Source organism: Microtus oregoni, unplaced genomic scaffold, assembly GCF_018167655.1.
Source record: "Microtus oregoni isolate MIOR12 unplaced genomic scaffold, Mior012 000020F_ref0000438, whole genome shotgun sequence".
Taxonomy (NCBI): domain Eukaryota; kingdom Metazoa; phylum Chordata; class Mammalia; order Rodentia; family Cricetidae; genus Microtus; species Microtus oregoni.
Window position 1 is genome coordinate 16,225,401 of NW_024543079.1, and position 133,287 is coordinate 16,358,687.

General features: G+C 43.7%; 2 protein-coding genes across 5 annotated transcripts; both read right to left on the bottom strand.

Annotated features, from left to right (window-relative positions):
• Positions 1–1,197: 1,197 nt before the first annotated feature.
• On the bottom strand, positions 1,198–72,805 carry Asxl1 (ASXL transcriptional regulator 1). 3 transcript variants are annotated; one of them, XM_041670331.1, is made up of 13 exons: positions 72,231–72,805; positions 66,594–66,676; positions 64,374–64,376; positions 62,076–62,184; positions 15,110–15,230; positions 14,937–14,992; positions 13,164–13,257; positions 12,592–12,744; positions 11,044–11,207; positions 10,855–10,951; positions 8,114–8,219; positions 6,772–7,411; positions 1,198–6,002 (listed from the first exon to the last, which is right to left on the bottom strand). In XM_041670331.1, exons 1-13 carry the CDS (start codon positions 72,285–72,287, stop codon positions 3,126–3,128), a joined length of 4,560 nt encoding a protein of 1,519 aa, XP_041526265.1. In that variant the 5' UTR covers positions 72,288–72,805; the 3' UTR covers positions 1,198–3,125. The 3 variants fall into 3 exon arrangements, with proteins under 3 accessions (XP_041526265.1, XP_041526264.1, XP_041526267.1); XM_041670330.1 differs by having other exon boundaries at positions 14,937–15,034; XM_041670333.1 differs by lacking the exon at positions 72,231–72,805 and adding an exon at positions 71,782–71,884 and having other exon boundaries at positions 14,937–15,034.
• A 16,825-nt stretch (positions 72,806–89,630) lies between these two features.
• Kif3b (kinesin family member 3B) lies at positions 89,631–130,430 on the bottom strand. 2 transcript variants are annotated; one of them, XR_005976041.1, is made up of 10 exons: positions 130,339–130,430; positions 103,339–104,804; positions 100,085–100,186; positions 99,753–99,875; positions 99,549–99,667; positions 97,548–97,661; positions 96,828–96,933; positions 93,284–93,462; positions 92,652–92,971; positions 89,631–92,548 (listed from the first exon to the last, which is right to left on the bottom strand). XR_005976041.1 is itself a non-coding variant. In XM_041670409.1 (9 exons), exons 2-9 carry the CDS (start codon positions 104,740–104,742, stop codon positions 92,875–92,877), a joined length of 2,244 nt encoding a protein of 747 aa, XP_041526343.1. In that variant the 5' UTR covers positions 104,743–104,804; positions 130,339–130,430; the 3' UTR covers positions 89,631–92,874. The 2 variants fall into 2 exon arrangements, 1 of the variants encoding a protein (XP_041526343.1); XM_041670409.1 differs by having other exon boundaries at positions 89,631–92,971.
• Between the last annotated feature and the right edge of the window lie 2,857 nt (positions 130,431–133,287).

The window sequence follows — 133,287 nt, forward strand, 5'->3', positions numbered from 1 at the left end:
TAGCTGTCCTGGAACTCTGTAGACCAGGCTGGCCTCAAACACACAGAGACCTGCCTACTTCTGCCTCCTGAATATAGGAATCAAAGGCCTGCATCACCACTGCACAGCAGAAGCTCTAGTTCATCCAGAGCATGTTAGCTGACCAGAAAGACATCATGTATACCTTGTGCTTTCCTTAGCTTGGTTGTCCAATCTCAGCGCTGCACCAGACAGCTATAGAGTGAGGCTGAACACTGGGTGCCATCTCATAAGCTGCCTGGCACTGCCACCTCAGCACAGCCCACAGGCCTGGATCCTGAGCCCCCTCTGAGGCGATGGTGAAGCGTGATAGCAGCTACTTCAACTCTCAGGTTTGTGGAGCTGTTAATCCTGGCTTGGCATTAAGTACCTCCCAGGTGACAAGCGTGCTAATCACTCCATGTCGATACAACTAGCACCCACATTTGGGCAAGACAGTGGCAGGTAAAGTGCGATGTTATGTTCAAGCCCACAGAGTGTTACGTGATACAGCCCATCCTCTGCCTCATATATGATACAAGTGACACGATCTGTCCCCAGCAGAGTCTAAACTGAAGACATGAGGGACGACTAGACATGGTAGCATGCACAGAGGCATGAGAATAAATCTTCACCAGCAGGGGCTTACATCACACAGTAGAAATGTTCAACAGGAGCTAGAAAACTTGTGCTCAAGCGCCCATGACTCTCCCATTCACAGATATTATGCTTAGGCTCACTCCCATCACCTCAATTCTGCTTAGTTATGTTTGAATACAATCATAAAATCGTGCACTTGGGCACTCCTGAAGTAGTTACTCCTGGAGCACCGGGCATCCTTCAGGCTGCTCAAGCAGCAGTGACCCTGAATCGTCTCACACTATGACAAGGTCAGGACGAGTCACTGCCAGGAGGTTACCAATCATGGGAACCCATATGGAGATCTCCATTTGAGGCAGGTGGTTTGAATGAGTTCCTGGAAGGAGGAAGTAAGCCCTTTAAAGTTCCCATCACTTCTATTAGCTTTCTGGTTCTACTACACCCAGTGGAAATGCTCATCAAATCAAGAGATCAAAGACCAGTGGAGCTGCCAATTCATTGTGCAAAGGATCCATCAAGAGGACCCTGTCCAGCTCTTACTTTACCAAACCACCCCATACTAACAGGCAGCCACAGAGGACAGGGAGACAAGTACGGGTTGTACAGGTTTATTTTTTCCAATACCAATGAGACATACAAGAGCAGCGCTTTTCTGAGCAGTCCCATGGACCAGACCATTGTCAAGTTTCACTTCTGAGACGGCAAAGGTCTTAGAAGAAGACTGGACACGCTTGGCTCCTGCTCCTGGTCTTTGGTAGAAGAGACTTATGAGCACACAACATGAACTCGGCCAATACTGAATCTGTATCCCATCACTATCAGCTCCTCACTCACACTTGATGGACACCCTTCCCCCAAAAGACAGTCACCTCAGATGAAATGGAGGGGCAACTTACAGAGAAAAGTGAAATTCGCTCAAGGCACACAAATTTTCATACTTCATACAGTAGCACTCACACAGGAGACAGCTAAATTAAACAAGGGCTCCCAACTTTCAAGTGAAGATACAAGAAACGGCAGGGACTGGGATGAGGCCAGACAAATTCTACTTGATGGAAACGTGTTAGGAGAGAGGCAGGCAGCAGGCATGGCTTTGTTCCCCTGAAATCTGTCAAAAGTAAGTCAAAAGGAGCCTAGCGATCCCCAATATTGCTTTGACAGGTGACGACCTTGGAGCCAGATCCAAAAGGCCTGTCTGGGGGCCGCCCAAGGAACTCACCCATGAATCCAGAAGCACTGAACACTGGTGATGGTGATTTGTCATATATGGCAGCGGAGCAGCCACTCAAGGCTGGAAGAGAATAGATACAAGGAACAAGACATGTCTGCTCAGTGGTGTGTGAGCAGCTGTCTGTGGCGCTGGAGGCTGTGGGAGATTCCCTGGTGACAGGTGACAAGGCACAGGGCCAACCATAGGTCACAAGTCAGTAACTTCCTTCTCACATCAGACAGCAGCACAGCACTCAGTGGCTCTGACAATTGGTGCACAGAAGTAAACAACACCATTTTAATCAAGGGTGCTGAAGACGTAAAATAAGGAAGAGATGGTCATGTTCTCTGTACAATACATCCATTTACAGAATTGGCCGGTACTGTGTACAACATATAAATACAAGGTAAAACATTAGAGGTGCATAGAGCATACTTACAGAAGCCAAAAAGTTCACTTTATACATCCAAGAATAGAGTTAAAAATATAAAAATAAGAAACAAGACTGCTTGGAAATGTAAAATGACTTTCACATACACAGGTGCATGGGTGCCCACTCCCACGGTCAAATGTGACGGGGTGGGTAGTAAGCAGGAGTCCCCTGCAAACATCTGTACAGTTGACTCTCGAGGTCTACAGATAGCATTTCCATAGCAGACAGCCCTATTTCCATACCCCATTGTTCAAGAAGGGCTATTCAAGCTTCCAAAAGAATCTGTGGATCCGTGGGTTACAGACAGATAAAAGTTCCAAACTGGGTAAAGCACCAGAACCAAAGGTCAACTTGGCTCCATCAACTGGCAAATGACAGAAATATGACATCAAGATCAGCAGGTGTTTGATCCCCTGGTGGGCAATGACGGAAGTTACTTTAACCCTGTGTGGCTTCTGCAACCATCAATTCCCCAAGCAAAGTAGCAGAAGATGGCAGGGAGGGGCAGTGGAAGACTGACATTCCTGCTCAGTTCAGGTAGGTGAGTTCCATCTATGGAGAACCCAACCTTCCTGCTTCAATTTCAAGTCCATCTGGGTGTCAGACAGGTTGCCCTGCCACACTACACTGCCTGACTCCAAGAGGGTTAGGCTGGCTGGTTGTGGGCAACCACAAGTCCACCCGGCCCCTTGAAAACCCTCCCAGCAAGACTAGAAGGGTGTCAAGTGACAGAGCGCTCAAATACTATAAATTTTAAGGGAAGGCAAGACTTATCTTGCCTAGAGATAGTTCTTTATAGCAAGGATATTCTGTATACAGATTTAAGATCAACCATTATTAAAATACACACACTAAGTGTACAATGTTTCCAATGGCCATAATTTATTATCTCACCACAAGGCACAATACACAGAGCTTTGAGGGTCCAATGCAGTCATCATGGCAGAATGCTCCACAGCCTTGGCACATGATCATGGCTTTCAGGCTGCATGCACACTGGAGAGATATGCTTTCCACTGCACTGCTGTCAGTGAACATTTGCAGGGAGAGTGATGCAGTGTGGCCTGCACCAAAGCTGGCTTTGTGGCTCAGCTGCACCACACTGCCAGCAAGGCCTTTGGGAAAGGTAGCAGAGCTGGAGGAGTAATTAAAGCTGGTGGGACTCAGCTGGAGTTTAGAGAACTTCCCATACAAAGCCTGCTTGATGTTGAGTTGGGAGGGGATGGAAGAAGGCTCCAGGGGCTGACTTAGCCCTTTCCCTGGCTCTCTGGGTAATTTCCAGAAAGGCAGGTCTACAACAAAAGGCATCCCTTGCAAATGACCCACTAGTTCCAGAGGACTATACCCTGCAGCTTTTCTATTCTCTGCATCTGCTTTAAGGGGACCCCTTGAGAATATCTGCTCAGTCTTGATGCCACCAGGAGAATCAGGCGATGGCTTTGGCGTCCAGTCTTCCCTTGCAGTCTGTATGCCACCAGATACTGAGTTTTTGCTTGGTTCTATCTTCCTACTGGGAAAAACTGGAGGGACCTCAGCAGGTAGTGGTGTCTGCTCCTCAGACCTGGGGCACTGAAGGGTGGGAAATGTATTCCTAGGACCAAATAGTTTCTTCTCTTGACCACCAGCATTGTTCTGATTACTCAGGGTCCTATCTGTCTGCTCAGGACCAAAGGAGAGGCTCACATTTGCAGAGGAGAAACATGGCACTTCGGAGGTAGTGTGATTCCCGGGACACTGGCCTGGGGCAGTACCAGGATCACTGCCTTGGGACTGGGAATGGGCTTCTTTCTGCTCTTCACAACGGAAAGAAGAGAAATGATCTTTGGAATCTATTTCTTCCAGGTTGCCAGAGGAGGGTGTCAGTTCTGCCACTGGATGCTGGGAGTCTAAACTTGGAACCATTTTGGCAATCTTCTGGGGCATTCCAAGAGCCTGGGAGGCTTTTGCCCTTCCAAGACCTGCATAGCACTGGGCTAGAAGAGACTCCTTCCAAGCCAGTGCAGAACCAGGGCTGCTTCTGGCAACTAGGTGATTGTCTTCCCCAGTATCTTGTACAGCACCTCTACCCTGGCTCTGCTCTCTAAGTGGCAGCTGGGGGGATTCTGGCTTGCTGCCTCTATGACCTGGAGGAAGAACTTTTTCCAGAGGTAAGTTACCATGCAGCAGGTGCATCACAAGAGGGTTGGTAACCTCCACTGAAGAAGCAGGCTTAGGTGGGCACATGAACCTGGGCTGGCACTCAGTACTGGACAGCAGCAGGGACTCTGAGATCTTGTGTGGGACTGCACATACTCTAGACACCCAGCTCTGAGAAGCTGCTATCCCTTCTGTCCTTCTAAGCACACTTAGGTTACTGCTCACCTTGGACAGTGAGACATATGAGTCCCCATCCTGCTTTTCATTCCTGCCCACCAACAACCCCTTTGCCACTGTGGTTTCACTTGGATCAACCTCACTGTCCTCAGTGAGGTGGCCTTCCAAATCAGAGGCTGTATCTGTGGACTCGTTGTGAGGACTGGGTGTTGCAGAGATGCCATTCATCTCCAGCCTTTCAAGGTCTACTTGCTCACTGTCACTGCGAGCACTGGCCACGGTTCCTGGAGGAGGTGCTGTCCAGAGTGAAGCGCAGCTCTCAGGGTGGGGCACACTTTCTGTAGCTGCCAACTCCCCAGGCATGGCAGAAATGAGGGGAACAGCTCTTTTCCACTCTTCTCCATCCCGGGGCTCCAGAAATGGTGCATTTTCTCTGGATTCTGACTCAGAGTCTTTCACTACATCATAATTTGACAGAATGGGTACCCAGGAGGCAGCACTGCCAGATGTAAAAGCCTCAGTTTTCAAAGATTCTTGTTTATCACTTTCCCTTAAGAGGGGGCCTGTGTCACCAAGTCCTAATTCATCATCAGCATGTTTATCCTCTAGGTACTTAGCCAATGACAATTCAGATATAAAAGCAGGTGTCACATTTACAAGCTCTTCCACACTGGGAATATCATCAAAGGCCTGATCCTTTCCTCCTCCTACATCTCCCACCAGAGACTGCACAGGATTCACTGAGGGGACAGCGCATCCTTCATCCTCACTACCCCTCTCCAAGGAAGGGGTACCAGACTTGCACTCAGTTCTACCATCTAGAAGCAACTTAGGCTGCTCTGATAGCTTCTCAGCCACTGGAGTCTGGGAGGACAGTGGTGGCAAAGCTTGGGACGGCTGGTCTCCAGTGGGAGCAATAGGGGGTTGGGAGGCATCTTCCAGCCCACTTGTAAGCACACCTGGGGCCCTCTGCAACAGGCAGCACTCCTCCTTTCTGAGAGAAGCCAAGTTCTCTCCTCTGGCTCTGGGCATGACAGCTTCAGCTGGAGTGTGCTCTTCACTCAGAGGACAAGGCGGCAGTAGTTGTGTTCGCTGTAGATTTGGCGCACCCTTTCCAGAGGTGCTTGGGGCTCCCCTGGGCTCAGAGTGGTCACAGGCCTCACCACCATCACCACTGCCGCCGCCTCTGCCACCTCCCTCATCGATGGCCCCACTGCTACCTCCACCCGGGCCACCCCCCCCTCCGATGGCAGTGGTGGCCGCCTCTCGATGGCAGTGGTGGCCTCTCGCCCCTCGGGCCTGCAAAGCACGGGCTTTAATGTCTGCAAGGGTCCTGGCACCAGTCCAACCCCGGCAGGAGGACTCCGTGATGGGGACGATCCGGGGGCATATCTGGTAAGTGGGCCGACCTTTAGCCACCCAGGGTGGTTTGATACGTGAAAGTTGAATCTGTAAGAAGCATAAATAGCAGTTTTAACAGGGTGGTATGAACTAGGAAGTACATAGCAAAACTGGAACATAAGTTATCTTAGAGGTCATGGCCTAGAAAACTCAGTTTCCTAAAAATTAAAATAATCATAGTCAAATGGCGACCCATGACACCACTTCATTCTGAGCAGGCTCTACTAAAGAGCTATTTATGCCGCATTAAAATCTCCCCATCTTTCTCCCTCCTTCGAAATTTGTTTCATTTATTAATTGCGCATACGCAGTATACATGCCACAACCACATGTGGAGGTCAGTGGACAACTTGTAGAGTTAGTTTTCTCCTTCTGCCCTGAGTCCCAAATCTAGGTCATCAGGTTTGGCAGCAAGCTCCTTTACTCACTGATACAAAGTTTTACCCAAGCTGGCTTTGAACTGGTAGCAATCCTCCTACTTTCGCTTTCCAAGTGCTGGGATTGTATGGGTGAGCCAGTAAACACACTTTTCAAATTTAATTTCTAAATAGGCCTTGTGACACATAATAAAACAGTAAAAACTTCAGAGGATTTGGACCTCAAGATAATTTTAATCAAAGTGAAGAAAAGAAATGCATCGTCCTAAGTCGGTCCCGGAGAGCTTTCTCACAGAAAGTTCCGTACCCCATGTAATTCATGCCAGGGCCTGAGGGCCTCTGCTCTTGCCCTTCTCCCTGCCCCTGATAAAAAGCTTCACAATCTCATGACCCTCAAAAGAAATCTGGCACTTGGGACTCTAGGTACCAAATTCTCTTACCCGGATGGGCGGGACTTTGGGCTCCTCTTTAGTGGGCTGTGGCTTTTCGGTGTGAACACTTTCAATTGTGTTACGAAAGGACTGACGATCTTCAAGCCGGGGCTTCTTTTCGGGAAAGGACGTGGAGGCTGACGGCTCAAAGGATTTCCTCTTCTGATCCTTTGTCTCTTGAGCCACAGTGTCCTGAGGTAAGCTAGGGATTCTGTCTGGAGATGTAGAGGTACATGCTAAACTGTCTGTTTCTGCTTGGATCCGGGAAGTCACAGGTTCACTGGGACACTTAGGACCCTCCTGTCTGGATACTGTGGAGGACACATCCGGTCCAGGGGGACTGTTCATCCCTTTTGAGTCAGTCTTAGCATCCCCATCTTTGGAGAGTAAGACATCTGGTGCAGAATTTGCATCCTTAGCAACCCCTGCTTGTTCTGGCTCCTGTTTTTTGTACAGATTCCTTCTGGATCTGGTTCGGAGATCGGGCCGAGAACGTTTCTTAAAGTGCCCATCCCGTTGACGTGTAGTGGGCCCACGCTGCCCACGCTGCGGCCGTGCTGATTCTCTTGGGACACACAATCCACTCTTGGTTTTGGTCTCCTCCTGGCCCACTTTTTGCTGCAGTGATTCTTCTTTGCTCAAACCCAATCTGCAAATCAAATTCACACCATCAATTATAGGCCAGAAAGTGCATATCTTTGTTTTTATGAACAATATGTACCTCAGATAACTTAGCTAGAATGAAAGAAATTTGCATGGCACACAGCACTAATCCCAGAACTTCACCGTGGATAGCATTTAAAAAAAAAATGAGTCAAGCCACAGTCACCTCCATGCTTTTTTGTAAATACTACCTTCATTCCTTAGTATCCAGGACATCCTGCAGATGCCAAAATCCAAGAATGTCTAAGTCCCTTAGACAAAACAGCATATTTGTAATATAACCTACTTGCGTGCTCCTGGATACTTAATTTTTTTGTTTTGTGATGCTAAGAATCCAATCCATGGCCTCCCACATGCCAGACAACCACTCTGTCTTCCCATCATAGGTTTTAAAAAAATGAACTCACTTTATATTGTCCAGGCTTGCCTTGATCACTTGACTTGGGTTAAGCCCATCTCAGCCTCGAGTACCTACGTCTCCTAATCATCTGCAGACCCAGTTTCACTGTTGACATGGCAGTTGTTAAGCTGTGCTGATTAATGCATACTCTCAAAAGTCGCAGTTTCCCCTTACACAATCTCAACTAGTTTGTTGAATCTATGCCTACAGAAGCTGCAGATATGGACGCCAACTGTCTCTGTCCCCGCAAAATGCCCAGACCAAAACTCCTAGCACTCAGCGCCTTACTTCTGTCCATAGTAGTCTTCAAAGAACTTTTCCTTCCACTGTTCCACCTTCTTCTCCTTTTCCATTTCCTGCCTTATCCTGACTTGCATCTCGTGAGTAAATTCACCTAAAGAGAAAAGTGACTTCCAGTTAGTAAATTCTGGACACTAACATATCTGTCCTACAGAAATCCAAGTCTTCTGGTTCTAAAACAAGCATTTTGTTTTTGTTTTTCTCCCTGTGATTGTTACTGCTGGTGAATTGGAAACTTACTTTCTTAAAAGAGAAATTAGAATTTCCCTGCCTGTCTTGGGGGTACAGACTCAGAGATCCTAGATAAGGAAGTGACGTTGACTGTCCCACATTTTGTTGTTTTTTGTGTCGTGTACATGCACAAGTATACCTACCTATGTGCCCATGCAAACATGTAGAGGGCAAAGGAAAATTCTTGGCAGGTATCAAAGTTGGTTTCTTTGTTTTAAAGCTTTCTTTCTACTCCTATGTCTCTGAGTGTGTGCCATGTGTGCATGCAGATGCCTACTGAGCCCCTACATCGAACATGGGTGTCCAAAACCAAATGCAGTCTCAGAAGAGCAGGGTGTATTCTTAACTGCAGAGTCATCTCTACCCAAATACAGGGTATTTTGTTTGAAATAAGGTTTTCCATTGGCCTGGGATTAACCACTTAGGTTAGGCTATTTGGTTAGCAAGCACATCTCCACCTGCCCAGTGCTGGACTGATGACTGTCACTGAGCGGCAAGAGGCTACCACACAGTTTTGTTTTGTTTTGTTTTGGTGTGGGGAGGGGGAGTTGGTTCTAGAATCAAAAATCAGGTCTCCATGCTTACATGGTAAGTATCTTACCAGTGGTCCCACCTCCTCCAGCTCCTACCAGGCAGCTTTAAAAGGAACATAACTCCTGTATCTATCAGTGGCCCTCTCACAGCATGACACTGATCAAAACAATAAACAAATGAGAAAAATCTCTCTCTCTCTCTCTCTCTCTCATTATGTGTGGAGTGTTCTGCCTGGACACTACGAAAGAGGGCACCACATCTCATTATAGATGGTTGTGAGCCACCATGTATGTGGTTGCTGGGAACTGAACTCAGAACCTCTGGAAGAGCAGCCAGTGCTCTTAACATCTGAGCCCAAAAGAACCATTCTTGCTTCATTTATTTATTTATTTTGTTTTTTTCGACACAGGGTTTCTCTGTAGCTTTGGATCCTGTCCTGGAGTTAGCTCTTAGACCAGGCTGGCCTCGAACTCACAGAGATCTGCTTGCCTCTGCTTCCCAAGTGCTGGGATTAAAGGTATGCACCAACATCATCTGGCTCCATTCTTTCTTCTTATATAGAAAAAGTTACCACTGCAGACCTGAATACTTACTTGACTCTGAGTCGGCCCATCTGGTGGCTTCTGGGAACCTGGATTTCAAGTACTCTTACTACCCTAACTGATGAGTTGTGCTGCTCAACAGAGCTATCCATGCTAATGACACCTGCTTTCCTCTTATATTAATAGCTCTTGATAAAGAAGATGGTGAAAAATGAGTGCACGGTTTCCTTTTAGGACTAGCAACGGTTACCAACAGAATTACCCCAATAAAATCCTGTGTGCCAGGGCTTAGTGGTTGAGAGTTTGGTTCTGAGAATTCCTATCAGATGATTCCAACTCCAGTCACTCCAGCTCCGGGGTCTAACACCTCTGGCCTCTGCAGGCACCTGGACTCATACACACATATCCATATACACAAACATACATACATTAAAAGAAAAAAATCCTGGGTACCAAGCCTTTAACAAACTTCCCTGGTAGACATTTTCACACTGAGATATTCATTTGTCCTGTTTGACTCCGCAGAAAGGACTTCTGAAACCTATGCCTGGCATCTTACCCGTGTGCCTTCTCCCATTGCTGATTTTTCTTTATATTATTTTGCTGTAATAAATGCCAGTTCTGCACATAAACTCTCAATAATAATAAAACCCAGGGGTAATTTTGGGATCTTCTCCCCCACATTTAGCATGAAGCTACCATAGAAAACTAAATTAAGAGACGCTAACATGTACTCTAAGTGACTATGACAAGAGGAGAGCATGGTGGCATTGAGTATGTCACCTTGGAGTGCTTTCTTCCACACATCTACATAATGCCATTTACCAGAAGGTATACATATAGATAGTATTAATGATAAAAAGAACATGTAGAAAGGATATCCCTAATATGTTGTGTTTTCAGAGCAGTGTATCCTATTAATAACACCATATTTATTAGTACTGTGAGTAAAGCCTGCCTTACATTAATAATCTTTGAGAAAAAAAGAGTAATAAAAATTAGCACTTGGATCTTAGGCAAAAGCCTAAGAAGTAATAGTGCTTACATTGTTGTTTAGCGTAATACGTATGGCTGTTTTGTCTGCATGTAAATCCGCGCACCGTGTACATGCCTAGTACCTCAGGAGGAGGCCAGAAGAGGACATAAGATCTAAGAAATAGAGTAATAGACAATTCTGAGTTTCCATGTAGGTGCTGGGAATTGAAACTGGGTTGGAATAGCATTTTTTTTTTTTGAGACAGGTTTTCCTGTGTAGCCCTGCCTATCCTGGAACTGAGAGATCTGCTTGCCTCTGCCTCCCAAATGCTGGGATTCATGGAGTTCACTGCCACCACCCGGTGGCAGGCAACATTCTTAACCTCAGAGCTACAAAATCCCACACACAGCAGGCATCTGAAGCCACGTGTGATGGAGTCTACTCACCATCAGCAAGGCGCTCCCGCCAGCTCTGAGCTGCATGGGTGAAAAACTCGTTATTGAGTGCACTGCTGCTGAGGCGCAACAGGCCATCTGTCCCCACCTAGGGGGCAAGGGACAAAATGAAAATAGTAAGCAACTGCAGAAAACAGGAGCCCGCCTAGACAGAGACCAAGAGGACCCGTGCACTGGCACCTGTCTGTCTACTTCAGGCAGAAGGAAGAGGAGTTGCTGCTGGAAGTGCGATGGCAGGGCATGGAAGGTCCGAGAGTTTATCAGAGCACGGAGGTTGGTATTGACAAGAATGGATCCAGGTGTCTCAAAATCTACCTCTTCCCCTCTGTTGCGCTTCATCTGACCTGCAGTTTTGGAAGTAAGGGTATAGATTTTCAGCTTAAACAAAAAATAAATAAACAAAATCAAAATCCTGAGACTACTCAGGCTTGCCTCCTCCAGGATCAAAGCCTAAGGAAGACACTTTCCCCAAGAAAAGCAGATAGGGGTTGGAGAACAAGCTTCACAAAGTCAAACTGGAGAAGCAAATCTAGTCAGTATACTACAGAAACACCTACAAAGAAGGCTTTGTGAATGAGGTATGTTCTACAGGCAGACATGTACTAAGGGTTATTAAAAGCCAAGTGAAGGGTCATACTTCTTTGAAGTATGTAAACACTATTTTTATTTGAAAAAAAATCACTATATAAGAGACCTGGAGATCTTGGATTACGTACTGCTGCTAAAATGCAAGTGCATCAAGAGAGTAAAGGCACCGGGCGGTGGTGGCACACGCCTTTAATCCCAGCACTCGGGAGGCAGAGGCAGGCGGATCTCTGTGAGTTCGAGGCCAGCCTGGTCTACAAGAGCTAGTTCCAGGACAGGAACCAAAAGCTACGGAGAAACCCTGTCTCGAAAAATCAAAGAGAGTAAAGGCTCATTTCCACTTAGGAATGACACATTCTAACTTTCAGAATCCATAGCTATTCTTCTTACAATGATTTCATACAGCCCAACTACAAAATGACCATAGATAGCAGGGTGGGTTGGTCTTTATTTCTTTCTTTCCTCCTTCCTTTCTTCTTCCTTCCTCCCTTTCATCCACCCATCCATTCATTTTTTTCACCCCGGAGACAGGGTTTCTCTCTGTAGCTTTGGTGCCTGTCCTGGAACTAGCTCTGAAGATCAGGCTGGCCTCAAACTCATAGAGATCCACCTGCCTCTGCCTCCAAGTGCTGGGATTAAAGGTGTGCGCCGCCACCACCCGGCGCAGGGTGGGTTTCTTAAAACCAATCCTGAAATAGCAAATGGCATACTAGTCTTACAGATGGCCATACTGAGTTTGTTTGCATGCTCCAAATTCAACACACGTTCCCACTCAAGACAATGCCTAGGCTAAAATAACACAGTGTCTGTCTGCATGTCGAGTATAAGCAGAGAAGGATGCTACACCCTGCAAAAATGGACATGGGGATCCTACACGAAGAGAGCAATTCAAACACTTATGAAGCAGGTATGGACCAGACAGCACAGGGACGGACAAGAAGCTATGTGACTATTTCTGCCTACAGGAGTTTACTCACATGAAATAATCAAAACATAAGGAAAAACACCAAACAAAAAACAGCGGGTCACCCAAGAAGTAAAATTAAACTGAAAGAGAAACTGGAGAAGAAGATAGCATCTTTTTACATTCAGGCCTGCAGGAGGCTCTCTTAAAGGCAGAGAAACATATGGCAACGCACTCACCTGTAGCTGGTTTTCGGAAGCCTCTCAGGAGTGGGGAAGGATCCCGGGTGACCTCAGCCTGACCTCGAATAGCAGTGCTGCCCAAGGCCAGAGAGCTGCTACTGCTGCTAGAGGGGCTGCCGCTCTCACCATCGGCATGGCGGCTTGAGAACCCTGAGGGCACAGCATCCCACTGGTCAAAAGCATCACAAACTATACCTATCAGACAAGCTTAGTTCTCCCAACTCTCCCTGATATGCTCTGGCTCCCAGTCCTTGGCTAGCAGAGACTACCACCTCATGGCGTGGCATTGAAGTATCACTAAAGAACACCAAAACACAGCTTTCATGCCAAATTACAAAGCATTGGCAAAGTCATCATCAGATGTTCAGAGCTGACCCTGGAGGTGAGAGGAGGGTGTATGGAAGAACCCAACACAAAGCCCTCACCACAATAATAAATACACTGCCTTCCTGGGTTTTCATGGACTCAACAACTCTACTGCTATCATACTGCTAAGTCAAAAGCTGCTGACCCAGCCTGGTCTTCAGAACCCTAGGAAAAAGTACCACAACTATTAAGGCTACACATACCTGATGCAGATTCCACGTGGGCCCCGTTTACCTTCAGAGGAGTCAGGACAACACGAGGCAGCATGACCCCCGTCTTTTTCTTTTGTTTATTTGCCTGTGTTCCCAGGAGGGATTTAAAAGAAGAAAGGAGTCACCCACAGTGCCACTACCGCACTCTTTGGCTTTGTATTACTCATTCACTTTTGAATTCATGTGAAGGGTTAGTGATATGGGCCCAACAGCTAAAGGCACTTGCTGTACAAACCTGATGGCCTTTGTTCTATCCCAAAATCCAACAGGGAAGAAGAGAACTGACTCTCCAAAGTTGTCCTTTAATTTCCACAAACTGGTAAGTGAGAAACACACACTTTTTTTTTTTTTTTTTGAGACAGCCCTAGCTGTCCTGGAATGCTCTTGTAGACCAGATTTGCCTCGAACTCACAGAGATCCATCTGCTGCTGTCTCCCAAGTGCTGGGACTAAAGGTGTGCACCACCACCGGCTTTAAGCTTTACAGTAGGGTCTGGAGAGATGGCTTAGCAGTTAAGAACACTGGCTTCTCTTCCAGAGTATCAGGGTTTGATTCCCTGTACCCACATGGCAGCTATCAAGCATCTCCAAGTCCCAGTTCCAATGTATATGATTCCTTTTTAGGTCCTACTCCAGACCATCCATATATATATACATAAAACATAAATACACTCAAGCAAAACAATCAGATGCATAAAATAAAAAGAAATAAATCTTTAAAAAAAAGAGTTCATATGCACACAAACTTCCCAGGCAACATTAATACAGGTATAAGCCAATATCAATGCACCAAGCACACCCTTCAGCTGATTTACAAAAAAAAGAAAAAAAATTATATACCATTGTTCCCATTCTATAGATAAGGAACTTGCCACAACTGGAAATAATAGGGGGCTGAGAATAGAGCTCAGTGGTAGAGTGTTTACCTAGCTTGCACAAAGCCCTGAAGTCAATCCCCAGTACTGCAGAAGAAAAGTAAACCGCTGCCTCTGAAGTTCATGTTCTCATACTCTCAATGCACTGTAACATGTTCCTGCACATTTACAAACACGGTATAAGTACGAGCAGGATGAGATAACTATGGTGGCACATATCTGTAATCAAAGCCCTTAGGAGTACCTAGGAGACAGACAGGAGGATCAGGAGTTCAAGGCCATCATTCGCTACATAGCAAGTAAGACTAGCCTGAGCTATATGAGAGCTGAGGAAAACAAAAAAGGAGGAAGGAAAAACTTAATTACAGCACCATGGTGATAATGCACCCTTTAATCCTAACACTCAGGAGGCAGAGGGAGGTGGATCTCTGAATTTGAGGCCAACCTGGTCTACAGAGTGAGTTCCAGGACAGCCAGGGCTACACAGAGAAACTGTTTTGAAAACCCAAAATAACAACACCACCACCATCAACATAATTACCTAGATACTACTCTCAGGCCTAATATGCAGTTCCCTACAGCCTGCTTCTAAAAATGTTACCAGGAGTGGTGTATGGTAGTATCTATCTTTAATTCCAGCACTGGGAGGGCAGAGGCAAGCAGATTGCTCTGAGTTCAAGACCAGCCTGGTCTACATAGCCAATTCAAGGCTAGCCAGAACTACACAGTAAGACTCTGTTACAAAATGAAGTAAAATGCTGTAATAACCAATTTTCCTGTCTCCTTTCTTCAACCATATGTTCTGACATCTGCTGAAGATGAAAGAACCCTGTTATGTGTCTGCTCTCACCAACCCACTCTCTTATCCTGTCACCAATACGCCCCATTACCTGTGAGGAAGCCCTGTGGCTGTCCCTGGGATTGGAAAGGGGACGGCTCTGAGACTCTGTAGAACAGGATGCATTTGACGATGTTTCGTCCAGAGATACTGGAAGATAAGGAAACAACAGTTTAGTCCCTAGGAACCACCTGGTCTCCTCCCGTCTCTTGCTCCAGCACTTACCATCATTTTCACCACTCACAGTGCTGGTTTCATTAGACCCACAGCTTTCCACATCAGCCGAGTCCTCTGGTTCTTCTCCATCCACTGCAGTTACATTTCGAGACCACTGCACAGCATCCTTCTGTTAAAGTTAAAACTCAGGTGAACAAAACCTTTCAAATCCACAAGCACATCGCACATTCCTAAATATATTTCTTTGAGTCTCAAATCCAAGAAAACTCTTCTTACATAAGAGTTTTTGGGGTCCTTGACCTTTCAACCACTGTGTGTTCACTGAAGTCAGCTTGTTTCTGATAGTCTGGGCTCTGATTCTGTTTTCAAGAAGCTAAGAGGATTGATATACTCATTTCCTCTTGTCTCCCAGCATTTGCAATCATTACAGGATGCAGAGGGAAAAGGCCAGAAAAACCCAGACGTTTCTCCACAGGCTTAGATCAGTACCAGTGCCAATCCAATGCTGGATCCTGTGGGAGTTCAGACAATGGGTCACCTGAGATACAGAGGCCAAGAAGAGGGGCCAAGGTTTGGTCAAAGCTTCAAGGACATAGCTTAAGTTGTCTAAACTGTTTTTAAAGCTGTCTAATCTATTATGGGGTGGAAAGAGCTACTAGTGTGCACATGCAGGTCAGAGGACAGCTTTGTGGAATTGGTTCCCTCCTTCCACGTTTTACATGGGTTCTGGGGATTGAACTTAGGTCATCAAACTCAAATGGCAAGAACCGCAAGCCACTGAGCCATCTCACAAGCAGGCTCTTAAGTTGAGTTTTAAAGAAGCCAGCTACAGGCAGACGGGTGGGCCAAAGAAACATAGGGGAGTTCTAGATACTGGGAAGAGTAAATACGTCAAAATCAATACCTAGATTTCAGTAGGGATATGGAGAACTGTGTATACAAGAAGTGAAGCTAGAGGCAGCGAGAAGACTGATGTGGAACCGCTGTGGAAGAACTGACACTGTGGAGACTATTAACCTTTACATTATAAAAAGCTCAATAGGAGTTAGGAGGAAGGTGTGTGTGTGAATACGATCAAAACATGAAATTCTCATAGTACTAACAAAATGCTATTTTTAAAAGTTTATGAGCCAGGCAGTGGTGGTGCACGCCTTTAATCCCAGCACTCGGATCTCTGTGAGATTGAGGCCGGCCTGGTCTACAGAGCTAGTTTCAGGACAGGCTCCAAAAGCAACAGAGAGAAACCCTGTCTCAAAAACCCAAAAAGAAAAAAAAAAAAAGCTATGCATTTTATTTATGTCTATCTGCATACCAAAAGAGGGCATGAGGTGGCATGGGTCTACAATTACCTACTGTTGTGAGTTGCCATGTGGTTGCTGGGAATTGAATTCAGGACCTCTAGAAGAGAAGCCAGTGCTCTTAACCATTGAGCCGTATTTCTAGGCCCAGAATGTTCCTTTTTTTTAATCTTAAAAAAGAAAACAAAAGTTCACTGGCCAACCTAAACACTCCCAACAGTACTCACTGTATCAGCTCCAGCCCCCCCCCCCCCCAATTCACAAAGAGTTGGTGCTGCCATTCTATGGAGAGGGCAGTACTTCATGGCTTTAATTTTGATCTTCATGTAAACTAAAGATGTTTGTACCAACCTCCCAACTGCTGCAGATGGAACCCAGATCTCAAGAATGTTCGGCAAGCAGCACTCCACCACTGGCCAACACCCCAGCCTTGTTGGGCACTGTTTTTTAATGTCCTCATTAGTTATACCCTGTCTTCCTATTCAGAAGATCAACTTTGTAGAGAGCTTGTTAAATACCACAAACATCTTCAATGCATTTTTTTTGCCCTCACCTATTATTTATCTAAATATTATTTTATACAAATCCTCTATTATGATTTAATTTATTGGTGGGGGCACATACATGTGGGGTTAAGGACAACTTTCAGGATCAGCTCTCTCCTTCCACGTGTAGGTTCTGGGATCAAACTCAGGCCATCATGTTTAGCAATACAAGCCTTTGATCAGGCTCCATAGATGCTTAAACATTTTAAGCATCAACTAAGGTAGAAAGATTGCAGGTTCAAAGCCTGTCTGGGTTACATAGCCAACTCCAAGTCAGGCAATGAGATCCTGCCAATAAATAACTGTAGTAAAACCAACTGGAAAAAAAAAAAAGGAAAAAAAGAACCATCAGCAATAACCATAAAATATGCTTCCACAAGTGAAATATTTAAAAAAAGATAAGCAAAGTCTGGGGAGATTGTGCAGCAGTCAAGAGCATGTACACTGTTCTTCCGGAGACCCAAGTTCAATTCTCAGCACAACTGCCTGATTCTCCATGACACCTGTGGCCTCTGTGGGCACCTGGACATATTTAAGAAAATGAAAATCTTAGGAAGGATTTCCTTTGTTCATGAATCTGATAAACCTTTGTTCAGCAAGAAGCAAGTACTCTCAGAAGGCTAATTCAAGGTTGCTTACTACAAGGAATTAATCTCTAAGAAATGTAAAGACCCTTAAACAGTACATCTGAACCTAGTGTGATGTCAGTCTTACTGCAGCCGGGGTTTGTACTGATGTTCATGTACCATGTTGCCACCACCAAGGCCATGGGGATGCCTGGGGTCTGGGCTGTCACCTGTCGCCATTTTGGTGTCTGAGGGTCATGCTGCAGCCAGGGTCATACAGAACTGAATGCCTGCACTACCATAGATGCCATGTCTGGGCCCATGGCCCTACTGTAGCCAGGGTCTGTATTGATGTCTGTGGCTCTTGATACCACTGAAGGCCATGACAATGCCAGGGGACTGGGCTGCCACCTGGGGCCATGCCAAACTGCATGGCTTGTGCCCTGGTGACATCAAATGCCACATGGAAACCTGGAGGTCTAGGCCATAACCTGTAGTCTTGCTGACACTGGAGGGCCATGCTGCCACTGAAGCCACACCAACCTGGGGCCACAGTGCTGTCTTGGCCAGGGTCTGTGCTGATATCGTAGCTACTGATAATGTCGAAGCTGTGCCAATGCTGGGGTCTGGGCCACCACCTGGGACCGTGCCAATCTGAGAGGCCTGTGCTTCCACTTGGGGCCATGGTGACATCTGAACCCAGATGACCGGTGAAGACATCTGTGTCCAAGGTCCTACCACAACCAGAATCTGTGATCCTAAAACAATCAGGTTCCAAGGCCTGTGATGTCACATGTCTAGGTTGCATCCTGTGGCATGTTGGTATCTGAGGACCTTGTCGCTGCCACATTGGGCCATGGTGTCGTCCAGACACAGGCTGCTGCCTAGGGCCATGTCTGAGTCCGTGACCCAGCAGCAGCAAGGCTCTGAATTGATATCCCTGGCTCCTATTACCAAAAAGGGCTGTGTGGATGCCTGAGGTCTGGACAGCCACCAGAGAGCATGTTGGTGTCTGAGGGCTGCCTTGCTGCCTCCAGGGCCATGGTAACACCCAGGTCTAAGCTTCTGCCCAGGGCATGTCTGGGTCTGTAATCCTGAGGTAGCTAGGGTGTGATGATGCCCACGGTCCGTGTTGCCACAGGTATTATAGGAGCCATGCCTGTTTAAATCTGAGGACCACACTGAGCTGGCCCCACCCCTCACTAGCCCTGCCCCTAGCTGGACATTGCAAATGTAGAGCCTCACCCAACCCTTGGCACTTTTGGATAGATGGCCCTTACCAGGAGGAGTGTGGGAGAGCTGGTCGGTCCCAGTGGGCTATTCTCAAGGTACTAATGGATTTTAAGGAACCTCAACATAGTTACTGATTTGCAATATGCATAAGCAGTTGCTTTGCATATTGAAACCACTGAATTTATACCAGATGATACAAAAATTGACCTTATTATTTATTCAGTTACAAGAAATAATCAGGAAGAGGAATCACTCCATATACATAACACATATCTGATCCTATATTGGTATGCCAGGTTCTCTAGCACAAGCTAATGCAGAAATTGATCAATTATCAATTGGAAATGTGAAGGTCTCAGAATTTCATTAAAAATATCATGTCAATAGCAAAAGTTTAAAAAAAGGCTTTTCCATCATGTAGCAAAAAGCCAAGGAAATTATAAGGTAATGTCCTACTTGTTCTTTATATAACCAAACACCATTACCTGCAGGAAGTAACCAAAAGGGTATTCAAAGGAATGAAATCTGGCAGATGGATGCGTTCCACTTTGTAGAATATGGAAAACTAAAATATTTTATAACACATCATTGATACCTAATCAGGTTTTAAATAGGCAACTGCTTTGAGTTTGGAAAAGGTTAATTTGGTAATCACATTTGCTAGCTGTTAGGGCCAATCATGGGTATATCTGTACAAATAAAGACAGAATGCTCCAGAATATGTCTCTAAGAAAGTTAAAGTTTTTTGCTTATTATAATTTAAGGCATATTACAGGTATACCACACAATAAATACTACAGGGCAGGCAGTTAGAGAAAGATCATTATCGAACTCTAAGGGATATGTCAAACAGACAGAAAAGAAAGATAAATACCCCCAGAAATAGATTGTATAATGCTTCAATAACTTTGAATTTACTAAATGCTAATGAGAAAGGAACAACAGCTGCAGAGAGACACTGGATAGTAAGACAAACTATGGAATTAAATCAGCCAGTACACTTTAAAGATGTGTTGATCTCAGAATGGAAACCAGGACATGTTTTATTACACTGGGAAAATTATTTTGCTTTTGTTTCCACAGAAGAAAAGCTATGGATACCATCAAAATTGGTAAGAGATTAGATTTGAACAAGAAACACCCCTTGATTAGAAGACCAAGTTAACCAAACAATATGGCCCTTCAATCTAAACTGACTTCAAAACTAACAAATGCTTTTCATTTGATCAGATACAACTTGCCAAAGGGGATCCTCCCCAAAATTAGGAATGGGGAAGGGTTTTTGTTTTTGTCTTTTCAGGAGAATAAAGGCATCCAACTAATGAATCTGAAGGTCACTGAAGAAAAAAGGACAAACCATCCAAAAGAAAGTCCCAAGAAAAAAGAATAAATTGGTCTATGGGTATTATCACATTTCCAACAGGATAAAATTTCATAATTATTCCCAATGTTTGTTCTGCTGTAATGCAAATGGTCTTTTTGTAGTCCCAGTCCAATTAAAAATTAAAGCCGGCTTTGGAGTTGGAGTGTGGCTCTCTCCTTCTCTAAACGCAAGCATGCTTCTTAGAGTAAAATTTATAATCTCTGTCTCATGTCAGAAGAGCTACCTGATATGGGACAGAAGAAAAAAATTAAAGAACAATTTTATTGCCACTAATCTCATAATCTTTTGGTTCTAAGTTTCTGAAGCTTTTCCTTAACCTGAGATCTGCTGCACATGACATTTAAAATGTTTATGTTTTCTGCAGTGAACCATGAACCAAAACCATGCCTAATAGTGACATCTGAAGTCTCCAAAAGGAGAATGGGGCCCCACAACGATGATTCCACCAGGACTATATTAACATATCTAAACTGAAAAACACCATCTAAAGATCGGTTTTGGACTATAAACTGCTCCAGACATTTTGAGGTGGCTAGCTGAGATGATCCAGCCTTATAGACTACTCTAGCCAGGACTTGAGTCAAGCCCTGTTCTTTCCCATTACGTAGAATGGATTGGACAACAAATGATACAGCTACCTCTCCCAGGACTTGACAATTAACCCAAATTTTTCTTTTCTGGGTCCCCTAAAAATGTCATTGCCCCCAGACAGGAGGAAGTAAATTTAAGAATACGATACCCAATTCCCAAAGGTAGGACAGGTGGCTTTTGGTTGTTCAATGGGTTATGGATATGTCATTGTTCAGGGGGGTGGTAGTTACAAGTTGTTACTGGTTATAGTCAGGAAGAAAAGTTGAACAAAGAGATTAGATTCAGAGTTCTTGTTTTGAAAAAAGAAAAGAAGCAAAGGAGGCGGGGAGGATATAGGTATGATAGGCTATAAGGGTAGATACTGAATCTACTTTGAAAAGAAATAAGGGAAGATATAAAAATAAGATTAAAAGGTAGATTATTGAAACTACTTTTAAACCAAACACTTCAGAGATCTATAGAATATGGCATTTAAAATGTTTTAATAACATAGGTTCTTTTCTTTTTTATGACAATGAGACATATGTCTGCACCTGGCAGCACCAATCTACTTCAGAGAAGATGAGGGGCATTGAAGTAATTCCACATGCAGTTTATTTTCTTTGTGGCAAAGGTGAGCCACTGGGTAAGAAAGTGCTCTTGTCTCAACTGCTGACAGTATGAAGTACAAACTAGACAAGCAGAACACAAAAGAACTTTGCCAAGATAAGGTAGGAGAGCCCTTCAGAATATCCTACTTCACAGAAAAGTCTGTTAGATATGCTAGGCCTATAGACCGAAGATGGATGCCCCAAAGTTGCAGAGGAACCTTGGGTGACTTTCCAGGCAGTCAGCTGTTTATCATTTCTATCTATCTATCTATCTATCTATCTATCTATCTATCTATCTATCATGTATTAGTGTTCTGGGCACCAGATTTCATTATAGATGTGTGTGAGCCACCATGTGGTTGCTGAGAATTGAACTCAGGACCTCCGGAACAGCAGTCAGTTCTCTTAACCTCTGAGCCATCTCTCCAGCCCTGTTTGTCATTTCTCACATGTTTTTGGAAGTTGCTTGCTTGCACTTCTTGCTTACTCAGATAGTATTATTGACTTCTAGAGTCTCTGATGGAGTTGAAAACTTTATAGTTACAGATTTCCTTGTTAACAGATTCAGAAAAGAAATTCACTAAAAAAATGTTAAAGTATATAAGGTTGAGAGACATTAACAGTTTTGGTAACGAAAGTTAGAATAGGAAGTGAATTAGGTACAACTTTTGGACTCACCAAGATAGGATAGATATGGAATATTTTCTCTGAATCTGTCAACTGTTAATGAGCTAAACATTGTTGGTGTGTTTATTGCCTGTATGTGTGTGTGTGTGTGTGTATATATATATATATTTACTGTACTTATTGTATAATTTTTCTTATATCAGTTATAACTTTTAAAATTTTTAGACAAAAAGGGAAATGTGGTGATGTCTTGTTTGTACAAATAAATGCTACCTGAAGATCAGAGGGTGGAGTTAGTCACTAACTAACCATAGAGGGCTGGAGGTCTGTACAGACATACAGGAAATAATACGGTTGGGAGGAGCAAGGAAGTAAGGAGGTAGGAGGAAACAGGACTCTTTTTCCACTGAGAAGTTGAGAGGTAAGGTGTTCGGTGGTTTTCCTCCTTCATCTCTCTGATCTCTCAGCATTTTCCCAAATATCTGACTCAGGGTTTTAATTATTAAGACCTATTAGAACTCCTGCTACACTAAGAGCCAGAGAAAGAGAGTTTGTTGTTAAGACTGTGTCTTCTTAGAAGTCAGAAGCTAGCCGGGCGGTGGTGGCGCACGCCTTTAATCCCAGCACTCGGAAGGCAGAGGCAGGCGGATCTCAGTGAGTTCGAGGCCAGCCTGGTCTACAAGAGCTAGTTCCAGGACAGGAACCAAAAGCTACGGAGAAACCCTGTCTTGAAAAAAAACCAAAAAAAAAAAAAAGAAGTCAGAAGCTACAGCATGAAGTCTCATCGAACTGACAGCCCAAACATGACTTCAACAAACACAACACTAAGAGACTAGCTAAAAGGGAGAGGGAAAGCTCAGCAGGTCTCAACCCTAGACAAATGACATCAGGCCACCAAGGAACAGTCTTCCCCAGGAAAGAGCACATTCAATGGTTACCAAATGGTTAGTTCTGAAAACATATATGCAGACTGAGCAGATTTGTATTTATTTGGGAATACACACACACACACACACACACACGAAAAAAGAAGGCCATGAATTTGAAAGAGAGCGGGGGGGGGGGGGGCACATAGGATTTGGAGGGAGAAAAGAGGATGGGGAAAATGATGTAAGTATACTCTCAAAACATTTTTTAAAAAAGTTGCCCAGCAGAGAGCTGCTTCTTTTAAATAAAACTCCAGTGATTAAATGAGTAGTTGCTAGGGGCTGAAGGGAGGGGGATAGTAAATGACACCACTAAAGGGTTTGTTTCTTTGGGGTGTGTGTGTGATAAAAAATGTTCTAGAATTGCAGCATGGTTGGTAATTGTTGTATAACTTTCTGAGTATACTAAAAAGTTACCAAATAGGTCACTTTATAGGGAAAAATGATATGATCTGTGAACTATGCCCCAGTAAACTTTGGCCTAAAACATATTAAAGAAAATTTCATGTGTGCTTAAAAGTTCCTTTTTTACTTTATTTTAGATTTATTTCATTCTATGCATGAGTGTTTTGCCTGCACAGTTGCTTGCAGACCACAGAGTTCAGAAGAGAGCATAGGATCCCCTGGTACTGGAGTTGCAGACAGTTATGACTGCTTTGTCACCAATACACATAAGATAAAAATAAATGGTTCCTTAATTTTTAGGTATTATTTATTTTTATTTCATGTGCACTGGTGTTTTGCCTGCATGTACATCTTTGTAAGTGTGTTAGATTCCTTAGGACTAGAGTTGCAGAGAGTCGTGAGCTGCCAGGTGCCGGGACTCAAACTCAGGTCCTCAGCACATGGAACAAATGCTCTTAACCACTGACATATCTTACCAACCCCGAAACTTCATTATTTGACTTTAAAGAATTTTTATTTCACTTAATGTGTCTGGGTATTTTGTTTGTACATATGTCCGTGCCTATGGAGATCAAGAGGGCATCAGATTCCCTGGGGTTAGAGTTACAGCTAAATTTGAAACTCATTTCAACATTACAGCTGTCCAAGAAGTAAAGGAAGTGGTATTATGTTTAAAGTGAACACACTCTTGTAATAGAGTTTAAAGAGATAAATTGTGTGAATTCTCATTAGTGACCAAAAAATAGAAACCTTCTAGACTCTGAAACATCTAGACTCATCTGAAGTCTAGATGTACTTTCAAATGCATAATTTCTTGACTTTAGAATGGCAACAATAGTATTATTAGCACCATATTAGCACCACCTATAACATAATCAAACACATTTTAGATTTTTTTTTTAATTTTTTTTTTTTTTTTTATTTTTCGAGACAGGGTTTCTCTGTAGCTTTTGGTTCCTGTCCTGGAACTAGCTCTTGTAGACCAGGCTGGCCTCGAACTCACAGAGATCCGCCTGCCTCTGCCTCCCGAGTGCTGGGATTAAAGGCGTGCGCCACCACCGCCCGGCTACATTTTAGAATTTTTAAGTAAAATAAACATCTTAAGAGGAGGGCCCAGAAGATGGCTCAGCATTTTCTGTCAAGCCTAATGATATAAGTTTAACTTCCAGGATGCTGAAACTGGCAGATAGACACCCAATTCTCAATAAAATATGGCAGCTAAGGACTGTCTGCAACTCTAGTCCCAAGAAATCTGACACACAAAGACATAAATGCAAAGACCAACGCACATGAAATAATAAAAATTAAGGAACCATTATTTTTTATCTTATGTGTTTTGATACCATGTATATCAAGTATTTGCAGTGTCCTCAAAGGCCAGAAGAGGGCATCAGATCCCCTGGAACTGGAATTATAAGGGGTTGTGAGCTGTCAAGTAGATGCTGGAAATCCAACTTGAATCCTCTTCTAGAGCAGCCAGTCCTCTTTATTGCTGAGCCCCTCCCTCATATATCCTGAAAAGACTTAATAATTTGTACTGGAAATAAAATGAAGTCAAGACTGATATGATATACTATTAAACAACAGTTAAGGAGTAAAAACACATTTACAGTAATAAAATAGTACACATTTTTTTCATGGCAACATAAAGGAAGAAACCTGGCTGACAGGGCAGGTGGAAGGAATAGAGGTGTGGAAGTCAAGGTCATGCCCCATCATCTCTGCAGGAAGGTTTTAACTCCTATGTTTAAACACAGCAACCAAATACATACCTCTTTTCATCGCTTGCAGCATCAAAAGAATGGATGCAAAAGAATAATAAAGGTACAAGTGTACAAAGAGAAGGGGAGGTAGAAGACAGTAAAGAGTATGAATATAATCTAGAAGGCAGCTGGGAAAGAAGGTAAATGACTCAGCAGGGAAGAAAAGTCAAAATCTAATGTTACAGAGGAAAGGTCACTAAGAATAAGACAGACGAAGTACAAAAATCCAAGGGCACAGGGATGGGGAAGTATGAACCACTGCAGACAGAAGTGAAACATGGGGCTGCCAAGAGGAGAACTTGCTATTATTCTGGACAAGCAGATTCCTCAGGTCACCTCCCTGTCATTAAAGCACTACTCTCACAGCCCTGCAAGAACTACAGCATTTATGTGTGGTGCTATTTTGTTTGTGCTGTAACAGATAAAGCTTATCTGAAGATCTGAGTACAGAGCTAGCCAGGCAGTGGTGACACACACCTTTAATCCCAGCACTCCAGACAGAGGCAGACAGATCTCTGTGAGTTCAAGACCACCCTGGGCTATGAGAGACTGAATCAGTCTAAAGGAGAAACAGTGTCAGGGGTGGTAGCTGCCACCTTTAACCCCAGCACTTGGGAACATGTCTTTAATCCCAACACTAGGGAGGTGAAGGCAAGATCAGATCTAAGAATTCCTACAGACAGGATTGCGCATTCGGTCTGAGGATTTTGGCAGAGGTAAAAACTAGTGGCTGGCTGCTCTGTTTCTCTGATCTTTCAACATTTACCCCTTATCTGTTTTTTTTTTAATTATTAAGACCAATTAGAATTTGTGCTGTATTTATGTTCTAGTTAGGCTGAATCCAAGAAATTCTGAAAGGCAAGAAAATAAAAAGGCACAGAGCACGGGAGATGGAGAGTGATATGCTCCACTCTAAATAAGAACAAAGACAATATACAAAATAGCTATGTTTCCTGAGGAGCTTCCCAAGATCCCCCAAATCACCTCACCTGCTCTTTAGCTGACTGGCAAGCATTCAAAGGACTGCCAGGTCTAGTGGCCTAACCCCGTATTCCCAGCTAATATGGAAACTGAAGCAAAAGGGTTCTGAGGCTCAAGGTTCAATGTGCAGTACCAGAAACAGAGGGAGAGGAAGAGAAACAGCAAAACAGGTACCAAAATGTTCCTCCTCTTGAAAAGTAAACTTAACACACCTTCAAGCAGATAACTGAGGAGCCCCCCAAACTATGTGGGTTTCCATCTCTCTATCCTGGCCATTTGGAGCTAACAGCAGAGAACCCGACAGTTCTCTCAATATGAAGGACTCACCAAGGACTGGCAGATGTTTAGGCACAGCTGATAGATGAAAGATGTCCAAAATTAAACAAACAAAAGTAGATACTGAAAGGAAGAAGATAAATGTAAACAATCTCTAAGAGCCCCAACAAGCACAGGGTGCTTTTTAAAAACTCATAAAGAAGCATAAGCAATCACACCCTGTTGGGATCTAAAGTAGGTTATCAGAAACAGCATATTATCTCTCAGAGAAATCACTAAAAAGATGATGCAGTGATTTGAAGTACTTAATCTTGGAAGGACCCGGGGTTCATCCCAGTATCCACATGGCACTTCACAACTGTACCTAACTCCAGGTTTAGGATGCACACGATACATAGACACACATGTGAGCAAAACGCTCATTCACATAAAACGAGCAAATCTAAAAACATGAAGATAAAATAATTGACTAAACCGGCGTTGGTTAAGGCAATCATATATTAAATAGAAGGCCAAGAAAGAAAGGACAAAGAAATTGTACTCAAGGGTCAGTAAGATGGCTTAGTATGTAAAGACTGCTGCCAAGCCTGACAACCTGAGTTTAATTTCTGGGACCACCACAAGCTGTCATCTGACCTACATGCACATGCATGTACATAATAGACACAAAAAATAAAGCAAAACAAAAACCCAAAATTGTACAAGTGAAAAGACCCAAGTTTCAAGGTTTTATAATTATGACAAGAGGCTCATTCTAATGAATAAAAGATCCATCTTGTATCATTTTACGCAATTTCAAAATACAGAGAACACATCAACCATACAAAAGCAGTTCTGGAGAATGAAGTAAGTAAAATCAGATGGCTCAGAGGCTAAGTGCATACTGTTCTTGCAGAAGACCAGAGTTCTGCTCCTAGAATTCAAGCAAGGTGGCTTACAACTGTCCTAACTTCATCTCCAGGGGATCAAATGCTTTTGGTTTCTGCTAGTATGCACACTCATGTACACAGATCCATAATTAAAAATAAAATTCTTCTTTTTATTAAAAAAAAAAAGCCTGACAGTGGTGCACAACTTTAATCCAGCACTTAGAAGGCACAGAGGCAGGCAGATTTCTGGGAGTTTGAGGTCAGCCTGGTCTACAAAGTGAATTCCCTGACAGTCAGTGCTGCACAAGAAACCCTACCTCAAAACAAAGAAATGAATAAAAATAAAGGTAAAATCTTAAGCCTTGGTCCCAAACTATTATATGGAAAAAGTGTGATATCTCAACTTACTTTCCACACACCAGTTTCTCAAAGGGTGACTCTACTCAAATATGCTCTGCATAAATGAACTGCAGAGTGTGCAGCCAATTACAACAAACTGCGTCTCATGAGATCTAGGAGGCAAGAAGAAAAGTGAAGAGAATTTCCAAGATATAGATAAAGGAAACCCTGGCTGCTCTCCTAGAGGACCCAGATTTGATTCCCAGCACCCATATGGCAGCTCACAACTGTCTTTAACTCCAGTTCCAGGTGATATGATGACCTCTTTAGGTATCCACAGGCACCAGGCATATAAAGCAATACAAGTATATGCAGACAAAACATCCATACACATAAAATAAAATAATAAAAGTCTAATACCTGGGTCAGACCAAATCCACAGTCTAGGCACAAAGGGATGGCTGCCTATTCCTACAAAAGCTACATATCGGAAACAAGGGGAATGACAGAAAGAGGAAGAGGAGAAAGCCAGTATGACAGCTATATCCAAAGAAATTTACAGGTGCTGGGAACACTGGGCTTCAGTTCTTCTCTATAACCTATTTTATTTTTTTTATTCCCCATCTTTGATACAATATTTTTAAGTAGAAGAACATTAGCTCATTACAAGAGTCAAAGCCATAACCAAGGCTATATTTACAAGTGTCTCTGGTCCTTTTCCTCTTTCACCATCTCACTCCAGCTCTTCATTCTGACCCATCCCCTCTCAGGCAGCCTATCATACTGCTTTCTTTTCCTTGTACTTCTTTGTGCATAAATAATATACCCATCTACTTTATCTTCCCTTTATTCTTAGAGACACACTCCCCAAAATGCCTACCACAGATGATGTTCTGTTCTTTGCTTTTAAAAAATAAGCTACCCTAGAAATTATATAATGATTTCATCAGCAGAGCCTAATTTTCTTCTCGGTTGCATAATATTCCACGGTGCAAATAATCACATTTCTGTAACTACTCCCCATATAATGCCATTTAAATGACCATTAATGTTTTGCAAGTAGAAACACTACTGCTCTTACCCAGCTCAGTGGATAAGAGCACTTGTGTGAGCATGGGGACCTGAGTTCAAACCCCACATATGCATCTGTAACCCAGGCACTGGGAGAGGGGCAGAGAATGAATTGCTGGAGTTTGCTGGCCTCCAGTCTATCTCCCAGCTCAGTTAAGCAGAAACTAAGAGACCATCCAACTTCTTCCTGAGAGTCACAGACTAACCATAATCTCAGTCAAACTCTCTTGTGGCACAATATAACTCAGAGTATATGAGTGTATTATAAATTACAATTCCACAAAAAAAGATAAATCAATTTTTAAATTAAGAACACTTATTTTCTTATCTAAACTGGTCTCACTTCTACTAGGTGACATAGAGCAAGGGTGTGTGTGAATGTGACATCATGCAGAAGTCAAGAGCCCAAGAATGAGGAAATGCTTAAACAAGTGTCTCAAGGCAATCACTTACACTGGAGGTCAGAACTTGAACAGGTGAGGTGACCTCCGATGGGAGAAGAGGGGTACCCGAGACAAGAGGGCTAAAGAGGACACTGAAAGATGGTGGGCAGTTATAGTAATAGGAATAGTTACAGAAGATGGGGAGACTAAACAATAAACATACTCATGGTTTGCTCCTTTCTCTTACATCATGTATGTGTATATGCACACAAGTGGACATAACAGTTGTTATCCGCTGTTTAATTTCCCTCTCCCTCCCTTCAGCCAACCCTGACCCCACGAAACATGTAGAAATCATTGGACATTTGGTAGTTCTCTCATTCTGCCTCTATGAGGGTTCCAGAAATAGATCAAATCATCAGGTTTGTGTATCCTATGTACAGCAAATGCTATCTCACTGGCACCTTTTATTTATTTTTTTTGGTGAGGGGGTGACTGGCTCTCTCACCAAATCTGGCTAGGCTGGCTAGGCAGGTGGGCAGCAAGCTCCAAGGACTCACCAGTCTCAGCCTCCTTGTGCTGAAATTATAAGTAGGCACTGCCACACCCAGCTTTTTATGTGGGTTAAGTTTCTTAATTTTTTATGACTATCATAACATTACAATATTTACAGGCAATGTATCAAATGTAATGAAAGAAAAAGAATGTTGCAAACAGTTTTTAAAACCCCCTCAGGAATGTACGTATAATTGGTATTATACTGCATTAATCAACTGCTGCATTTTTTTTGCAAGTTATGATTATAACAGTTCTCAAAAAGAGGCTTGGCCACACATGGAAGTGCCACAATGCCTTTAACCACATCAGCATTATTTTCTAGAAACCAGATAGATCTTAGCTTGCCATGAGTTCAAGACTGCCAATTTCAAAGACACCATGAAGAAGAAGGGTCTGTCAGCCCTCACCTTTGTGCTTGTTTTCTAAATCTAGAGAACTGCTAGTAAGAAGATTAGACAGGTGGTGGTGGCGCACGCCTTTAATCACAGCACTCAGGAGGCAGAGGCAAACGATCTTTGTAAATTCAATGACAGCCTCCAACACAGCAAGTTCTAGAACAGCCAGAGCTATACAGAGAAACCATGTCTCAAAGAGAAAAAAAAAAAAAAAAACACCCTCTCCAAAAAAAAAAAATACCAGATACCCTGTAGTATTCCATCTTCCATGTTTTTCTGTAAATCAGTTAATATGAGATAGATTATAAGAATGGTTATGTCAATAATTTTCCACTTTAATATGACTTTGCAACTCCTGTCAGTAAGAGAAATAGCTTGCTGCTCCTAGGAGCTGTGACCAACTGACTGATCTCTCTCCACTCCCTCACCTCCACAGAGAGAACTAAACCACCAAACATGGGGAACCAAAACAGTCCTTGGCTATAAACTATGCTGTGTAACACAGAAGCTTAAGAAGCACTTACACAGTGGGGCTTGCCCTCTGGCTGCTGCTCCTGGGAACCTCTTGTTCCTCATGCAGTAGACTCCCAGTATCAAGAGGGTCAGCCTAGACTATCTGCTATTTGTTTCATTTTGCTGCATGGCACCATTACCACAGGCTCAGTGACCTAAACAACATACATTTATTACCTTAGATTTCTAGAAGGTGAGAATTTTGGGCACAGGCATGGCTGGACCTACTGCCATGGGGCTCACTGAGTTTGAGTCAGGGTGTCAGCTGGGCTCATTTCCTTTCTGGAGCTCAGGGCCTCTTGTAAATGTCCAGAATTACTGAAGAAATGATGTGGGAAGGTCATATGTCAATCTGTTGATTTCATTGGTTAATAAAGAAACTGCCTTGGCCCATTTGATAGGCCAGCACTTAGCTGGGTGGAGTAAACAGAACAGAATGCTGGGAGGAAGTGAGGCAATCATGCCTCTCCTCTCTGGTCAGACATGATGAAGCTCCAGCCCAAGATAAACGTACACTAGAATCCTTTCCAGTAAGCCATCACTTTGTGGTGTTACACAGATTACTAAATATGGGTTAAGCAAGATATGAGAGTTAGCCAAGAAGAGGCTAGATATAATGGGCCAGGCAGTGTTTAAAAGAATACAGTTTGTGTGTTGTTATTTTGGGGCATAAGCTAGCCAGGTGGCCAGGAGCTGGGTGGCAGGAATGCAGCCCGCAGCTCCTTCTACATAGAAAACTTTCTATTACAGGACTAAGGCTCTCAGCATGAACTTGGTATTCTGCTCCCAGTGTTGAAGTTCTTGCCACTTGGCCACACTTGTTCATATATTTTCCATATCTGAACATAAGACCCACATCTAACTGACTTAGGTCTACCCAAAGAATAACATCTTTGGGTTAAAGTCAACAAAATCTAAAAAAAAAAAAAAATCTAAAAAAGGGTTATCAGAGATCATCTGAGAGATGTTTCTGACACATCTAGCCTCCAGCTAATCTAAGTCTGTGCTGACAGGGATCCAGACCAAGCAACAGGTTGTTCTAAAGCATCAAGTTGTGGAATGGCTTGCTGCATACCTAATACTAAGAATAAAGTCTGGTGGCTTGTGCCTGTAGTCCCATCACTAGAGAAGCTGTAGCAGGAAGATACCCAAATTTCTCTGTGGCCTCCACAAGCACACAAGTGTACCTGCACACTTTTGGGCAAACACACAACATAGAATGTGAATGGGTTAAAAAAATATATATATCAGTAGAACATCCCAAAACAGAAGGGAAAATTGAAAACAAAGTTACAGGAGACCAAGAAATTATAGGACAATTCCAAGCTATCAATATATATGTAATTTCTTTAAATAGAGCAGAAGTAGAGAAACAGAAGAAAATTATCTCAAGAAATAATGACTGAGGCCAGGGTGGTGGCGCACGCCTTTAATCCCAGCACTTGGGAGGCAGAGGCAGGTGGATCTCTGTGAGTTCAAGACCAGCCTGGTCTACAAGAGCTAGTTCCAGGACAGGCTCCAAAACCACAGAGAAACCCTGTCTCGAAAAACCAAAAAAAAAAAAAAAAAAAAAAGAAAAGAAAGAAAGAAAGAAAGAAATAATGACTGAATATTTATCAAGTGCAATCCAAGGAGGTAAACAAAATCTAGCACAAGAAACTGGAAGCAAACTACACTAAACTGCACCACAATCAGAATGTAAAAATGCAGTTTAAGGAAATCTTGTGGGGTGGGTGGGGTGACATAGTTAAGCCTCCATAAAATGGCATTTGCCACCATGCAAAACGTTAACAGTCTGAGCTCCATCCTGGAACTCACACAAGGGAGAAAACCAAACCTCTCGAGCTGTCTCTAACCTACACAAATGCAAGTGGAATGCAAGTGTCAGTCACACATACATTTTAAAATTTTGTTATTTTATGTGTATGAGTGTTTTATCTACATGTATGTCTTTGCCCTATGTGTGGAGGTACAGGCAGAAGGACCAGAAACCCAACGTCATCTTCAGTTACAAAGTGAATTCCAGGACAGCTTGGTTACAGGAGAGTCTATCTCATAATTAAACAAACAAGCAAATAAATTAAATAGATAAAGCTAGATAGATATATGGCTCAGTCCAAGATCAGATCGCTCTACTAGTGCATTTTTTCCAAACACTGAAGGAGGAAATACTTTCCAGTTCTTCAATAAGAATAGTATGGTATTAATTACCCTTATCTGAAAAATCAGACAAATACATCCGAAGATCTATAGACCAATATATGTCATAAGATGGACACAGAAATTGTTCAGATTTTGGCAACCTCAAATCCAATAATATAAAAAAGGAAAAGAGATCACCATCAAGTGAATTCTGTCATAGAAAAATGAGGTTGACATTCAGACAAATTTTTTTTTTTTTTTTTTTTTTGGTTTTTCGAGGCAGGGTTTCTATGTGGTTTTGGAGCCTGTCCTGGAACTAGCTCTTGTAGACCAGGCTGGTCTCGAACTCACAGAGATCCGCCTGCCTCTGCCTCCCAAGTGCTGGGATTAAAGGCGTGCGCCACCACAGCCCGGCTCAGACAAATTTTTAAAAACCATCATGTATCTCAGGAAATGCAGAAGCATACATTTAAAAAATTTCAGCATTCAGTCTTAGCAAGAGCTGAGTGTTAACTGGTTAATGTGGGTAAATGGGCTGTTTTGTACCATTTAATATATAGATGCAACTTTTCTGTAAGTTTAGAATTATTTCTAAATTAAAAGTCTTTTTAAAAAGTGACAATAGCCGGGCGGTGGTGGCGCACGCCTTTAATCCCAGCACTTGGGAGGCAGAGGTACGCGGATCTCTGTGAGTTCGAGACCAGCCTGCCTGGTTTATAGAGCTAGTTCCAGGACAGGCTCCAAAAACCACAGAGAAACCCTGTCTGGAAAACCAAAAAAAAAAAAAAAGATGCTAGACTTTGCCGGGCGATGGTGGCGCACGCCTTTAATCCCAGCACTAGGGAGGCAGAGGCAGGCGGATCTCTGTGAGTTCGAGACCAGCCTGGTCTACAGAGCTAGTTCCAGGACAGGCTCCAAAGCCACAGAGAAACCCTGTCTCGAAAAACCAAAAAAAAAAAAAAAAAGTGACAATACATGGAAAGCTGAGTTCAATTCTGGTAACACCTCAGTTAATTGTTAGCTACAATATTCACCACTTTATAGACAGAGGTTCAGAGACAAGTAATTCATGTAAAGACTCATTCTGTCAGTTTTCCCTTTTCTTTTCTTCCTGAGACGGGATTTCTTTGTGTAGCCTTGGTTGTTCCTGAAACTAGCTCTGTAGAGCAGGTTATCCTCAAATTCAGAGATCCACCTGCCTCTGCCTTCCTTCTGGGATTAAAGGTGTGCACCACCACGTCATTCTATCAATTTTTGATTAAACCAAGTCTCTAAAGCCACTGTGGACGTAACTTTACAACAGTCCCATTTAAAACAGAACCAAAATGGCAAAGACTTCTGGGTCTCTTCCAAGTGTTGTCTAAAGAAAATTACCCACCCCACCCCTGACAAAAAACACACAAAGGACAGGCACTTTTTCAATAGGGTGATGGCTACCAAGCCTGAGGACCCAAGTTCAACTCTGAGTCCCACAGGATAGAAGGAAAAAACTGATTTCCATAAACTTTCCTGAATACCATATGTGGTACATACCAAGAAGTAAACAGGTACAACTTTTTTAAAAGTCATAAACAGTATGATTTGTAAAATTTTCACCAAAATTTTATGGTGAAGAAAGTGGGCACAGTAATCAGCATTCAGGAGTCTGAAACAAAGGGACCATGAGTTAATCGCCTTAGCAAGACCAAAAGAGAAAAAAAAGGGAGGGGGTTAATACAATGATACCTTAGTTTGAACAAAGTAGACAGAGCAGACAGGCACATATAAAAGAACTATTAGAAACAGATTCTGATCTGGAATTTATCACTCCGATATTGTCATGGAAACACTAGAAAGTCAGAATTTGCTACACTCCATAGTTTAGAATTTAAGGCTCCCTCTAACTACAGTGTTAAAGGGTTGGTTCCTAGTGTTGGTGCTCTTTGAGGGAAACAACAACAGGTTCTAGTAAGAGATTTGAGACCACTGCAGGCACGCATTGAAAAGAGACTATGGAAGCCACATTGTATTTCTTTTATATCTAAGATATGAGCCAAGTGGCTTTGCTGTCAAAATGCAAAGATGTGCCTCATCATTGGCCCAAAGAATGGGGCTAACCAATACTGGCCAATCCGAGTACTAAGTTTATAGGTACATACCATCATACCTATCACCCGTAATTGTTGTTTGTACATATGCCATCACTGTCTTTTCAATAAATTCCTCACGTCTCACATATGTAAGCATCTGCTAAGTCTAGCATTTTGTCTTCATAAGTTGATTACGTTGAATATTTTACTATAGTGACAGAAACCTGACAAATACATATGAGAAAGTATACCACTGATGCAGCAGCTGCAACACAGAGAATCTCCATGACAGGCAGTGTGGTGCCACATATACACACAGCACCTGAGCTTACTATAAGTCAGAGTTACACCAGTTTTACAAGATGTACTAAAACCAGACAGAGGATTTGGGAGGTGGGAGAGCTATTCTAATGCCTGTCAAAAATGAGAGACAATCTGAAATGAATTAGATGCACACAATCTCAGAAGTCACTGCAGCTGGAGAGACAGTTCAGCAGCTGAGAGCACTGGCTGGACTTCCAGAGAACCAGGCTCGATTAACAGCACCTACATGGCAGCTCGCAACTTATCAGTAACTCCAGTAATAAGATGGCTAAAGCTCTTTAGTAGTCGCCAAGAGCATCAAACACACATGTACAGGCATACATACAAAAATATACACATGTACAAACAATACTAGCAAAACACATACACATAAAGTTTTAAAAAATTATACATACATACATATATAAAATTGTGTGTGTATGAAGTCAACCAAAACAACCATCCAACCCAACCCTACAACTGTGTAGAAAAAAAAAAGAATGCCAATTTACAGCCACAAAAAAAGTTGTCTGCTGTCTGTTAGAAATCAGAGTTCAAGCAGGCAATGGTGGCACCTGCAGGCAGATCTCTGAGTACAAGGCCAAAGCCTGGTCTACATCCAGGGCTACACAGAGAAACTCTTGCCCTCCCCCCCAAAAATAACAAAAAACAAAAACAAAAAACCCCACAAAACAAAAAACATAAGACAAAAACAGGTCAGAGTTCAAATAGCAAAAAAGTAAACTTCCATTTCTCAAAAGTATGGATTATAAAGTCACTCTACTTAAGTGGTACAAGTCGATCACAGAAGAAATTAGCTGAAAGGCAGGTGGAGCACAAGCAAACCTGACAGGTTCTTTTGAAACTTAAACCAGTCTTTAATGAAAACTTTCACAGTATGTCTCAGAAAAACAAATCCCAGGATTACAGATGCTTGCCTAAAATGCACTATGCCCTGGTGTGTACCAGTGCTATCACTGTGTTAGATGTTTCTCATTTCCTGTGGAGCTGGGGACCAAACCTACATTTTGGCTGATTAACTAAACACATGGTATCCCATGGCACAGAAAGACAGAATATAGCCATACTGTTAAAGGAAACCTAGACCACCTTAAAAAAAGAGAAAGAAAAGTAGAGGATGAAAACTGACTCCACAAAACTGTTACCTGTGCCATGGCACTGAGTGTGCATCACACCCATACCTTCTTTTCTTATACATAGTAATAATAAATATAAAAAAATGAAAAGAAAATGCTTACCGGTAACAGGACAAATAATATTCACCACAAATATAATATTCAGAAACTATGCAAATTAGAAGATACAGAATTAGTAACTTTGAAATGCTCAAAGGAAAAAAAATTTTTTGAACTTAGAATTTTCTTATTTAGAAAAACTATCCTGGCTAGGGAGATGGCTTGGCAGATAAAAGTGCTTATCACCAAGCTTGTAAACCTGAGTTCATTCCCTAAAACCCAATGGTAGAAGGAGAGAACCAATTCCTCCAAGTTGTTCACTGACTGCCATATGCATGCCACGGCATGCCCATGTATACCCACCTCCCACCCCCTCACTCACCCACCTCCCCACACTACCTCAATAGATAAAAATTTTAAAGACGTATTTAAAGGAAAAATAGTAATGATGTTCTATGAGATGTGAAGACTATGTAGAAGTGTCACGAAATGACTAGCACAGAAACCACACAAGGGAAATTTAAGACTATTATAAAGATCTTGGATTTTACATAAAATGATATAATACTTAAGAGGTCTATTTTTTGTTTAATAACGCTATAGTTTATAAAATATCAGGTAAGCTCTGACAAATGTAGAATTATAATTAATAAGCTAACGGTGACAAGAGAACAAATAATTAGGAAACTTAAACAGCGTAGATTTAACTCAATCATAACAATTACTTTAAATGTTCAGGGTCAAGGTTCAGCGGTTAAGAGTGCATTTGTAATTTGGGGGTGGTAGTAGTCATCCCAAAGCCCTCTTCTGTTTTCCAAAGGCACTGCATGCACAATAACACAGGCAAAATGGCCATCTACATAAAACAAAACTAAAGGTGAAAAAATTTAAGAGCCCAGGAGTTGGAGAGATGGCTCAGTGGTTGAGCAAGCTTTCTGCTCTCCCAGAGAACTGAGATTCTGTTCACAGCACCCATGTTGGGGAGCTCACAACACCTCTATCTTCAATTCAAAAGGAATCCAACACCTCTGGCATCCAAAGTCACAGGTACTCTTTGTAACAAAGACCCATATGCATATACATAATCTTAAAAAAAAAATTAAGGTTCTGAAGAGACAGTTCAGTGTTTAAAAGCACTGGCTGCTCCTGGAGTCAACTCAGGTTCAGTTCCCAGCACTCACATGGGGATTTACAGAATGTATAAGTCCGTTTATATGAAGCTCTGAAAAAGCAGCAGTGCAGGGGCAAACTATGAGTCACTAGGAGCTGGGGACGAACACACTACAGGTCTGCTTGATAAACTTAATTAGGGTGATTGCTATATTGCTCTATCTGCTTTGTGAAAACACAAGATTCTACACTGATGGGGGTGAACTTTATTACAGTAACTTTAAAGGGGAAGAGAGATAAGCATAACACTAACATTGAGCAATTCCATTCAACTCACTAGAAGCATACATTAAATTGTATCAAAATTCAAAAAAATATAATCATATGAATTTTAAAGCAGGCCTTAGATCTGAATACTTGAACACTAAAAGGGGGAAATTTCAGTGTATACAAATTGCATCAAATTAAGAATACAGGGAAACCCAGAGATTTTAAATCCACAGTACTAAAGCTGCAAAGCAAGAGGCATTCTTACCCACTGCTAGGGAGAGAGGACATTCACACAACTGCTTTACAAACTAACAATCACAATCAAGAACAAAAGTGACCTTAGTCTTATACAACCTAATACACGTATACAACAGACCAACCATGAGTCACGCAAGACAGCACACACTAGAAAGTATGAAATATTTTCAATTAAATGCTCCAACACAGATCAAGCTCAGAAATGATAAACAAAAACAGCAAGTCAGAAAAAAAACAAAACAAATGCAATATGATAGGGGAAAAAATATGGTTTTTTTTTTGAGACAGAGTTTCTCTAGCTGTCCTGGAATTCGCTCTGTAGACCAGGCTGGCCTCAAACTCACAGAGATCTGCCTGCCTCTGCCTCCCGAGTGCTGGGATTAAAGGCATGTGCCACCATCACTCAGCAGAAAAATATGATGTGGGATGTCTTTATGTATATGTGTTGCTTTTATTGGGTGATGAATAAGCTATTTTGGTCAATGGCTTAGCAGAGAGCCAGGCAGGAATTTCAGAGCTAGAGTAGGTGAAGTCAAGCAGACGCCAGCCAGTAGGTGAGGAAACAAGACATACAGAAAATGAGGTAATGCCACAGCCACATGGCAATACACAGACTAATAGAAATGGGTTAATGTACGGTATGAGAGCTAGCCAGAAATATGCCTGAGCCGTAGGCCAATTGGTGCGGTAACTAATATAGTTTCTGTGTGATTATTCAGACCTGGGTGGCCAGGAAATTAAAGCACAGTCTCCATTTACAAAAGTATTCTTTAAAAGTAAGGAACCCTGAACAACAATACCTAGGTTCACACCTTAGTAAGGCACAAGTGTGAGTGGACCTATACATAAAAACAAAAGGAACTCATGCCTACCATGCATAAAGTCCTGGGTTCAATTCTCATCCCTACATCTGTAATTCCCATAGTCAGGATGATCAGGAAGTCAAGGTTGTCCTTGGCTGCCTGGCAAGTTCAAGGAGAATTTGAGATACCCGTAAGCTGGCCTTGTTATAAAAGAAAATCTGCACAATTGTAGCCTAAACTGGGAAGTAAAGGAGTGGACTTAGAGGATTCAATGGCTGTCTATACTTGGGATGGGTAGTTGGGTACGAGAATTGAGGGTATGTTCTCCCTCCCCACACAGGTGCTATATTTTTAAGAACATGAGCTCTGTATATACATTTTTAATGCTACATATTTGCAAGAGTAAAACAATATAGTCTCACAATAAGAGCACAGTGAACTGCTGTACATGGTGGTACCTACCTTCAATCCCAACACTGGACATTAAGGCAGGAGGATGTGTTCAAAGCCATCCTGGCCTACACTGTGTTGCAAGACTAGCCTGTAAGCAAAACACCAGGTGAGTTGGTCCTACAAACATGTACTATCATAAAGAGCATCTTAAAAATACTACTGCACACATATTCAACGCAATGCCCATCAAAATCCCAGCAAAATTCTTCAAAGATCTCGAAAGAACGATACTCAACTTCATATGGAAAAAAAAAAAAAAACAGGATAGCCAAAACAATCCTGTACAATAAAAAAACTTCTGGAGGCATCACAATCCCTGACTTCAAACTCCACTACAGAGCTACAGCACTGAAAACAGCCTGGTACTGGCATAAGAACAGACAGGAGGACCAATGGAACCAAATAGAAGACCTGGATATCAATCCACATATCTTCGAACACCTGATCTTTGATAAAGAAGCAAAAAATATCAAATGGAAAAAGAAAGCATATTTAACAAGTGGTGCTGGCATAACTGGATATCAACATGTAGAAGAATGAAAATAGACCCATATCTATCACCATGCACAAAACTCAAGTCCAAATGGAGCAAAGACCTCAACATAAAGCCAGCCACACTGAACCTTATAGAAGAGAAAGTGGGAAGTACACTTGAACACATTGGCACAGGGAACCACTTTCTAAATATAACCCCAGCAGCACAGACACCGAGAGAAACAATGAATAAATGGGACCTCCTGAAACTGAAAAGCTTCTGTAAAGCAAAGGACACAGTCAACAGGACAAAACAACAGCCTATAGAATGGGAAAAGATCTTCATTAACCCCACATCAGACAGAGGTATCCTCTCCAAATATACAAAGAACTCAAGAAATTGATACCAAAAGATCACATAATCCAATAAAAAAATGGAGTACAGACCTAAACAGAGAACTCTCAACAGAGGAATCTAAAATGGCTGAAAGACATTCGACATCTTTAGTCATCAGAGAAATGCAAATCAAAACAACCCTGAGATTCCATCTTACACCTGAAAGAATGCCAAGATCAAAAACACTGATGACAACTTATGCTGGAAAGGTTGTGGGGAAAAGGGAACATTTCTGCATTGCTGGTGGGAATGCAAACTGGTACAACCCCTCTGGATGTCAGTGTGGTGATTTCTCAGAAAATTAGGAAACAACCTTCCTTGAGACCCAGTAAGACCACTTTTGGGTATATACCCAAAGGATGCTCAATCGTGCCACAAGGACATGTGCTCAACCATGTTCATAGCAACTTTGTTTGTCATAGCCAGAACCTGGAAACAACCTAAATACCCCTCGACCGAAGAATGAATGAGGAAATGTGGTACATTTACACAATGGAGTACTACACAGCAGAAAAAAAATAATGACATCTTGAATTTTGCAGGAAAATGGATGGAGCTAGAAAACATTATTTTGAGTGAGGTAACCCAGACACAGAAAGACAATTATCACATGTACTCACTCATAGGTGGCTTTTAAACATAAAGCAAAGAAAGCCAACCTACAAATCACAATCCCAGAGAACTCAGACAACAAAGTGGACACTAAGAGAGACTTACATAGATCTAATCTACATGGGAAATAGAAAAAGACAAGATCTCCTGAGTAAATCGGGAGCATGGGACTTGGGGGAGGGTTGAAGGGGGGAGGGGAGAGACAGAGAGGAGAGCGGAGAAAAATGTAGAGCTCAAAAAAAATAAAAGAATTGGGCTGGAGAGATGACTCAATGGTTAAGAGCATTGCCTCGTCTTCCAAAGGTCCTGAGTTCAATTCCCAGCAACCACATGGTGGCTCACAACCATCTGTAATAAGGTCTGCTGCCCTCTTCAGGCATGCACGCAGACAGAATATTGTATGCATAATAAATAAATAAATAAATATTTAAAAAAATAAAAAATAAAAAAATAAAAGAATGTATGGAAGCCGGGCGGTGGTGGCGCACACCTGTAATCCCAGCACTCGGGAAGCAGAGGCAGGCGGATCTCTGTGAGTTCGAGGCCAGCCTGGTCTACAAAGGGAGTTCCAGGACAGGCTCCAAAGCTACAGAGAAACCCTGTCTCGAAAAACCAAAAACCAAAAAAATAAATAAATAAAAATAAAAAAATAAATAAAAAAAGAATGTATGGAATAAATAAAACCTGAAAATATTACTACTGTAAAAAAAACAAGAAAGGGCAAACAACACACTTGTCCTTACACCAAAACTGTACAAAGTTTCAAACTAGAACATCGTAGGTATCTGTATGTAATTTATAAATTCAGATATAAAATCCCTAATAAATTACAAACATAGTCATAAAAAAACATATTGCTAGGAAGGCAGAGGTGCTTCAGCACTGGAAATCTGCTAACAAAACTCTGTTATTACCTTATTAAAGAAAACAAATTATAATTCATTTGCTCACAAATATTTCCTGAGTTTCTATTTCCCTAGAATCTAGAAAGATCTAAATTACAAATTCCTCCTTGTGGTGGTTTGAGTAAGAACAGCCCCTACAGGCTCATATTGTTGAATGCTGTCACAGAGAGATGTGGCTTTGTTGAAGAAAGTGTGTCATTGAGGGGCTTTGAGGGTTTTTTTTTTCCCTTTTTCTTTTGAGACAGGGTTTTATTATTTGCTCTGGCTGTCCTAGAACTCACTATGTAGACCAGGCTCCCTCAAACTCACAGATATCAGCCTGCCCCTGTCTCCTGAGTGGTGGGATTAAAGGTCACCATGTGCAACCACTCCGAGCCCAAGGCTGTCTCTCTGCCTCCAGTTCAGGATGTGAAGTTCTCAGCTTCTATTCCACCACCTGCCACCATGCTCTCCACCATGATGATAATGGACTAAACCTCTTAAACTGTAAGCAATTAAATGTTTTTTCTTTAAGAGTTGCCTTGGTCAGAGTATCTCTACATAGTTAAAAAAACAATGACTAAGACACTCTCCTATGGAGGTTTATGTTCTAATTAAAGGAGATTAGAAAGAACAGTAAACAAAAATCTTTGCATAACATACAGCACATCAGATTATGGTGAATACCTAGAAGAAAAATGTAGGCAGAAAGAGAGTGCTTGCTGTGAGATATGGGACCAGAACAGTCAGTGGAAGTCAAGACCTGAGGGGGTGGTTTTGAGATGAAAGAGCAGAAGCAAAGGCCCTTAGAGGAAGAATGCCAGCATGTTTAAGAATCCCAAAGGAATTCAAGGCATTTAAGGAACACTAAGTCAGAGGGAGACGTTAGGAGGCTGGTGGAAGTAAAGTACCGCAAGCCACATTAGAAAATCTGACCTTTATTTACTATGAGTGAAGACAGAAAGGGTTAGAGGAATGCTGTGATCTGACCAACAGTTCTGTAAAATCTCTTCTGTGTTTGTGTGGTATGATAATGCATGCCTGAGAGCCCAATATTCAAGAGGCCAAGGCAGGAAATTCAAGACTGGTTCAAACCAAAAAAATTTCTCTCCTTTAGAGGCAATGCAAAAACAATTCTTATCTCAAAGGGAAGTGAGTTTAGGTAAATATGGATGACTACGGCCAGGAAACACAAAACTGTTGTCATACCAAAGAGTTCCACAATAGCCCAGAATGGAGTATGACAAAGGTTTATTTATTTATTTGGGGATAAACTCACAGTAGCAACCCGCAGTCCTCTGTATGCACTGGGAACTGGAACTGAATCCAGCAGCAAAAAGGGCCCACACACTTTTTGTCTGCATTTATAGTACATGAGACCACACCTAAAGTGGGCCAGTATCATAAAGGCTATTTATTGGCTGAAGGAGTTACCACAACACAAAATTGGGTTTCCCTGAAGGATATTCCACTGTGAAAATGGTTACATGAGACTGTATAGCTAGCTACACAGTGATTCATAAGCCAATGCACTCACCAAATCCACTGATGGGTACCACAGATAGGCCACAGCAAATAGGGGAACCCAGGTAGTATTCAGATGTTATCTGATGACTGTCCTAGCTTTTGGACTGATGGGAATCTAGTAGTCCCATTGGGATACTACAATTTTTAAAGGTTTAGATCCCAACCTTCCTAATGCTGCAATACTTTAATACAGTTCATCATGTTGTGAAGATCCCCCAACTATAAAATTATTTTCGCTGCTACTTTATAACTGTAATTTTGATATTGTTCGAATGGTAATGCAAGTATTTGTGTTTGCCAATGGTTTTTTGGGGGGTTACAAACCAATGGTTAAGAACCACATTGGTTTAGACAGTTACAAGAATATGTGGTCACATAAGATCAGGCCATCACTGGCTTATAAAGGGACTACAAAGTAACACAAGATAGTTTTGCTGTGGTCTGCAACAACATTTTAACTGTCCATAATCACAAAGAATCTTGAATATAAGTGTCTTAGTGCTCTTCTGCTGTGAGGAAGACACTACAATCAAGGCAACTTTTATAAAAGAAAGCATTTGATTGGGAGCTTGCTTACATTTTAGAGGGGCTAGTCTATGACCATCATGACAAGAAGCAGACAGACTGGTGGTGAAACAGTGGCTGAGCTTTATATCCTGATCTACAGACAGCAGGGAGTGGTAGTGGGAACAACAGACAAGACAGAAAGACAGACTGGGCCTGGTGTGGGCTTTTTAAACCTCAAAGCTGATGCCCACTGATAGATCTCCAATAGGGTAACATCTAATCCTTCCCAAACAGTTCCATTCCCTGGCAACTAAGCTCTAATGTATGAGCCTATGGGGGCCATTCTCATTCAAACCACAACAGATGTGGGCTTTTCAGTTTACAAGAGAAAGAGATCACAGATAGAAGGAGACCTAACAGAAACTAGATAGTAACTAGCAGAAATGAGGGTAGCTTAAACTAGGGTCATGGCAGACAGAATGCCAAAGTCTATGTATTTTGAAGGCAGCAAGAGTTGCTGATTACAAAGCAAGAAGAGTCACTCCAAAGCAAGTTTTCTATTTGAGCAACTTAAAAGACAAGGTTCTAGAGCCCCATGCCTTTCACATGCACTATTTTGTGTGCTTTTTACTTTTTTCCAAGGGACTTCTCTCCCCATCCTTTTCCCTGTCTGTCATGAAGTTCAAAAAAGGGAATGTACAGACAGTAGAGAATGGACAGTGCTTGAAAGAATCATTGTCTGCGCAGGGTAATAAATAAATAAAGTTAATGGTTAAAAAAAAAGGAAAAAGTCTTTAAAGAGACAGAATACAGATAGTTATAGATTAAGAAAAATAAAAAAAATAAGCCACATAAAAATGGAAAATTCACAGAGAGTCTGGATTATGTACATTATGTTTTCTTTAAAATTTTTGACTGTAAAGGAGCTAAGTACAAACAGACATTTCATTACATGGGCTGCCAAGCTAAACCAGAATGGATATAAGGGTATTACGATTTCAAAATTTGGGTCTACGAATATGATGCTTTGGAGAGGGTCTTCTTTTGTTTTTACAGAGGACCAGATCCTATGGATTGCATCTATCCCGATATGGTATGATAGACCACGACCTCCCGAAAAGTTGCTTGTAAACACCCTCAAGAAATTACTTCACTCATCTGCCAACTGAGATAAACCTGGCACACAGGTTACACCCTAAATGATCTGATTAACAGCGCCCCCATTCAGCAGAAAACAGTTTGGAGAGAAAAAACTGCGCCCATGTTCCCAAAATATTGTTTATAAATGTTCTTTTACATTTAAAGGGGGAAATGATATAGGTATGAATAATTTACATTGGTGTGGATTTTAAGGTCAATTTTGTTATATGTATATGTATTTCTGATCTTGAATAAGATGTTGTGATTGTATAGTACATTTTTAAAATGTAATGTATAATTAGGAAATATAGGTTGTTGATGGATAATCATAAATAATACTCAAGTTTGTAGTCATGTTACTTACATTTTCTAGATATATAGAGATATATTTCAGATAGGCATTCTTCATATCTCTCAAAGGCTATAGAATATGGCATTTAAAATATTTTAATAACTTAGGACTTTTCATGACAATGAGACATGTCTGCTCCTGGCGGCACCAATCTACTTCAAGAAGAAGATGGGCATCGAAGAGGATCCTTATGGAATTTGATAACCATTTGGGCAAGAAACTGTTCTTGCCTGGACTGTTGCATAAACTGGACACAAAGAACCCGCAGAGAATGGACTGCTGAACTTGCCTAAAGGTGAGATGGTCTTTCGGGGTTCCTGACTCATGAAAGAGTCTGCGAGACATTCTGCAGAATACAACAGAAAGTGACTGAACTGTCTTTGGAATTTCCTGCTTGATAAAAATGTCTGCTGGATACTATGGGCCTGAAGGCTAAAGATGGATGCCCCAACGGTACAAAAGAACTTTGGGTGACTGTCCAGACAGTGAGATGTCTCTGTCATTTCTAGAGTTTTCTTATTTCTTGTTAGATAGTATTATATCCTTCTGGAGTCTTTGATGGAGTTAAAAAATGAATAGATAGTTATAGTTTTCCTTAGTTATGATAAAAGATAAAATAGATATAAATATTGTAACTATAATTCTTGCTTGGTAACTATTTTGCTATATGTAATTTTGCTATGTTAAAGTCAAAGCCTTCCTTTTTTTGTTTAAACAGAAAAAGGGGAAATGATGTGGGAGTGTCATATATCAATCTGTTGATTTCATTGGTTAGGCAATAAAGAAACTGCTTGGCCCTCATAGGTTAAAACATAGGTGGGTGGAGTAAACAGAACAGAAGGCTGGGAGAAAGAAACTGAGTCAAGGAGTCGCCATGATTCTTCTACTCCAGGCAAACGCAGGTTAAGATCATTCCTGGTAAGCCAGCTCGTGGGCTACATACATTATAAGAAATGGGCTAGTCCAGGTGCGAGAGTTAGCTGAGAAAAGGCTAGATATAATGGGCCAAGCGGTGTTTAAAAGAATACAGTTTCCGTGTAATTATTTCGGGTAAAGCTAGCTGTGCGGGCGGCCGGGTGCCTGGGACGCAGCCCCGCCGCTCCCAATTACCATAGATGGTGCCCAGTAAAGCTAGCCTTGCGGAGCTGGGTGGGAACGCAGCCCACCGCAGCTCCTTTCAACAGACAGTGCTTGAAAGAATCATTGTCTGTGCAGGGTAACCCAAGACCAAGTTCTCAGCACAAATGAAGTTTATTTGCCCCAGAGGGACAAAGGGCAGGGAATAAGAGACAAAGAGGGGATAGAGAACAAGGGAGAAAAGGAAGGAAACAAGGGAGAGAGGGACAAGGATACTTGTCCCTGGAAGGACAAAGGACTGCCTCTGGATAGTGAAAATGGTGGTAGAGGGGGAAACCCTAAGTTAGGACGAGATGTTTAATTTTAATTGTGCATCTAATTAAAGATGAGCGAAAAGGGGCTTTTGATTATTGGACTTCAATACCTTGATAGTCAGCCTTGGGAAGGACGTGGTCAAATAAGAAAATGGATCTTAAAAGATGGAATTCCATTATTACATAGTCAAGATGGGTGAAGAGCCATGGGAAAAACAATCACAACGTAAGTTTTATGAGTTTTAATTCTGAGATGCTATCACATGTGCAAGCAGATACGGAGTATGTACGTGAATATACAGACTATACTTAAACGTCATATACTCTTTCTCTAGCACCATGTATCTAGGTAGCAACCACTTCCCTACTTCTGTAAGAGACAAGTGAGATTACAAAACCACATGGCAATGAATTCTCCACCACTGAGTATGGCTCTCAATTGTTAAGCCTTAACCAAGAGCCACTGACATTAGAGAAACAGTGCAAGATAAAAGATATGGCCTATAACACATGAGTCATTAATACCTATGTATTAGGAAATCTTTCTGGTTTACATAGTGAGTTCCAGGTCACCTTAAAGATGCACAGTGGGACCATGTCTCAAAAAAAAAAAAAAAAAAAAAAACCCTGAACATTCCTGCTGCTGTAACATGTTTCTTTTTTTATTTTTTCTTCCTGTGGTTCTGGAATTCACTCTGGGTTTTGTGTTAGCCAAGTTCTCTACCAATGAGCTATATCCCCGGCCCCAAAAGCAAGGTCAAAAACTCTTTCATGTATTTTTCTACTACGTTTATTTGCTTAATAATTATTGTTTAATAATACTGGTTCAACATTTTTCCTTTTGAGAACGGATCTCATATAGCACAGTATAGCCTCTAACTCACCATATAACCAACTATAGCCTTGAACTCCTGATCTTCCTGCTTCCATTTCCTGAGTATTGGGGTTTCAAGTGTGTCCCACCACATCCAGCTCTCAAAAGACATTTATTAAACTTTTACCGTAACTACTTGAGATACAGCCAAAAGGAAGATAACATAGTACTTAACATAGCATCTCTGCCCAAGGCATAAACAGGAAAGATTTAACAGGCACTCAAACTACACGAACAGAAACTGTATACTTGTAAGTGGTAAGAAGTTCAGACCAGGAGACTGTAGAAATGACTCAAGAGATTCAAACCACTTGTTGCTCTTGCAGAGGACCAAAGCAAATTCCTAGCACCAACATGGTGGTTCACATATATTTACAACTCCAGTTCCAGGAAATGAGATGCCCTCCTGGTCTCCAAGGGCCCTAAGAAAACGTGGTGCACACACATACATTCAGATAAAACATTCACACATAAAATGAAATGGAAAAAAAAAACCCTAATTTTTGAAACCTTGTCTAGAAAAAAAAAAAACAAAACTAATTTTTAAAAACAGAAGCTTAGACCCTAGAAGAAAATCCAATTATGGGCCACAGAAGGCTCTGAGAAACAATATAAATTGTCAGTTCTTAAACTATGTAGCCAGGCAAAATGAAGATTTGATATGGAAAAGCCTAAAACTGAAGTATGAGAGATCCAAAGGACCGAAAGAAAGCCAGGGGTTGTTGAATGGGGTTTAGAACATTAGTCAATGCCATGGGAACCACTGACAAGTGTCAAACAAAAACAAGTCAGGATCACAAGATGTTTTAGGAAAAAAACATCACTTTGACTATCATGTGAATTTTAAAAAGAAGCAAAGCAATTGTCTGTCAAGGGGCAAAGTGGAAGCAATAGCCTAGACAGTAGCTGTTTTACTATTTAGTACAGGATTATAACAGACTATGATAATAGCATTGGACATGGTGACTTCCCCATGGGGGGAAATTGAGTTTTTGTTGGCTTTTTGTTGTTCTTGTCTGTTTGGTATGTTGTTTTTGATACAGAATCTCACTATGTCACTCTAGCAAGCTTGGAACTCACTATGCAAACCAGGTTAGTATTAAATGTTAGAGATCCTTCTGTCTCTGCATCCCAAGAGTTGAGATTAAAGGTGTACAACATCATACCTGGCTACGTTTGAAAAACAGAATTTTCAGGTAATACCTTCCAGAGAAAAACTAGCATAAAGAATCATCTGTAGCTCAAAAGAAAAGACTAAAACAAACAATCAACTGATAGTAAAGTACCCATTTCTAAAGTCACTGGTACACCAAGACAGCATCCTTCCACACAAGATATCCTTCTTGGCTCCTTAAGCTTCTACTGCCTCATGATATCCAAATAATTTGAAATTGTTCTTCCCCACTTTGAACTTCTCTCAAACATTTGAGAACCAACATGGTCAGCTAGAGCTTCAACTTCACACTCCAGAGAACCACTACAGCTGAGGTCCTATGCTCAGTTTCACACATTACTCTTCCCAGCTGCCAGCACAGATGCTGATGCATTGCCAGGCCTCCCTCTGAAATCTCACTGGAATGCTCTATGACTCATAACTCTTGCACCTGAACAGTTACGATGCTATCATGTGAAAAATGCAAAAGTCTGCTGCCAGTTCAATCAGCACCTGGGCTCCTTCGGACCAGAATGCAGACCCTGAATGCCTGGGTAGTTGATCCTGAGAAAATAACTTCTCTAGGAGGCCCTCTACAATCAGGGAGTCTCAAGAGCTCTTTCTTCTCAAGGAACAAATCTTTCAATGAATTTATAAATTTTATACTCTAGAACCTATCTAAGGTGAGATCTGGTCAAATCCCGAGTTGCCCTCAAAGGTATCTTCTCCAAAGTATAAACTGCTTGGTTTTTGTCTTAAAAAAAAAAAAAACATTAAAAATTTTCACTATGTGCTCATACATGTATTATATGTGAGTACATGATTGCATGTCACAGTGCACGTGTGTAAAGGTGACTTGTTCTCCTTCCACTGTGTGGTTTACTAAGCCATCTCCCCTGTCCACTTGACTTCTTTTGAATGGCACTAATTTCTAACAATACCATTCTTGTCTACAGATTTAAATATGCACACTTTGTCTAAAATACAGACTTTTAAAATATTTCTGCTCTCCTTTGTGCTGTCACTGTAAATCTGGCTAAAACTGCCAACAAGAACCACATAATTCCTGAGCTTATATTTTCTTGAAAATTCCTCTGCCAAACTAATCAGATCATTACTTTTAAGTTCAACTTCAAAGTCTCAAAACATCAACAAAACATAAAATATATTCTTTTTGAGACTAGAGAGCGCTTTAAGTGAGAAGAAAGGACCACAGAAGCCCTGAGAGATGGCAGAAGAGGAATTCCTAGAGAAGAAAGAGACACAAGAGAAAGACAGAGCAGGAGGAAAAGCCAGAAGACAGTAGAGGAGAGCTGCATTTGCGCTGAATGGGGTGGCATTTTCTTTTCATTTTCCTTAAGATTTACTCTTTCTTATTTTGGCCCAAAGTTAATCATCACAGTAGAACACAAGGCAGGAGTATGAAGCAACTGGACATACTGCATCCAGTCACAAGAAAACAAAGAATGTAGTTTAGAACCCAGACTAAGGAAAAAGTGAGATCTACATTTAGGATGTCTCTTCCCACCTTCATTTATCCAATTAACATAATCCCTCATAAGCATATCCAACACTAAATAATCTTTCATAGACGTGCCTAGAAGCTTATCTTGGAGGAAATTCCAGACCCTGTCAAGTTAACAACACTAACTAGCTATCATACTTTACTTCTCTGGCATCAATTTTTTTATGTGAGTTAGCCTTTCATCATTGGGACCAAAATATCTGACACAAACAACTTAAGGACTTTGGCTCAGTTTCAGAGGGCTCAGTGCATGGCTGCAGGGTCCATACATTTGATGCTGAGAACAAGTGGTAGAAAACTGTTCACTTCATGCCAGAAGGTGAGAGAGCAAGTGTTATGCGATAATCTTTTTGTACACTGTGAAGATGTGTCTATGCCAAGGTGCCTTCTGATTGGTTTAATAAGAGTTGACTAGCCTGTAGTTAGGTAGGAGGTATAGGTGAGACTGCTAGGAACAGAGGACACTGGGAAGAAGGGCTGAGTCTCAGGAGTTGAGAGCAGACAAACTGTGCTGTGCTGAAAGAAGGTACTAGGCACATGGCAGAGGGTAGATAGGAAATATGGGTTTATTAAAATCTAAACTAGTAACAAGCCTAAGTTATTGGTCAAGCATTTATAGCTAATAAGTCTCTGTGTGGTTATGTGAGGAATGGCTGGCAGGACAGAACTGATCAGAGGTCTCGATGGAAAACTCCACACTGACGAGGAAGCACAGCAAGAAGTCAGGGCAAGATACAGCCCCCCAACCCCCCCCAACCCAAGGAGATAACTCATTCACTGATTTTCCCCAATACTTCCCGAATTCCTACCTTTGACCACATCCTAATAACACCATCACATTAGGAATATAACAGATGCTTGATTACTAACTAGTTCATTTAGTCTAGGTCTCAAGATGTAACCACCTCTGGAAACACCGTAACGGATACCTCTCCCAAAGTGTGCTTTACTAAGATCTTTCCTAAGCATTTCTCAAAGCTATTCAGTTGACAGGAATAACTATCATAGTGTGTTAAAATGAATCTCTGAATTAACAAAGAAAAGTGACCCTATACGGCACGTACAGTTACTAAGATTGGTTGTCCATGTAAACATAATTCTGGGCCAAAAGAACCACTTTGATGAACTCGATAGTATATGGCTCAGATTTAGCTATGCACAAAGTACGATTTTTTCAGAATAAACAAATCCTTCTCACTAAAGTCTGGTATGAAGAATCAAGATATTGAGTACAATTTCTACGCTGGCTGACCTCAAGAAAAACCTAAGCATTTTCTCAAACACAATCCTAAGGAAGCACAGAATATATGGAATCTTTCTCCAAGAACCTCATACTTTAAAAAATAACAATTATGCCAAATGGTGGTGGTGTATGCCATTAATCCTAGCACTCAGAGGGAGAGGCAGGTGGATCTCTGTGATTTGGAGGCCAGCTTGGTCTACAGAGTGACTTCCAAGACAAGCTAGGACTTTTTTTCAGAGAAACCCTATCTCGAAAAACCAAAATAAATAAATGAATGAATGAATACAACAACATTTATAATCCTTAAAAAAAAAAAAAAACAAATAAGCGTCACTTTAGCAACAGACATTACCATGACATTTCTACCTCAAGTTCCCATCTCCACTGTCAGTGTTTTCCTAACTGCTATTTTTACCACCTCATTTTCTCATAAGGCTCCAATAGCAGCAGTTAGACTGACAAAATTCAGTTCTTTTCTGGGGCTGAGAACGCAGTTTAGTTGACAGAGAGCTTGCTTAGCATGCATGGGGTCCTCAGTTCTACCTCTAGTATGGCATAAACAAGGTATGGCAATGTATATCTATACCAGCATTCTGGAGGTGGAGGCAGAAGAAGCAACAGTTCCAGGTCATCCTTGGCTAACAGTATGTTAAAGACCAGTCTATACTACATACTCAAAATAAAAAGAAAAGAAAATGCCAATGAGATGGTTCAGGAGTTAAAGGCACCTGCCACCAAGTCTGACAACATGAATTTGAGTTCCAGAATTCCCAAATTCCACATACACAGTGGAAGGAGTAAACCTATTCTCTGTAAATTATCCTCTGACTTCCATACATACACACCGTGGCATGCCCATTCCCACACACACACCCACATAAATGTTATGCAGATGGTTAGGTAGATAGGTAGACCCAGGCAGTTCAGGGGCTGGCTCAGTAGTTAAAGTCAAACTGTCCCTGCAGTTCCCAGCACTTGCACTGGCCAGCTCATAACCACGTAGAAAATTCACTTTCACAGAATTGAACAACTCTGGCCCCCAAGGGCACCTGAACTCATGAGGCATATGCAGACACAGACACACATAATTTAAAAATCTTAAATTAAAAAAAAAAGCAGTTCATCTCTTAGGCATTGTGGTGGTTTCAAAGAAAATGGTCCCCAAAGGGAGTGGCACTATTAGGTATATCCTTGTTGTAGAAAGTGTCACTGTGGCAGCAGGCTTTGAGGTTTCATATATGCTCAAGTCACGCCCAGCGAGACATTTCACCTCCCCTTGCCTATGAGTAAAGATGTAAGAACTTCCAATTCCTTCTATAATAATGTGTTTGCCTGAATGCTGCCTTGCTTCTCACTATGACAATAATGGACTAAACCTCTGAACTGGGAGCGAACCACTCCAGTTAAATGTTTCCTTTATAAGAGCTGCTGTGGTCATGGTGCCCCTTCACAGCAATAGAAACCCCAACTAAGAAGACAGAGACTGGTACCAGGGACTGAGGTATCGCTGGGACAGACTGAACCATGTTTTTGTTTGGAGTAATGTGAACTTTGGGAGTTTGAGTTAGGAAAGCAGTGGAATGCTTTAAATGCTGCTAAATGGGTCATACTAGCTAGAAGCATGGAAGACAGCAGTACCAAGAGTTATTTGAACTGTGGGGGCCTGAGGTTTCAGAGAAGAATATTAGTATGTGGTCTAGAGATCGTTCTTATGATATTTTGGTAAAGATTACGGCTGTTTTTTACCCTTGTCCCAAGAGTCTGCCTGAGACTAAAGTGAAGAGTTTTGAATTAACTCCCTCAGCAGAGGAAATCTCAAAACAGCCTAGTATAGACTCTGCTGTGCAGTTACTAGTGTTAACTCTAATGAAGATATATAATGAAAAGGAGCAAGCTGATCAAGAAAAAATATTTGAGGAGAAAAAGAGCACCAGGAAGTGGAATGGAGCTGAATCCTACCTTCAAAGAGATAAACAGATTAAGAAATGGAATAAAGGGAGTGGTGACCTCAGGGCAAGATCCCATCCAGCTAAATTTCCAACTTGTGAAAAGGAATTAAAGAAAAGCTTAGAGTCAGCACTCAGAAGATAGAGGCTGGTGGATCTCTGAGTTTGAGGCCAGACTGGAGCAGTTCCAGAACAGACAAACTTAAGCAGTGAAGGTAACCATCGAAAACAGAAAGCTGGTGAAGATAGAACAAGGGGACCATGTTCCAGTCCAAGCAAGCAGCAGAACCTGGCAGCATTAGCCACATAATTCTGGAGTTAAGGATAGAAGAAAGGGGCTATGAAATTTGCCTCCACAACTAAGAAAAAGGCGCTCAGGCCAGGCCTGTATCATGGTGTCTCTAAATGGAGGCCCAGAGGGGCCATTGGGTAAACCTGTTAAGAAAAAGCCTGGATTGCTTTCAGAGACCCTGAGATGTTAGAGATGCCAGATACCGAGGAAAGCTGCTAACAAGAAAAAGAATCAGCCCAAGAGCAAAGTGTTGCAGTCAACATAGCTGAACATAGTTGGAGACTAAAGAGCATTTTGACATCAGACATTGAGATGTAGGGTTTCAAGTTTGCCCAGGTGGTTTTCTGGGCTTATGTTGCTCTAGTATTTTTTCTCACTATGCCCCCTTTCCTATGTTTTGGAATGGTAATGTATATCCTGTGCCATTGTATGTTGGAAAAATGTGGTCTGCTTTTTGATCACTTATTTGATTACAGTTAAGAGATTGCATGAATCTCAGAAGCGATTTTAAATTGAAGATTTTTAAATAAGTATCAGATTACTATATGGGAATATGGGGACTTGTAGAGTGAATGCAATTTTGCATTATGATAGGGCTACAAGCTTTGGGGGCCTGGGAATGAAATGTGGTAGTTGGGGAAAAAAATGGCCCCCAAAGGGAGTGGCACTATTAGGAAGTGTGGCTTTGTTGAAAAAGGTGTGGCCTTGTTGGAGGAAGTGTGTCACTGTGGAGGCAGGCTCTGAGGTCTTAGATGTTCAAGCTACACTTAGTGAGAGACAGTTCACTTCTAAGTCAAGATGTAAGAACTCTCAGCTCCAGGCCTGGAAAGATGGCTCAGCAGTTAAGAGCACTAGCTGCTCTTCAGAGGACTTAGGTCCAATTCCCAACACCCATGTGGCAGCTCACAACTGTCTATTACTCAAGTTCCAGGGATCTGACACCCTCACACCAATACAAATAAAATAAAATTAGGAAAAAAAAAATCTCAGCTCCTTCTCTAGCACTAAGTCTGCCTGAATGCTGCTTTGTTTCTCATCATGACAATAATGGACTAAATCTCTGAACTATAAGCAAGCCACCACAATCAAATGCTTTCCTTATTAAGAGTTGTCGTGGTCTTTGCAGCACCAGAAACCCTAAAACAGGCATAAAACAGATTCTAACCAAGGCACTGAAAACAAACATGTCCCCTCTTGAAAATAAACTGGAAATTCAGACAACTGTACATAACCCCTTTCAAGTACCCAAATATGTCTTACCAACTGAGGTTAAAACCAAGCTACTACTTGAACTAACCAAAGCAAATAGTACCAGTCTAACTGGCAATCCAAAAAGACTTACAGCAGCACTGAGCAAGTTAAGGGTGTTTGCTATACAAGCCTACCTGTGGTGGCTTGAATAAGAATGACCCTGATAGACTCAGATATCTGAATACTGGTTCCATAGTTGGCAGAACTATTGAGGAAGGATTAGGAAGTACTGCCTTGTTGAAGATGACTCACTGGGGGAGGGCTTAAAATTTCAAAAGATCATTGTCATTCCCAGAATATCTGTCTCCCTCACTTGTGAATAAAGACATGACTTTTGCCTACTGCTTCAGCACCATACGTGCAAGCCTACTGGATATAATGCTTGCTGCTAATGATAGCCATAGACTCTAGCCCTCTGAAACTGTAAGCCCCAATAGACTTTTTTCAATAAGTTGTCTTGGTCATGGCATCTTGCCAAAATAGTAGAAAAATAATTAAGACACCAATCACCTACATTTGACCCCCAGAACCCAAGTAAAAGTGGAAGGAGAAAACCAACTCCACAAAATTGCCCTCTCACATACACACATGCCTTCCCCCTACCAAATAATAATTAAAACAGTTGAAGGAAAATGTCACTTGCCAATGCCAAATATATCACAAAGAACAGGGAAGAAAATACCCATACCTACTTTACTGTTCATACAGAATGACCTATTCTAGATGCGAAAATGGCAAAGTCTTATTGGTGTTTAACCCAGAGTATGCAAAAGAGCTCTAAGGTACATGGAAGAAGCCTTAGCAGTTTAAGCCATAAAGTGGCAATAATGGAAAACACAAGAGATGGTGCCAGTTCCTCATTATTGTTTCAATCATAGCAATTTAAGTCTTCGTTTATATTTTACAGTTCCACTTTATGATATAAAAGGGCTCTACATATTTTTGAGCTATCAATTGTAACTCTGCAACTGAATATTGAGAGTTAGAAGTTTAAGTAATACAAGAAGTACTTTGCTGCAATTCTGACCTTAATGGACTTCTACCCCAATGCTCTAGTTTTCTTATGAGACATGGTCTCAAGGGCCTCAGACTCACAGTGTAGCTGAAGATGACTTTGAGCTCCTGATCCGGCCACTTCAAACCCAAGTGTGAGATTACAAGGAATGTGTATCACTATGCCCACTTCCAGTGCTCTGGCACTGCCATACACCAACCACTCTTCTAACACAAAAGGAAGTCAACAATAAGAAATGTCAATAAAATTCATGGAAAATATTAAAAACTCAAAATAGGCATAACAAAAGTTCCTATCTCTAGCCAGGTGTGGTAGTGCATGCCTTTAATCCCAGCAGTCAGGAGGCAGAGGCAAGCAGATCTCTGTGAGTTCAAGGCCAGCCTGGTCTACAAGAGCTAGTTCCAAGACAGGCACCAAAGTTACATAAAGAAACCCGGTGTGTGTGTGGGGGGGGGGGGGGTCCTAGCTTAGGGTCTGAAAATTGTTACAATGTTACCATACTCAAGTCAGCTTGCTTTGAATAGTCCCTCTTTATTTTCATTTGTTAAAAACAGAATATGCAGATTTTAAGTTATTTTCTTACTGTTCAGTAAGTTAATATCTAAGAATACTGTTTTCTTGCCCCCATTGGAGAAGTTCTACCTAAAGCTATGAAAGAATCTGCTAACATTAGAAGTCAATCCTGGAGCTGAAGAGATGGTTCAGCAGTTAAGAGCACTTATTGCTGCTCTTGGAGAGAACCCCAGTTCAATTCCCAGCACCCACATGACAGCTCACAAGCGTCGGGAACTCCAGTACTAGGAGATCCAATGTCCTCTTCTGGCCTCTGTATCAGGTGCACACATTGTGCATAGACATGCATGCATGCAAAACACCATACACATAAAGTAAAATAAAAGAAAATACAAAATAAATCTTTGTTGGAGCTAAAGAGATGGCCCAGTAGTTAGTTAAGAGGACTACTGGTTCCTACACAGAACCCAAGTTGTGAAAGCTCACAACCATCTGTAACTCTAGTTCTAAGAAATCCTGCCCTCCTAAACTTCTGTAAGCAGCAGGCACACATGCGGTGCTCTTACATACATGTAAGCAAACAATCATATACTTACAATAAAAATAAATCTTAAAGAAAAATTTTTGCATTTTTAGTAAAATTGACATTTTGAGAAATATGAAGTCACCAAAAGTTGCAAAACCTTAAGAAAAACTCTTTAAACTGTCACAATGAAAAGACACCAAATTCAAAGATGTGGTATGGATTCTAGCCCCTAACTCAGCTAGCTATGTGTACTGTCATACAAAGTGATGATTATAGATACAGCATTCCATCTGCTGGGAGTCCATTTTCAATCTGTAAAGTGAAAATAAGAATGGATGACTTGACATTCCTCCCTTCATTAAAATTTTAGGATTTTAAAGCATTAGGAAGAATACCTTTTCCCCTCTAAGAGTTACAGGAAGCACAAAAGGCATTGTCTAAATACACTTGATGGTTTTTTTTTAATGATTTGTCTTTATGTCTATATGTCTGGTGTTTTGCTTGCATGCATGTGTATGTGGCGGTACAGACAGCTGTGAGCTGCCATGTGGGTGCTAGAGATTGAACTCAGGTCCTCTGGGAGAACAGCCAGTGCTCTTAACCATTGAGCCATCTTTTCAGCTCTATGCTGATGTACTATAAAGGTACAATCAAAATGATTACAGTTCAGTTCAAACTCTACACAAAAGTAATATAGTTTTAAAAATACTTAAAAAGTTTAAGTTCTTAATTATTACACTTTTAGAAATATTTATTTATTGGGGAGAGGCTATGTGCACGCACATGACATAGCACCTATTCTCTCCAGCACCTCTGTGGAAATCAGAAGACAAATTCTCTTCTTCCACCACGGTAATCAGGAATGGTGGCAAGCACCCTTTACCGCTAAGCCATTATGTTGATTTAATGTTTTATCTTTGTTTAGCAATTAAAAGAAACCAGATTGAGGCTGCAGACTGACTTTTAATATCAGCTGAATAGGTTTTGGAAAAACTGCTCCAAAGAGGACAAGAATAAAGAAAATTCTTAGATACTAACTTGCTGAACAGAAAAGAACATAAGCAAGCATGCTGTTTATAGTACACAGAAACAAGCAGGAGAAAATACACAAGCCAGCTCAAGACAGCTGCATCTTCAGGAGGAGTTCTTTCCGTTAAGACACTGTCAGGGGGCTGGAGACATGGCTCAGAGGTTAAGAACATGGCCTGCTCTTCCAAAGGCCCTGAGTTCAATTCCCAGCAACCACATGGTGGCTCACAACCATCTGTAATGAGGTCTGGTGCCCTCGTCTGGTCTGCAGGCATACACACAGACAGAATATTGTATACATAATAAATAAATATTAAAAAAAAAAAAGACACTGTCAGACTAGACACCGAGCAACAAGATGCAACTCAAGTTTTCCAGTCAGCAGCACTGGCAAGTGTGAAGCCAGGCTTGAGGAACTTGAGAAACCAATATAAGGATGATTACTGATTAAGCACAAGTGTTAGGAAAGCAGTTCAGAGGACACACAGCCAACTAGGAAAGCAATGCCCATCTAATTTGCATTTTACTTATTTTTTATAATTTTTTAATACAGTCTTTTCTCATTTTACATAAGTATCCCTGTTCCCACTCCCTCCTCTCCTCCCATTTCCCACACCTTCCCTCCATCCTATTGCCTATTCAATCATTAGAAAGGGTAAGGCTTCCTATGGGGAGTCAACAAAGTCTAACACTACACTTTGAGGCAGGACTAAGTTCCTCCTCCCATATCTAGGCTGAGCAAGGCATCCATCCAAATAGAATGTGCTCCTAGATGCCAGTTCAAGCACTAGGGATAAATTTTGGTCCCATTGCCAGTGGCCCCAGACTGTCCAAGCCTCACAACTGACTCCCACATTCAGTGGGCCTGGTCCTACGCAGGCTCCCCTGCTATCGGTCCAGAGTCAGTGAGCTCTCACAAGATCAGGTTTCTGTGGGTATTGCCATCATGGTCTTGACCCTTTTGCTCATATTATTACTCCCCCCTCTCTTGGGCTGGTCTCAGATAGCTTGGCCCAGAACAATCTATCTCAGGACCCAGCAATATCACTTTTGAGCATATTACCCAACGGATGCACACTCATACCACAAGGACATTTGATCATAGTTGTGTTCACAGCAGCATTATTCAGAACCAGGAAACAACCTAGATGCCCCTCAACTGAAGAATAAATAAAGAAAATGTGAATGTGGAACATTTCACAAAAGAGTACTACTCAGCAGTAAAAAACAAAGACATCTTGAAATCTGCATGCAAATGGATGGAACTAGAAAAAAAAATCCTGAGTTACCTCACCAGATAGACAAACATGACATGTACTCACTCATAAGTGGATATTAGACATAAAGCAAAGGATAACCAGCCTATACATAGTCCAGAGAAACTGGGTAACATGGAAAATCCTAAGAAAAACATACAATGGATACCCCTGGGGAAGGGGAAACAGATAAGAACACCTGGGTGGGGGAAGAGAAGGAAGGGTGAAAGGGGAAAAGAGGAGGGAGGAGAACACGAGGGAATGGGATGCTCAAGACGGGGGAAGAACAGAGAGGGAAAGGAGAGAGATATCTTAATTGATGGAGCCATTAAAGAGCTATAAAAAAATATAGCATTATGGATATTCCGAAGAATCCATAAGGATAACCCCGGCTTAGACTTTAAGCAACTGTGGAGAGAACGCCTAAACTGGCCTTCCCCTGTAATCAGTTTGATGACTACCTTAATTGTCATCATAGAACTTTCAACCAGCAACTGATGGAAGCAGATACAGAGATCTATAGCTATTGCATTTTAAGAGACCACTGCTTGTCATATACCTACTAATGAACTTCTGATACTACTTTTCAAATGGCAGCAGCTATGATTTTATCCTATCTAAATCCAGACTCTACACTCATTCTTTCATTTGTATTCAATGATAATTCTGAACTGTTGGTACGGAACTCTGTGTATAAATTTCAATTGTAGTTATAACATTGTAAAACTGAAACGAGCTGGGTGCTGGTGGCGCACTCCTTTAATCCCAGCACTAGGGAGGTAGAGGCAGGAGTATCTCTGAATTTGAGGCCAGGCTAATTTTGAGTTTGGGGTTAGTCAGGGCTACACAGAGAGACCCTGTCTAAAAGAAACAAAAGCAAAATCAAACCAGCAAAAAATAAAAGAATACAATTATCTCCTTTCCTTTTCCTCTAATGAAAATGACTGCTTTTGCTTTTGTTTGTCCTAATAGGGACTGGCATAGAGTCTCATACAGTCTAGGTCTGTGATGGAGGAGGGTCATTTGTCTATGTGTTACTTTCATTGGTTAATAAAGAAAACTGCTTGGCCTGATAGGGCAGAATTTAGATAGGCGGAGTAGACCAAACAGAATGCTGGGAAGAAGGGAAGCATCAATCCCCAGCACAAGAAATGGGGGGGGGGGGGATAAAACAACAAAAAAAGAAAAAATAGTCAAGGGACAGAATAGGGGAAAAAAATTTTAAGTAAAACAAAGCAGTACATGACTGTAACCCTACCATTGAGGAAGTAAAGAAAGGACTAGCATGGGCTACAAATCTATATGCTTTCTCAAAAATAAAAGCTATACAAACAAAAAAGTCAAAATTACTAGTAATAAATATTTAGAAAACAGAACAAAATACTAAACATGGAAAATTTCCAGTTGGGTACATATAGTTCAGTGGTAGGGCTTACCTACCATGTTATAGAAGGTCTTGGGGTCAATTATCAGCCTCATAAAACTAACAAACCAGAAAGTTGCCTGGCTACTCAGGAAACTAAACAAAGAGGATCTCTTAAATAAGGATCATTGGAGCCTCTTAATTTAGGGCTTAGCAGAAAGCAAACTCCTGCATCAACAAATATTTCATGTACACAAACCTACTTAAATAACAAGTTATATAATTTGTATTTATTCAGATTATTTAAAATTTTTTAATTATTTTCTTATCAAGTAAACAAAATTCATAGGAAGAAAGTGCACGTGTATGCATTTTAAAATACATTATGGAGCACTAAAAGGATCAGCAATTTTTAGTGTCCCTATAGTTACCAAGTCATCTTATATCTAAATAAGATCACTCAACTAAGTCCTACTAAAATAAAATTGCCCTGCTTTCTGCTTTTGTAAATAAAATAAGCACTTGTTTAATGGTTGAAAATGGGTGTCAGAGATGGCTTAAAACTTAAGAGCACCTGTAGCTTTGGCAGGGACAGGGATTTGGTTCCCAGTACCCATATGGCAGCTGACAACGATCTGTATCTAATTCCAGTTCCAGTGCCCTCTTCTCATCTCTGCCAGCATCAGACAAACATGGTACAAGCACACTTGCACATAAGAGTAAACCTTGCAAGGCATGGTGAGCCACGCCTTTAATCTCAGCACTTGGGAGACAGAGACAAGTGGGGGCTACATCAGGAGCCCCTGTTTCAAACTAAAATAAACAAACAAATAGCCTCCTCAATTTGTGCATAGTCCAAGGTTGTTTTCCTGATGATACTATGTTAACTGAACAGTTATGACAGAGCCACTATGTCAACAAAATCTAAGTTATCTATTATTAGCTCTCTACATGTTTTCAGACTGTGATCTAAATGATTGCCAAATATATCAGAAATGACAGAAAAATAATTGCTTACTCATTTCAGCCCAATTATTTAAGGTTTATTAAGAACTTCTTTGTAATTATTAAATACTGATATTCACATTGTGGTTAATTTCCATAGAGTAGGTATTACATTAGTTGCCCAGTAATTTATCCCTCACAATATTATTACAAACAAAATCTTCACTAAGGCACATTAGCAATTACCACTACATACGCTCATCTTTCAATTGCATATAACCTACTAAGGTATAGAGAAGCAAAGCTGAACACAAAAATAAAAATTGATGTAACTTCACTCCTAATAGTCTATTCACACCACAGCATCCCAGAGAACCATTAAGGACAAAAGCAGCAGTGTTATTAGGATTACGTACTAGGAAAGACAATCCATCAGCACCATTCCAAACCTACCAGGTTTTTCTTATGTGCATTAAAAATTTTGAGAACCGACCAGGTTGTGCTGGTGCATGCCTTTAATCCTAGCACTCGTTAAGCAGAGGAAGGTGTCTCTGTGAGTAAGAGGTCGGCCAGGTCTACAGAGCTAGTTCCAGGACAGCCAAGGTTACACAAAGAAACCCTGCCTCAAAACAGCAACAAAAACCAATAAACAAACAAACAAAATAAAGTAGAAATGTTGTGAAATGGGAAGAAAGAACCAGGTGCTAAAGTCAGGCAGAGTGGTGCACAACTTTAATCCTAGCACTTGGGAGGCAGAGGCAGGAGTTCGAGGCCAGCCTAGTCTATAGAACAAGCTCCAGGACAGCCAAGGCTACCCAGACAAACCCTGCCTCAAACAACAAAAAAACATTTTGAGAATTTTGCACCAAAAGATCATTTTACCTTGAGTGTGAAAAGGCTAATTCGGCCAGGCAATTTATAAAATAGTCCTTCTCCTCCTCTTGAGTTGGAATGTAGCATGGCATTGAGGCACGCGAGAGGGGATGTCCCACTGTAAAACATGAAAAGATGAAAATGGGTCACAAAAATCAGTTTCTACTTATCAAACACCCAGCTCTAGTTCACCTTCAAACCAAAAAGCAAAGCAAGCAATGCAGGAGCAACGATGCTATTACGAAAGCAGAAGATAAGCAACTAAAGTCAAGAGAAATCCCCATCAGAGCGTCTAGGCTGCAGTGCGTGGTAATTTAGAGTACATACCAAGCACGTCTTTAGTGTTTCCTGACAATACAAACTGAATTCTCAAGAAATTTAGGGAGTTCAGCAGTTAAGCTTACTGCAAGCCAGGCCTGGTAGCACACACCTTTAATTCTAGCACTCAGGCAGGAGCAAGTGAATCTCTGAGTTTGAGGCCAGCCTGATCTTACAGAGTAAAAAAAAAAAAAAAAAAAAAAAAACTGTTCCTGTCTTGATGAAAAAGAAAAAAGAAAAAGAAAAATGAATAGGCTTGCTGCTTTTGAAGAGGACTAGAGTTCAGTTCTTGGTACCCATGCTGGATGTCTCATAACAGTTAACACTTAGGTATAGGGGCTCCCATACCCTCTTCTGGCCTCCAAGGGGTACTCAAATACACACGGCTTCGGAGTGTACCTATATATACATGCCATACACACATGCATATTCACAAATTAAAAATGAAAAATGTCCAAGCTGTATGTTAACAAATTTTAAATGCACTATCTTGACCAGGTATGCTGGCTTGTTCTTGTGACCTCAGCACTCAGGAGGCTGAGAAAGGATGCCTACCACAAAGCCGATGCCAGAGTCAGTCACAGGCCACTCTAGTTATATTATGAGAATCTACTCAAAAACAGAAACAAATACACCTTAATAAAATTTTACTATTATAAACAAGTATTTTCAGCTAGGCATAGTAGTGCATGTATTTACTTCCAGCACATGAGAAGCAGGTGATCTCTGGGAGCTTGAGGTCAGTCTGGTCTATCTAGCAGAGCTCCAAGGCAGCTAGAGCTACATAATGGAACCCCATATCAACTAAAAAAAAGACAGTATTTTGGTTATTGGGACCAGAGAGATGGCTCAGCAGTTCACTATACTTGCTTTCTCTTGCAGAGGACTAGGCTCAGTTTCCAGCACCCTTATCAGGCAGCAGCTCACAGCAGTTGTCAGTAACTCCAGTTCTAGGAGAGCTGACACTTTTTTCTGGCCTCCACGAATACACACACACACACACACACACACACACACACCAACAAAAAACAAGATTTGGTCAGAGAGATGGCTCATCAGGTAAAGGCTCCTGACACCAAGTCTAAAGACCTCAGTTTTATTCCTAGGACCTATATGGTAGAAGACCTGAACCAACTCCTATAAGTTGTCTTTTTACCTCTACATCCCCTTCTCCAATAGTATCTAAAGTAAAATGTAATAAACATTTTGAATAAAAACCACATTTCCCAGTATCTACACTGAGCTGTATGAAAATAAGAGACTCAATGGCACTGTATCCCTGTAATAAGCTCCCACTTTATTGTTGCACTTGAATATTTTCTAATAAAAACACACAAAAATGTTTTCTTTGTTGTAAAAGGGAATGAATGAGTCTTATCTACAGACTTCATTTGCAAAGAAAAAGGCCATCAAAAGGATTTAGTAAGTAATATCTGAACATCTAACTAGATAGTATATTAAGTTCCATGGTCCCTGCTACAACAGTAAGTTACAAAATAACTTCATGAGGCAGAGGATACTTACTGAATAACAGAAAAAGGTGTCAAAAATAGACAAGTGCCTATTATCATTAAATCTGTCACTAGAATGTTAATACTAGGATTCACCCGTGCATGTTTTCTTCCCTCTCCTCGGTATGTTTAAAAATAAAAGGTATCTTAAGCCCCTATTTTTCAAAACTAGCAGCCCTAATTTACATAGTGTTAAAAATAAATTGAGTGTAAAAAAGACATTAAAAAACAATTATTCTGCTTTGAAACACACTGGATGCTAAAAATAACTAAACAACAAAAAAGTCACTAAAAGCGAGCTGGTGTAGAATCTAGAACATCAAATGGTTGTGCTGGCATCTCCTACAAGGGGCATAACGCATTGGCAAGTCCTTCAGTGACTCCTACACACAACATCTATCTACAATGACAGAGCTTCTCCCTCATCCTGAATGCTACAATTCCTAGAGCACAAACCAGAAACAAGGGAGTAATTTACCTTCTACAGGCGTAGTAATCCAACGGCAGGGCAGACATCAGCATGATGGGAAATGGCCCAAGAAAAAAAAAAAATAAAGCACAATTATCACACTGCAAAGTGCATAGGTACAAGTCAAACAGATGGGCTACAGGCAACTCTAAGCATCCCTCCCCATAAAACATTAAAGAATATGTGACCTGAGTAATGAGAACAACTTTCATCATTTCAAGTGACTACAATTTCCTTAGTCACATAATATACTAACGCTTAGGGCTGGGGAGAAAAACTCATTCAATAAAGTACTTGACAGGGGCTGGAGAGATGGCTCAGTAGTTAAGAGTATTGCCTGCTCTTCCAAAGATCGTGAGTTCCAATTCCCGGCAACCACACGGTGGCTCACAATCATCTGTAACGAGGTCTGCTGCCTTCTTCTGGTCGGCAAACACACACAGACAGAATACTGTATACATAATAAATAAATAAATATTTTAAAAAAAGTACTTGACAAACAAGCACTTAGACCAGACTTCATACCTCAAACCCCACCTGATTAAAAAAAAATGCAAGTGTAGTATCCAGGGGCTTGTGATTCCACTGCTGGGGAAACAGATACAGGCTTGGTAACAAATCAGCACAGCCTAATTTGCAAGCGTAGGTCCCAGTTAAAGACCTCTTTCCTCAAAAAAATAAGGCAGAATGTCATCCAAGGTTGTCCTCTGGTACACACACGTACACATACACAAACCCATGCATCTGCTCATACATAAACATGTATGCAATATCCCCCATTGTTGAAATGCTGTTTGTTCCGAATTCCAAAAAGGAACTGTTGTTATATACACTCCTCTTTCCTTACTTAAATAAAAAAGAAAATGGCTGGACAGCTGGAGAGATGGCTCAGTGGTTAATAGCACTGGCTGCTCTTCCAGAGGACCTGGGTTCATTCTCCAGCACACACATGACAGCTCACAAATGCATGTAACTCCAGTTCCAGCAGTTCCAATGCCCTCTTCCGGCCTCCATGGGCACTACATGAATACAATGTACAGACATACACTCTGGTAAAACAAACAAAACAAATACAAGGAATTTTTTTTTTTTTTTAATTTAAGCAGTGGTGGCACACATTAATCCCAGCACTTGGAAGTAGAGACAGAAAAATCTCTTGAGTCTGAGGGCAGCCTGGTCTAAAGATGAGTTCCAGGACTCTGATACACAGAAAAACCCTGTCTTGGATAGGGAGGGGGATATTAAAAGAAGGGGTTCATATAAATGGTGAGAAGAGAGGAGAATCAAAGACAACCCCCAGTTTTCATGCCTCCAGTTATTTCTGTGTTTTTTACTTGTTTCCTCTCCAGGAAAACATTATAACAAATTCAAGGTTACTCGTTAGCACATTTTAAAAAATAATTATTTTATGTTCATTGATGTTCTCCTACATGTATGTCTGCATGAGGGTGTCAGATCTTGGAGTTACATATAGTTGTGAGCTGCCATGTGGGTACTGGGATTTGAACCCAGGTCCTCTAGAAGAGCACTCAGTACTCTACGGAGTCATCACTCCAGCCCCCTCATTAGTACATCTGTATCAGGAAAGACTAGACCAGCTACTTGTGGGTGGCATGTGTCTCTAATCCCAGCACTTGAGAGGTGGAAACATGAGGATCAGCATTCAAGGCAAGCCTCAGCAGGCCAGTAAGTTAGAAACCACCCTGGGCTATAAAAGACTGTCTCAAAAAACAAGAAAGAATGACTAAGTCTTTGAGTACCCAGAGGGTTTTTATGCCACTGAGACCATCTTTCTTGACTCCAAAAGGAAAAGACATCTGTGGTATGGCAAAGAAAAGCATAGAGAAAAGAGCATATATGGGCTTGCTCCTTCTCTATTACTAAATAATATTGTAAAATAATAGTGTATGAGAAGCCAGGATGGTGAGAACTTCTAAAAAAAAAAAAAAAGAGAGAGAAGTGTGCTAGAGAATTTATCTGATTCTATTGAAGAAAGATAAGAACCTAACTCTAGCTGAAGGTCAAGACCTAGGTGAAGTCTTGTGAAAGACACTGTATTTCTGATGAAAATAAATGGATGTTCTCCTATCCCACTCCCACCCTCCACTCAGGACACATAACACTACCATCAGATACAGAATCACGGATAGACCAACAAGTGGACTTACTACTGCATATCACAGACACATGTCTTGTGAAGCTCACTTAAGCAACAAGAGCAATACAAACCTCATTTCCTTCAGTCCTTCTGCCTCTATGACCTGCAGAATCTGTTTTGGTGTCATTGGAGCATCCGAGTAGTTTTCTAACACCTGAAGAAACATAAACGTCCTGACTTCAGTGTGAAAAGGTCCATTACATTCACCAGTCTGCACGAGGTTGGTAGTACTGCTCTGCAGAGCTCTCAGGGACAAATAAGATTACCACAATCAAAATGACTTTGGTGTTGGGGTGTGGCTCAGTGGCTTGGCATTAAAACAATTACTTCAGAAATTACATTCTTATCAGTATATTGAAAATTAAATGCAATTAGATAAAAATACCAATTAGGTGAAACATTCAAATCTAAATTCTAAGGATAGCTATTTTAATATCTATGTGTAATAAATAGTATGCAAAATCTTAGTAGCAGCTCTGGGAACTGCAGGAGCTAATGTTATTAAAACACAAAATATAGACCAGGTGTGGAGGTGTACTCCTTTAGTCCCAGCATGCAATCTCTTGTGAGGCCTATCTCAAAAGATAAAAACAACCAACAACAAAAAAAATATTGCTGCAAAGTATATGTTAAAATGAAAATTCATTCAAATTTTCTTTCCCAAGGAACTTTCATGCCAAGAGTGGTGGCACATGCCTTTAATCCCAGGAAAAGCAGACTAATGTCTGTGGGTTCAAGGCCAGCCTGGTCTTGAACTCAAGACCAGCCAAGCTACATAATGACACCGTGTCTTAGAAAAAAGTTCTGACTAATACCCATATGGGTATGTGTGTATATATACAGGGGTTTTTTTTGTTGTTGTTGTTCTGGATACAGTCTCACTATGCAGTCCAAGCTGGCACAAAACTCACTTTGTAGACTAGGCCAGTCAAATTCATAAAGACCCACCTGTCTCTGCTTACCAAGTGTTGGGATTAAAGGTATACACCCCAACACTGGGCTGAATGTTCAGTTTTGTTCTGAGACAACCTAGGCTAGTTCTGAACTTGCCATGCAGCCAAGGATGACCTGAAGTCTTGATCCCATTGTCTCTACCTCCCAAGGGATGGGATTACAAGAATATGCCATGTTCATCTTCAGTTCTTTTCCATTACACTATGAAATTCTGGGGTTGACTGCCACAGTACGTTTTGGCACTTGACTACATGACGCTACGGTTCTAGGTGTGACAGTGACATACAACAAAACCGTAAGGAACCTAATGTCCTATTTGTGTTAGTTCATCTGTAACTAAGTCAGCACTTCCTCAGCAACTGCAGTTCTCACTCTAAGCAGCTGAGCTGTTTCAGAAATGTTCCTCTTCTAAGGAAGGAAAAGACGGACATCATCTTACTTTCTACACCTGTGCAGCTGCTTCAGTCAACTCAAGCTAAGAAGTGTAACACCCAAGCTCTACCTACCTTCATTAAAAAAAAAAAAAAAAAAAAAAAAGGACAAGCAGGAAGTTCCAAAGGAATGCCACAGAAAACCTTGTCATTAAAGGAAATCAAGGTTTGGAGAAGTGAACACTAAAACAAAACTTCTACTCTTCCCCTTAGCCTCTCTAATTTTTACACTGCTCCTGGATAATGTGTCAATTACTAACACTTATTCTAATGCTGAGAAATCTGATCCTATCTACCTCTAGTCCTGACTTTCTCCCAAGCTTCAGACTCGAGTAGCTCTGTCTAACGCCTCGGTCTAGCTATCCATCCTTGGTTTGTTCTACTCTAATTCACCTCAGCCCGCCCTTTCCCCTTTATTCCCTACCTTGGTTGGCACTCAGATCACCTAATTCAGCAACACATGTGGCACCCTTCACTCTCATCTACCTGGTTCACGACCACAGCCAATGACACAACTTAACAGTCTAGCCTCTTCCATATATACATGATAAGGCCCTGTTTTCCTAAAATCCACCCCTATTTGTGGTTGTCCCTCATTTAAAACCACAGGGAACACCTGCTTTGTGCCAGGCCAAATTCTAGGGATCTTGAGCCTACCTTCATCATGGTTCTATTTTAAATCATCCTCAATAACTCTGCCTCTCTCTCCACATGCAGAAGAAGGTAAGTTTCCAGAGCCCACCCTGCCTCCCACTAAAGCACAGGCTTTAGAATCAGATAGGCCAAGATTTAAATTCTACTCTCTAACCTAAAGCAAGTACCTAGGCAATCTGGGCCAAAGGTCCTCTCTCACTCTTCAAGTATTTGGAGATCTTCTCTCAGATTAAAGAGCACTTAAATAGGGACCTGTAGGTGCTCAGAGGCTGGGCACACAAGTCCCCCACAAGACTATCAGACTACCTCACTAACACTTCCTGCTTCTGCACCAGTGACTATTCTTTGCCCCACCCCAGCTACACACTTTACAAATGTTTGTATCCATTCTTTGTTTTCTCTCCTCCCTCAGCCATTCTTCTTTCATCAGCTCCTACAGGAATAGGCTCCTCTGTAATAGGCCTCCCTACCTTACACTGACCCTACAAGACTCATGTCAGAAAGTACCTTCCTTTTGGAAGCAGTTCCCAACCTACGCCAGGCAGACTCCAATCTCTTATGGTATTCCCACTGTTCCACAGTACAAGTAATTATCTCCCAAGCCAGGAGACTTCAAAGGGGAAGTGAGAAACTATCATATTTATTCCTAAACAAGAGGCAAAAACCAAGATATCCATTTAAATCTGTGCATCTCCAGTAACACATACACTTGAAGTTCTAGTCAAGGATCTGAATACCCATCTCCAAAAAGCTACAAGTTCCTCCTCTTTATAGATTACCCAAGTGCCAACAGGCAAAGGCTGACTTAACAAACCTACGATAAATCTACATGCTACTAATGTCCAGTTACAAGATACCATCTCTTTGATACGAGCTGAGCTAGCAATCTTCCCACAAACATTTTTTAGATAAGTATGACTCTGAAAATAATATCTACCAATTATTTAAATAGTAGCCAGGAAGAGCTTGAGAATCTCAAAACAGAAGGAAATTCTAAAGAGACGTTACACCTAAAGATACAAAGTATTCACTTTCATTACAATTGCATATGCCACTAGCTTTCAGAACACCCCTGCAGTGTTCTAGTCCCTGGCTTTCTCTATAGACCTCACATTTTTTAAGGAAAGAAAAAAGTATCTCTTCTACTTAAAAGGAAAAAAAAGTTTGATGTAAGAATGGTAGTCATAAATAAGTGTAAGATAGAAATCTATTTAAGAATTGTACTAATTTTAAGGGAATTAAAATTGGCTGTTTCTCCCAAATTGTTCCTAACAAGCAGGCAAATTTACCCTTCTCTACTTCAGACAACTAGAACCACACTAAAAGGCATCTGAGAGAAGAATATCCACTTCTTAAAACAACTGCAAAAAAAAAAAAAATCTACAGGGATGAATTCTCGGCTTTCCTCCACCAAAACAGCATTTAAAAGATTATCTTCTTGCCAACCTGAGTGAAGCCAAGAGAAACTAGAAACTTCCACCTGACAAATGCATGGGGTCATCACACACACTTTAAATTCAACGGTTAAAAGTAGTTAATAATCCTGTTACAAAATGAATGCACTGCCATCGCCACTCTCTGCTTGTCAGGTAGCCCTCTGCAGTAGAAGCTAATAAACTCAGTGGGAAGAAGACTCAAGTCTCCCTCCCACCCCCACAAAGACACAGAAAATTCTAAAACACAAACCACATAAAAGATATACAAGATTGCATACCACATTCCCACAAGTCCTCTTTCAAATGTACAACTACGCCACAAAGAAATTCCTGTTCAGAGTACTATTTTTAACCCAAGAGTCAAAGGAGAGAAAGAGAAATAACTTAAGATAATTAAGCTTGAAGGTGAGCCAGTAATAAAATAGAAATAGCAACCTTAACCTTGGAATTCAAACCACAGTAAATTTAAGAACCTAAAGAGGCTTAAAACAACAGCGGATTCCTAATTGCTAGAACCTTTCATATAATAAGAGCCAAAAGAGCTTTGAGACAAAAAGATTTTTAGAACTGTCAGAACACAACACAGAATTTGAAGGTACTTTCACCTACCTCTAACCTGCAGGGCTCTGGCAAGCAAATTTTCTTTGGGTGCCCAGAGTCAAACACCTGCACACAACAACTCAGAATTTCAATTAACAGTCAAGACTCAATAACAACCACCTCCACGGAAAAAAAAAAAAAAAACAAACCCACGCTTCATTTCAGCTGTTTCATAGGTTCCAGCAGGCCTTAATTTGTCTCCAGGTGAAGCATCACTGAAGAAATTCTTAAGTCCCAAGATTGTAAAAACTAGCCAAATATTCTAGTTTTGATTGAATCACAGAAGGGGGGTACCACCACGGGGTTTCAATTTTCATATGCCAGACAAAAAAATAAACCAAACTATACAACCTTATACAAACCCCGTTTCTGCTCCCAAGGTAACAAGACAGATGACCAGAAACACCAGTGGAAATTCTCTGGTAGTTCTAACAGCCTGGCTAAATCAATAACCGGCTTTCATGAGCCCAAGAAAGACAAGGGTGCACTCTAGATTTTTATCAACCTCCAACACTTTAGAGGCAGAACTCACTTTTCATTAAAAGAAACCCTAAGAAAGGTGAGCTTGACTCCATCATCAAAACTGAATTATAACAATTACATATAAAATACTGGGCGTCAACAGACAAGAAGGATGCACCATAACCTTGCACTGTGGCGCCTGAGGAAGTGACATCTCCGAGAAAAGTATAGCCTATTAGGACTGGCATCAGCAATACTTTATAAGAACATGCCGCAAGTCTTTTGGCTTTGTATTTTAATTTCAAAAGGAAGTGGTCTCACACGTTCACAAACCCTCTGGGCAGGCAACTAGCTCAAGCTCAAGCAATCTATTTATTATTTATTTAGGTCTTGCTAACCCCTCTGAGCAGACGCCTCTGTATGAAGACATATACTTTGCCAACTGTATTCAATTCCTCCTGCAAAGTGCCTACCTCTAGAGCAGTCACAGAGCTTCAGTGTGATTTGAATGTCCACAGGCCACCTGCATAATAATTCCTTAAGCAGCTGGCTAAAGTACTGTTTCTAAGCAGAATCTCGGGTTCAGTGTTTAAAATGAGTTCTAGAAACAGTGTTTTAAACGAAGTCCTCAGGTATACTCCCACCGGGCACTCAAGTTTGAGAACCAAGAACCACTGCTCAGGGGCCAGATTGGTCCTCAGCAATTGCTTCCCGACACACACCTGGTTTAAATTGTCAACGCTCTAAATGCTTCTCATGTCCTTGAAACCAGGGGCGCGTTCCCACCCCCGCGGTGTCCAGTGACCCACTCCACTGCCCACGAAGTAGTCAGGGAAGCACTTCCGACCCTTCCCGGAAACCTCACTCCCGCAAATGAATAAACTGCGTTTCCCGGGACACCCTGTCGCTGCCGACGTGGGGGAGGGGAGGCCGAAGCCCAGGCGCTCAGAGGGGAGGAGCCGTTCGCCAGCTCGCCCCTCCGCAGGAATTCAGTGGGGTGTGCAGAAAAAGGCGCCACAGCCCGAGGGCCAGGGACGTCCGGCGCTCCACACCCGGGCGGCCCCGCCCCCTGCTGCGGTGGGCAGGGCCTCGCCCCTCCCCCGCCCCGGGAGCCGCGCGGGAGCCCACCCCCCAGACCCCCCGCCTCGGCCCCCCGGGCAGCTCGCCTCACCAGGCGCGCGGCCTCGGCCCACGTGCGCTCCTTCTTCCTCTTCTGTTTGTCCTTCATCCTCCTCCTCCGCGGCGGCGGTGGCGGCGGCAGCTCCACGCGGGACCTCCGGGTGGGGCGGGCTGGGGCGGTGGCGGCGCGGGGCTGGGGCGGAGGCGGCAGCGGCGGGGGGCGCGTGGCGGCGGCGCGTGCGAGGACTCGGGTGCGGCCGGAGAGGGCGGGCGCACCGGGACCGGCTGGTGCGAGACCCGGCGCGAGGGCGGCGATGGGGGAGGGGCGGCGGCTCCACGCGCCCGCGCTGCGTCAGTCGCCCACGGTGGCAGCGGCGGCGGCAGCCCCGCGATGGCTAAGGAATGCGGCGGCTCTGCATAACCACGGGGTCAGAGGTCACGGCTCGGGCCTCCGCTTTCCCGCGCTGCTGGGAAACCGAGACCGGACGAGTGGCGGGCCGGGATGGCGAGACGCAGCTTTCCCTTCGACGCTCCGGTCCGTGAGTGTCTGCCGTGGGTGTGTGTATGTGTGTGTGTATGTGTGCCCGCGTGTGAGAGAGAGAAGAGTGAGGAGGGGGAGTGTGGGGTTTTTTTTTTTTTGAACAAAAACAAACCGAAAGGATGGCTGGGATTTGTAGTCCTTACTAGCTCCCCGGCCTCCCCCGCTCCGGAAGAAAATGGCTGCCTGAAGTGCTTGGACCACGTTTCCCGTCGTGCTCCGGGACTCTTGCTTTCCGCCCACTCTCTTCCGTACCCCGCTGCGCTCAGAGCTCGGTAAAGGAGGGGGCGGGAAGTCGGTCAGGAAGGGATGGGGCGGGGTCTCGCGAGGTTCGGGAACTAGCGGAGCCCTGAGGGTTTCTGGGAGGTGTTGCTGAGAAGGGGCGGTGGCTGGATTCCCTCTAGCCGCGTTTAACCCGTTCCACGCTTTTTGGGACTAGGGGCGGGTCCAGTGAGGGTGAGGATCCGGAATTGGTAGTCCACTACCCTCCTTCCACTGTGGGCATTCCCCTGAATACAGTTCTCATCCGCACTTCTGGTGGGTGACAAGAAGCAGGACTTTCCCTTTTGGTCCACCCTTAAATGACTCAACTGGCGCATAGTAATAAGCAGAGAGACACTCATATCAGTAAAACGGTTATTTCTTGATTGACTGACCTAGACTGTTGCCCATTTCCTCTTGTACTGTCGGACCGCAATGTATTTGCCGAGGGTGCACCTGCAGTCTACCGCAGAATTGCTGTCAGGTGAATTTGGTAATAAAGACTTAAGGGCCATTTAGATGAAAATGCACGTGAGTGTTATTTTAGAGGCAGTACCCTGGAGAGAGATCAGGTCCCAGGGTCTACCAAATCTAGGTTTAGAATTCTAGCGGTCACTCCCTGACTCCTCTTAACCTCGATTTGATCTGTGTTAGCTTACTGTTGCACAAGATTGATGGGGTACAAATTAGCATGAAGTTTCTAGAAGATCGGGGAGAGGATGTGGAGGATCCTGATATTATTGGGCTCCTGTAATTTGACTTCTGGCATAGAATAAATGATAGCTGTTATTACACACTCACAGTGAGCAGTGGAGCCTCTCTCAGAACCTTGATTGCAAGTGTTAAATGGGATGAGGTTTGGAGCACCCAGAACATAAAGTATTTTTAATCAATGTCCAGAAACATTTCTACAGTCAGCCTTGAACTGGATTAATGGCCCGTTTTTAAAACTAGGAAACCGGATTTTATAGTTTTGGAAGGTTTCTGTGGGTGAGGAAACACTCTATTCTCTCTGGTGTTAGCACACAGGCTGCCAGGGCTGAGACAGCAATCACAGAGCAGTGTGGCCCCTACCACCTAAGAGGCCCAGCAGTACTTATTTCTGGTCACACTGGGCTCAAATCCAGAAAGCAAACAATCTACAGTGAATAGACGATAGGTGAGATTTACGTATTTTTACATCCCTCACTTGATTTCATCCCACCAGGGAGTTGAGGAATAACTTCAAAAATTGTTTCATTTCTTTTTATGACATTTTAGGTTTGGTTTTGTTTTGGGACAGGATCTCATTATGTAGTCCTGGCTGTCCTGGAATTCACTATCTAGATCAGGTTGGCCACCTGCCATTGCCTCTGGAGTGCTGGGATTAAAAGTGTATATTGGGATTTTGTTTGGTGGAAGGGGGCGGGGGTGTTAGTGCTAAGGATTGAACCCAGGGCCTCACACAACCACTGAGCACTCTTTATTGGTTATTTTGAAACAAAATCTCACAGTATAAACAGGCTGACCTCAAACAGGCTACTGTTCTCTTGTCTTTGCCTCCCATTAATACATGAGGGATTAAAATGCATGCCCAACTATGCCTGGCTTTTAGTTGTTTTGTTTACAGTTTTTTTTTATTTTTTCAATCTGCAACTGAGTCACCTCTGAGAGGATACTGTAACTTATTTCAAACATTTTGAATCACTCATACCTCCAACACATATACACACTTGGATTAAATGAGGAAGAGTCACTAAAATGCCTGCTTTGTGTTTTTCTGTGTGGAAATTGAACTCATGCATAGTAGCTGTTATACCACTAAACTACCTTCCAAGCCCTTTTTACCTTTGATTTTCAAGTTCTTATTAAGTCACAAAGGCTGGCTTGACTCTGCCTCAACCTCCCCAGAATAGCTGGGATTACAGGCCTTTGCCAACAGATCTAAAATATTCATGTTTAGAGTTATGGCCACTATGGCCAACAGTTCCTACCCAAAAGTATCCAAACTTTCTTTCATCCATGTATACCCACCAAACTAAGAATTTATTCCATTCAGTAGGAAAAGAATTTTGCAGGTAAATTTAGGCTGTAAGGAAGATCATTACATGGGTCCTTGAAAGAATGGGTGTTTTAGACCTATGAAGCAACTCAGCTCACTGTTGCTGACTTTGAAGTGGCAGAAAGCAAAGGAGTGTAAGCAGCCTCTGGGCTAAGAAGCCTGCTGACAGCAGCAAGGAATTGGGGACTATAGTCATTCAGTCCAGCAGAGCTGCACGCTGGCAGTGTAGATGAGCTCAGAAACAAGGGGCACCTTGACTTCAGCCTCTGATTGAAGCAGGGAACCACTGGAACCCACTCCGTATTTGGACTCAGGCCCAGAGAAGTATGGAGCATTTATAAATGTGTGTTTCAAACTACGGCCTGTGTTAATTTACAGCCAACGAAGGCTAATGTAGGTAATGCAGCAGCCCCTTTAGGTTATCTCAGCAAGCACTGCCTCGTTCTCACAAATGGATCAGGATGTGAGAAAATCCACGTGTGAATAGTTCAAGATCTCTGTCCTTGTAGAATCAAACTAATGACAGTGTCATCATGAAGCACAAAGAGAAAGTATGTCTGGAGGACCACTGGAAATGGGTGAAGCAGCTCATGTCTAATTTCATCACTGGGGAGGTGAAAGCAGAAGGATTTTGAGTTCAAAGCTGGCCTAGGCTATAATGAGTTTGAAGCTAATCTAGGATATACAGTGAGACTCGATAAAAACAAAAAGAGGGACGTGTTTGAAAGTAAGCTTTGGTTATTAATCCTTAAGCTGTTTTGATTTGTTTTTTCAGTTAACAAGAATCGACATATTTTCTTGCCAGAAACAACAAACACATACATGTTATTTTTTAGTGTGTTTTTATGTTGTTTTTATCACGGTGCTTTTATTACAGGCTACCTTTGAAAGTTAACACAGGTGCTATGGACTGAGTAAAATAAACAGAACTGCTATTCAACCCTGCCCAGTTTGGGGATGAGTTATTGTTTTCATTTATGGACAAAGCACACAAAAGCACATAGTATCCCTGATCCTCAATGTGATATGTTAATACTAGTTCTGGCGCTGGAGAGATGGCTCAGTGGTTAAGAGCACTAAGTGTTCTTACAGAGGTCCTGAGTTCAATTCCCAGCACCCACATGGTAGCTCACAATTAACTATCTCACATGTGCAATGTACAGATTATATATATATACTTATATATGTGTGTGTATATATATACACACACACAGAGCACCAATACATACATTTTTTTAAAAATTGAGAAAACAGGTTGGTTCTGGACTCCAGTAAGGCCTGAGTTTGAAACTGTAGCCTTTTCCCAGATGTGCACCCATGAACAAGTTAGGAAACCTCATCAACCCAGCATTGTCATTGAACAGCAGGATACACAATAAAATGAAAGGGTGATGTGGGATTCCCCTCTGTATACTGTGAATATCATTGGTTAATAAAGGAACTGCTTTGGGCCTGTAGCAGAGCTATAGGGGAACAGCTAGGTGGGAAAAACTAAACTGAATGCTGAGAGAAAGGAGCTGGAGTCAAGGAGAAACCATATAGATGTGATGGACAGAGATGCCAGAATTTTACCTGGTAAGCCACTGCCACGTGGGGATACACAGATTAATAGAAATGGGTTAAATTAAGATTTAAAAGTTAGCTAATAAGCTAGAGCTAATGGGCCAAGCAGTGATTTAAAAAATAGTTTCTGTGTGATTATTTTGGAGCTAAGTGACTGGGAACTAACTAGCAGGCGGCCTCCTTACTACAAAATGGTGACCTGGACAGTGGAGTGGCACATGCCTACTTAAGAAACTGAAATGGGAGGATCACTTGAACCCAAAAGTTTGAGACCAGCCTGGATAACACAAAAAGACCCCAGTTGCTGAGCTTCAGCACTGCAGATGATCAGCTAATGTCTGGTCTGCCCACCCTTCACACACTGGTAACTACTCATGCTGGTGTCTGCTTGGATTTGTTTCCTGTACCCTCAAAGGCCAGCCATAGTCTTTGGCATGTAATAGGCAGCCAAACTCTTGGAGTATGAGCCAATCTCAGTAATACTTTTGTTGTAGAAAGTCTGAGGAAACATTTTAAGGAATGATACACTATTCAATGCTCTCGTAACAGCTTTTGGAACCTGCTTATACAGGTGGAAAAACCTAAGAGAAGATTTTACCCAAACAGGTCTCTACAAGTGGTAAGTAAAGACTTCATGGCATCCCCATTCTCATTGAGTTGCCAAATCTGCCCACATGTTGGATGACTTAACTCATAACTCAAGTGCTATTCACCATCATTTAAATTCTACTGTTCAGTCTCCCATGACTCTGTAAGAAGTAATTAAATTACCAAAATGTTTACAATAGTAATCTCTAGGCTTTGTAAGACCAGGAAGTTTACCAGTACTTTCCCCTACAAAATATTACATTAATTTAAAAAGATTTTTCACTGGACACGGTGTTACATGCCTTTAATCTAGCACTCAGGAGGCAGAGGCAAGCAGATCTCTTAGTTGAAGGCCAGCCTGGTCTCTACGCAGTGAGTTCCTAGACAGCCAGGATTACCCAGAGAAACTGTGTCTCAGAAAAAGCAAGTTATTTTTTTCATTTCAACACAAAATAGAGCAGTTCGATTAAGTTGGCAGTTATGATGATAGCTTTTCCTTTACATCTTCCTTTATGTGTGTTCCTTTATGATGAAAAAGTAAAATTTTGATTAATACCAGTCAGCAGTGGAAGAACACCTACAGGTTCTCTCTTCCCACTTTTATTGTTGGATCCTTAGACCAGCCAAAGGGAGACTGACGCCAGTTTTCTCAAAACTGGGAAATGACAGCCCTGGCTGATAAGGTTTCCTGGTAGAAATTTCTTCATTAAAGACTCATCCCTGTTTTTAATCTCTCTTAATGCTAGAAAAAAAGCATTCAGAGGTGCCATGGATCCTCTTAACCTAAATTTAGGCCCTTCTACAATTATGAGAAAAAATTAAAATCACTTTTAAAGTGATTTTATTTGGGGCTGCTAAAGTTATTGCTTTGTTTCTTTTTTTGTTGTTTTTGAGACAGGGTTTATCTGTGTAGCCCTGGCTGTCCTGGAACTCATTATGTAGACCAGGCTGGCCTAAAACTCCAAGATCTGCCTGCCTCTGTCTCCTGAGTGTTGGGATTACAAGCATATGCCCCCATGCCTGGCTATTATTTTGCTTTTTAAAGACAGAAACCCACTCAGTAGCCCAGGCTGGCCTCAGCAGTCCCCTGCTTTAGCCTCCGATTTCTGGGATTCCAGGTATGATCACTGTGGCTCCTGGGGCTAGAGGAAAGTCATCGCAGCTCTGCCTTGTCCTGTGCTACTGCACACTCAGCAAAGCCAGTCACCACGCTACCCAAGACAATTTTCAAATGACTCCAGCCTTGGCCAGCAATGCTAGCTGCAAACCCGTGAGGCCCAGAGCGGAATCACCCAAATAAGCTGGATCCCAGAGATAGTGAATTAACGTCATGTAGGAGATAGTAGATGTTTTCAATGTCACTTAAGTATTGGAGTAATCTGTCACATACCGCTGATTCCTGAAAGTGCCTCCCTTCTAGGTAGTTGCTGTGGCTCAAAAGTACTTCCATGAAATTCTGTAATGGAGTCCAGGGTGTTCCCAGCCCCTCTGGAACCCCGGTAGATAGCAGCAGTGCTGTACTTTATCTTGGAATTTGGAAAAGGAAAAGCAATGTCCAGGCCTAGGAATATCTCTCAGAGGCACAGTATTTACTCGCATTTGCCTGTACAAGGCCCTGGCTCTGATCCTTAGTGCTACAACAATAAATATCCCACTTACCTCTGTTCCTAGATTGAATCTTGAGCCAGGATTCAGACTAACCCAATTTTCCTACCTTCCTGCTCTGCTTCCATGGAGCTGTAAAGTCTAATGTACTGCCCCTTCCTTTCCTCTCTGTCACTTCGATAGTTCTTGTTATTGAAACAGGATTCCACTATGTAGCCCTGGCTGCCCTGGAACTTGCTGTAAAGGCGAGGTAGCCCCGAATTCAATGCAGTCTGCCTGCTTCCAGAGTGCACTGCCGTGCCCTGCCACTTTTATCGTCTACATTTCTCTTGCCTTTTCGATTGTAATTCCTGTGAACTCACAAAGATAAGACAATAAAGTCGCTATTTCCAGGGCCTCCTGGTCTAATGGGATCATAATAGGTGAAATTCAAGTCTACACATACTGACACGTATAATCCCAGGACTTTGGTGGCTGAAGTAAGACCAGTATCATGAATATGAGGCCATCCTCAGCTACAAAGTAAAACTATCACAAAATGCCAGGTGTTGTAGCACAAGCCTATCAGCCCAGCACTTAGGACAGGAAGGTGGTGGGGGGAGTGAATTTAGGGTCATTCTTGGGTACATAGTGGTTGTGCTACAACAAACCCTGTCTCAGAACAAAAATTTGTTTCTTTAGAGAGCAACAAAAGGGTAGCAACAAACACTGGGGACCTTCATGAGGAGCTGATATTTTATCTGGGCTGTAGTGATACGTTGTGCTCCAACAAAGCTTGCCTGAAGATCAGAGTGCAGAACTAAACAACTAGAGGCCAAGCAGTGGTGGCACACCTTAAATCCCAGGCTTGGGGAACAGAGGCAGATGGATCTCTATTAGTTCAAGGCCACCCTGGGCTACCCAAAATTAAAATTGGTCCAGTCTAAAAGAGAAACAGCTCACACAAAAGTGATCCCAGCACTTGGGATTACATGCCTTTAATCTCAGAACTAGGGAGGTGGAGACAGGAATGATAAGGCTGGGAGAAGAGAGGAATATAAGGCAGGAGATGTGAGCTCATTGCAGTCTGAGCACTGGTAGAGGTAAGAACTCTAGTGGCTGACCACTCTGCTTCTCTGATTCTTCAGCTTTCACCCCCTGAGAGCTGACTCTTGAGTTTTTATTACTAAGAACAATTAGATTTTGTGTTTCACTGGGCCTTGGAAATTCCAGGAACAAGGACACAAATGTGAGGGAGGGGCTTCAGTGTATGGGTGAAGGTGCAGATATTGGAGCAGGATCAGCAATCTAGTGAGGAAGCGTGGCTGGAGTGTTATGTGGTGCTGGGAATCGAACTAAAGGCAAATGCTCTCTACCTCTGAACTACACCTGCAGCTCAAGCAGAGCAGAGGAACCACCTCCCGTGACAACCAGGAATACCCGGGATCTCAGACACCAGCTCTTCGCCAGCCTTACAGCAGGGGCCTGACAACAGGTGCTCAGCAGCCAGACCTGGGTGCTCAAATTGCTCTGCCGTGAGGAAGAAAAAGCAAGATTAAGTTACAGAGTTACCCACTGTGGCTCCTGGAATATTTTTCCATCTGAATTCTCCCTGTGTTGTATGTTCTCTGAAGCCCCCATTCAAAATATAATTAGGAAAACCTAATTTACTCTTTTTTTTTTTTTTTTTTTTTTTTTTTGGTTTTTCGAGACAGGGTTTCTCTGTGGCTTTGGAGCCTGTCCTGGAACTAGCTCTTGTAGACCAGGCTGGTCTCGAACTCACAGAGATCCGCCTGCCTCTGCCTCCCGAGTGCTGGGATTAAAGGCGTGCGCCACCACCGCCCGGCTCCTAATTTACTCTTAACATTAATTATAACTTCACTGCCTGCTGCAAATGAGGCTGTCCGCCTGATGAAGCCAGAAGTTTCTGGCTTAGTCATTTCCTTGTCCTCCTGGCAAGGAGCTCTCCTATCCCAGAAAACAGCAGAAGTACAGCATGGATCGCTTACTTCTACTGGCACCGATAGCTTCCTACTGGGATGTAAGCTGTGTGTTGAACCCTGGGGACTTACAACCCATTTAGATACCATCCCTGCAGTGCGTGGACAAATGGCAAGTGATGGCAAGCTGATGTGCTAGTTCATAGAAACCTGTGCTGCTGCTGGAGCTGAGAAAGTCTCATGGGGAGGAATTATCTCCTAATTTAGCAATTACAGCTACTTTGAGAGTAAAATAAGATGTAGTACATTCCTATACTCCAAGCTACTTGGGAAGCAAAGGCAAGAGGATCTCAAATTCAAGGCCAGCCTAGGCATTTTAGACCCCAACCCCAAATAAATAGTAACCACTTTTTTTTTTAATGTACTAACAATTCCTTTAGAAAATAATGGTGGAACAAGCTCTCTCAAAGTGTGGTTCAGTTGGTAGTTGTCCAGTGCAAAGTAAGCCCCCAGTCTGATGGCTGGGATATGGCAGCACAAGTGTGTACTTCCTGCACTCAGGAGATCAGATGAGAAGACCAGAAGTTTATGGCCCAAAAGTATATTAAGAGAAGTTCAAGGTCACCTGGGGCTACAGAGAAAGTGGGAGAACCTCCTGGGCTACATGAGATCCTATTCAAAGGAAGGAAAGAAATGAAAAATATAAAAATTCTACCAAAGAGTATAGTCTCAAGTCAGTGGAGACTGGCACTCGCCTTCAGTGGGAAATCTTCTAGTACTCATATCCCAAAGTTTGCCTGCCAAGTAAATGCAGTTCTGTGAAGACCCCAATGTGGTTTTACTGTCAACGTGACCCAAAATTCAACTGGGAAAATAGATGCATCATTTTCATACCAAAAGAGCTAACATTTACGGACCACTTACCATGTGCCAGGCCCCATCAGAGAATTCCACAAAAAAAAAAAAAAGAAAAAAAAAAAGAAAAACCACCACCACCAACAAAAACACTAAGGTTTAATGCCCATCATTACTAACAAGCAGATTAGGGAGCACGATTTCAGAGAGAAAAGAAACTAGCCTTGGGACCAGGCGTCAAACTCCATGAACTCAGGATTCTGCTCTACTGCCAAGAAAAGCCTTGAGATTAATGACTTGTTTTTCTCAACCAGATATTAAAATATATTAGGCAGCTACAACAATGTGGCAATTTCAACCAAGGACGCTGAACTATGTTACTAAACAGCCTAGCTGAGAGGTGTGTAAATACCAAAAAAAAAAAAAAAAAAAGGCCGGGCGGTGGTGGCGCACGCCTTTAATCCCAGCACTCGGGAGGCAGAGGCAGGCGGATCTCTGTGAGTTCGAGACCAGCCTGGTCTACAAGAGCTAGTTCCAGGACAGGCTCCAAAACCACAGAGAAACCCTGTCTCGTAAGGAACCACAATGCACGATGGAAGTGACCAGCTGAGAGGAGCGGAAGATGGGCACAGTGATGGACAGCTCTTGCTGCTTCTGCAGAGCGGTCGTTCTCAGCCCCTACAGCAGCTCACAGCCACCTTCAACTCCAGCTCCAGGGCATCCAAAGCCCTCTTCTAGCCTCCATGGGCGCCTCCGCACAACGTGCTACACACACACATACACACACACACACACACGCAGAGAAACAACCTTTAAAAGTAAACTGGAGAAATGGTGGGTGTCAGCCATGGCAAACAAGCTGGGATCCCATTTCCCTTATTAAATCTACATCCCAGCATGCAGTTTATATTTTTATTTACATGTGGTAATGAAAGTATTGCAAGAAAAATACCTTTACTACTCTGGAGCTGGAATCTTTCTGAATATGCAAGTTCAAAAGAGCTCTATCAAGTAAGCCAGTTGGCTTGACTACCTAAATTTAAGTCCTATGCAGCCACAACATGAAGGTAAAACAATGACGACAAAGTGAGGGACTATCTCCCACCCATATTATAAAATTAAGTTTTATCATATTAACTTCTTAATAACGAGGCACGGGGTTGGAGACATGACTCGGTGATTAAGAGCACTCACTGCTCTTCTGAACGTCCTGAATTCAATTCCCAGCACCCACATGGCAGCTTACAACTGTCTGATGCCTTCTGGTGTGCAGATATACATGCAAATAAAGCGCCAATATACATAAAATACATGAATTAATTAAAAATAGCAAGGCATAGTGTCACACATCTAGAATCCTAGTACTTGGGAAGTGGAAGCAGGACTATCTACTCGAGGTGCATAGTTTGAAGCCATCCTGGGCTATATGAGATTGTGGTTTTTGCTTTTTTAATTTTTAATACCTGTTTTAGAAATAAGTCACTATATTTGTGTATGTAGACGTGGGGGAGTACACGCACCATGGCACATGGGGGGGTGTCAGAGGTCAACTTGGTTCCCCTTCCACTATGTAGATTCTGGGGATTAAGCTCAGGTCATCAAACCCAGCCTAACAACAGCAAAAAAAAAAAAAAAAAAAAAAGCTTAGTAAAGAGTTCTTTTGTTGAAATGGCATTATGCATCGCTGGCTGACCTAGCAATGACTGTGTACAAGAGGCTGACCTTAATCACAGAGATCTAGCTGTCTCTGCCTCCTGAGTGCTAGGATCGAAGACGCATATCACATGCCTGCCGTAATAATTCTGAAAGATTAATAGAAATATCTCAAATGGTGATAGGTCAAACTGGCAAATGTTAAAATTACTGGCAGAAACCCCTTTTACCAAGGATATAGGAAAAGGACCATAAATTACTACTGAGTGCTTAAGCTTCTGTAGCTGTTTCGGGAAGCAGCTTGACAACCTGAATCATACTTGTTTTGAGTGGATGGGATTTGAACCCAGATGCAGCTAACAGTTATCTGTGATGTAAACCTAGGGGAATAAATAAGTGAGCAGTAATCTGTATGCAAGGTTGCAAATACAGCATTGCATAAAATAGTTTAAAAACTGGTAACCTCTTCAGTGACCATCAGGGCTGTTAAATCCTGGCAAACTCCAGTCAGGCGCTAGATGTCTATTAAAAACAAGTCAGCCTAAAAAAAAAAAAAAGTCAGCCTAGCGGTGGTGGCGCACGCCTTTAATCTCAGCACCTAGGAGGCAGAGGCAGGAAGATTTCTATGAGCTCAAGGCCAACCTGGTCTATAGGAAAGCAAGGGCTACACAGAGAAACTCTGTCTTGAAAATAAATAAAACAGGGCTGGAGAGATGGCTCAGAGGTTAAGAGCACTGGTTGCTCTTCCAGAGGGGCCAGAGTTCAATTCCCAGCAACCACATGGTGACTCACAACCATTTGTAATGAGGTCCACTGCCCTCTTATGGCCTGCAGGGATGGAGGCAGAATACCATATACATGATAAACAAACATCATTTGAAAAAGAAAACAAATAATAAAAAATAAGTCTACATTAACTGTTTGTGTCCATACCATTTTATTGAGTGAAAGCAGTAATGAACCATGAATGAACCTATGTATATTGTTTTATTTTAGGTGATCCAGGTAGATCCTTAAACTACACTCGCCACTGGACTAAGCCCACAGTCCCCTGTTTATACTGTGAAGGCAAAACTAAAAGATCGTGCACAGATGCTCAAAAGATCATTAGCTCTGGTTAATGGACTCTCCAGGGATTTGAGTTTTTAAATGTTTTGTTTTTTTTTTTTAAATCTTTGATAGGCTTTCACTGTGTAGCCTCTGCTAGCTCAAACTCATGATCCCCAGCTTCTTGTGTGCTAGGATTACTGGTGTACCCCCACTATACCCCGCCTTTGTGTTTTTTACCATCAATATATAACTAGATACAGGACTGCGTAAGATCACATTAGGACCCTCCCTCAATACAACAGAGGTAAGGAGACAACCCAAGACTCAAGACAGCTAAGCAACTTGCTCTGGGTACATCAGGGTCTAAACACGGGTCTGGGTGACACAGGAACTTCCCATAATGCTGCACCACTATTAGTACCAAGTGCTGTTTAGTAACATATGCCTCCTCTTGCATGTCCGAAGGATGACTTCTTAACCCCTTCAGCAACTCTGCAAAACCTGTTCTACCCAAAGAGATGCTGTGGCTTCGAACCTCCCCGCTCGTGGCACCTTCCTACTCGTCTAGTGGCGCACTCCCTTCACTGAGAGTATTTGCTCGTCAGTGTGGCCTGTCTATCATGTAGCACTTGGCTTGGCCGCAGTACTTAAATACAGACAATGCATTTATGCATACACACCATGTAGTATGTAAATGAGAATGGTGTGAAGTCTAATCTGCCAACTTTTCACACAGCTCTGCCACCTTCAAACTGCATCTGGCAATTTGCATCTGGCAGCCATGCACTTCAGTCAGGCTCTCTCATGAGCCTGGCTGTGAGGTGCCCTGGGGCACCATCCAGTTCCTGACCACCTGGCACAGTGCTCCAACTGACTTCGCTAGCCATTAGGCTTCCCCACTAGATGTGACATCCCCCTGTGCAGAAGCTTCATCCTGTATGCCTAGAGCACAGAACACTACCCGCTGTGTATAGTGCTCAAGTGAATAAACACATGGACCTGCCACCAAACCCTGGTTGCTCTCATCACTACTGGGGTAAACTTGCAAAGGTAGCAATCACTGCGTTATTAGAGCCAACTGTGGTGTGGTGTGCCTATAATCCCAGCACCTGGAGGCTGAGGCAGACAGATCACATTCAGACTGGCATGGAAAACATAGTAAGTTCAAGACTTGGTTCGCACGGTGAGTTCTGGAACAGGCGGGCCTACTTAATAAGACCTTGTCTCAGAAAAACCTACAGAAACAAAAAGGATGTCCTTTATGACAATCTGAAATCATATGGGTGCCACTACTCACCGGTCAGTTTTGGGATGGACATGGTCCACAGTTGCAACCCATGAGTTATGAATGGCAGCTGGAACATCTCAAAGCCAGGCCCTGCTCTGAGAGCGACCTGGCCCCATTCCCTAGGGGACCAAGACACTGGTGTCAAGATGAAACAGTCCTTGGAATAATGCCTTGCACAGTAAACTGTGCCAGAGAAAACTCCTGGTGGAGAATTTGCCAACCAAGCCTAGAACCCGTGTGAATGGCAACAGGCTAACTGTAGGCACTTAACAAAATTGCTTTCTGTTATTTCAAAGAGGAATAACAGCATTCAAGGCTTAATTAGAGCATACTGGAGTATGAACAGGACTGTGCCTCCCTCGTGTGATGTATTTACACGGACAGAGTAGCTACAGACGTGCTGTAGAGTTGCAGTTTCTGAGTGGTCCTCCACCTGGTCCTCCATCACTCCAAGCCCTGGTCACCGGGAGTGTTCCAGGCACGTGCTGATTGGCATGCTCTTCTCTCTTTGCCCAGTGGGTACCACCTACTCAGGATTTGTCACCTCCTCTACAAAGCCTTTGTTTACTGCTCCCGGAGCACATCATCACTCTTCCCAACAGATGACACTTGCTGCAGGTGTCAGTACCTACCATACCATCTAAATGCCAGACCCAGGGAGGGTCATCAAGTCATTCCTTCAGGGAATTCTGCCAATAACTACACAAATGCAAATCGGAAAAGGGCTAAGAGGGGTATAATGAGGTACAAGAGACCCTCTCCAGCCAGGCAGAGATAGCAGGAAACCAAGATGTCTGTGGAGATGACTTAAAATGGTTCCTGAGAGCCGGGCATGGTTGCACATACCTATAATCCTAGCATTTAGAGGTCAAGGCAAGAGGATTTCAAGTTAAGGCCAGCCTGGGCTACATATGGATAGTCAAAAAGTCAGAAGGAACACCTCCTCCCCTCGGGAAATAAAAACAACCCACCCTGGTACCTAAGAGATGAGTAGGAATTATTCATGCAGAGCAGAAAGAATGTTTTAGGCAGAAAACACGTGTATGAAACTGCCAACAGGAAGAGAGCCACATGGAGGCCCTGCCACCTGGCCTCAAAGGTCTGGGAAGGCAATGTGAAGCCAGGGGCAGTCCTCAAAGGTACCAGGCACTCAAAATCAAAGCCGTTGGTTTTTGACACATACCCCCTCCTGCTCAGAAGGGTCTCAGGACATCTTACTTGCTCTCCCTGTGTCCTGGGCAACACCACCCCTAACACACAGTGTGTACACACTGGGTGCTGTTGGGCTGCATTGTCCCCAGAGCAGCAGCAAAGAGACCTGCCTCTGCACATGCCCACCCCGCCAGCGAGTCCCCAGTTGGCTTGCCTAACTGAAGCAACCGGGGACTGGTTAACCACAAACACAGTGATAAAAACCAAGGCTGCAATGACAGCAGCTGCAAGAGCAACAGTTACGTCCTTGACAAATGTCACCAACAACTCCACTGGCAGATGTGACCACCACATGCTTCTTGGACACTAAATTCTAGAGTAAACTTCAATCAGACGGTAACGCTAGTCTAAGAGGGCCTGCCAAAATCAGAGGCCCCAAGATTAAATGATCAGTGTGAAGTTAAAAGCAGTCTCCAAGACTTAGTAGTTTCTCAAATAATTTTTTAAAATAATGTCTAAGATGAAAATACAACTAAATTGGCATGAATATTCAAGTCACTTGGGTACTTCATGAGACAGTCCTTGTCCCAATTCAGAGTTCTCATATACTTTAAGAACACACAGTTCATATCACCCTTCAAGTACCTGATTCCTAGTTAATGGATTCTGACTATTCTCCACGAATACTTACTAAGTCAAGGCAGCCTTTGGGTTTCCTTTATGGGACAGGTTTGGAAGTAAAAGCATACCACATATAATTAGAGTATATTTTTTGAAGAAGAATAAACAAGTCATTGTCTTAGTGCTGTATGAATTTTTTAATTTATGTTAGTAGGCATTTTGCCTACATGTATGTCTGTGTGCCTAGTGCCTGTGGAGGCCAGAAGAGGGCACTGGATCCCCCAGAACTAAAGTTACAGTTCTGAGCCACCATTTGAGTGGTGGGCATCAAACAAAGGACCTCTGGAAGAGCAGCAGTGTTCTTGATTGCTGAGCCATCTCTCCAGCTCACGTGTGAACTTCATGTTGGTATTCTGAAGAGATCTGCATACTTCCCTCTGGTGAGGATGAAGGACTGCGGGGATGAGAGGTGGCAGCTCGTGGAAGAGTGCTGGCTCAGCACGTGCCAGGACTGCCCATGAGCCTCGGCACCACCAGCAGTGCGACAGAACTCTTCCACAAGGCTGTCACAAGTGCTGTTCCCACCTGGTCACCAGTCTCTCCTTCCCTCGTCCTGCTCACTGGTGCACTCTAGACCCCGCTGTCGCTCTGGTTCTTCAGAGCCCACCCTCTATTACTAATTGTACTTTATATTGCCATGTACTTCATGGAATTGATGAAAATTCTGGGGTTTTTGTGGTTATTTTGTTTTTTGTTGGTTTGTTTTTGAGACAAGGTCTGGCTGTCCTGGAACTCGCCCTGTAGACCAGGCTAGCCTTGAACTCACAGAGATCTACCTGCTTCTGCCTCCTGAGTGCTGGGATTAAAGCCTCTATTATATTCTTTTGGTTAACACTTCCCCTTTGAAGTACAAGCTCTGCCCCTTTTCCATCTGCTAAGAACCATCTTAGTGTTCCACTTGGTATACAGTATGCACTCGATACTTGTTAGATCTTGTTATATAAACTTGATGGCTTGGTATACAGTAGGTACTTGATACTTGTTAAATGATTAGCTGCTTTTCTTTAGAGTCTGCTAAAGGTGGTTTCTAAGCCTTTGGCTAATATCAAATATAAAGCTGGTTTGCTCAGTACTGGCTCCTGGTTTCCTGGGATCTAGACTGCTCATCACATCTTGCTGAGCAGACGGCCTTATTGTGGCACTGGCCACACTGTTGAGTGTGGCTCTGGAGCACGCACAGTGCTGATTGCTTTCACTGTATTGCTAATCTTCAAAAGGGCTCTGCTCTATTTTCACCCCACTCCTAGATAGGGGCTCCAAAATCCAGAGAAGAAGAAAATCCAGAAGAATTCTTCATATTCACTGAGCTAGAGAACAAAGTCAATGCTAGAATTCAAACACAGCTCAAGAATCCTACGTCTGGGGTTTTGGGGGTTTTAATGAGAACCATCCCCCATAGGCTCACAGTCCCCAGCTGGCAGCTGTGGAACTTTTAGAACTTTGGGAACTTTGAGGAGTTTGGCTGGAAGAAATATGTCACTGGGGCTGGGCTCTAAGATTTACAGCCGTGCCCACTTCCACTTCTTCCTCTCTGCTTCCATGTGTGGCTGAGACTAATCTTTGAGCTTCCTGCCATGACGAACTCTCACCTTTGAAACTGTAAACCAAAGGAAAATCTTCTATAAGTTGTGCTGGCCATTGACTTTTATCACAACAGAAGGGGAGCTAAACCAAGGTTCCTTCTGTTGGTCCCATTTTTCTGGAGGAGGTGTGCGACCTGCTGAGGTTCACCCAGCATGTCTTGGGATATGAGAATCTGCAAGACACGAGGCCCGATTTTGATATTTTGGTTTCTTAATGATAAACAACATGACATTTTTTTTTAAAAAAGAGACATGGGTATATCTTAAACTGTATAATGTATAATATCTTCAAAACAACTTTATAAAACAAAATATCAAGTTAAAAATTTTCATGCCTCTTGCCCCAGGCCCAAGTACCTCAGGTTAGAACCTGCCACAAAAACATGACACACATTTTTTTTGTCTCTTTCTTTCCTTCTGTTCTTCTCTCCCTTTGATGATGTTGGGGAATCAAAGACAGGGCCTTGCACAAGTTAGGCAAGAACTCTACCACTAAGCCACACCCCCACCTGTCACTCTCATTGCTGTATGTTTTGGATGTCAGTATTACAACTCAGTGCTGATGTTCTCCTCTAACTACAACATCTTCGACAGTGAGAGAAAACCACGCATGTCAGTTACTGGCGAGTCTCTTTAAAAGGCACTAATCAATTACAAGGACACTTTTCTGTAGATACAATAAATCTGATTGATTTTTATTACATATCTTAGTTTAGAATCACTTTTACATCGCTAGACAAAGAGATAATACAAATAAATATCAATTGTAAAACTTAAAAGTCCCAAGTATTGGCATATCCTTTGTCTAAAGACAGCCTAAGAGAAGGTCAAGATCATTAGTAACTCCAAAGAGCCATCAAGCCCCCGCCTTCTGCCTGCCCACATCATTCCCTTCATAAATAACCTCAGAAGCATTTTTATTCAAGAGACAGACAGAGAGGAAGGTGCCAGAATCCCAAAGTACCAGACCAAGACTTGAATGATAACTGTGGGGCTGACTATCTTCCCTACCTCCCTCTGAGCTTTGCTTTATGGCTTTCAGAGTACATTAGTAGCCCATTTCATCCATGATGGTGTCTGGATGGTCCAAGGTGTTCACAGTGCTCCTCAAACTCGAGAGGCAAAGGTGAGGCAGAACTGGATAGCCTATGTTAGCAAGGAGTCGACGCTTCTCAGGAACTTGGCAGAGTCTACATTCAGTGAGGGAGGACTTAATAAGATAAGGAAGGGCAGACAGGCCCACGCCTGAGCTGTACCACACTCTGGCACCCTGGGTCATGGAGGTGTGGGTGGAGCAGTTCAAGCAGCATGCAGGCATCCGACAGGGGGCAATTCAACACAGGTCAGTCTTAAGAAAGTGCTTCATGCCTATGATTTGTGGCCTCTGATTCTGAATCTAGCGGTCTGGAAATTGTGTCATATGAAGCCAGATACATTCTACAGATGAGAGGGAAAGAGAGTCTGATGAGGATTGTATGTGTAGCTGCAAACACCTCCCGGATGGTCTTCTTAGATCCTTTTAAAGACTTGCTTCTAGGCTACAACAGCTGCTGCAGGCATGAAGGCCTTCCAGCATCCCAGAACATTCGAGCTAACAATCAGTATAAAGCTTTGGTCCCTCAGAGAGCTGGTATGTTCTCTACTCTTGGCTCAATCCAGAACTCAAAGCAGCAGCATTCTGGGGGCAGCAAGACATTTTAGCATCTGCTCTTTTCAATATCGGATCCATGTTGAGAGAAGAGAAGCACCAGAGGCTGCCCCGGAAGAGACAGCTTCATTGCCACATGGGTGGCCCTTCTACTTGGTTTCCACAGACCACTGTAGGAACACAGCTGGGGACAGGGCAAAGCTTGCTTTAATAATCACGACTGTCAGCTGGCTTTCTTCTTTTGTTTCTCTGGAAAAGTTCTGTAGATCACTTAACCACCACCACCTCCAACATATTCTCCAACACTTCAAAAGACACCAGTATTAAGGTATAGTATTACCTGAAGTTTCCAATCCTTTGCTTTGTTGCATGAATGTTTTTAGCCTACAGAATTCAGACTAACTGTGTGGAAATGTGGTAAGAGAGACAGTGTCACCAGCAGACAGCCACCTTAGACCACACATCTCGTCATTTGGTTCCTATTCAAACAGGCAAATTCTTAGTACATAAGGAGCAGGGTTTGAGCCCAAGGAAAGATAAAGACAGGTTCCATTATACCCTAGGAACTGCTGTATAGGGCTCCAGGCTCAGAAAGAATGATCACTAACATGGGGATAAATGGATCTCCATTCTGTAGAATGTCAAGACATTGCACCTGCTAGCTCCTCCTTCCCATAGGTTCTGATCCGGAAAGGATATGGAGACTGAGCAGCTGAGTTAAAAATGCATCTCAAGGCCCACTTGAGTTGCCATCTTCCTGAGGCACCATGCCAGCAAGGTGCACCAGTGTGGCAGACTTGCGGACTCAAGACCGTCCCCTCAGGCTTGGATCATGGACTCAGACACACACGGGGGCGTGCTTCTAGCCTGATTAGCCATCCAGTGGCCTTCACCACAGACGAAGGCAAAGGCTGCACGCTGGAGTATTTCTAAAACGGGCAAATCTTCAGTCTCGCTCACAGATGATGAGAGCACAGACATCACTGCACACACAGCCCCCCACGCTCACGCATTTCTCTCGGGGGTGGGGGGATGAGTAACTGTCACCTAATGACCAAAATAAAGCTCGAGGTGCCAGAATATGAAGAACTAAAACTTACACACTGAACTAATCTATGTAAACAGGAAGTGTGAACTCTCCTCCGAGTCTACTCTCTCAGAGCCTCTTCTTGCCAGCACCTAGGGGAAGCACACCTCCAGCAGTCAGTGGGCCTTCTGCTCTAGACAGACAGGATTCCTTTGCTTCCGTCTCTGTCTTCCCTTCCCTCTGCTGAGTCTCCTGCCTCCAGCTCTGCATCTGCCTACTCATTCTGCCCCCGTGACCAGCATGGACCCAACTGGGCAATTCAGAAGTGCCCCCAATTCCAGTCCCATCAGAGAAGGCAGAGCCAGCCCCTCCTCCCACAGAGACCCACTTCGAAGCACATTCCATAGGCGCACTCTGAAGGAGGGTCGACACGAGCCCACTCAGCATGTGGACTTGGAGGAAGACGGCGACAAAGGAAGAGTAAAGTGACATGGCAGATGGACATGGCACTGGTTTATAGACTTAGGTCTTTAACAGGATGGTCATGGTTTTGAGGTTTTAAAAAAGCTATTTCCCCAAACTCTCCCAGAAGGCAAAGGGAATGTCTTTTCTATTGCTTCCAACACCAAGTCCTTCTGGAGCAGGAACTGGAAGCCATTGCCCCGTTCAACAGATTCCACAGGCAGATCTACTCCTACTGAGGGGCCTGGGAGCTGGCTCGCTGATTGTGCCATCCTAGGACTTGGTTCCAAGTGAGATCTCTCATTTCACCTGACAAAAGCAGGCACCTATTGCAGTTCTACGGCTGTCACTTCCCAGCTCCACTGTCATTTTACTCCAAGGCTCCTCACATATGGTCCTAAGGAGGCCTCGACGCCATATTGTGTAACAAGAAGGGATCCTGGTGTGAGGAAGAGGCTAGAAGAGAGGAGAGGAAGGGAGGGTGGGAATGGGAGGAAGAAGGAAAGCAAGGCTGTGGTCATTCTCTTGCTGTCCACTTGGACTTTGCACTTCACCTTACCCATGCATTTCTGAGATGCTAATTCAAGGACACGTCCCAGAGGAGCTGAGTGCCAAATCAGGACCAGCATGTTCAGGCAGAATGAGTCGCTTAATCTGCAAAGAGGCCATCTCTTCTCCTCAGGGGAACGGTTCTGCGTTTAGGCTCAAGTCATCTCTGCAGTTTCGTGCTTGCTCTTCTCTCAGAAGACAATGCTGTTCCCACCCTGGGAGGGGGTGCTGGGTTACTTAGGAACCAGCCCCCGAGACTGTGGGTAAAACTGAGATGCAGGGTTTCCTGAGGAGGAAGAGGAGGATCCTGACTTCCTGCCACTCTTGGGCCTGCAAAAGTCAAATGGACATGGCCATTACTAACCAGCATGCAGATCTGAAGGTGGCCTTTCCTCAAAGGCCCGAAAACCAGGATTCTTTGAACTATAAACTCACTAGACTAGACCAGCATGACCTGTTGGGCCTGGCCAACCCACCTTCCAGAAGAGGCACAAAACCTAAAAGGGGGGCTTGGATGCTCAGCACTGTAGGCCAAATGAACACGGGCTGGGAGCAGGGCCTCCTGAGGGCCGGGATTAAAGTATTCACTGTCACACCTGGCTCACACATGCTTTCAGACACGGGTCGCTAGAAGCCACTCACCTGGCCTTGGGTTTTCTGTTTGCAGTGCTTTCAAAGGATGATGCATCCACCTGTATCTCATCTTCATCCTGCAGAGCTGCATCTAGGGCAGCCTGGACCTTGGGGGAAATGGCTGGGCCCTCATAATCTCTGGTCGTCCGGCTGGGCATGTCCAACTCCAGGAGCATGATGTTCTCCGCCTGCAGCAGAAGCACAGCAGCCATCAGCAAGGCCAAGGAAGCCAGACAATCTCTGAGATCAAAACTGCAAGCTACTTGCCATTAAAAGCCTCCCAGGAGGGCTGGCCAGACGGCTCAGCAACTAAAGGTGCTTGCCACCAAGCCTGATGTCCGGAGTTTAGTCCTTGGAGCCCACAGAGTAGAAAGAATTGACTCCCACCAAGTTGTCCTCTGGTCTGCACACATATGTACCATGACACACGTGCATCCAAACATATACAAATAAATGTGATAGAAAAAAATGTTTAAAAAGAGCCTGCCTAGGATCTCTATGAGTTCAAGGCCAGCCTGGTCTCAGAGGGAGTTCCAGGACAGCTAGAGCTGTTACACAGAGAAACCCTGTCTTGGGGGAGGAGGGACCGGCCTAAAATGATAGCGTTGCATGTGTCTACACATGTAAATACCACAACTCATGTATATTCATCACTCGATGAACATTTGATTGGCTCTGGCTTCTGAATATTGAACAAAGCTGCAATGACGATTCATTGTATGCAAGTCCTCATGTGAACATGTGTCCTAGTTTCGTTTCTATTGTGTGACCAATGCAATGACCGAAAACAACCTGAAGAGGAAAGAATTTGATATTATCCTTCACGATTCTAGTCCACCATTGAGGAAAGCAGGCCTGCTCGCTGTTCCATACAGCATTAACTGGCCAGGACACATTAACAGTGAAGGAGTACAGTGGGAATGGAGAGATGTTGCTGGCTGGCCAGCTCACTTGCTGCCTCATACCTGGCTAGCTTTTTTTAAAAAAAAAAATATTTATTTATTTGTTTGTTTGTTTATTTATTTATTTATTATACAATATTTTGTCTACATGTATTCCTGCAGGCCAGAAGAGGGCATCAGATCTCATTACAGATGGTTGTGAGCCACCATGTGGTTGCTGGGAATTGAACTCAGGACCTTTGGAAGAGCAGGCAATGCTCTTAACTGCTGAGCCATCTCCCCAGCCCCCAACCTGGCTGGCTTTTTTATATAGCCCAGGGACACCTACCTAGGGATAATGCCAACCAGAGTGGGCTGAGTCTCCTGCATCAATTAACAATGAGGATGACACCCACAGACATGCCCACAGGTCAATCTGATCTACACAGTTCTTCAATCAAAGCTTCCCTCCAGACGACTCTAAGCCGTGTCGAGTTGACAAAGCTAACTAGGACATGCTTCGGTGTAAACACAACATCCGATGTGTACTTAAAATAATGCATGTTTTGAATTATATAAGGGGGTGCGGAGAGTGAGCTAAGTGTTTCACAGATGTGTGTTAGACTTAATCTGTCTATACCATTGTTCAGATCTGGTTCCCTTGTTAATTACTTGTTGAGTTATTCTATCCATCAGTACAGACGTGCTAGTGAAGCCGCCTACTATTACATTTGACCTTTCTGTTTCCCCCTTTGCTTGGCTCAGTCTGGCTTCATGTACCTGGGCTTTTCAGGATACATGATTGTATCTTAACCTCTGAGCCATCCCTCCAGCCCCAGTTAACCTAAGTTTAATACCCAGGATTCACACGGTGGAGGGGAAGAACTGACTCATGTCCTCTGACCTCTACATGCTGATGATGGTGTGCCTGAGTGTGGTTTCTGGGGCTTGAACTCAGGTCCTCCTGCTCAAAAGACAAGCACTTTACTAAATAAGTCATCCCTAACCCCTGCCTTTCCATTTAGTATTCATCACCTGCATGCTATTTCAGATATTATTTGTTAAAATTATTATTATTATTATTATTATTTATTTATTTATTTATTTATTTTTTGGTTTTTCGAGACAGGGTTTCTCTGTGGTTTTGGAGCCTGTCCTGGAACTAGCTCTTGTAGACCAGGCTGGTCTCAAACTCACAGAGATCCGCCTGCCTCTGCCTCCCGAGTGCTGGGATTAAAGGCGTGCGCCACCACCGCCTGGCATTTGTTAAAATTATTGCACATGTTCTCAGATCTCCAGGAAAGTCAGGTACACACACTGTGACATGGCATAATGGTGTCTGAGAACTTCTCAAACCTAAACTCCCTGAAAGAAACACACACACACACACACACACACACACACACACAGTGAGTTAAAATGTTTTCTGCGAAGCCTAACAACCTGAGTTTGATCCCTGGGACTCACATGGTGGAAGAAGAGAACCAGCTTCCACAAACTGTCGTCTGACACTTGCTGTAGCATGCGTGTGATACCTCCCGATCCCCACAAACACACATGCACATATGTAAAAAATCACTGTCATTTAAACAATTTTTAAAAATCCATGAACAGTCTTCTGTTGAAGAATATAACTTAGATGTGTTACATTAATTTATGCTGTGGAACATTTATTTAATGATGCAAAGATGTGTTGCATTTGTTCAACTTTGTGAAGCTGTGTTACTTTGCCTGTCTAAAACACTGACTGGTCTAATAAAGAACTGAACAGCCAATAGTGAGGCAGAAAAAAGGTTATTTTCTCTGGTAAACAGAGACAATAAATAGAAGAAATCTGGGAAGAGAAGATCAAGGAGCAAGAGAAGGAGGAGGACTTGAGGGGCCAGCCACCTAGCTACATAGCAAGCCACAGAGTAAGAAGTAAAGAAAGGATAAAGATAAAAGCCCAGAAATTTAAGAAAAGCTGGCTAGAAATAAGCCATGCTAAGGCTGGGCATTCATAAGAAAGAATAAGATTCCGTGTGATTTATTTGGAAACTGAGAGGTAGGCCCCCCAAAAAGCAAAGAACAAGTTGGGCAGTGGTTGCTGTGGGACAATGGTCTGTACCCTGTCACTTGTATTTTAAATAAACACTGACTGGCCAGTAGCTAGGCAAGAAGTATAAATGGGGTGACCAGGCAGGAAGTAGAGGTGGGGCAATGAGAATTCTGGGAAGAAAGAAGTTTCAGTCTGCAGTCGTCACTCAGACACAGAAGAAGCCAGACACAGAGCAAGCAAGATGTGACTGCCTCACCAAAAAAGATACCAAGCCACCTGGCTAACACAGACAAGTATTATGGGCTAATATAAGTTATAAGAGTTAATAAGAAGCCTGAGCTAATAGGCTGATCAGTTTATAATTAATGTAGGCCTCTGTGTGTTTATTTGGGACTAAACAGCTGTAGCAATCAGGCAGGACAGAAACCTCAGCCACCAAGTGGTGGCACATGCGTTTAGTCCTAGCACTTGGGAGGCAGAGGTAGGCAGATCTTGTGAGTTCAAGGCCAGCCTGGTCTACAAGCTAGTTCCAGGACATCTAGGACTGTTACACAGAGAAACCCCATCTTGAAAACCAAAAAAAGATAGAAAAAGAAAAGAGCAAAGAGTAAAAAAACAACTACAGTCTTCTCACCCTGTATCGGGGTTCTGGCCGAATCATCATGGACATCCGTGCGTGCTGGCTCAGGGGTCTCTTGTATCCCACAGCAGAGACGGGCCGCTTCATCATCTGCTGGCTCCTGAAAGCAGATGATAGTGGTTAAGGCCCTGCTGGAATATGCCCCACAGGCCAGGACCAGGCCAACAGGATAAGCACTCAGAGAGTACTCTGAGAAGTACTCCAAGCCAGAGAGAACTGAAAGCAAGAACTTCTGGGACTAAGGCTGACAGAAGCCATGTGCTAACTTCTTAGCTTTTTTGCTTGAGGTGCCAACTGATCCAGATGATCAGGCCTCCTTTAACCTGAAAGGGACCCCAGTCACTGTCTTGTTCTCAGACAGCAGATAAGCATAGCTATCAGCACTGCTATCCCTGCTTCCTCGACAGACAGCTCCACATCTCCAGCATGGTCATGCTCCAGGTGTAGACTGACATACAAAATAACCCTTCTGTCCTAGCACACCTCAGCCGACAGGGAAAAGGAAGACTGGAGGTCATGGGAAACTGTAACTAACTGTTCTAATATCATGATTGGACCCAGCTTGTACCTCCTGGGCCTGTAGCTCCCACAGAATTAGGCAGGCAGGTTCCAAGTTTCAATGCATTCTCCCCACATCCCAGTAGCCCGGTCCCATCATGCAACATTCTTTTGTTTTCCCACCAGCAAGTCTGCTTCAGATCAGCAATGACTCACCCCAGTCTGGTAAGAGGGTGTAATTTCCAGTGGTCTTCTTCATCATCAAAGAAGGACCTATTCATAATTTTATTCTTCTCTTCCAAGGGGATAAAGTTTTCTATAATAAGATGCCTGTAAGAATACACATAGATAAATACACATAAAGAATGCACACAGAACTAAGCAAAGGCACAGACCTATAGTCAGCTACCTGGGAAGGTGAGGCAGGAGGGTCCCTTGAGTATATGATGCCATTCTGGGCTAGAGTGAGATCCTTTCTCCAAAAACAACAACAAAATAAGAGTAAGAGTCAAAGACACTCAGCAAACATTAAACCCTACACAGTTAAGACACAAACATGAAAGACACTTGGTCCTTACCTGATAAAAGAGGTAACAGGTAACAGTACAGCATCAGCAGGTGCTAATTGTAATTGTGATCTGTGTCAGGAATATGGAAAGGACACTCCTACCCAGGCAGAGTAAGGATGTGAGTGGACAGTGTGTGTGTGTGTGGTGGTGATGGTGGGGGGTGACACAGAAGCCATGCTAGGGCAAACATTTGTTTCCCAAAGTATCTGTAAGTGGGCCTGCTGCAGTGCTGAATACAGGACAGAAGGAAATGGCTCCACCCAGTCCTGTGACTTGCTGCCCAAGCTGGAACACTGTCCATTCTAATCATCCAGGATAGTAAGATGGGCTGAATGGAAGTTCCTACCAACACCAAAATAAAGATGATTCCTGAGCTTCTGCCTGACCAGGGACCGAAAAGAGCATCAAACAACCCTTTTCTCCTACTGGGCTGTCTCATCCAGCCTTAATAGGAGAGGAGGTGCCTAGGCTCAGTGCAACTTGATATTCCTTGGTTGCCTGATATTCATGGGAGGGCTGGCCTTTTCTGAAGAGATGAGGAGGAGGAAAAGAGGTAGAGGAAACTGTGGTAGAGACATAAAACCAAAAAAATAAATAAATACCAAACCAAAAAAAGAAAAAGAACATGCTTTTAATCTCAGTACTCAGGATGCAGAGGCAGAAGTAGGCAGAGCTCTGTGAGTTCAGTGCCAGCTTGGTCTGCTTAGTGAGTTCCAGGTCAGCCAGGACTACACCATGAGAACTTGTCTCAGAAAAAAAAAAAAATCCAAAGATGGCTTATTGATTGGTTAAAATACTAACATCATCTCAGCATTGATTTTTCATTGTTGTTTGGTTGTTCTTGTGTTTTGGGTTTTCAAGGCAGGGTTTCTCTGTGTAGCTTTGGAGCCTGTCCTGGAACTAGTTCTGTAGACCAGGCTGGCCTTGAACTCACAGAGTTATGCTTGCCTCCCAAGTGCTGGGATAAAGGAAAGGCGCGCGCCACTACCGCCTGGCTATTGTTTGTTTTTAAGACAAGCTCTCACTGTACAGTCTGGGTTGGGTTTGTGATCCTCATGCCTCAACCTTCCAAGTGCTCAGATGACAGACATGCTGCTATACTTTATCACCTACAAAGCATTAAAAAATATATTGCTCAGGGGCCTGGGGAAGCAGCGCAGTTGGCAAAATGCTTGTATGATGCCTTAGGTTTGATCTCCAACACCACATAGAGTAGGCATGATAGCACATACCACTAGGAGTTCAAGGCCATCCTTAGCTACACAGCAAATTTGAGACCAGACTGAGCTACATGAGACTCCATCTCAAAAAAAGATGTTCAGACTTCAAGAGAACAATAGTTCTTATAGTGCTCTGGTTGACAAGTATGAAGGTGTTCATTTGGCCAATCAAAAAAAAGGTAATTAAAGATTCTCTCTTGAGTGACAGGTGAGACCAGAGAATCTGAAAGAAGCCAAAGATAAGGGTGAGGGAACGGGAAGAGCACGTGGTGACCTCACAGACAAGGACTGAAATGAAAAGTGACTTTGTCAGGAGCATCAGCAGGCAGTGGGTGGCAGAGGCTGAGCTGGCAAGAAGCAGGTGGGCTGTCTTGGGATGGGTCTTCTTGGACCCAGGGGATGGCAGGACCCTGCTGACAGCTACTCACTTGAGCTTAAGCTCCCTGGTGAGCTCGTTCTGCGTCTGCTCCAGTTCCTGGCGCTCCTTGATGTGTTCTTCTTGCAGGTCGTGGATCTCAGCCTTCACAGCCTGGAGCTTGGAAAAGAGCTGGAGCCAGGGGGACACAGGTGAGGAAAGGCTGGGCAAAGAAGGTGCACCCTCCCTCAGGGTCCCCAGCACCTCCACCTCCTACCTTTTTGAGCTTTTTGGTCTTGATGTCTACCTCCTGCTGCAACGAGGTGTAAGTCTCTTTTAGTTCCAAGGTTTCCTCGTCTCGACTTTCCATTTGCTGCTGGATTTCTCTTTCTCGACGTTTCTGAGCGATACCACAAAATTCATCAGCTTGCCCTAGCGACCATGTCTACACAGTATGGGTCTGGATGCTCCCAGTCGGTCTCCGGCTAGCAGGGGGCTGCCAGCTTCTCTCTGCTCCCTCTGAAGCTGCTCTCATACCACAGGTGTCAGCTCTGTGGCCTCAATCACGTCAGTCCACGCCTTCCTCCCCACGTAAGAACGCAAAGTTACCTGCTCTGCGATCTCCTGGCGCTTCTGCTCCAAGATCTTCTGCTGTTCATTTGTATGATCTACTATATTTTTTCCTCCAACAAGCAGCTTACTCTCCATGGCCTGAGTGAGAAACAAAGTAAAATCCATCCTGTGGTCTCCCCCGGAACAACATATCCCTCACAGGAAGACTGGAAGGATACTCTCTTGACTAAGCATGATGGTGCGTGCCTATGGTCCCAACATTCAGGAGGCTAAGGCTGGAGGATTACAAATTACAGGCCAATCTGGGCTACATATTGAGATACTGTCAAAAAAAAAAAAAAAACCACTCTCCCAAAACAAATAAAAACTACTCTGGAGAAAAATACATGCACACTGTCCAGAACAGGATGGGACTTCATTCTGATGACACTGAAGGTCTGGCTGTTTGAGATATTATGGCTTTCAGAGTTTGTTAGTTTGTTTCTTTTTTAAACAAGTCCTTTATCGGTTGTTTATCCAGAACACTAATCCCACTCTAGACACACTAAATCTATCTGGTGCGCTACAGACTAGAGATGTTTCTGTCAGTGAGGACCATAAGGCCCAGAGCCCGCCGAGGGACACAGACAAATAAGCAGGCTTTAAGCAGATGGCATGGGATGTCACTGTGAGGAAACTCTGAGAAGCTAGTGGGAGGGGGAACGGGAGAGGAGTCAGGCTTTGGGGGAAGTTGGAGACAGCTTCCTGTCTGAAGGGACAGCTACACAAAAAGCTGAAGTAAGAATTTCCTAAGAATAAAAAAGGCTTTTGTTTGCAAGAGTAGAATAAGGAAGTTGACAAAACCAGTAGAGGTTAAAGCAAAAGCCTCAGAACCCTGTTTAAAAAAATCCCTGTTTGATCCTGAGAGCCTCAAGGAGCACGAGTGCACAGGCAAACTGGGTTTTAAGATTGCACCCCATAGCAGGAGAAATTTCTGGAAGAGGGCATGCTGACGGAGTGCAGGCAAGAGGCCACTATACATTGTGTGAGTGTGAGAGAGTGTGTGAGTGTGTGTGTGTGTGTGTGTGTGTGTGTGTGTGTAGCAGTAGCTTGGTTTCAAAGGCCCTAATAATGATGTGGTGTGGTGTGGTGTGGTGTGGTGTGGTGTGGAATGGTGTGTTTATGTGTGTGTATGGTGGTAGCTAAGTTGCAAAGGCCCTGATGAGGTAAAAGCAAGAAGCCTTGGGACTGAGGAGATCACAAAAAGAGAGGGAGGAAGAGCACGCGAGGACAACTCCTAGGAGTCTAGCTTCACTGAGGTAAGGAAGGTGGAAGGCTGTTCTGATGGCACTGGTCAACAGAAGGCCGTGGAGCCTGGGTGCCAGAAGGCAGCTATGGGCAGGCTGTACAGACTGAGAGGCGTCAGCGTGTAGATGAAGCTAAGCCAGGGGAACGAAAACCCAGAAACCAAAACCTCCTCTGCCTTGCTCTTAAGAAACTTTAGTTAGTTGGTCAGTGGTGGCACACGTCTTTAATCCCAGCACTCAGGAGGCAGAGGTAGGCAGATCTCTGAGTTCAAAACCAGTCTGAAAAATCAAAAAAAAAAAAAAAAGGAAAAGAAAGAAATGAAACTTTAGCTGGGGTAAGATGCATGGTGATGAGACACCTTTAATCTCAGTACTCATGAGGCAGAGACAGATTTCTATGAGTTTAAGGTCAGCTTGTTCTACATAGTGAACTTCAGAGCCAGAGCTACACAGTGAGACCACATTGCAGAAAGGCTGGAGGGGAGGGGAAGGAGAGAACATGGATATATTTTAGAGAAGAAATTAAAATTTGTATAAGTTCAGTAAGAAAGAACCCATGGGCAGCCCTAGTCTGGGCACCCAAGGAAACAGTGCACTGTACTAGATTAAAGACTAGCTGAGGACTCTCCATACTCTACAGTGCTGTCCAGCATCTGCAGAGCAGGTGTCAGCACGTCAGCAATAGGGCTAAGACCCCCCCCACCACCAATGAAGAGAACAGCACAGGGAAATTGACGGGAGCTGCGGGGAGGGGGGCAGAACTAAGCAGCAGTAAACAACAGGGTGCCGGCTAACATCCCACAAAGACACTGTTCTACCTCACTACTATACAAAAGTTAGTCAGATAATCACCACTATGGGTAGGATGAGGAGTAAAGTGGGTGCTTCAAAAGCTTCCCTCTAGACCCTGGCCGTGGTGGCGCACGCCTTTAATCCCAGCACTAGGAGGCAGAGGCAGGCGGAACTCTGAGTTCTCCACCAGCCTGATCTATAGAGCGAGTTCCAGGACAGCCAGGGCTCCACAGAGACACCCTGACTCAAAAAACGAAAAGAAAAAAAGATTCACTCTAGAATCTAAGGGTGCCTGCAAGTCTCCTGGAGTCAGGCGCAAGAATGGTCACAGCAGAACACGGGGACGGCCCATCCGAGGGGAATGGAATGTCACAGAATATTCAGAACGGTAACAGTAATAAACATGACTAGAGGCTTCAGTCCGGGTTCTTAGGGACGATCGCTGGTAAATAAAAGCAAACGTGATAACACCTTAAGTAAATGCGAAAGTAGACAGATGCTACAGGAGACAAAAGCAAGGCAACAGCATCACTGGTTTGGAAGGGCGAACACAGGAGCATCTAAGGAAATGGACACTGAGGCTGTGGTTTGTCCCATGATGGCACATGCCCGTGCTCATTCTCGGCTACGATCAAGTTCAAGGCCAGCCTGCACTATGTGAGGCCCTGCCTTTAAAAAAGAAATGCTGCGCAAAGTGGTGTGCACCTGTAACCCTAATACTGTCTATATAATATATATATTATATATATATATATATATATATATATACATCAAGACACTGATTCAAAAATACAAACAGAAACATCAAATAATCAAAATGATACCTACTTTCTCAAAGAAAAAAAGAGAGATAAGAAAAGAGGGCTGTCCTATTCCTCACTGGAAGCGAGGATGCCTGGGTATTAGTTTTATTGCGGTTCATATTAGTTTTATTGCGGTTCTTCATACAATGCACATACATGACAACTGTCATGAATGCAGTTTGGTTTTGAATTTTATTTTGGGTGTATGGAAAAACAAGGTCTCACTCTGTAGCTCTGGCTGTCCTAGAACTTACTATATAGGCCTCACAAGCGATCCACCTGCCTCTGCCTCCTGGATGCTGGGATTAAAGGTGTTTGGTGTGTGTCACCATGCCAAGCCCCCACTGTATAATTCTTCTGATCAAAGAAATGGCACTGAAAGGGAAGGGGCCTAGGAAGGGCACAGTACCTTGATTTTGGCCCCCAGCATCTCAGCAGCATCCTTCTCCCGTCGCAGGTCCTCCATCTTTTTTTCTTTCTCCTTCAGCAGCCTCATCTTCTCCTCTGCAACCAAGCTGTGATCCTCTACAATGGCCCGCTTCTCAATCTCCAGTTTTTCTTGCTGTTCCCGCCAGTAATCATCCTTATCATCCCCTTCCTCCTCACCCTCTTCTCCCTCCTCCTCCTCCTCTTCCCCACCCCCACCACTGCCACCACCTTCCCTCCGCTTCTCTCGCCTCTTCCTCCTGCCAATGGAACGTTTTTCCAGCTGGGCCTTGAGCCGAGCAATTTCTTCCTGGAATTCTCGAAGCAGAGCATCCTTTGGGTCCTCATTGACCCTTGGCTTGTTCTTAATGTTTTTGGCACGATTGGCATATCTCAGAGTGGTCAGGGTCTCTTCTACATTGTAAGAGGCAGGCCCCACATTGGCTACCATCACAGTTTTGGCATTGCCACCAAGGGAATCCTGGAGAAGCCTAGTCAGCTTTGAGTCTCTATATGGAATATGGGTGCTTTTGCCATCTACCAGGGCAGAGATAACATTACCCAAGGCTGAAAGGGACAGGTTGATTTTGGTCGCTTCCTTCAGTCTTTCCCCTTGAGCGCCAGTCTTGGCTTGCCGCTCACTGCCAGCAAGGTCTACAAGGTTTAGTTTTCCTACCCGGATGTGGTTTTCACCATCTAGGCCCACCTCGCTGCATTCGATCGTGATGACAAAGATTGCATGTGATCGTGAGCTGTGCTCGTTCATGTTGGTGGCACCGACAGATCGGTTCTGGTTCCCCACATTCATCACATGCTCTATCTCCTTCACACTTTTGGTGACAAAGGAAGACAGATCCTTCACGTACACGCCTGTATCGGGCCTTTCTTTGAGCTCCAGCCTTTTGGTCTGGTCCTTTGAGAGCAAGTCTCGGATCTCTTCCTGATAGATCTCTAAGTAAGAGGCCCTGACCAGGTACTGCTGATTCTGCGATCGAGAGATGTGGGTGAAGATGTGATCAAATGAGTTGGGGATGACCCCTCTTTTTTCAGGGTCACCACGGACTCCCTCCATGGTATAGGTTTTCCCAGTTCCCGTTTGTCCGTAGGCAAAAATTGTGCCATTGAAACCCTGTAGGACAGAGTCCACAAGTGGACGGAACGTCTCGTCATAGAGTTCAAATTGCTTGGCATTCCAATCATAGACGGCATCGAAGGTGAAGGTCTTGGGCATCTCATGGGATGTGCCTTTGGGGTTCTTCACAGACACCTGCCCCAGCTTCACATCCACATCTACCACTTTGTCATAGGATGCGGCCTTTTCTTTGCCATTCATGGGTCGACAGCGAACCACCACCCGGACTGACTCTGAGCTTTTTAACTTGGACATGATGAACTCTGACAGCTTAGCCTTGAGGATTATGAATCCAAATGGCTCAGGATGCTAAGGTCCTAGGGAAAAAACAAAAGCAGTGAGCATGGTGCAGCTATCATCAGGGCTGCCTGACAGCAGTGGGTACAGCAGCCACCCTCACTTGCGAAGCTTCTGATAGCCGCATTTAAGCATTTTAGTACACTGAGTATTTCTCCTCATGGGACCTTAAGCAGCTTCAGTAGTAAACAACTCCAGTCCACTAATATTGATTCTTATCCACCCTCAATCAATATTTGACTTTATACCATAAGTAGAAACTCCGGAAGCTTTTACCTTACTTTTTTCTTTTCTTTTCTTTTCTTTTTTAAGAGAAAGAGGCTCAACCTTATCTCCTAATCCTCCTGCCTCCATCTCCAAGTGCTAGGATTACAAGCATGAAATATCATAGTTTTGTTTTGTGGGTGTTTTTTTTAAGATTTTTTTTTTACTTTTAAATTATGCATATATGTGCTCTGTGTGGGGATGTGCACTAGTGCAGATGCCCATGGAGGCCAGAAGAGGATGCAAGATCCCCTGAAGCTGTAGTTAGAGATGGCTCTGAGTCTCCTGACAGGGGTGCTAGAACTGAACTCCACTCTGCTGGAAGAGCACTAAGTGTTCTTAACCACTGAGCCATCTCTCCAGCCCTCACTACAAGTCTTTTTTAAAAAAAAAAAAAAAAGGCTGGGTGGCCTTATATCCTATGAACTATTAAATCCCTAAGGACAGGAACTTGAAATGATCAAAATTTTAAATGTACAGGGGCCAGCAAGATGGCTGCCACCAAACCTAAGGGCTTAAGTTCAGTCCCTGGGATCCACATGGTAGGAGAGAATTCTAACATGTTGTCCTTTGACCTCAACACACTCTAAGACTTGTCCATACATGCATACACACAGAGAGAGATAAATAAAATGTAATAAAATTGTTTCCACCCTTTCAATGCACAGACCTTTTGGCATAACAATCCTAAGGATTTATCCTACAGACAAGCGTCTCTCCTGGGTTATCTGTTGTGACACTGTGATAGCAAGAGAGTGGGGGCAACTCTCTGGGTGCTAGTGGCACACACCTTTCATCCCAGCACTCAGGAGGTGAAGGCAGGTGGATCTCTGTGAGTACAGGCCAGCCTGGTCTACAGAGTTAGTTCAGGATAGCCAGGGCCACACAGAGAAACCCTGTCTTGAAAAAAATATGAAAAAAATAAAAAAGAATGAGACAAGTCCAGTTTCCATTAAGAGGTATGATTAAATATATACATACAGGGAAATCCAGCGTAGTTTTATTTTTGTTGTTTGTTTGTTTTGTTTTGTTTTTCGAAACAGGGTTTCTCTGTAGCTTTAGAGCTTGTCCTGCTAGCTCTTGTAGACCAGGCTGGCCTCGAACTCACAGAGATCCGCCTGTTTCTGCCTCCTGAGTGCTGGGATTAAAGGCATGTGCCACCACGGCCCCGCCAGTGTAGTTATTTTTAATTTAAACAAATTCATACCAGGGGGCTGAAGAGATGGCTCAGTGGTTAAGAGCACTGCCTGCTCTTCCAAAGGTCCTGAGTTTAATTCCCGGCAACCACATGGTGGCTCACAACCATCTGTGGTGGGGTCTGGTGCCCTCTTCTGGCTTGCAGACATACACACAGACAGAATATTGTATACATAATAAATAAATATGAAAAAAAAAACAAATTCATACCAAAATCTAATAGGTCAATAGGTGAAGAAGCACAGTGTATGGTTACACAGTGGGAGCTTACCAGGGGGCACAAGAGTGGACCCTAATGCCAAGTACGGACTGAGGGATAGCTCAGCAACAGCACATGTTAGCAAACAAAGGCTGACTCAATTCCCAGCACCAGAACAAACACACATGAAAGGCACACAAGAAAATAACCAGGTAAAGAGGTAAAGGGGGGGAGGGGAAACATGGGCTCCAGGCAGCCTGCAGGCCTAGCATTTGAGAGGCAAGTCTGTGCTTCATAACATGGCCTTGTTTCGGGTGGCTCAGGTGCCATGTACAAGACTGTGAGTTCTATCCCCAGCACCACAAAAGGGTACGCATATAATAGGCCTGACAGGCACTTGGTGTCACACAGTCTCAACAGGGGAGCCACTGGGCCACAGGACTCACTGTGTACTGGCTTGCATGCTTGAATACCTTAGCTGGTGCTGGGAATACCTCTCAATTCTAAGAATCAATAAAAAAATGGTTTATGCAAAATAAACTTGTACTTGTGAGTGAAGATGTGGAATAGCACACTGCATTCAGCCATCGATTTAATACATTCTGAATGCAAGGAGGAAAAGGGCAAAAAAATATTTTAAAGAAAAAGAAAAACAGAAGCTCATTTGCTGCCAGGAAACTCAGAAGGCAGAATGGGTGGCTGGATGTGTCTCTAGGAAAGACAAAGGAGAGACCAGATCAGAGCCAAGAGGGACACAGAGACCACAAGCTCCTGATAACCTCAGTGTGGGAATTAAAAACAAAACAAAACAAAACAAAAACCCAGAGGATTCAGGTTTAAAAATTAGTATTCAAAAGTCCTTTTATGCCTGCAGGCCAGAAGAGGGCACCAGATCCCATTACAGATGGTTGTGAGCCACCATGTGGTTGCTGGGAATTGAACTCAGGACCTTTGGAAGAGCAGGCAAAGCTCTTCCTGAGCCATCTCTCCAGCCCCTCAAAAGCCCTTTTAGAGACAAGCGTTGCTCCCTAGCCATTCCCCAGCCACCTAGTTTTCTTGGCCACAGACAAAAATCATTAGATCTTTTCCTTCTATCTTTATTTTCAGTGTATGGGTGTTTGGCCTGCATGTATGTCTATGCATCACATGCATGGAGTGCCTGCAGCAGACAGAGGCAGCATTGGATCCCCTGAGACCGCAGTTACTACTGATGATTGTGAGCTCCCATATGGGGGCTAGGAATTGAACCCAGGTCCTCTCAAAGAACAGTCAGTTCTCTTAAAGCCCTGGGTCATCTCTCTAGTCCCATTATTAGATTTTCAACCTAATATTTTAACAATGTGATGTTATGCACAGCAATACACAATGGTTTGCATCTTGCTCTTTCTTACTACAACCTATCTTGAAGTTCTTATCCTCAACAAATAGGACAGCAGCATAATATCCCACTGTACAGATACATCATAACTTATTTAATCTCTGCTCCAGGTGCACTTGGGTTGCTGGATGTGGCAGTGCACAACTGTAATTCCTGAATTTACCCAGCTGAGGCAGGAGGATTATGGGCTTGAGGCCAGGCTGGGCTCCATAGTAAGACCTGTCTCAAGCAACAAATAAAACAATAGATAGCTGTTTCTGATAGTCCACTGTGAAAAATCCAGGAAACAATCATTTCTTGTGTGGACAAATATATCTGAAAAAGTAAATCCAAAGAAGTTGAATTGCTGAATCGAAGAATGCACACATCTGTAACTGTAGCATGCAGAAGAGCTGGAGTTACCCTACACAAAGAATGCACACATCTGTAACTCTAGCATGCAGAAGAGCTGGAGTTACCCTACACAAGGGATGCACACATCTGTAATTCTAGCATGCAGAAGAGCTGGAGTTACCCTACACAAGGGATGCACACATCTGTAACTGTAGCACGCAGAAGAGCTGGAGTTACCCTACACAAGGGATGCACACATCTGTAACTGTAGCACACAGAAGAGCTGGAGTTACTTTACACAAATAATGCACACATCTGTAACTCTAGCATGCAGAAGAGCTGGAGTTACCCTACACAAGGGATGCACGCATCTGTAACTCTAGCATGCAGAAGAGCTGGAGTTACCCTACACAAGGGATGCACACATCTGTAATTCTAGCATGCAGAAGAGCTGGAGTTACCCTACACAAAGGACAATGTTCCTCCCAGAAGCCATAAGTTGCCAAATGAAAAAGTCCAATGCCACATGCAGAATACTTCAAGCAGTTGGTCAGGTCAGTGGTGTCCCAGAAACTTCCAAATAATAAAGATTATGGTTACTGCTCTTGCTTGACCACCAGAACTTAATGCTAGGAGCCTACTGCTGAAGACACTACACAAAGTGGTCAAAGGAATGAAGAAAATCAAGTTGGTACCAATCAGGAAGCTTCCTTCTTGTAGGTTAGCTTTCCAAATCCTGAAGGTGCTAGGTAGGCTGCTGTGAGTCCTGCAGACTACAGTGACTGGTGTGGTCAGTTGTGCACATGGGTGCAGTAGTGGCAGGGATAATATGGAGGTAGCCAGCTGATTTCTGGTTGGATTTAAGGTTGACTCCACAGTGGGGAATGTGTGCATTGTACTGGAAATCTAGACATGAACCCATGGAGAGGGAGCTCACAGACTCTAAGAATGAACCTACCATTTGATAAATGGACATAATATCAAGCTGAGCCCTGCATTTGCATCTCTATACCCATACATAGCACAGTTCTCGACTTCACCAGAGAAGCTTCTTTGTGTAACAGACAGTAGTTAATGCAGGAACTCACACTTGGCCGAGTGCAGAGAATCAGTCCTGTGTGCTCAGCCACACATGGGACATCCATATCACCCTCCCCCTGTACAAGAGACCATGGCAGAAGAAGGGGCAGAAGAGACTGTTAAAGCCAGAGTTCAGGGAGGACTGGAATGAAGTAGATCCTTCTGAACATGGCAGGACCCCTGCACTCAGGACCTCCCAGCGGCTGTGGGTGCTCATACAAGATCAAGCCAGTCAACACTCTAGTGTGCATGGGAGAGGGGCTCATGAGCCCCCACCCCTCCCTGAGGAACTGTTGACAACTGAAGGCTTCTGGGGAACAGTGAGTCAACCATACTCCAGTGGATGGCCCTGAATCCATGTATATATGAAGCATATACTGGATTTGGAGGCCCTACTGAAAAAGAAAAAGCTAAGAAAAGAAAGCATGATGCTGGAGGGGCCAGGGGAGGTAGATCCAGGAGGAAAGAAAAGGAGGGGTAGGGGAGAGGGTAAATGGAATCAAAAGACATTCATGCTATTCTCAAAGAATTGATGAAATATTACATTAAAAAGTCAAAATAAAAATTAGAACAAAGAACCAGAGCTCTTACTCTCTTTGAATGTGGTTTCTGTAAGTTCTGCAAAAACAGGAGTCATTCTCCTTTCACATGGGTAACTGTGAAACTACAAGGCACAGGCAAAGGGACTTACAAAGTCTCTACCATATCTGTATGCTAATATAAAGAGAGATTAAAATTATTACGAAAGGGTTTGGGGTTGCAGGCGTGGCTCAGCAGAGGAGCACAGGACAAGAATGTGGGATGCCATGGGTTCAGTTCTCAGAATGTGAAAGAAAAAAGATTCTTCTAAGACTTTCATCAAACGTCACTGCAGGTACTATGGTTAAACCTTAATTCTGTCCATTAAACATCAAGACAACCATTTTCTACTGTTTAGTTTGTAATTTTCCTCTCATACAAAAATTGAGATAGAAATACCTACCTACTGACATGCAATAAGAACTAAATCTCATACTATTTAAAGAAAATGTACAAAGCTAGTCCATTCATTGGTCTTCTTAAGTCTAATTTTGTCACATGGAGCCAAGCATCTATAACCAAAACATTCAGGAGGCTGAGGCAGGAAGACTATTAGTTAGAAACCAACCAAAACTACATACTGAGACCCTGTAACACCTTCCTTTTATTTTCTGGCATCAGGCATTCATGTAGTACACACATATACATGTGAGCAAAACATTCATACACATGAAATAAAATAAAATTTTAAAAAAGAAATTTTAAAAAATAAAATCAAGCCAGGCTATGGTGGCTCACGCCTTTAATCCCAGTACCCAGGAGGCAGAGGCAGGCGGATCTCTGTGAGTTAGAGGCCAGCCTGGTCTATAGAGCAAGTTTCATGAAGCCAAGGCTACACAAAGAAATCCTGTCTCCAAAAACAAACAAACACACACACCAATTAATTAATTAATTAAAGTAGAAATGTTATCAGATGGGAAGGAAGAACCAGGTGCTAAAGCCAGGCAGAGTGGTCATAACTTTAATTCTAGCACTTGGGAGGCAGAGATCTCTATGAGTTTGAGGCCAGCTTGGTCACCCTGGTCTACATAAAGAGTTCCAGGCCACTCAGGTCTACACAGTGAGAGCTTATCTCAAATAAATAAATAAATTTAAAAAGTAGAAAGAAAAAAAAGAAGGAAGAACAAATGGCTTTTCTTTCTTTAGAAGGTACCCTCAGCTATAACTGTGCCTGACTACTCCTTTTGTTGGTTAGGGGTTTTTGCTTGTTTTCATCTACTCGATAATAATCTATGTTCATCTGAGAAGAAACCTCAGTGGAGAAAATGCTCCATCAAATCCACATGTAGGCAAGCCAATAGGGCATTTTCATGACTCAGAACTCAAGACTGAAGGGCAAGTCCACCGTGGGTGGTGCCATCTCTGGGCAGGAGGTCCCAGGTTGTGTAAGAAAGCAGCTGGGCAAGCCAGGAGGATCAAGCCAGTCAGCAGCATTCCTCTGCGGCTCAGCTTCAGTTTCTGCCTCCAGGTTCCTCCCTGGAGCTCCTGCCTTGGCTTCCCTTCATGATGGACTGTAACCTGTGAGCCAAATAATCCTCCTCGGTCCCCAGATTACTTTTGGTCATGGTGTTTTATCACAGCAACTCAAAGCAAACTGGGACATGCCACCTCTCTCCAAAGTCCAGCAGAGGCCTACCAAAGCTGGTGTGAGCGAAAAGGGAAGCACGGGCCCCAGAGCCTCCTTTGGGAAGGCCTCGGATGCAGCACCTGGCAGCCAGGCAGGTGGACTGCAGAGTTCAAGAAGGTGGAGTTACAGGCTCCTGGGCATCATGTCCTCCTGAGGAGGCAGTCTGTCCCCACTCACACCTGTGAAAACACTGTGGCCTGAGCCTGTTCCATAAAAAGCCCACAGCAAAGACCTACAGGCCTGGCTACTCCATTTTTTTGAGCTGCAAAGTGGATTAAAAACAAAGGAATGTGTTTAATGATCCACATTCATCTTCAAAACTCCTAAGATGAGTCCCTGCATTAAATCTCCTCAACTTGGAACACATTTCTTTTCAGAGCTCACCCAGCTAGAGCGGTAGCCATGTATTATTGATGTTTTACTTCAAGAAGACGGGCAAATTCAATTTCCTGTCTCCAGAGCTGCAAATCTGTTCTGGGTCCTCCTCAGCAGTGAGGGCATTCTCAGGAGGATGTCGGACTCCCTCCTGTAGGTCCAATCACAAAGTGATAAATCTTGAGAGACACCCAGCAGTTCAGTCAGCAGCCTGTCGCCTGAGTCCCAAGAACCTTTGCTGTCAGACCCAGCAGCCCGGGTTAAGAGCCACTGGCTGGCTGGCTGTGCAAAGCTGCGTTCTCCAACCTCGCGACTTGTGCCTGCTGAGAAGATCAGTTACTTGTTTCTCAGGGGAACCACAGCCTTCCACACTCTTTGCTGGGCACTTCATTTTGGATTCATGTTACCCTTGCTGGTTGTCATGGAGACGCACCTCAAAGTCTAGAATTTGGTGTGGACTACATTCTGAGCAACTATCGGTTACTAGCACAGAGGTCACAAACTGGTCACATTCTACATGAAAGGATTTTTTTTAAAGTGTATATGTGGTCATTGAGGCCATAGCTTTGTATATGTTACACAAGCACTCTGCCACTGAAACACACGCACAGGCCTCTGCTTATATTTTATTGACCAAGCATGCTATTTTAAAAGGGGGGGGGGAGAGAAGAGGGAGGAGAAAATGAGGTTGGGATATAAAATAAATAATTAAATGTATTAAAAAAAAGGGGGGTCAGGAGGAAGGCTGGGTATGGTGGTACACACCTCTACACACTCAGTAGAGGCAGGCAGATCTCTGTTTGAGGTCAGCCTGGGTCTTCATAGTGAGTTCCAGGCCAGCCAGGGGCTATATAGCTAGATCCAATCTTTAAAAAACAAAACAAAACAACAATAACCAAAAACGAACAAGGGATGGTCAATGACAATGAGATGGTTAATTGTGTAGATGCTTCTGCCGAGACTGACAACCTTAGTTTAATCTCTGGAACCCACATGGTAGACGGAGAAAATGGACTCCCAGTGGTTGTCCTCCACTGCCACACACTCACAATGACATGCATACACCTGCACACATACACAATGACATGCATACGCTTGCACACATACACAATGACATGCATATGCCTGCACACACACACAATGACATGCATACGCCTGCACACATACACAATGACATGCATATGCCTGCACACACACACAATGACATGCATACACCTGCACACATACATACACTCACACACACTCACAATGACATGCATACTCCTGCACACACACAATGACATGCATACGCCTGCACACACACAATGACATGCATATGCCTGCACACACACACACAATGACATGCATACGCCTGCACACACACAATGACATGCATACGCCTGCACACATACATACACCGCTACACACACACAATGACACGCATATGCCTGTACACACACACAATGACATGCATACGCCTGCACACATACATACACTCACACACACAATGAAATGCATACGCCTACACACACACAATGACATGCATACGCCTACACACACACAATGACATGTACACGCCTGCATACACACACAATGACATGCATACGCCTGCACACATACATACACTCACACACACACAATGACATGCATACACCTGCACACACACATACACTCACACACACAATGACATGCACACGCCTGCACACACACATACACTCACACACATTCACACTCAGAAATATATCCATACACAATAAATAAGTGTAACTATTAAAAAAAAAACAGCCCAGCACTCAGGAGGCCGAGGCAGGCAGAACTCTGTGGTCTACATAGTGAGTTCTGGGCCAGCCATGGCTACATAGTAAGAATCTTGTCTCAAAGAAAACAAACAGAGTGATAGCAAGATGCAGCTCTGTGGGACAGTGGTGCTGAGCTTGTAGAGATTTCGGGGTTTGGTCTCCAGCATCAAAACCCTCCAACATTTTCCTCTCCCTCTTCTCCTCCTATTCCTCCCATCTTATTTAAACAGCACACCGGTCAATAAAATGTAAGCAGAGGGCTGTGAGTGTGTTTCAGTGGCAGAGCACTTATGTGTCATATACAGGCTGGAGAGATGGCTCAGAGGTTAAGAGCACTGGCTGCTCTTCTAGAGGTCCTGAGTTCAATTCCCAGTAATCACATGGTGGCTCACAGCCATCTATAATAGGATCTGATGCCCTCTTCTGGCCTGCAGGCATATATACAGAGCACTCATATATAAAATATAAATAAATAAAATTTAAAGAAGAAAGAGAGTGGGCTGAGCACGCCATGGAGACCAAGCCAGTAAGCAGCATCCCTCAATGGACTCTACATCAGCTTCTGCCTCAAAAAAAAATTGTAGAGATATTTTGTTTGTGTTTTAACAAATAAAGCTTGCCTGAAGATTAGAGTGCAGACCTAAGCCACTAGAGGCCAGGCAGTGGTGGCACAAACCTTTAATCCCAGGAGACAGAGGCAGACTCTGTTAGTCCAAGGCCACCCTGGGATACATGAAATCGATCCAGTCTAAAAGAGAAGCAGAGCTCACACAGAGGTGATCCCAGCACTTGGGATCATATGCCTTTAATCCCAGCACTAGGAAGGTGGGGAGAGGAGTGGCATGGCTGAGAGGAGAGAGGAATATAAAGTGGGAGGAGACAGGAGCTCAGTGCAGTCTGAGGACAGGACCGCCCCTTTGGTCTGAGCACTGGTAGAGGTAAGAACTCTAGTGGCTGCCACTCTGCTTCTCCGGTCCTTCAGCTTTCCCCTCCTGATAGCTGACTCTGAGTTTTTATTATTGAGACCAATTAGAATTTGTGCTACAAAAAACCCTCAGCAGTTCCACCTTCTCCACATGTTCATGTTCTGATGGAACCTTGCACATGTGCAGAAAGAAACATAGATAAGGATGCTTCTTTCTGTTTTTGATACAGGGTCTCACACTGCCCAGGCTGACCTCTAATTCACCATACAGCTGAGGCCAATTTGAACTTCTGATTCTTCTGCCTTACCTCGCAAGTGGTAGGATCACAGGCATGGACCACCATGCCTAGCTGACACAAATACTCCACCAACTGAGCTACATCTCTAGCCCCCAGCAGTGTAATAATAACAATAACAGAAAGTGACAGCTACACATCAGTTTATGGGAAACCAAAATTAAAATATTACAGATAGTCCAGTGTGGCTTCAAGACAAGCCACAGCCCAAACCAGGCCCACACCCATCTCTGTAAATGACATTTCACTGAAACGTAGCGTGACCCTTCGTTTGCATAAGCCTAGATCTACAGTGACTATAAAAGGCTGAGTAGAGCGGCTGTAACAGAGAAAGTAAGGTCCCCCAAGACCAAAATATTTGCCAATTTGGACTTTTGCAGAAAAAGTGAGTCAGTCCTTGAACTGGCAAGGTTTAGTTCAGACTCACCTACAAAATGGGACCCTGTCTCCAAAAAAACCCACCGAGACCAAGTCGTAGAGAAGGGTGTACACACCAATGCGGAGCCAGCTGCCCGAACTGGACAGTGGAGAAACAAGCGAGAAAAGGCAATTAGACAGGGAAAGAGATTCAACTCAACCTGCAGTATTTTATAATTTCTCTTTTAAAAGTACAGTGAGCAAATGAGACATGAGCTGAACATGTGGCACACACCTTTAGCCCCAGCACTCTGGAGGCTGAAGTGCTCAGATGGGTCACTGTGAGTTTGAGTTCCAGGAGAGCCATGGCTACAGGGTGAAATCCTATCTCAGAAAGAAAAGTCCACCACACTGTGCCATCGTTAAAAAGACACTTGGTCTTGGCTGACCCCAGATGCTCAGTCAGAGGTCACGAGCCTGAGTTTAAAATCAATATGGACAACGCAGGGAGTGCTCGTCCCCCCCACCACCACCAAAAAAATAACAATGACTTAAATTTATTTTGTCTCAAGAGTACCTGGTTTTATAAAAAAAGATTTTAATAAAATATTTTAAAGCAGAAAATAAAGACATTTAGCAAAACTCTATAATACCTGGGAAACGGTTATAGATGAAAAAGCAGTTTATAAAATTGAATGGCTTCATGTCATTGTTATATAAAAATAAAACACTTGCTGGGTGGTGGCAGACACCTTTAATCCCAGCACTCAGGAGGCAGAGGCAGTCAGATCTCTGTGAATTCAAGGCCATCCTGGTCTACAGAGCTAGTTCCAGGACAGTCAGGGCTACACAGTGAAACCCTGTCTCAAGGGCTGGAGAAATGGCTCAGTGGTTAAGAGCACTGCTTGCTCTTCCAAAGGTCCTGAGTTCAATTCCCGGCAACCACATGGTGGCCTACAACCATCTGTAATGAGATCTGATGCCCTCTTCTGGCCTGCAGGCATACATGCAGACAGAATATTGTATACATAATAAATAAATAAAAAAATATTAAAAAAAAAAGAAACCCTGTCTCAAAAAACAAAGCAGTCATTGAAACATCAGCAGTTGGTCCACTTTTGGTGATGGGAATGCAGGAGATTTCCCTGTTCTTCCAACACATCTGTATTTTCCTAATTCTCCTTTCATAGGTGTGCGGCCTCTTCGAATGGGGATAAAAAAAACATGTCTGGCAGTTCCACAGAAGCAGCCCTGCAAGAAGCAGTCCACACACACAGAGCACACATTAATACATCTCTAATCAATACACGGCAACGCTGTCCTCTAAGAGAACAGGGCAGGCCTGTCAACGGCCTGCCCAGGGCTCAAGGATGGAATGTCTGAGATGCAGCCTGTGCCACAGATCATGTGCACTGTCAGAAAAGCACCACAGGAAATAAAAGCAACATTGTCAGCCAGCCTAAACCACCTTCATTTACAGACTTTGCCTAGGGAAGCGTCAGTCTCTGTATCAGGACCCCGAAATCCTGAAGTACACTGTTGGAAAGGACATTCTCACCCTGGTCTCTAAGATGCATTTTCACAATGGGAGTTACAAGATTTCCAAATGAGCATAGTGACTCACACCTGTGATTTGCACACTGGGGAGGTAAAGTGGGGGATCACCAGGGCCCAGGCGTTGGAGATGAGCACGCGCGCGTGCATGCACGCACACGCGCACACACACGCACACAGTTTGTTCATCTCTGGTTACAAAACATCACTATCTTGCAGAATATTTAAAAGAACATGAAATCTGCATTGAGGGATTAGTTCTTCATTTCTTGTGATTGCACAAAACCTATCTGTAGGGCAGGCTGGTGTGGTATCACATACCTTAATTCAAGCACTCAGAAGGCTGAGGCAAAGGACGGTGATCTGAAGGCTAGCCTGACAACACCGAGCGATCCTGTCTCAAAATACCAAAACTAACAACAAATCCAGCCTCCACACATTTGGAAGGAGATGCAAGAGCCACATAGCAATAATGGTTGTCAGGTGGCTGGTTTCCCTAAAAGAGCCAGGCGGCAAGGCCAAGGTAGGAGAAGAAAGTCACTGTGTGCACTTTTACACCCACTGGATTTTAGAGCATGTGGACATACACTATCTAGTCAACCTTTTTAAATCACGGACTAGGAATGTGGCTCACATGGGAGAAGCTTGCTAAGCATAAAAGAAACCCTGAGTTTGATATCCAGCACCAAAAACACACAGACATGGTGGTGCAGCACTGGGGAGGTGGAGGCAAGGAAGTTAAAAAATTCAGTCATCTTCAGTTATACCAGCTTTGAAGCTTCAAATACATAAGCTCCTATCTCAGAAACAAAAACATTTTTGAATAATGTTGATATACCTAGTTATAAACAATTAAATTAGGAGGCTAAAGCGATATCTCCATGGTTAAGAGGAAGAAACTGTTCTCACAGAGGACACAGGTTCAGTTCCCTGGACCCACATGGTGACTTAGTATGATCTGTAACTCTAGCCTCAGGGATCTGCCTCCCTCTTGTGGCTTCTTTGAGCAACTAAACATAAACAGCACACACTCATAAGGATAAACATAAATCTTCTTTTAAATGCAGGTAGGATTTGGAGAAATGACTCAGTAGTTATGAGCATTGTTTTTGCGGATGACCTGAGTTCAGTTCCCAGCACCTACATGGCAGTTCACAACCATATGTAACCCCAGTTCCAAGGGATCCAACACCCTCTTCTGACTTCTGCAGGTCAGGTGTACACATAGTATATAGACACACATTTAGGCAAAACATTCAAATACATAAGATAAATCTAAAAAATTGCTTACTGTGATAAAAAAAAAGACCACAGCATGAGCTTTAGAGCTCAACAGATATGAGCATTTGCATGGTCTCTACTCGCTCAGTCTTAAGAGTCTTATGTAAGCTGGGCAGTGGTGGTGCATGCCTTTAATCCCAGGAGAGGCAGCTGCAGATGGATCTCTGTGATTTTGAGGCTAGTCTGGTCTAAACAGCAGGTGACAGGCCAGCCATTGGTACTGTTAGACCCTGTCTAAAAGAACAAAATTACTTCCATTGAGTGAGGCTGGTAAGAAGCATGCCCCAAAGTACTGCACCCACTAATGGGGCAATAGGATTGTGGGTCACAGTGCTATCTGGTTGGTGAGCTTGCATGTCTTCTTTTGTATGTCTGTCTTTCTGTTCTTTGGACTTTCTGATGGTTTCGTGTATTTGGTTTTTATAATCAAAGTGGGAGGAAGTAATAAAACCACTCCCTGCTTGGGGAAATGTCAGAGGCCCTGGGAGTTATAGCAGGTGACAACTAGTGTTCAGATGTCAACCCACCAGACGAATGCTTCTCTGATGGAGTTTAATCCCGCCCAGGCAAGGCCTGCAGGACCATTGACTCTGGAAACTGTTGCTCACTTTTGCTAAAGCAGCTTGGTGTCTCCCCAGTACCTGCATTGCTCATGTGATGTGTATATGTAATCTCATTATTACATCTCAATTTTATGGGCACATATCTGTGGGTAGTCAGAAAGATGAATTTTCATTTAGCTACATAATTTTGATAAATAGAAAATATACTAGGACATGTTTCATTACTAGATCTATTTGTCCCATAACTATAAACAAACACTTAAAAGCCCACTTTGTTCCTTTTTACTCAGGTTAATATCATAAAATAACAAATTTCTCTTCAGTCTAAAGCAAACCTCACACAATTAGCTCACTTTTACCTCAAAGCAAGTTCCACCTAGACGAAAGGCTTTTTGTAAATGGACCATAAGTTTAAAGCTTTACAGCTATGCACAAGGTCAGAGCTGCAGGTGTCCAACCAAGGTTGCTACACAAAGCACCCTAAGAAAAGCATGCCAACTCTTCGCTTGCCAAGTCTAGCTGATAAAAGACCTATGGATACTGTGCCACTGGGCTCTGATTACAGTCTTGTCCCTGTAGCCTTGAAACCCTTGTGTTGCCATGGCAATGGCTCAGTTCCTTATCGCTTACCCTAGGAATGTGCTTTTGACCAATGAGAGGTAACTCTTGTAACTTTTTCTTTGCTTCAAGCCTCTTGTAAAGAGAGTTTTTAGGCTGGAGAAGAAGCTGGGAGGAATTAGAAGTAGAACAGGAGAATTAGAATAGAAGCAGAAGAATAAACAGACTTGTTTGGAACAGCACAGCGTGAGAGGATTCATTCGCCCTCAGATACCCATAAGTTCCTTTCACTTCCTGTACCATCAGATATGGACCCTGAAGAGGACCTTGGGGAGACAAGGCTAGCACTTTGATTTGAGTTTAAGCATCTGTAGATGACACATTCTTAGTAAGCAGCCTGAAAATGTGCCCAGTAAGATGGGCAGTGCAGGGCTGGAGAGATGGCTCAGAGGTTAAGAGCACTGGCTGCTCTTCCAAAGGTCCTGAGTTCCATTCCTGGCAACCGTATGGTGGCTCACAACCATCTGTAATGAGGTCTGGTGCCCTCTTCTGGCCTGCAGACATACACAGACTCCTTACTGTTCCTCCTGCAAAACCGAAGACCACCTTCTGTAGTCATCTCAGTCACCTGAGCAGACACTCGTGTTTCACGATTCACCAGCGGGCTCTGTGCTCATATTCCTGAGTCATCAGCAAAGGGATGACTGCTGCCACCCCTGGGCTGCTAGAGGCTGTGCAGCGCTTCTGCTCCTATTCTGCCCAGTTTGTGTTCTAAACAAAAGGCCACACAGCCCCACTGATACCCCTGCTAAAGGTGCTTGCTATTAAGGACTGCAGTGTGGGTGACAGTGTGTCCCAAATCCCAGTCGTCTTTCTATTCCCCCTGGACCATACCCACGTCTTCACTGCGCTCTAGTGTAAGAAAAGGAGAGTGCTGTCACTACTAAACTAAAGTCCCACTGTCACCAGTGAGGGAGCTCTCTAGTGCAGCGGTATGCTAAAGACAGGTCTGCCAGTGGTGACGGGCTCAGTGTCTGCAGTCAGGTGACAAAGTGAGGAGACACAATGATCCCTAAACAGTCCCACCTCAAGATGTAATGCAGTCAGAGCTGGGTGGTGGTGGTGGTGCATGCTTTTAATCACAGCACTCAGGAGGCAGAGGCAGGTGGATCTCTGTGAGTTTGAGGCCAGCCTGGTCTACAGAGTGGGTTCTAAAACAGCCAAAGCTGTTATACAGCAAAGCCCTGCCTCAAAACCCACAATAAATAAGTAAATGAATAATAAAGACACGACACAGATTGGTGGCAATGGCCAGGAGAGCTAACTGTTAAGAAATGTGCTCCGGAAGCCCCACCCAGGGGAAAAGGCCAATGTAGAGGCACCAAGGGAGAAGAAAATGCCATGTGTTTGCATATGCAGGTACCATCACGCATAAACATACACAGAGAGACAGGCACTGAGGTCCAGACAGGCTGACTTATTTGCCATGTCACAATACAAGTGGCAGAATTACTGCTAAAATCCTGCCAGAACTTTCTGTGCTATCATAGGATTGACTAATAAATCTTCTAAAAATATTTTTAAATTTGGGGGGATGAGTTTGAGACAGGGTCTTGCCATTTAGCCTTGGCTAGTCTAAAACTGGCTGTTTACCACAACAGCCTTGAACTCACAAAGATCCACCTTCCTCCGCCTCTGGAGTGCTGGGTTAAAGGCGTGCGCCACCAGTTTTGTTGCAGGAGCTGGTTCTCTCTGTCCACCAAGCGTGTCTGACTTGTGCTCAGGTCATCAGACACCTTTATCCACTAAGCCATCTTACCAGCCTGACAAGAAACTTTTTTTTTTTTTTTTTTTTGATTTTCGAGACAGTTTTTCTGTAGCTTTGGAGCCTGTCCTGGAACTAGTTCTTGTAGACCAGGCTGGCCTCGAAGTCACAGAGATCCGCCTGTCTCTGTCTCCTGAGTGCTGGTATTAAAGGTGTGCACCACCACGGCTTGGACAAACTTTCTAAAGGTACCGCACTGCAGGACTTCTGCTGCCCCCTTCTCTCCCCTGAAGGCTAAGTGACTTAGGAGAGAAGCTCAGAGTCCAGCTCGGATTCTGCGAGACCTGGAGCTAGGCTGCTACAGAGTATGAGGGTTACCCTAGCTAGTCCAGAGCTGGGTCTCCGTAGCCTCAGCCATTGAACACTGAGACTCACCATCACCCTCTAAAACAGCCCAAGGAATTCTTGGCCTCCTCAAACAGACTTTGAAGCCACTTTTTGGTCTGTTTCTTTGTGTGTCTCTTGTAAGGCTGGCTGACTTCAAAGGAATTGTGTTGCCTTGACCCTGGACTCCTGACCCTCTACACCCACCTCCTGAGTGCTAGAGTTATAACCAAGTACCATTGTGCCTGGTTTGAAGCCCCTTGTCTCTATTAGCATTTCAAATCAGTTACCCAGGCACAGAAGAGAGGCCTCTGACAAACTTCATGGGTGCTGTGGTCACTGCTCACCTGAGAAATAGCTGGGGCCAAGGATGGAGCCCTGTGGTAGAGCATGTGCTTAGCGTGCAGGAGGCTCTGGGTTCTATAAAAAGGAGGACGGAGTAGTAGAAGACCAGCAGCGTGGTTCAGTGGACAAAAGAGTCTGAACCCTGAAACTCATGTAAAGGTAGAAGAAAAGAACTGACCCCATGCAAATGTCCTCTGACTTCCACAGGTACACTGTGGCACACACACCATGCATGCACAAACATACACACACGATAAAAAGTAATAAATAACGTTTTTGAACAGTGGACTTGGGGTCAGCATATGTGGGAAAGTAGCCGATTCTTGGTGTCTCTACTTCCCTCTCTGGGAAGGGGAGGAACAGCTCGTGTACAAGGCTGCTGGGAAATGAAAGAGGGCTTGCAAGCGCTTGGCTCAGCAACAGGAGGCATCCCTGCACCCTCTCACCTCACTGTTATCACTGCCAAGTCCTAGGGGTTTGGTTTTTTTTTTTTCAGCCTCAGGCCATGACCACGGCCTTGTACAGGCACAGGCAGTCATGATGAAGGAGGTCGGGGTACACACAGCTCTCATCTTCTAGGCTGTAGGTCAGGGCTTGTACTTCTTGCCTTTGTAGGAGTTTCTCTCTGAGTCTGGTTAACCACAGTGACCCTGGAGATGGATCTGACAACTCAGATCTTGGATACAGCAGTGATCTGACAACAGGTATTTTAGCCACCCGCAGCTGGGAGAGCCTCATTTTCAAACCATCCAGCTGTTTGAACTGCGCCACCCAAAAGTCATCCAGCTGTTACGGTGACTCCACCCTCAGACCTTCCAGTAGCTCCTCGTACTTGGCCAAGGCTGCATTGCTGGCAGCTACTGAGGCCTGACTGGCAGGAAAATGGAAGGAGTGCCTGGCTTTGCTTCCCATCACCTAGGTGAGTGTACCTAGGGACCTCCTAAATGAGTGTACCTGGGAATGGTGGTGAAATCCAGACCCTAAGTTTTCTGACTTAGACTGCATTTTCAAGAGGTACCCAGTAGTAACAAGAGTGCTTCTGACATGCACAACACATTGGACCAGCAAGACTCTACCTGCCTCAGCACTCGTAGATCCTTAATACACTGACGAGCAGGAATGACCTCTCAGTATCTCGGAGTCCTCACCTAGAAACAGGCCGACCCATACTCCACACGACCACGACTGACTGAGAATCAGCTGACAAGAAGCCCAGAAGGAGCATCATGAACACAGACCTAAAAGGCAGCAGACAGGGCAGTTGTACGTCTACTGTTCACTACGCAGAATGAGCACCAGTGAAGGCCAATGTCTAAAGGCTGTTGCTGGGACTTGTGAAATGAGGCCTGGATCCCTGCGAGGATGAACTACTACTGAGTCCTCGAGGAATTCTGGCAGAACACAGCAGCTTTTCAGCACCTTCTCCCGTCTAAAATGCTCTGAGCCTTAAGATCTATTGTCCAGCAGCCAGGAAAGAGGCACTTTGGCAGGGAGAGCATGGCCATCTGAGGCGCTGGGAGAGAGCTATGCTAGTGAGTCTATGTTCTCCCCCAGAGCTGGCTGGCTCATCTCAGCCTCCATCAGCCAAGATCCACAAGCCAGGACATCGATGCTACCCGCCTGAGACAGCATGAGCTAGCAGAGGCCACACTTACTGCTCCACAGACTGGCACAGAGACAGCCTAGAAGAGAAGCAGGTCTTCTGGGAGCTCAGGTGGAGCTCTACTAGATCTTCCCGGCTGTCGTCCTTCAGCAGAAGCCGGGGGTTCCTTCCCAAAGGCCTAAGGTACAGTTTGCACCCTTGACCTCTTGGAATAATTCTGTTGTTCCTCTAATGTTTTAGAGGCAGATGGCACCTCTAACATCTACCTGACTGCTCAGGCCAAAAACCCAGGCATCGTCTTAGTCCTCCCATGCTGCTGGCCCCACCTCCAAAACAAGTCTTTCTGCTGCGGCCACCATCTTACTAACCTCCTGTGGAGACTTCCAGCTGCCACCCAAAGCCCTCTCAAATCATAGGCCACAGAGGCCAGAAAGATTTCACTATCTTTTGTGTTTCCTCTTGTGATGCTGGAGATGGAACAGAGGGCACACGCGCACTAGGAAAGACTCTACACTGAACTCACCATCCACCCTCCAAGCGATTTAAAAACAAGCAAAACAAATCTAGGGGCTGGGGATGTAGCTCACTTAGTAGAGGGCTTATCTGTCACACACAAGGTTCTGAGTTCAGCCCAGAGCCCCACAGGCGCTGGTGTGGTGGCAGATACCTATAACCCCAGCACACAGGAGATGAGCAAAAGAATCAGAAGTTCGAGTCCATCCTTAGTTGACTACATGGAGGGCTTAAAGTTTAGCCTAGACTACAGCAGACCCTGTCTCCAAAAAAACCTAATATATTAAAACAGCAACTAGGCACTGGAGAGATGGCTTAGTAAGTGCTCTTCCAGAGGTCCCAGCACCCACATGGTGGCTCTCAACCCTCAGCAACTCCTGTTCCAAGAGATCCCGCACCTCTCTCTGGCCTCTGTAGACATGCCGAAAGGAGCACAGTCATATGTACAGGCAGAACATCCACACACATTAGAAAACAGCAAAACCAAAGACAGCTAGATGGGAGCACCTTCTTCTCAAAGTCTTCCACGGCTCCTATTGCTCTTGCACTACTCCAGCCTGAGTCCCTCTACGGGAGAGATTCCCACTGGCGCCCAGCCACCTCTCCACTCACCCCATCGTCATAGCCACTTCTTGTGGTTTTTGGAACTTACCAAGCTTGTTCCCACCGTGGAGTCTTTATCCTTTTGGTATACCTTTAAATGGTGAGCCCCTTCCTGAAAGTAAGCCTCAACAAACATGTCACCCCCACACAGATGACTTTTCTGACCGCTCAGTTGAAGCTACAGTGCCCACCCCCAGAAGTGACTCTTTGGTTCACCACTATGCCACTGCTTCCACAGTGCTCATCCTGTTCAGATTCCTGTCTGTCTACTTTTTGGTTTTTGGTATGCACCTGTTGAGCTGTAACGGTGAGAACAAGGACCTCACCCATCTCTTCACTGTCACTCCCAGACTATGCTGGGCTGCTACGTAATAGCTGTTCAGCAAATGTCACACAAATGAAGCTCAAGGAACAGGCAGGAAGAGCACTGTGCTTGGAGTCAAAAGACACCACTGTGAGGTGGGTTACCTCCCAGCAGCATGGCTTCTCTCCCTCAGGGTTTGTCCACTGGGGAGCTAAATCTGCACCTCCCTCCCTCAAGAATCCCAGTGAGACTGAGTGATGGTCCATTTCAGAACTCAACAGCATCAAGATCCATGCAGACAGCAGTGTGTCAACCACACAAGACCCGAAAATCCATAAATGGCTCTGGCAGGCAAGAGACCTACAAGTGCAAGGCCAGCCTGGGAAGACAAGAAGAGATGGAAAGAAAGAGAGAGGAGGAAGGAAAGCTAACAAGGAAATCAGGGTATAGGAACACCCCGTGGCTCCCATTCCTGCCCCCACAGGTACCTATCAGACATCTTGGGAAGCAGATGTAGAAGACAACAGTGGCTTTACTCTGTGGCCAACACAAACACAACACATGAATTCACTCAGACAAGTCAAGGCAGGTGTATTGACAAACACTAGTCCCAGCTGCTCGGGAAGCTAAGGTGACAAGATCACTTGAGCCTGGAAATTAGACGGCGGTTAAAGCAACCAAGATGACTCTCCCTATCAAAAAACAAAAAATAAGAGGCTGAGCCAGGTGGTGGTGGTGACACGTGCCTTTAATCTCGGCAGAGGCAGGCGGATCTCTGTGAGTTCAAGACCAGCCTGGTCTAAAGAGCTAGTACCAGCATAGGCTTCAAAATTACAGAGAAACCCTGTCTCAAAAAAAAAAAAATAAACAAAAACAAAACAAACAAAAGCAAAACAAAAAAAACAAGAGGCTGGAGATGGGGCTGGTTAGTAGAATGCTCGCCTAGCAGGCATGAGGCCTTGGTAAACCCCTAATGCCAAAACGGTGAGGAGATCAAGTTCTGTCAAATGACAGGTACTTGTAAATTTAGCTTGGGGTTCCTTGAAGACTGTTGGAGGTACAACATCCTGTACATCCTGGGATAGAGAGGTGTAATAAACATTTACTAAATTTGGTGTCAAACAGCAAAACCTCCTTAAAGCAAACAAACAAAAACAAGGCCTCACGTATCTCAGATTGAGTCCAAACCTGATATATAGCCAAGGTGGCCTTGAACTTCTGATTCTTCTGCCTTCAGCACTTGAGTGCTGGGATTACAGATGTGCACCACCATGCCAAGCTCTATGTGGCACCAGAGGTGAAATCCAGGGTTCATGCATACTAGGCAGGCATTCTACCAACTGAGCTACACCCCGCCCCAGACTGCTCCTTTCTTTGCAGCCCATCCTAGCATGGAAGTCCTGGCTCCTGGAGGAAGCCTGTGATAACATCCACATTTACATAATGCCACAGTGGCAAGTGTCTCAGGCTTATGATGATCTTGTAAGATTGACAGATCTAAGATTCTAACCACACGTCATACTCATTCATCGACCACAAATGGAATATGAAATATAGTACAGGTGCTAGGTTAAACCCAAATAATGACAGCTAACATTTATCAAATGTGCCAGGCAGTTCACATGGCTCAGACTCAAGTCAATCTTCCTAAGAACCCTATAAGATGTCACTGTTATCACCTGCTCTGTGGTTGAGGAAGCTGTGGCACAAATAGTAAAGCTATTGTTGGGTGGCATACAATCTGAGTGTAGCTGACCACAATTTTAACCCAGCAGCCCAACTGTATACCTTCAACCACAACAGCACTGATGGGGCCTTTAGAATCATCTAGCCAAAATTTCTCACTAAAGAGGAGCCAAGAGATAGAGAATGCCACTTTTAAACATTCCAGCATGGGATGGGGGGGATTCATACTTTAAATGCTATCTATTTCAATGATACGTTTCCCCCCAAAAGCCATACATTATAAAAGGTAAACCTTAGTGCCAAGGGTAGACTACCTCACCATGAGCTATTTTGGTCTGGGTTTGCTAAATGAACAGAATTAAGAATGAATGTACTTATTAAAAGGGGATTTGATAGATTGGCTTACATGATGCAATAGTCCAACAATGGCTGCCACTCACTGTAGAGGCCAAGAAACAGTTCACAGGACTGGATGTCTCAGCAGTCCCCATTCAAATCACTGGAGATGCCCTTGAAGGACCCAAAACAGGCTAATGCCACTGCTGCTGGTTGCCCACCAGAAGGAGAGGGTAAGAGGTTATTGCTGGAGAAGCAGCTGGAAGCTTCCCTGGTGCTGGCTGTGCCTCGCAAGACTGAAAGGTGCTATGCAGCATGCTGGGGAGGAAACGTAACCAGCAGTGTCACTTGGCTGTGCATGCTTCATCCGACCATAATGACCTGCCCAGGGAGATGCACCCACTCATGCAATAGTGGCCTGGCTGTTACAGGGTAACCTACAACTTTCTGCTTGGATCTGAGGCCTTCTCCACAGAAAGGAATTCCCATCTGGCGCTGCAACCTGGCCAAAAGCCCATGGCTGGAGAGGACACAGGCCCTAGTGGGGAAGCCACTGCTGCTGTATTACTAAATGAACATGATATATCTGTCAAACTACATCTGAAACATTTAGATTGATGCCTATAGATTAGTGATGAAGTCAGTTTTGCTCAGAGAAGCTTCTTCTGCAGTGGGCAGTGGTCATTGAGACTCATAGCTGATCAAGGTGCTGAAAGTAAGGGACTGCGGGCTCAGCCTAGTGGGGACATTTTACCCCCTCCACGATTCCGAGAACATCACAGAAGAGGGGATAGAAAGAATGTAAGAGGCAGAGGAACGGGGGTGGAGTGCATGGAATGCTGTCTTTGGGTAGGATATGGATGTGGCCCCTGGACTCTCAGCAGCTGTGCTTACCTGTGTAGATACCTGACACTGAGCCCATCAATATTCAGTCACGCCTCCCTGAGATCTATATAGGCACTCCATGGTTGCTGAAGAAGAGGCACTTCCTTCAGTTACCAAAACACTAATAAACTGACTGTGCTCTTATAAACAACCCCTCACTGGCAGGGGGTGGTGGAACTGCATTTAATCCCAGCACTTAGGAGGCAGAGGTAGGCGGATCTCTGAGTTCAAGGCCAGCAGGGCCTACAGAGTGAGTTCTCTGACAGGGCTACTCAGAGAAACCCTGTCTCAAAAATAAATAAATAGATAGAAAACCCCTCACTTGCAGTGCTATAAGCAATCCTAATTAAACTGGTTGAATTGCCAAAGGAGTGGGGAAATGTGGACGGGGGGAGGGGGGACACACACTGTTTGGTAAGAGAGAGATCAGCAGGAATGGGAGGATAATGGGGATGAATGTGAGCAAAACACAGTACATACATTTATAAAAGAGTCACAGTGGGGCTGGGGAGATGGCTCAGCCCCACACTTGCCACACAGGCCCTGACAACCTGAGTTTACCTGAGCCTCATCCCCGGACACACATAAAGGTGGAAGGAATCAGCTCCACACAGTTGACTTCTCACCTTCACATGCCATAGCATAGGCTGGCACTCACGCGTGCACATCACACACACACAACACAAACATGCACATCACACACATGCACATCATACACACATGAACATCACACACACATCACACACATGCACATCACACACACATCACACACATGCACATCACACACACATCACACACACACATCACACACACATCACACACACACATCACACACACAAAACACAACATGCACATCACACACATGCACATCACACACACACATCACACACACACAAAACACAACATGCACATCACACACACACAAAACACAACATGCACATCACACACACACGCACATCACACACGTACACATCATGCACACGCTCTCGTGCACATCACACACACATGAACATCTCACACACATGCGCATCAAGCACACACATGCACATCACACGCACACAAACTACAGTAATAAAAGTATTTTTAAAAGTCAATGAAATTTATTAGATAAAATGAATATATGCTAGTAGCAAACTCAACAAACAAAGCTTTTTCTGAGATCTTGTTCCCATGCCACTGGGAGAACAACCTCTAGCCAAAGCAATTAGAAGCAACTCAAAATACCCTTGTGGCCTTCTAGCAGTTACTGTTGAGAAAGCAGAGGCATCGGGGAGCTGGGGATAAAATGCAAGTCCAGCTCCATCACACTGTAAACCTCAGATTCTTAGGCAAGCCAAATTCAATTTTCTCAGGCACAGGTTTCTCATCTACAAGACGGGTGACATCACCAGCTGCCTGACAAAGTCTGTGAAGATTAAATGAGATAATACACCTCAAAAAACTTCTTATCATCAAGCTATAAATGATCACTACTACTCTAAGCACTTCCCAGAAGAGATAAATATACTCCTGTTCTTCTTATACCGGGTGATGGACAAGGCACAAGTACAAAACGAAACCATAACCCCACCCCCGTCATCTACAGAATCTTATCTCTGGGTTTCTTCCCATCAGTACCTCTTGAGAGACCAACAACTCCCCTCCTCTGAGCAGACCAAGAAGTAAAACTGTGGCTGGGGAATAGCCAGGGTAGAAGGAATACCTGTGAGCTGGCAAGCTACACACCTAAGCCCTTTGGTCTCAAGTCATCTTCCCCTCCTGGAAGGCTTCCATCCCATCCCAAATACCTCACTACAGTGCGGTAAGCACTAACCAGGTGTTTTCTAGAGTGGGGGCTCACAAGTACCTATCCCTACCTACACAAGGATTTATAGGCAGTTAACGGTAGCTAGGGGGAGGGGCTCACAAGACCCCGCCCATTTCTGAGGTGTCACGGCGCCCCACCCCCACCCCGGCACCTCAGATGGAATTAAAGGTGATTGAGGGGGTAGGACGCATTTTCTTCTGAGGTGTAGCCATTGGTAAAATGTCCATGTTCCTGCAAAGAACCCAGCACCAAGTTCTTGCAAGCTGACCTAGGGCATGGAATTAGAAGGGACTGGAAGAAGGGAGGGGGTCAGTGGGAGAGGGACATGACCAAAATACATCATACACACGAATGAAACATGAAACGTCATAATGAAACCCGTTATTATGTGTAATTAACATCTGCTAATTAAAAAAAAAAAAGCCCCATGTGCCGAGCTACTCCAGACGCCAGTCCTACTGGCTTCTCATAGCAGTCCATTATCCCACTTCACAGAAGAGCAGAAGACTCAATGCCACGAGATGCAGCTTCAAACTCAAGCACACAGACTTCAAACGGGACTCTTGATCCCCACATAGAGTACCCGGGCCACTCTCCCTCTTCCCACTTGGAACCCTTTCATGTACACGTCTCCTCGGCAAGTGTCAGGACCCCACTGGACAGACAGATCTGCTGCTGCCAGAGAGGGCAAGGGGTTTGTCCAAGGTCACACAGCCAGCCAGGCACAGCTCCGAGGTTCGGACCTCAGGTACTTGCTTCCGGGGCTGCCTCCCCAGCCAGGACCCGGGACCACGGCCGCAGAGCGGCAGTGAGGACTTAGCAGGGGCGGCCGAGATGGGGGGTCGTGCCGACCGCGCCCGCGAAGGAACCTGGCGGTCAGATAACCCAGGTGCCGGGCAGAGAGGATACTGCGGCTCGCGGAGCAGCGACGCCAGGACAACGCTGGGCGCCCCGCGGGGACCCCGCATCCCGAACTCACCTGCAGCCGCAGCCGAGAGCGGGCGGCGCCGGCGAACCCCGGGCTCAGCCATTCCCCGCTGCCCCGGATGGGGAGAGACCGCGACCGCTCACTTCCTTAGCAACCCGGCTCGGCGACCCACTTCCTTAGCAACCGCGTCAATTTCAATAACTTTATTGCGCTCGGAAGCGGACAGCGCAGCGAGGGGCGGGACCCGGTGTGCAGTGGCGCTTGCCAGGTTCTCCGCGCGTGCCACCACTCTGACCCACCGAGGACGCCAGACTGCATCCGCAGGTCCCCTGTAACCTCGTTCTGTGAAACCGAGCTCGATGTCTTGGTCACACTACGCGATTATTCCATCGTCCCCTTCTGAAAGCTCTTTCTCTCGCCAATTCTCTGATCTGGGTCTCAGATAAGTATTGAGTGGCTCCCAATCAGGGTGCACCCAGGGATGAAGCCAAATCCTTAGGAAAATCCTCAACTCTGCTCTGCCTGACACTTCCATTCAGCCACAGCGTCCCTCGGTCTGCCTTTCAAATACACCTGCATTTCTCCACCAGCAAGGGATAGCACCACAAACAAGGCCAGGCCACCATCATCTTTAGCCTAGCCTGCAATTCCTATTCTCTCTCTTCGTAGACTTTTTGGTCTGGCAATCCATTCCCGACGAGATGACTTGAATAATAATTTTAAAACCTGAAACAGCTCACGTCACCCTCCCTTGATAGCATCTCTGGCGTCCCACTACTCTCATCATTAAATCAAAAAGCCTTGGTTGAGCATAATGGCTCGCGCCTGTAATCTAACACTTGGGAAATGGAAGCAGGAGGATGAGCAGTTCACAACCATCCTCAGGTATAGAGCAAGTTCGTGGCCAGGTCGGACTACACGGTGAGACCCACTCCCCTAATACCAAAGCAAATATACATAGTTGTGCCAGGCAGTGGTGGTGCACGACTTTAATTCCAGCACTCCGGAGGCAGAGGCAGGTAGAGTTCTAACCCTGTGAGTTCAAGGCCAGCCCGATCTACAAAACTAGTTCTGAACAGCCAATGATACACAAGAGGGTGGGGGTAGAGAGATGACTCAGGGGTTAAGAGCACTGGCTGCTCTTCCAGAGGACCTGGGTTCAATTCCTAGCAACCACATAGTGGTTCTTGATCATCTATAATGAGATCTGGTGCCCTCTTCTGGCCTGCAGGCATACATGCAGAGCACTCATATACAAATACTTTTTTAATTTATTAAAAAAAAAAGTCTCCAAGAACAATAATAGCACACAATTATAGAAAAAATATGCCACCCTCTGATGACTCAGTGAAAAGGCACTTGCTTGACAACTTGAAGAACCCAGGGACCCACTGGCAGAGGGAAAAGAAACAGCTAAAGCTGTCCTCTGACCTTGGACATGTGTGCACATGCACACACACAGAGACACTCACAATGTAATGAAAAGATACTAAACTGACTTAAAGTAAAGCTAACCTGTACGAATTACAAACACTTTACTGTGCCAAGCAATAACACATAGCACAATATATGTGCTTATTTTTCATCTCCTCCACAACTTTTGGGTCTTTTCTTTTTTTCTTTTTCTTTTTGGATTTTCAAGACAGGGTTTCTCTGTAGCTTTTGGTGCCTATCCTGGAACTAGCTCTTGTAGACCAGGCTGGCCTCGAACTCACAGAGATCCGCCTGCCTCTGCCTCCCGAGTGCTGGGATTAAAGGCGTGCGCCACCACCGCCAGGCATTTTTGTTTTTATCTAGAGCTAATAATTACCAAAAATTTCCCCCATTTTCATTAGTTCTTTTTGTTGCTATTTGTGCCCTTTCTCGTTTCAAGATGGCCTTAAATTCACTATGTAAACAAAAATAACCTAGACCATCTTTTTTTTTGTTTTTAAGATGTATTATGCATACAGTGTTTTGCCTGCTGCCAGAAAAGGGCACCAGATCTTATTACAGATGGTTGTGAACCACCACATGGTTGCTGAGATTTGAACTCACAACCTCCAGAAGGACAGTCAGTACTCTTAATCTCTGAGCCATCTCTCCCGCCCATAACCTGGAACTTCTGCTCCTCTGCCTAAATTCTGACACTGCAAACAATGTTGCACCACATCCCATTTAGGGATGCTGGGGATGCTGGGGATGTTCTGACATTGCAAACAATGTTGCACCACATCCAGTTTAGGTGGTACTGGGATGGAACCTGAGGCCTCGTGAATGCTAGATGTGAACTCTTATCATCTGAACTCTAATCCCACACTGGTAGTTTTGGTGTGTGTGGGGGGGGGGGTATTTGTTTCATTTTGTTTAAATTTTATGTATATAGGTGTGTTGCAGCTTGAATGCCTGTGTACCCCATGTGTGCATGGCACAGGAGGCCAGAAGAGGGCATCAGAACCCTTGAAACTGAAGTTACAGATAATTGTGAGCCACCATGTGGGAGTCAAGAACCGAACCTACGTCCTCTGCAAGAACAGCAAGTGCTCCAAACTACTACCATCTCTCCAGGCTGTTGTAGAATACTAGTTAAAGATGTGTCACGTTGTTTATGCTGTGGAATATTTGTTTAATGACTCAAAGATGTGTTGCACTCTTTATGTTGCATTTGTTTAACTCTGTGAAGCCGTGTTACTTTGCCTGCCTAAAACACCTGAATGGTCTAATCAAGAGTTGAATGGCCAGTAGCTAGGCAGGAGAAAGGATAGGCAAAGCTAGCAGGCAGAGAGAATAAAAACAAGGAGAAATCTGGGAGGAGAAGGTCAAAGAATGAGAAAAGAAGAGGAAGACATCAGGGGCCAGCCACCCAACTACATAACAAGATATGAAATAAGAAGGAAGGAAAAGATATACAGAAATATTGAAAGGTAAAAGACAAGAGGCAAAAGGTAGATGGGATAATTTAAGTTAGAAAAAGCTGGCTAGAAACAAGTCAAGCTAAGACCAGGCATTTATGAGTAATAA

Excerpts from the sequence above, each read along its gene's own strand:
- Asxl1 (XM_041670330.1), bottom strand. The coding sequence starts at position 72,287 with ATGAAGGACAAACAGAAGAGGAAGAAGGAGCGCACGTGGGCCGAGGCC. Across the intron at positions 11,208-12,591 it reads CTTCCGAAAACCAGCTACAG|GTCAGATGAAGCGCAACAGA; the intron begins GTGAGTGCGTTG and ends CCAAAACTGCAG. Across the intron at positions 10,952-11,043 it reads TGCCTGAAGTAGACAGACAG|GTGGGGACAGATGGCCTGTT; the intron begins GTGCCAGTGCAC and ends CTTGCCCCCTAG.
- Kif3b (XM_041670409.1), bottom strand. The coding sequence starts at position 104,742 with ATGTCCAAGTTAAAAAGCTCAGAGTCAGTCCGGGTGGTGGTTCGCTGT. Across the intron at positions 100,187-103,338 it reads TGCTGGGGGCCAAAATCAAG|GCCATGGAGAGTAAGCTGCT; the intron begins GTACTGTGCCCT and ends TTTCTCACTCAG. Across the intron at positions 96,934-97,547 it reads CACCCTCTTACCAGACTGGG|GAGCCAGCAGATGATGAAGC; the intron begins GTGAGTCATTGC and ends ATCTGCTTTCAG.